At 40.0% G+C, this 144179-nt stretch overlaps 4 protein-coding genes across 5 annotated transcripts; 3 read left to right on the top strand and 1 right to left on the bottom strand.

The window, feature by feature from the left end:
* Positions 1 to 21403: 21403 nt before the first annotated feature.
* Positions 21404 to 45001, top strand: LOC131758667 (placenta-specific gene 8 protein-like). The gene is made up of 5 exons (XM_059067003.2): positions 21404 to 21482; positions 36152 to 36280; positions 38072 to 38196; positions 42562 to 42676; positions 44928 to 45001. Exons 2-4 carry the CDS (start codon positions 36181 to 36183, stop codon positions 42664 to 42666), a joined length of 330 nt encoding a protein of 109 aa, XP_058922986.1. The 5' UTR covers positions 21404 to 21482; positions 36152 to 36180; the 3' UTR covers positions 42667 to 42676; positions 44928 to 45001.
* LOC131758166 (aminopeptidase Q-like) lies at positions 44857 to 50938 on the top strand. The gene is given in 6 exon segments (XM_059066118.1): positions 44857 to 44865; positions 48759 to 48881; positions 48884 to 49889; positions 50148 to 50212; positions 50444 to 50637; positions 50869 to 50938. Coding segments are annotated over 6 exon segments (1467 nt in total).
* A 15731-nt stretch (positions 50939 to 66669) lies between these two features.
* On the top strand, positions 66670 to 100102 carry LOC131758666 (placenta-specific gene 8 protein). Its single transcript, XM_059067002.2, has 5 exons — positions 66670 to 66749; positions 80603 to 80743; positions 82967 to 83091; positions 88000 to 88115; positions 99949 to 100102. Exons 2-4 carry the CDS (start codon positions 80632 to 80634, stop codon positions 88102 to 88104), a joined length of 342 nt encoding a protein of 113 aa, XP_058922985.1. The 5' UTR covers positions 66670 to 66749; positions 80603 to 80631; the 3' UTR covers positions 88105 to 88115; positions 99949 to 100102.
* Positions 100103 to 105659: 5557 nt separating this feature from the next.
* Positions 105660 to 142505, bottom strand: COPS4 (COP9 signalosome subunit 4). Of its 2 annotated transcripts, XM_059066993.2 has the most exons (10): positions 142179 to 142505; positions 133547 to 133626; positions 131308 to 131459; positions 130141 to 130244; positions 125340 to 125493; positions 125029 to 125179; positions 118355 to 118525; positions 113472 to 113587; positions 111217 to 111301; positions 105660 to 106181 (listed from the first exon to the last, which is right to left on the bottom strand). In XM_059066993.2, exons 1-10 carry the CDS (start codon positions 142250 to 142252, stop codon positions 106048 to 106050), a joined length of 1221 nt encoding a protein of 406 aa, XP_058922976.1. In that variant the 5' UTR covers positions 142253 to 142505; the 3' UTR covers positions 105660 to 106047. The 2 variants fall into 2 exon arrangements, with proteins under 2 accessions (XP_058922976.1, XP_058922977.1); XM_059066994.2 differs by lacking the exon at positions 111217 to 111301 and having other exon boundaries at positions 142179 to 142327.
* Positions 142506 to 144179: the final 1674 nt, after the last annotated feature.

Here is a 144179-nt window from a genome sequence, read left to right as displayed (position 1 = left end):
GCAGAACAAACATCTAATGACCAAACATCTGCCTTTCTTATCATTCTATAAATCACCACCTCCCCTTTGAAGCCCCAGGCCCCATCCCATTCCTTAGCTCAGGATGACATATAAGCCACAATTACCTGTGGCTTATATGTGGTCTCATTGTTTTTGTGGGGCTCCTGCACAAACATAATTAGATTTGTTTTCCTCCTGTTAATCTATCTTGTGTCAATCTAATTAACGGGCCAAAAGAACCTAGGAGGGTAGAGGAAAATATCTCCTCCCTTACACAAATAACTCATTAATTACGTGCAGCATGCAAGCTCTCTGTCTGAGGTAGATATAGAGCAACATATGAGACAAGGGAGTCCCTTGTCTCCAAGGAGCTGTGGTTTGACCAGGAACTGAATTACCTGAAATTGAGACAGTCCCAGAACGTCCAGAAAGCAAGATTCTTGTAGTCTTAGATGATAATCTGTAGAAGAGGGGCAAGAATAAAGTTTTTGGTGCATCTTTATAACACAGGGGCCAGTGCAGTGACCCACTCAGCATGTTGAGTCTAGCATATTCTGAGCCTGGCAACATCCAATAACAGTGGTTCATAGAGTATGTTAAAACGAATCTTCATTAGTTTCAACCAGAATGCAAGTAACTGAAGAAACATGTTCTCCACCCTCCCGCACCGCCCCTTTTTTTCAACCACAGTGAATTCCTACCAGGGTTACAGTCTTTTGCAATTGTGTCTGGAAATCACTTTCTTGTCAACTGTTTCTATGATTGTGTCAATTTGCGGGAAGAGAGCAGTGCAGAAGTCAGTTTTTCAAGATTTGCATCAAGTCAAACAGCACTTTTTTCCCCATTAAGGTGAGATGTTCTGCCCTTGCTTAAAGTAGCACTAACAGAAAGGTGCTAATTCCTCACCCAGGGGCTAAATTTAATTTTTGCTCCAAAGTTAGTGTATTTAAACAAACTTTCCACAGAGTGTGTATTGCACAGGATGTAAAAACACTGAAACCGGTTTCACTGCACTGGTCTGGGTGGGGTTGCACTTTCTACCCACAGTTCAGTTGCACCCACCTGTGCAGTAACTGAATCCTCCCACAAAACAAAACAAAACAAACTTGAATGTGTCTGGCTGCAGCCAACAGCAATTAAGGGCAGGGTCCTGAAGCTTTGTTTTCCAGAAGGAAAATACTTGTCTGTGACTCCCCTCCCCACCATGATTCTCCCACCCCCTACCCCGCCCCAGCCTGGGTGAGGTTCCTGTGTTTTACTCTCCCAAAGCACCCCTTTGCAATGCTTAGCATTTGTTGATTGTCTGTAATTATCTGTCTTCTCACCATACAACATCAGCTGGGGAGGGGCCTGGCTCACTTGGATCACATTCGCTACAGTATCCTGGATGCCTGGCACAGTAAGCGCTCAATAACTATGTATTTAAAGACCAACTGACTGACAACCTTCTAGCTGTGATTAACATATGGGGAAGTCAAAACAGCACCGCATTTAATCAGAGCACCTGAGTCCCATCTTGACTCTACCTTTTCTAGCTTTGTGACTCTGGGAAAGTCACCCAGGCTTTCTTTTTTTTTTTTTCGGTACGCGGGCCTCTCACTGTTGTGGCCTCTCCCATTGCGGAGCACAGGCTCCGGACGCGCAGGCTCAGCGGCCATGGCTCACGGGCCCAGCCGCTCCGCGGCATGTGGGATCTTCCCGGACCGGGGCACGAACCTGTGTCTCCTGCATCGGCAGGCGGACTCTCAACCACTGCGCCACCAGGGAAGCCCCACCCAGGCTTTCTGAGCTTCCATTTCTTCATCTGCAAAATGAGAATGATAACAATTATATCCTCCTCTGGGGCATCTCCAAGGAGCAAATGTGATTATGGACTTGTAAGTGCTTAGTAGACATTCAAAGCACATCAGCCAAATTCAGCTAAGTGGTGAACATTTCAGTGTTGATGTTATAAAAGATGGTAGAAAATGGGTAACTTAAAAATTGCAGATATGGCCATCTATGTCTTTGCCATCCGAAGTCAGTTTATTTGAGATAAAAAGGATATTCACCACATATGGGAACTTGTGGAAGTGGCAGCAAACAAACACACATTTATTATCTGCCTTCTCTTGTTCCGACTACTTGACTGCAAGCTCCTTGAAGCCAGGGAGCTCACTGAGTGCCAAGTCCTAGGTCAGGGTCAGGCCTAACTGCATTCAATACATGTTTACTGAATGAATGACTACCTGATCTAAATGATCTCTACACTTCCTCCAGCTGTTGAACCCGCCTGTTCCTTCAGGCACAAGGTGTGTGACTAATGCCCAGGAATTAAAATTCTTTACCTATATCCAAACTCTGTCCAGCTTTTAGTGTTTATGAATCCACCCCTGAATTTTGTTTCCTCTTCACATAGAATTATACCTAATCACAAATCATCTGGATTAGCCAAATAACACACTAATTTCTATGGGTACCTACAGATTCTGATTTCCCAGGGATGTCATAAGGACATCCATCTAGGCAGAAGTTCTAGGAAACTGGCCCAATAAGAAAAGTTACCATCCGAGTGGTTGCCTGGGGCTTGGGAGGAGGGGGAAATGGGGCATTGTTGTTTAGTGGGTATAGAGTTTCAGTTTTACAAGATGAAAACTTCTGGAGATTGGTGGCACAGAAAGTGAATATATTTAATAATACTGAACTGTGCATATAAAAATAGGTGAGTCAGTAAGTTTTATGCTATGTGTATTTTTATCACAATATTTCAAACTGTAATCACTGGAAATCTCCACCATACACGCAACAAAGAGGGTAAGACCCTCAAGGGACAAAGATATTGTATTTTATTTTATAACAGATTGTATATAAAGCTTAAGTGTTCTAATCACCTCTGGAATTCTTACAGATATTGATACATAGAAGCACTAATCTATAGGGTCAAATGGGAATAAAATATTGAATATCATCCAAATATTTCATATTCCCAGACTGAAAACTGAGTTTAGAAAAGTGTTTCCACACTATAAAATAGTGTATAAAAGTTACTAAATGCACAAAAAACATGGACCCAAATTAACTCTGACATTTTAGAGTATTTTCCCCAGCTTTATTGAGATATAATTGACATATAACATTGTGTGAGGAACTTCTCTGGTCGTCCAGTGGGTAAGATTCCACACTCCCAATTCAGGGGGCCCAGGTTCCATCCCTGGTCGGGGAACTAGATCCCGCATGCCACAACTAAGGAGTCCACATGCCGCAAAAAAGATCCTGCATGCCACAACTAAGACCCGGTGCAGCCAAAATAAATAAATAAATATTAAAAAACAAAACAAAACAACATTTGGTGAGTTTAAGGTGTACAACCTGTTGATTTAATACACTGACATATTGGAAAAGATTACCACCTGTAGCTAACACTTCCATCGTCACATGATTAGCATTTCTTTTTTGTGATGAAAACATTTAAGATCTAGTCTCTTAGCAACTTTCAAGTATATAATACGGTATTATTAGCAGTACTTGGGTTTTGAACAAAAGTTTAGTAACTAGGCTTCTCTAGCAACAACTACAGATCTGTGGGGTAGAATATACACCCCTGGTTTTTTGCTGTTAATGTTCTACAGATCCATTCAAGTTACTCTGCTGAATTTGCATGCCTTTTGTCTTCTTGCTTCACAGGGCAAGGTTACTAAATGCCTAACAGAAATAGGAAGGGTTTCAATATTTACATTTCCCTTTAGAAATTTTCTTTAGAAAATTATCTGTAGAAATAACTTCCATCCAACAGCTTTGCTGCTTGTCATATTTAAACAATTTTTTCAATGACAGCAACATTCTAATCACAGCAAAGTACAGTTAATCCAGGGCTTTCTTGCATTCCTCACTTAGTTTTGTTTCTTAAAGCATTCAGCATCATTGCCCCTGCCTCTTTACAAAAATGTTCTTAACTGCTTTGTCTCCAGCTGTGGTTTTCTGTTTTTTCCTCCTCCTTCTCTGACTCTATCCTTCCTGCTGCCTTTGCTAACTTGGTTTTCTCCTCTGTTCAACTCAGTGAATATTTCTGAAGGGACTGCAATGAGCCAGGCACTGTGCTCCCCAAAGGGAGCACTATGGATGTGGAGCCCGCTTTTTTGGGGTGCCCCATGAGAGCAGAGAGACAGATGTGGATCAAACCATCACAGTAAAATATGTGGACTTGCGAAACCTGCCACCTGTGGAACAAAAACAACATTCACAGAAAGATAGACAAGATGAAAAGGCAGAGAGCTATGTACCAGATGAAGGAACAAGATAAAACCCCAGATAAACAACTGAATGAAGTGGAGATAGGCAACCTTCCAGAAAAAGAATTCAGAATAATGATAGTGAAGATGACCAGGACCTCAGAAAAAGAATGGAGGCAAAGATCGAGAAGATGCAAGAAATGTTTAACAAAGACCGAGAAGAATTAAAGAACAAACAGAGATGAACAGTACAATAACTGAAATGAAAACTACACTAGAAGGAATCAATAGCAGAATAACTGAGGCAGAATCAGAAAAGTGACCTGGAAGACAGAATGGTGGAATTCACTGCTGCAGAAGATAATAAAGAAAAATGAATGAAAAGAAATGAAGAGAGCCTAAGAGACCTCTGGGACAACATTAAACGCAACAACATTTGCATTATAGGGGTACCAGAAGGAGAAGACAGAGAGAAAGGACCCAAGAAAATATTTGAAGATATTATAGTCGAAAACTTCCCTAACATGGGAAAGGAAATAGCCACCCAAGTCCAGGAAGCACAGGGAGTCCCATTCAGGATAAACCCAAGGAGAAACACTCTGAGACACGTAGTAATCAAATTGGCAAAAATTAAAGACAAAGAAAATTTATTGAAAGCAACAAGGGAAAAACGACAAATAACATACAAGGGAACTCCCATAAGGTTAACTGCTGATTTCTCAGCAGAAACTCTACAAGCCAGAAGGGAGTGGCATTATATACTTAAAGTGGTGAAAGGGAAGAACCTACAACCAAGATTACTCTACCCGGCAAGGATCTCATTCAGATTCCATGGAGAAATCAAAAACTTTACAGACAAGCAAAAGCTAAGAGAATTCAGCATCACCAAACCAGCTCTACAACAAATGCTAAAGGAACTTCTCTAAGTGGGAAACACAAGAGAAGAAAAGGACCTACAAAAACAACCCCAAAACAATTAAGAAAATGGTCATAGGAACATACATATTGATAATTACCTTAAATGTGAATGGATTAAATGCTCCATGCAAAAGACACAGGCATGGGCTTCCCTGGTGGCGCAGTGGTTGAGAATCCGCCTGCCGATGCAGGGGACACGGGTTCGTGCCCTGGTCCGGGAAGATCCCACATGCCGCGGAGCAACTAAGCCCGTGAGCCATGGCCGCTAGGCCTGCGCGTCCAGAGCCTGTGCTCCGCAACGGGAGAGGCCACAACAGTGAGAGGCCCGCATACCGCAAAAAAAAAAAAAAAAAAAAAAAAAAAAAAAAAAGACACAGGCTTGCTGAATGGATACAAAAACAAGACCCATATATATGCTGTCTACAAGAGACCCACTTCAGACCTAGGGACACATACAGACTGAAAGTGAGGGGATGGCAAAAAATATTCCATGCAAATGGAAATCAAAAGAAAGCTGGAGTAGCAATACTCATATCAGATAAAATAGACTTTACAATAAAGAATGTTACAAGAGACAAGGAAGGACACTACATAACGATCAAGGGATGAATCCAAGAAGAAGATACAACAATTATAAATATATATGCACACAACATAGGAGCACCTCAATACATAAGGCAACTGCTAACAGCTATAAAAGAGGAAATCGACAGTAACACAATAATAGTGGGGGACTTTAACACCTCACTTACACCAATAGAAAGATCATCCAAAATGAAAATAAATAAGGAAACAGAAGCTTTAAATGCCACAATAGACCAGATAGATTTAACTGATATTTATAGGACATTCCATGCAAAAACAGCAGATTACACTTTCTTCTCCAGTGCACAGATCAAATCTTGGGTCACAAATCAAGGCTCAGTAAATTTAAGATAATTGAAATAATATCAAGCATCTTTTGTGACCACACGCTATGAGATTAGAATTCAATTACAGGGATAAAAATGTAAAAAACACAAACACATGGAGGCTAAACAACATGTTACTAAATAACCAAGAGATCACTGAAGAAATCAAAGAGGAAATCAGAAAATACCTAGAGACAAATGACAATTAAAACATGATGATCCAAAACCTATGGGATGCAGCAAAAGAAGTTCTAAGATGGAAGTTTATAGCTATACAAGCCTACCTCAAGAAACAAGAAAAATCTCAAATAAACAGGCTAACCTTACACCTAAAGGAACTAGAGAAAGAAGAACAAACAAAACCCAAATTTAGCAGAAGGAAAGAAATCATAAAGATCAGAGCAGAAATAAATGAAATAGAAACAAAGAAAACAATAACAAAGATCAATAAAACTAAAATCTAGTTATTTGAGAAGATAAAAAAAATTGATAAACCATAAGCCAGACTCATCAAGAAAAAGAGGGAGAGAAATCAAATCAATAAACTTAGAAATGAAAAAGAAGTTACAACAGACATACAGAAATACAAAGCATCCTAAGAGACTACTACAAGCAACTCTATGCCAATAAAATGGACAACCTGGAAGAAATGGACAAATTCTTAGAAAGGTATAACTTTACAAGACTGAACCAGGAAGAAATAGAAAATATGAACAGACCAATCACAAGTCCTGAAATTGAAACTCTGATTAAAAAACTTCCAACAAACAGAAGTCCAGGACCAGATGGCTTCACAGGTGAATTCTATCAAACATTGAGAGAAGAGCTAACACCCATCCTTCTCAAACTCTTCCAAAAAATTGCAGAGGAAGGAACACTCCCAAACTCATCCTATGAGGCCACCATCACCCTGATACCAAAACCAGACAAAGATACTACAAAAAAAGGAAACTACAGACCAATATCACCGATGAATATAGATGCAAAAATCCTCAACAAAATAGTAACAAACACAATCCAACAACACATTAAAACGATCATACACCATGATCAAGTGGGATTTATCCCAGGGATGCCAATCTTCTTCATTATACGCCAATGAATCAATGTGATACACCATATTAACAAACTGAAGAATAAAAACCATATGATCATCTCCATAGATGCAGAAAAAGCTTTTGACAAAATTCAACGCTGATTTATGATAAAAATTCTCCAGAAAGTGGGCATAGAGGGAAACTACCTCAACATAATAAAGGCCATATACGACAAACCCACAGCAAACATCATTCTCAATGGTGAAAAACTGAAAGCGTTTCCTCTAAGATCAAGAAGAAGACAAGGATGTCCACTCTCAGCACTATTATTCAACATAGTTTTGGAAGTCCTAGCCATGGCAATCAGAGAAGAAAAAGAAATAAAAGGAACACAAATTGGAAAAAAAGAAATAAAACTGTCCCTGTTTGCAGATGACATGATACTATACATAGAGAATCCTAAAGATGCCACCAGAAAACTACTAGAGCTAATTAATGAATTTGGTAAAGTTGCAGGATACAAAATTAATGTACAGAAATCTCTTACATTGCTATACAGTATGATGAAAAATCTGAAAGAGAAATTAAGGAAACACTCCCATTTATCATTGCAACACAAAGAATAAAATATCTAGGAATAAACCTACCTAAGGAGACAAAAGACCTGTATGCAGAAAACCATAAGACACTGATGAAAGAAATTAAAGATGATACCAACAGATGGAGAGATATACCATGTCCTTGAATTGGAAGAATCAATATTGTGAAAATGACTATACTACCCAAAGTAATCTATGGATTCAATGCAATCCTTATCAAATTACCAATGGCATTTTTTATGGAACTAGAACAAAAAAATCTTAAAATTTATACAGAGACACAAAAGACCCCAATTAGTGAAAGCAGTCTTGAGGGGAAAAAACGGAGCTGGAGGAATCAGACTCCTGGACTTCAGACTATACTACAAAGCTACAGTAATCGAGACAATATGGTACTGGCACAAAAACAGAGACATAGATCAATGGAACAAGATAGAAAGCCCAGAGGTAAACCCATGCACCTATGGTCAACTAATCTATGACAAAGGAGGCAAGGATATACAATGGAGAAAAGACAGTCTCTTCAATAAGTGGTGCTGGGAAAACTGGACAGCTACATGTAAAAGAATGAAATTAGAACACTCCCTAACACCATACACAAAAGTAAACTCAAAATGGATTAGAGACCTAAATGTAAGACTGGACACTATAAAACTCTTAAAGGAAAACATAGGAAGAACACTCTTCTTTTTTTTTTTTTTTTTTTTTGGTACACGGGTCTCTCACTGTTGTGGCCTCTCCCGCTGCAGAGCACAGGCTCCGGACATGCAGGCTCAGTGGCCAGGGCTCACGGGCCCAGCCGCTCCACAGCATGTGGGATCTTCCTGGACCGGGGCACGAACCCGTGTCCCCTGCATCGGTAGGCGGATTCTCAACCACTGTGCCACCAGGGAAGCCCAAGAACACTCTTTGACATAAATCACAGCAAGATCTTTTTTGATCCACCTGCTAGAGTCATGGAAATAAAAACAAAAATAAACAAATGGGACCTAATGAAACTTAAAAGCTTTTGCACAGCAAAGGCAACCATAAACAAGACAAAAAGCCAACCCTCAGAATGGGAGAAAATATTTGCAAACTAATCAACAGACAAAGGATTAATCTCCAAAATATATAAACAGCTCATGCAGCTCAATAGTAAAAAAACAAACAATCCAATCCAAAAATTGGCAGAAGACCTAAATAGACAGTTCTCCAAAGAAGATATACAGATGGCCAAGAAGCACATGAAAAGCTGCTCAACATCACTAATTATTAGAGAAATGCAAATCAAAACTACAATGAGGTACCACCTCACAACAGTTAAAATGGGTGTCATCAGAAAATCTACAAAGAAGAAAAGCTGCAGAGGGTGTGGAGAAAAGGGAACCCTCTGGCACTGTTGGTGGGAATGTAAATGGATACAGTCACTATGGAGAACAGTATGGAGGTTCCTTAAAAAACTAAAAATAGAATTACCATATGCTCCAGCAATCCCACTACTGGGCATATATTCAGAGAAAACCATAATTCCAAAAGACAATGCACCCCAATGTTCATTGCAGCACTATTTACAATAGCCAGGTCATGGAAGCAACCTAAATGCCCATCGACAGACGAATGGATAAAGAAGATGTGGTACATATATACAATGGAATATTACTCAGCCATAAAAAGAATGAAACTGGGTCATTTGTAGAGAGGTGGATGGATCTAGAGACTGTCATACAGAGTGAAGTAAGTCAGAAAAAGAAAAACAAATATCGTATATTAACGCATATATGTGGAACCTAGAAAAATGGTACAGATGAACCGGTTTCCAGGGCAGAAATTGAGACACAGATGTAGAGAACAAACGTATGGACACCAAGAGGGGAAAGCGGCGGGGTGGTGGGGGTGTGTGTGTGATGAATTGGACGATTGGAATTGACATGTATACACTGATGTGCATAAAATTGATGACTAATAAGAACGTGCTGTATAAAAATATAAATTAAATTAAATTAAAAGAGAAAAAAATGTGGACTTGCAATTATGGGCAGTGGGCCATGGGGAGATCAGGCAAGGCCACTGGGGCTGAGATCTGAAGGACGGGTAGGCGTCTGTGGACCAGGTGAAGCCGTGAGGCCATAACCCCAATGTTCAATCTCAGGCAGCTCCATCATCACCAACATCCTTGATTTGCATGGTGCTCACCAGTTTTCAGCCACTACCACACACCACACATACATCACGCTGATGCTCTGTGGAGGGGAAGGTAGGACACATGTAATTGAGGACACAAGGTTCAGAGCCATTAAACTGTGTACCCAGGATCGTGTGGTCAGTAATTAGCACCACTGGACTGACCCCAGGTCTCCAACCCTAAGTCCTGGGAATACCTTTTTTTTTTCCTTGGTGACTTACTCACATGACTGCAACAAAAGGTTCTCAGACCCACTTCTCTGGTTCTACCTTCTCTTCAGATGCATGTTTCACATTAGCAGCTGGACATGTCTATGTGAGCATCCCCAAAGTGTCACTTAAGTGAAATATTGAAAACTATTATTCTTCTACAAAAACCAGTTTTGCTTTTAAACTTTCTTACATTTGTTCTAATAATATTGTTGTGTCAGAATCTTGGATTCATTCTCTTCTTCTTTGCCTTGGCTTTTGGTAAGTCATCCAATCCACTGAGGGTCGCTTCACAAAGACTTGTATATCTATTTCTCTGATGTTGTCTCCATTTCCATTCCCTTTATTTTTGTCACTGTTTCTTCAGACCTATCAGGCAGCAAATGTCTGTTGTGACTACTGTGAGTAAGACACTGTATTGCCCTCAAGGTGTTTGCAATCCAAAGAGAAGATAAGACACACCTACAAACATCCAGAGATCAGAATATCACAAACATCCAAAGTGCTATACTTAAAAAGTACTTCACGGGACTTCCCTGGCGGTCCAGCTCTTGATTCTGTGATTCTACTGCAGGAGGTGCAGTTTCGATTCCTGGTTGGGAAGCTAAGATCCCACGTGCCTTGAGTTGTGGCCAAAAAGTTTAAACAAACAAAAAAAAGTACTTCACATGTGTCAAGAGCTTTTCTAGCCACAGGGATAAAAAGAATAAGACATGCTTTCTGTGCTTGAGAGGACTTACAACTGAGGAGGGAGGGAAAGACCAGCATGTAAGCTCTGTGAGGGCAGGGATTTTTGTCTGCTTTGGTTCACTGCCATATCCCTAGCCTTTAGAATGTTGCTGGGCACATAGCAGGGCCTTAGGAAATATTCGTTGAAGGAATGAATGGGTGAGCACATCTGTAACAGCCCTCTGGCTTCACTTTGCTCTTTTTCAAAGGTCCCCACCTAGAATACAAACATGAATTGAGGCCAGACTGGCTACTAGTTTACAAGAGCAATACATACACTCAAAATTTTCCCACCCTCCCACAGTGACCAACTGTTCTTAACCCCAACATGTGATCCTTGATTCTTTTTTCTTTGGGGATGAGTTGTTGCCCAGGGAGCTCTTTAAATTCTCATGATAATAGGTTCTCTGTGGGTTCACCCCATCAGTCCACCTGAGTAAATGTTCACTGAACCCAACTGGCTACAGTCCCAAAATACCACTCCTCATCGACACCACCATCACCTTCAGATCACCTGAACTCTTTACCTCAAGATAAACCTTATTAATATTTTGATGCATCTCATTATATATTCATACATCTAGTATAATTTTACATAAAAGGGATCATTTTGCACATTATTTTTATTGTGGATACTTCTTTCTCATCTCTCCTTTTGTCCCATCATAGCGGCATCTTGCCCTCCATCTCCACCCCAAGTAAGTCATGTTAACAACCTGTGTCTCTCCATACCTTTCTCTTACACAATTCTCTACAGATTTACATATTCATATGTAAATATGGATATGGCTTTTTGTCATGACTTTACAAAACTGAAACCATATCTACTTTCTGCATCTGGCTTTTCCCACTCAAGAGTACAATGCAAAAATCCAGCAAGTCATCTGTTAAACTTCTACTTCATTCTTCTGAAAGGTCACATTATATTCCATAGTGCAGATTTGTCACAGTTTATTCATTCTCCTTTGGTGGACATTAATTTTGTTTCTAGCTCTTAGTCACTATGAGCAATGCTATAAAAACATCTTTGCATGTTTGTTATAGGATAGAGTCCTGGGAGGGGAATTGTTGAGTCAACAGATACATGTATTTTATTTTTCAGAGACGTTTCATTCAGGTAACAAAAAAATATATCATTTATTATGTGAAAGACACAGTTTTAAGCATTTCATGAATATTAACTCATTTATTAATGCTATGTTGCCTTCCAAAAAGGATCTAACACTTCCCATTTCCACCAATAAGAAACACTTCCTATATTCCACTAGCAAGTAACAGTATGACTCCTTTTCACTTTTGCTAATCTAATGAGTGTCAGGTAATATCTTACTGTTACTTTAGTTTGCATTTCCCTGGAACTAGTGGATTTAAGCATCTTTGTGGGTCTTTGGAGTTGCTCTTCTGCATTTTGCCAATTCATCTCGGTTGCAAGTTTTCTGTCGGGTTGTTGATCATTTTTCTTATCAATTCATAAGAGCTCTTTGTACATTAAAACAAATCAATTCCTTTTCTATTGTATGCATTATTAATATTTTCAGATCTATTGTTGGCCTTGTGGACTTTGCTTATGATAAGTTTTGCTTTAAATTTTTTACAAATTTCATGTAATCTAATATGGTTAACTTTATAGCTTCTGGGCTTCTACTGTCCACGTAGTTGCCTAGACTTTTAAGATTGTATCTTAGCCTTTAATTCATCTGCATCTTACTTTCTTATATGGCATAAGGTGGAGTCCATTTTTATTTTCTTCCAGAAAGAAGTCAGTTGTTTATTAAATGGCCCATTTGATAAAACTCTTTCCCCAGAATTAAACTACCTGTTTCCCCCAAATTAGACTACCACCTTTTCCCTATATGAATGACTCATTGGAATCTGAGTCTATGTCCACGCTGTACTGATTTGATTACGGTAGCTTTAGGTTCTGATTATCTGGTACTGTTTTCCTTTTTCATAGTTTCCTTAACCTAATATTGGATATTTATTTTCCCCAGTGAACTATGTGATCATTTTAACCAATTCCAAGAAAAAAAAAAAAGCAACGTTGTCTTTATCCTAATGGAAACTGCATGAAATCAATTTTAAAAGAATTGACTTTTTCATGATATAAGATTTCTCATCTAAAAACATGGAAGACATTTCCAGCTATTCAGCTCTTTTTTGTGTTTTAACAAGACAGTAAGTGTTTTTCTCTATATTTTCTGTTACTTTCTTATTAGAATTATTCCTAAGTAATTTATAGTTTTTATCACTATTATATACAGAAAAATATGTTCCCATTTTTATTTTTTGCTGGCTCTTATTAGAGCAGAAAAAAACCTTTTTATTCCTGTATATTTATCTAGCATCCATCCACCTTATCACATTCTCTTAAGACAATATGTGCTATTGGTTTGGGGTAAATAGTCTTTTGCCTATTTAAATAATTTTCTCCTATACCTACCTACTTAAAATTTTTATTCAGATTGAATGGTTGATGAATTTTAGCAAGTGTTGTTGGAATATCTACTGATGTTTTCTCTTTTTTAGTTTATCAGTGTAATAGATTATGGTGATAGATTTGGATATTGAACCACTCATGTGGTTGTGAAATAAAACTAGCTTATTTACTGTTTTTTTATTTTTTTATTATTATTTTTTTTTGCGGTACGCAGGCCTCTCACCGTCGCGGCCTCTCCCGTCGCGGAGCACAGGCTCTGGACGCGCAGGCTCAGCGGCCATGGCTCACGGGCCCAACCGCTCCGCGGCATGTGGGATCCTCCCGGACCAGGGCACGAACCCGTGTCCCCTGCATCGGCAGGCGGACTCTCAACCACTGTGCCACCAGGGAAGCCCCTGTTTTTTTATTTTTTGATGTAAAGAAGTCTTCTATAATCTAATATTTTGTTTATAATTGTCCTCTCTAAATCATCAGTGAGATTAATCTATAATTATAATTGTAATTAATAATTGTAAGTAATCTATACTTTTTTATTTCTTAAGTTTTGGTATTAAAATTATTAAAATTGGCTTCAAAACATGAATTTAAAAGATTTTTCTATGGCTTGGAGTAGCTAAACCTCCATTTCTAACCAGCTCCCAGGTGATGCTAATACTACCAGTCCGTGGACACACTTTGAGTAGCAAGGGTCTAAATTACTTAGCACTGGAATTATCAGACTTTAGAGGTAAATCAAAACTCATCTGTGAGGCCATCTGGTCCTAGAGTCTTCTCATTGTTGACCTCCAAGCACCTTATCGTTGGTCCATTCATGTTTTCCCTCTTTTCTGGGGGTCTGTTTTAATAGTTTGTATTTTGCCAGGAAATCATACATTTCCTGTAAGCTTTTGTAGTCATTGCTGTAGAGTTGCCTAGAGTGAGTCTCAAATTTTTAAATTTCTCAGGTACCTGTGGTTATGACTCTTTTCTCTTTCCTAACCTCTTCTATTTTTTTGTCTTTCTTTCCTCTCTTCAACGTTGCACATTGTTTGTCTGTTTTATATAAATATATAGTTTATTAATCTATTCAATAAACTTTTGGAGTTATTTCCAGTAGATTTTGACTAATTTATCCTTCTTACTATTTTATTCTTTCTATTATTTTTATATAACATTAATTTCAACTTTTACCTTTATTAATTTCAATTTCCTGATTTCTTTTTCTAAATTTTTAAGATGAATATTTAGTTTCTTTATTTTTTTGGTTTTACTTTTATATTGTGAAGGCATTTTAGAGCTCTAAATGCTCCTCTTAGTGCTGTTTTCAGGGTCCTATAAATCTCAATAGAAGTGGATTCTTTTTCATAGGTTTCCAAAGAGATGTGACTTCCCTTTTATTTCCACTTTGATCCAAGACTTAGCAGGGAGTTTTTCCCTTAATTTCTAACTATTTACAGTTTTTAGGTCACCTTTTATCATGTATCTATAACTTTTCATTTTTATGAAGAAAATATTTTCTTTATTTGTAGGATGGAAGAAGTCCTTATATGTACTATATCAAGTTATTTTATTATGTTATTAGGCTCATCTGAATAATGTTTTGACAAGTAACATTGTATTATTTTGTTGGTCTGAATGATTTTTTTCCAGTTTGTTTTTTTTTTCCACGCAGCATATGGAACTTCCCCAACCAGGGATTGAACCCGTACCCCCTACAGTGGAAGCACGGAGTATTAACTACTGGACCACCAGGGAAGTCCTTTCCAGTTTTATGCAGATAAAACTGACAAACAGCACTGTATAAGTTTAAGGTGTACAGCATAATGAATTTTTTTTTAACTATTAATTCTGGCTAGTTGTGAGTGGTATTTTGAAATCTCTCATTATAATTGCATATTTATCAAGTTTTCCTTGCCTACATGTATTTAGCTTCTAAGTTATTTGATGTCTACTTTATGACTACTACATCTTCTTTATTGTTTGTCTTTTATCACTATATAAGAATGTTCTTCATACTCTAAATGCTTTTAGGCTCTGCAGTTCCATCGCATCTGATATTAATGTTACCACTCCTGCTTTCATTTGTTCTTCACTTGTCTAATATTTCTTTGCCTATCATTTTATTTTCACGTTTTTATTATCATCTTGTTTCAAGTATGAATCAATATGTCCAGTGAGCCACATCTTCACACTGATATATTTCTAGTACTTCAAACTTTAGCGTTCTAACACTGAGTTCATCATTTCCCCCCTAAAACTCTTTCTTCTTCTTTATTTTCTATCTCAGTTGTGATAGAAAGCTCTTGTTCTGCTGTTTGTTCTGAAGAGAGTATCCAGATATCCTTTTGCTGGACCATCCCTCCCTCGCTTCCAGCCCAGGAGCTCTGAATGGCATTTCCTCATGCCTACGTCAGGATGGGCATGTTACTACAGGCTAGACAATTAAACATCACCTTCTCCTAGTTTTAGGTACCCAAACAGAACTAATGCACTGCAACTGGAATCAAAAAGATGGTGGCTGTCTTTCAGAAGAGGCACTTGAGAGCACAGACTTGGAAACCAGACCACCTGGGCTAAGATCCTGGCTCTGTCTCTTATTTTAACTTTGAGCTAGTACTTAATCTGCCTCAGTTTTCTTACCTACCTCATTCTTGTGAAAATTACAAGTGTCAGTATATGTAAAAAGTTAGAGCAGTTGCCTATTATGTAAGAAAATGTGGGTGTTCTGTTAGAATGGGCATCATCAGAAAATCTATGAACAACAAATGCTGGAGAGGGTGTGGAGAAAAGGAAACCCTCTTGCCCTGTTGGTGGGAATGTAAATTGATACAACCACTATGGAGAACAGTATGGAGGTTCCTTAAAATACTACAAATAGAACTACCATACGGCCCAGCAATCCCACTACTGGGCTCATACCCTGAGAAAACCATAATTCCAAAAGACACATGCACCCCAATGTTCATTGCAGCACTATTTACAATAGCCAGGTCACAGAAGCAACCTAAATGCCCAGCGACAGACGAATGGATAAAGAAGATGTGGTACATATATACAATGGAATATTACTCAGCCATAAAAAGGAACAAAATTGGGTCATTTGTGGAGACATGGATGGATCTAGAGACTGTCATACAGAGTGAAGTAAGTCAGAAAGAGAAAAACAAATATCATATATTAATGCATATATGTGGAATCTAGAAAAATGGTACAGATGAACTGGTTTGCAGCGCAGAAACAGAGACACAGATGCAGAGAACAAACGTATGGACACCAAGCAGGGAAAGCTGCGGGGGTGGTCGGGGCGGTGGTGTGCTGAATTGGGAGATTGTGATTGACATGTACACATTGATGTGTATAAAATGGATGACATAAGAAAAAAGTGAGAGTAAAAAGTTTTGCTAAAAATTAAAAAAAAGAAAATGTAGGTGTCAACTATTGTTATTCTTTACCTATTTATTATACAGGATCTGGGAGGACAAGCCTGGAGCTGTTGGCAGCCCCTGTACCACTATAGGGCACATGAAGTCTGAGAAGGAATGAAGTCGGCACGAAGCAAAGTAGAGCCAAGATCACTGGGCCCTGATCACAGGATTGGGCCTGAGTCCCAAAGCTGGTTGAACCCAGGATTTTTCAGAAGTGAGGCAATAAATCCCTTTTTTTGCCTAATATTCTGTGACTGGAGTCAGAAAGAGTCTTAAATGATACAACAGTCAAGCAGTATGCCAAGCTAGAAACTTGAGACCCGTTTCAATTTTTCCCTCTCACTGTCCACATTCCATATAGCAAGTCTGCAGATTCTATCCAACACTTCCTGAACTTCTTTTCATTATGATTCCTTTTTCCCACATCCTTAACTCAAGGGAGAAAAAAAAAAAGAAGCAGTATTTGCTGAGTACCTATCACGTACTTATAGACTGCTAGGTCATGTTCACTTTTTAAAAAAATAAATTTATTTATTATTTATGTATTATTATTTTTGGCTGCTCTGGGTCTTTGTTGCTGCGAATGGGCTTTCTCTAGTTGCGGCAAGCGGGGGCTACTCTTCGCTGCGGTGCACGGGCTTCTCATTGCGGTGGCTTCTCTTGTTGCAGAGTATGGGCTCTAGGCATGTGGGCTTCGGTAATTGTGGCTCATGGGCTCTAGAGCACAGGCTTAGTAGTTGTGGTACATGGGCTTAGTTGCTCTGCGACATGTGGGATCTTCCCGGGCCAGGGCCCATACCCATGTCCCCTGCATTGGCAGGTAGATTCTTAACCACTGCACCACCAGGGAAGCCCCATGTTCACTTTTTAATCCTGACAGTAACTCTATGAGGAATTTGATGCACAGAGATGGTGACTAACTATTCCAAGTTCACACAATGAGCCAGGGGTGGTGATTCCCACTCCAGAGGCCACACTTGGCACCACTATGCCATACTGTCTTGATAAACATTTACTCAATGGCTAACCCCAGGAGCAGTATCTACAGAACTCCACCCCAGGCAGTGCCCACATGACACAGGCCAGTGGCTACTTAGTCCTTTTTGAAAATGGCAATGATCCTCTCTAAAGCAGTCTAGTCAATATCAGGAGTCACATACACCCAACCTGATCACTTTTCTCAGGGAATTGGTAATCAACCACTAAATCTACCCATTCTCAGCCCCAAACCTTGTGGAGCCTGTTTGCAAAGAAAAGAGCAACAGGTTGTGGCCATGCCACATCTTTCAATCATAAAAAGACAAACAAGGGACTTCCCTGGCAGTCCAGTGTTTAAGACTTTGTCTTCCAATGCAGGGGGTGCAGGTTTGATCCCTGGTCAGGGAGCTAAGATCCCACATGCCTCATGGCCAGAAAACCAAAACATTAAACAGAAGCAATATTGTAACAAATACAATAAAGACTTTGAAAAAAAAAAAAAGACAAACAAATGGCCTGGTGATTTTCTCAGTTGGAATTCACACACACACACACACACACCAGTTCACCAGTCTCCTTAAAAATATAGTTCTTCATGGAGTCTTTCCTGAATTGTCCTATAAAACTTATTCTACCACCATTCCTGGTTTCCTCACATAGTACATTAGAATGCTTATTGCTTCTCTTACAGATGTCTCCTTTCAGTTCCTCAAGTCTGCTGAGCTCACACTGGGACTTTTGCTCTCGACTGGGACTCTCCTCCCACCTGTCTCCACAGAGCCAGCACTTGCTCTTCCTTGGACGTCTGCTTCAGGGAGGCCTCTCCTGCCCACCCTGCCTAAGGTAGGTCCTGCCTTCCCACCACCGCCTTATTCAGAACCTCAGCCCCTTGACGACTCTCTTCCCAACCCTTAGAACAACATGCAACTATTTTATTCACTTGTATGTTGACATGGGGTTTGTTTGTGTTTGCATGTGCTTTCCTCATCTTTCTCCTTTATTAGAATGAAACCGAACAGGCCTCCTGAGAGCAGGAAACCTGTTTGTTGCCGTTGTATCCCTAGTATCTCGCATAGGCCTGATGTATAGCAAGTACTCTGTCTCTGTCTCTCTGTCTCTCTCTCTCTGTCTCTCTCTGTTTCTCTCTCTCTCTCTCTCTCTCTGTCTCTCTCTCTCTCTGTCTCTCTCTGTCTCTCTCTGTCTCTCTCTGTCTCTCTCTCTCTCTCTCTGTCTCTCTCTGTCTCTCTCTCTCTCTCTCTCTCTCTCTCTATATATATATATATATATGTTTGTTGAGTGAATGAATAAAAGAACCAGAGACTAGAACATAGGACCTGGGGGGTCTGATTTCACTCCAATCACAGATGACCTGGTGGGACCCTTTTAAAACACTTGATTGGTATAAATGGGCAGAATGGGTAAAGTCCCCAAACCCTGGATCCTTCTCCTTTTGATAGAATTCCACTGATCCCAAAATGATTCTTTTCCTATTCTTATGTAGCTGGCTTAGACCATAACTCTATAAAGACATTTTAATGTGATACCACCGGTCCCTGAATTTTTCTCATGCCTGTGTCTGGCTTGGCCTCAGCTTTAAAGTCATGGTAATGACAGAGGCCCCCACCTGTCCTTCAAAGGGCTCAGCGTCCAGCTGGGGAATGAGGCAGGTGAGATACCCTACTGTGGAGGAGAGGGGTACCCAGCAGGCTCTGGAAGAACCTAAAAAACAGAGCCTCATCGTGAGGAAGAGCAGGGGTGACAGGTGAGGTGAAACATGACACTATTGCGTATCCTCCGTGTATCTGGGCTCTCCCATATTATCTCGTTTAATCCTCACCATGGTCCTGTGATGTGGATGTTTTCACCACCATTTTATAGTTGAGAGTTGTAGTGGAAAAATATGGGCTTTTCTGTCAGATTAGCCTGGGTGCACATTTCCCCCTTCCCAAATTAGCTGCTGTAGGGCCCTGGGGCAAACTACTTAACTTCTCTGGGCTCAGCTTCCTTATTTTTATTATGAGGCTAGTAACAACTACAGTTGTTATGAATATCTAATGATGAAGATATATGACACATTCGTTGAAGTGATTTTGTGCTCAGCACATGTTAGATACTCAATACATTACAACCTTTTTTATTAGGAGATTTGCCCAAGAGTCACATAATAAGTGGCCTGGAACTTGATGACCTCTTGATTTGTAAGATCCTAAGGATATTTTCTCAACAGGCCATATGGTTTGTCTCATTTCCCAGGTCATGAGCTCTTCCAGGACAGGGATGGTATCACCTCTTTACCTCTTTTTTGGTTTAGTGGCCTATATATGCAGTGGTTATAACTCACACTCCAGTCTCCTGCAATAAGATAGCATGGATTATGCTGATAATTGGGTTTTCTACTCAGTGGTATGTGTGAATATTAATAGACTAGGCAAATGGTCCTCTGAAATAGGTGAGCACCCTGGTACCCCTGTCCCCCTTATCCTCCACCTCAAAGAACAACTCCCTCTGTACACACATCTAACCAAGGAGAACATAAAACAGTTTCAGTGATGTGACTCATTCATGTTTTATGCACAAACATTGTGAAAGAAAATAAAACTTATCAGAGCCACACCAAGAAGGATGAAGGACATTTTAACCTCTGATAAACTAACAAATTTTTAGTCAGCAACCTGGAAATGGTTGAGGTTTTTATATACAGTATTGTGTATCTGTGTACCTATCTTCTGATTTATGAAGTGATTAATTCCCCCTCCCATCCCTATATGCCCAGTCCCTAAGAACTGCCCATTTATGTTATGATTTTCTGTTAAAGCCATGCTTTTGCTTTCCATCCCTGCTCAGGCCCTCTGCATCCTTGTCTCTCTATGAAATTGTCCCTGCAGTGGTCTCCCTGACGACAGTCTAGCCTTCTAGAATCCAGGCTCCACACTGGCACCAGACAGGCGGCTCCAAAATGCCACTGACCATGTGCCACTCTGCCCCCCTAACATTCAATACCTTCCTTTGTCTTCCCCCTGCCATACAGCGCTTTAGCATAGAACACAAGTCTCAACAACCTGACAAAAAGGAACATCAAGAGGCTTCCCTGGTGGCGCAGTGGTTAAGAATCCACCCGCCAATGCTGGGGACACGGGCTAGAGCCCTGCTCTGGGAAGATCCCACATGCCACGGAGCAACTAAGCCCGTGCGCCACAACTACTGAGCCTGTGATCTAGAGCCCGCGCTCTAGAGCCCACGAGCCATAACTACTGAAGCCCACGTGCCTAGAGTCCATGCTCTGCAACAAGAGAAGCCACCATAATGAGACGCCCGCACACCGCTCGCCGCAACTAGAGAAAACCCGCGCACAGCAACGAAGACCCAGTGCAACCAAAAATAAATAAATTCTTTTTTAAAAATTAAGAAATGCTTTTTAAAAAAAAGGAAGGTCAGTTATGTCTTTAGCATTTTTTGAGTCTTAAGACCAGCTGCCCAATGCTTACTTTTAAACGTGTTTCAAGACCCTTAAGTGCCTTAGGAAGTAGATGTATTATAGAAATCCTAAATAAATAAACAAGCCTCGGACCCTCATAAAATGTGTTGTTGCCCAATCATAAATAAATCTTGCTCTCTAAGGGAGCAGTGTTGTCAGGCAAATGTCACATAAAATAAACGGAATAAGGTAAAAATGGAGTGTCCGCTTTCTGAAAGGGAGAAACAGTGACCCGCACCAGGCAGTAACGACAGCCAGGTCATGGTTTCTTTCCTCCAATCCCACCTCTTAACTTTCCACACTCGAACCCCACCCTTGCTGATTACAGCCCTAGCTGCAGCAACAAAACGATGTTCCCAGAAGTTTCTCCTGGCTGATCTGAGCTGCTGTTCTCTGCAGTTAACTTGCGTGTGGTAAGTATTTTTGCAATAATGTCAGTGCTGCAAACCTCTTGTCTTTCTCTTTCATCCTCTTTCAAAAGAAAAACAAATTATTCTAAAAGTAGCAAATTCTGGAGCCAGTAAAATCTTACCGCGTAACTAACACAAGGCAGAATTGAATAATAGGTATTAATCACTTATTTGCTTCAGTGAATTTTTGTTAAAACCCACGTCTGCAACATGTAATTGTCTTTTAAATTAAATTTGACAGTGGTGATTCTTAAGAGCCTGTGTATATCATGACAGTTTCTTAAAAACGAAGTTACATTTCTTAAGAGAAAAAAATGTTCTTAGACATGAAAGAAGAAATTATCGTATCATCATTAAGACTGGTGTCTTAATATTCTGTTTAAGCAGAATATTCTAAAATTCCTTCTAGAAACTTGTTTAGTTTGTAGCTGGTTTCAAGATTTGCTGTTGGAATTACTTTTGCTAGTGTGGGGCAGGGGTACATGATGTGTGCTTCAGTCATTTTGAGGTTTATTATTATTTTATTGTCCGAAGTTAATTCTGTCTCTGTTTTTATATAACAAAAACAATTTTCTGAGATTATCACAATCTGGCCACTTGTTTCCTGTCCTGATTTGTATCGTTGTTATTATGGGCAGTATTACCAAGGCAGATCTCAGTATTTTCACTGTTGAGGGAATGATTAGCTTTTCTTGCTTGTATGATTTAAAGAAAGGAGAAAAAAGAAGGTTTTTTCTCCCTCTTACTTCCAGGTCCCTAAGGCAAACACATTTCTTAAAGATGGTAGATAAAAGGCATGTGCAGTTTGGGAGGTTTTATTGCTGACATCTTGATAGATGTATAGTCTAGAGATTTTGAAATTGTGTGTATGGGACATAACAGTTTCTGTATTCATACATTTGCTCATTCATTTATTTTTTTTAAACACTCATTATTGAACCTTTGCTTCAGGCACTGTGTTAGGATAAAAAGAGTGGCTAGGACCCTGCTCAGACTCCAGTAGAGGTGAGGGACCTGAAAACAACTGACCTTAAAATATAACCAGGACCGGGGCTTCCCTGGTGGTGCAGTGGTTGAGAGTCCGCCTGCCGATGCAGGGGACGCGGGTTCGTGCCCCGGCCCGGGAAGATCCCACATGCCGCGGAGCGGCTGGGCCCGTGAGCCATGGCCGCTGAGCCCGTGAGCCATGGCCGCTGAGCCCGCGCGTCCGGATCCTGTGCTCCGCAACGGGAGAGGCCACGGCAGTGAGAGGCCCGCGTCCTGCAAAAAAAAAAAAAAAAAAAAAAAAAAGAAAGAAAATATGACCAGACAGGCTTTTTTTTTTTTTTTTTTGCGGGACGCGGACCTCTCACTGCTGTTGCCTCCCTTATTGCGGAGCACAAGCTCCGGACGCGCAGGCTCCGCGGCACATGGGATCCTCCCAGACCGGGACACGAACCCGCATCCCCTGCATCGGCAGGCGGACCCTGGCAGGGTCCCTGGGAAGCCCCAGACAGGCATCTTGAGAGGCCTTAAACACACTGAAAATGTGTGGTGTGCTACCCATCCACACTCCTCCATAAGTAAAGAAGTCTGATGTAATTGTGATTATTTCCCTCAAAGTTTTCACTATTTTATTTCATTTTATTGCCCCAACTTTATTGGTGCCTTAAGGATGTGCTTAGTTTACCTCTTGCAAAGCAATCAACCCTAAGAACAACCCCAATGCACTTGAATGCATTAGCAAAGTGCAGAGGAATCCAGGAGGACTGAGCAATCACCATTGGTTAGCCATCAGTTTTATTGAGAAATTAGCACTTAATACTACTTTCAAACTCATCTGGGTTTTATGGGGATGGGCGGGGGAGGGGGGATGAAAACGGAGATAAATGTGTGTGCTTTTAATGGCTGCCCCTCTTAGCTCATAGATCATGCTCTGGAAAAATACATCTGGAGGCTCTGGGGAGAAAAAAAATATTTTATAATTAAGTGTTTGTATAGGCTGCTGCTTTTTTCCTGAATTAAATTTGTCAGCATTTAAGCGTTTCATGGCCACCAGGTAATTGTATTTTCACTGAAGTTTTGAGATCCATTTATACTGATTAGAGCACTCACAAATGGTTTTGTTATCTTCTTAGAAAGTATTGGATGGGACTGGCTCAAGTTACGGATTACAGACACCACCCAAATTCACCATTCTGTAACTTTTGACCTTTGCTTTTATGGCTAAGGACCAGCACTATCTTAACCCTCTTTACTTCCATCACCAGTACAAGTTGTTGGCATTGGGTGGGATGGGGGGCTCTTCCCCCCCATCCCTCACAAATAGTACAAAATCTAAAATTATTTAACAAAGTTGACTGTTTACCAAAAAAGTTTTCTAAAAAAATCAACTAAGTCCCTTTAAGATGTTTGTGCTGAAGTGGATGCAGCTAAGCTGTCTTTTACCAGGTAAGTGATCTTCAACCCACATGAATCAAAGGACAGATGATTCCAATTAAAAACTGAGTTGCAGCAAGATTTAAAATACAGTCCTGTACATCATAGGTCTTCTAGTGTTTTTAGCAAAGATATTAAATCTGAGACAGTTGCAGGATTGCTATACTGCTATGACCAGATACTAGATATGCCAGGCATGGGTAGAGCCAAGCCCTCTGCAAGTTCAGGAGCTGGTGATACCCTCTTCTCTTTTGGGGATTGCCCTCTGCTGAGCTCCTATCTAAGAAAGATGTGAAGAGAGAAACAGAATAAAGGCAAGATAAAGGCAAGAGTCTGGGGAGATAAATAATTGCCTACGTGAGGAATATGATTTTAGTTGAGAGTTTCATAGCTGCATATGAATTGAGACTTCAAAGGTAACTCCAAGATTCATTCACTCAACCAATAATATTTCAACCTTTAATTCTACAAACAGAAATAAACTGTGGGATGAGCTGGAAGAACTCAAATTAAACTCTTTCTTCGAAAGACTCTTTCTGCTCCTTTATACCAACTCAAGAGTCATGGTAGAGGTCTTAACTAATTAGATAATAATTCTGAGCTAAAGCACAATGATTGGATCCCACTTCTAAAAGAGATAAATGCTTGCTCCCCGTTTATAACAGAAAGGGAAGCAGCCTTCTCGTCACTGTAATAAATGGTTTTATTGCCACATTTGGGTATGTTCATTAAAATGTGTTCCTGCACACACAAAAAAATTTTGTTAGATTAAATGGAAGGATATAATCACAGATGTCAATAGTGGTTAACTTTGTATGCTGGATTTAATAGAAATTTTTTCTTTTGACACTTTTGTGATTTTTAGACATGTCTTCATTGATCATATTAGCTGAGCTAAGTTTTTAAAATTATACACATTTGGGGTGAAAATTAAATGGGAGGGGAAATTTTAAATTAGAGGGGAAATGTGTGTTTTATTTTTGTGTAAAAGACTTAAGCTCCGGGCTTCCCTGGTGGCGCAGTGGTTGAGAGTCCGCCTGCCGATGCAGGAGACACGGGTTCGTGGCCCGGTCCGGGAGGATCCCACATGCCGCTGAGCGGCTGGGCCCGTGAGCCATGGCCGCTGAGCCTGCGCGTCCGGAGCCTGTGCTCCGCAACGGGAGAGGCCACGGCAGTGAGAGCTACTGAGCCTGCGCATCTGGAGCCTGTGCTCCGCAACAAGAGAGGCCACGATAGCGAGAGGCCCACACACCACGATGAAGAGTGACCCCCGCTTGCTTCAACTAGAGAAAGCCCACGCACAGCAACATAGACCCAATGCAGCCAAAAATAAATAATAAATAAATAAATAAATTTATTAAAAAGAAGAAAAAAGGATTAAGCTCCACTGCTTCAGTACTATTTGGATTAGACCAAATAGTTCCTTGTTGTTGGGAATGGGGGGCAGGGGGAAGGAGGAGGGAGGGGAGGCATCCTTGGCCTCTACCTACTAGGTGCCAATAGCAGTTGTCCCCCCACCCCGAGTTGTGACAACCAAAATGTCACCAGACATTACCAAATGTCCCCTGTGGGCAAAATCACCCCTGATTGAAACTCATTGGTTTAAATGAATAAATAATCTGATATTGAACATGTAGAGGAAGAAAAGTTTTCCTCGACCCTCTTAGGATCCCTGGCTGGGTCTGAAAATTAAACTAAGACAGTTTGACAGGAGAAATGCATACTAATTTTATTAAATTTTTACATATGTACATGGGGACTTCCGTAAGAGAATTAAAGACCCAAAGAAGTGACCGGAGGGGAAACTTTCATACTTTTAGACAAAGAAACAGTAAACTCGTGAAGAATTGACAAGACAAGGGGGTTTGTTCTAGGGGTACTAAATGGTGAAAAAGTAACAAGATTTGTTTACTCTTTTTTCTTTTAAGATTTATTTATTTATTTTTGTCTGCGTTGGGTCTTAGTTTCGGCAAGCGGGAACTTCATCGAAGCACACGGGATCTTTCGTTGTGGTGTGTGGGCTTCTCTCTAGTTGTGGCGTACAGGTTCCAGGGCGTCTGGGCTCAGCAGTTGTGGCGCGCAGGCTTGGTTGCCCCGCGGCATGTGGGATCCTAGTTCCCTGACCAGGGATGGAACCTGCAACCCCTGCATTCCCTGGACCACCAGGGAAGTCCCAAGGTTTGTTTATTCTTGGCCCTAAATTCCATATCTGGTGATAAGGGTGTCTGCCTTCCTTCTGGTACAGGGAGGGTACCTTTCACATGAGAGACTTATCTCCTGCTTTCAGGGAAGACAGGTAAAGGGAGAGACCTTCCTGCTTTTGCCATTTTCTCAAACTCCTTCAGCTTAAGAGATTCAATATGCCAAGATGCCACCTTTTAGGGTTCCTGGTCCTGAACCCCATCAAGCACTTAGTAGTTTCTAGGCTTTGTGGAGGCCACTGTCTTTGGGAAAAACGAAGATCACTGAAGCCCAGTGATCACCCTCAGAAAAACCAAAAAAAAAAAGGGAAAGAAAACTTAAGTTCTCAGAATGCACATAATTACAGATATCTCATATCCAAAGTTACTATAACTTCCTGTAGCTTTCTTAATAACTGTGGGAAAGAGGAAGTAAAGATGCTGCCATTGTCATTTACAGAAAAGGCACGGAGATAGCCAAGCATTGGTGCTATGGTTAGAGCCCAGTATCCTGACCCAAGTCCAGTGGGCTCTTCACCACACCACCGAAGTGTTAAGCAAGTTCAAAGGAGGGAGAGAGGCAAAGCCAACTTGGAGGATTTGGAATGGCTTCATGGAGGAGGTGGCATTTGAGATGAGATGTTGACAGGTCAGTGGGGAACATGGAGTCAAGAATTCACAGCAGGAACAGTATAGATGGAAAGTTTGCAGAGCAGTGAGGAATCTGACTGGATATGGGAAGGACATGGTCAGGGAAGGACTGGGAAAACAGGGTCGGTCAAGTTGTGAAGAGCTTCTGAGGGCAGGCTTACGGGGTTCGGGTGTGCAAAGGCAGTCTTTCCCTAGAACCGTGTGTGCCCGACACCCCTTAACAAATTGTAAGATCAAAGCAGAGAAGAAGCTTAATGAATTAGGTCCCCAGAGAGATTAGTGATGGTAGAATGATAATGCGAGCACATGTGTCACGTGCTGCTCATCCCCTACCCTCTCCCCAAATTACGCACTTTGGTGAGCCAGGTCCCCTTCACTTTCTTGAGGAAAGGAGCGTGACTGGACTCTCCTGGTGTCCGAAAAGTTCTCAGTCTTGCACTACCAAAAATACAAGAGGTTGGGCTTCCCTGGTGGCGCAGTGGTGGGAGCCCGCCTGCCGATGCAGGGGACGCGGGTTCATGTCCCGGTCCGGGAAGATCCCGCATCCCGCGGAGCGGCTGGGCCCGTGAGCCATGGCCGCTGAGCCTGCGCGTCCGCAGCCTGTGCTCCGCAACGGGAGGGGCCGCAACAGTGAGAGGCCCGCGTACCGCAAAAAAAAAAAAAAAATACAAGAGGGCTCCTAGTTTAAGCATTATCAGGCATTATCATGCCTGATAATAATGGCATTTTAAAAGTAAAAGTAGGGCTTCCCTGGTGGCGCAGTGGTTGAGAATCCGCCTGCCGATGCAGGAGACACGGGTTCGTGCCCTGGTCCGGGAAGATCCCACATGCCGCGGAGCGGCTGGGCCCGTGAGCCATGGCCGCTAGGCCTGCGCGTCCAGAGCCTGTGCTCCGCAACGGGAGAGGCCACAACAGTGAGAGGCCCGCGTACCACAAAAAAAAAAAAAAAAAAAAAAGTAAAAGTAATTTAGTTTCCATTAGACAATGCCCTACCTTCGATTATGCATAATCTTTTAAAATGTCCTTATAAATGAGAGTTTTCATTGTTTCGATGAAAATTTCAGAAATGATATAATCAGTGGTACATTAGGCAGAATCCTATTGGCATACAGACAATACCGAATTCTGTATGAGATCCAGATAATTGGCTCCAGGTGCAGACTCAGACCCAGGGACTCAAAGGCAGGCCTGCTGTGGAGTGTCTGGGTGCTGGAGAAGATCAAGAAAGGAGATTCCTTGATGGGTGCAGGATCTGCATGTTTCTGGGGGACAAGGCTGCAGGGGGATGGAAGCCAGATACAGATGAGTGACTAATCTTCTTTCTTTACTCCCAGTCTGTAGAAAAGAAGGGACTGTTTCCTCAGCTGTGGCCTACGTGGGGGCTTTCCTAGGTTGGGCAGGAAGCCCTCCTCCCAACCCCCAGTTAGTGACCAGAGGCTTTTTGTTTATAGAAATAATTTAGTTTAAATTAGGAAATGCCATACCTTCAACTCTACGAAATCATCTTTTAATTTCCTGATAACTGAAAGTTTGTATTGTTTTGGCTAAAATTTCAGAAATGACATTGTAGGGGAAGAAAAATAACTTTCCCTCTACCCTTCTATGTCCTCGGCCCCTGTAACAAAAGATAAAGAAGAGAAAAGCAGAAGTTTATTAACACGTGTATCTCATATACATGGGAGATATCCAGGGAAAACTGTTACTCTCAGAGGTGTCTTAGAATTCCGGCTTAGGGACTTCCCTGGTGGTCCAGTGGGGAGGAGGCCAAGCTCCCAATGCAGGGGACCCAGCTTAGATCCCTGGGTTGGGGAACTAGATCCCATAGGCCACAATGAAGAGCAGGGGCAGCCAAAATCAATCAATCAATCAATCAATCAATCAATAAGAATTCAGGCTTAAATACCATCTTCAGCTAAAGGCAAAAGAGAGAAGGTGGGGATAAGCCATTTATGGGGAGGTGCCTAGGTAGACAAGGGTAAGGTTTGTTACGCAGACAATAACTCCACTGAAGAGTTTGTTGTGATTTAGAGTCATCCTTGTCTTGGTAGGAGAGGAAGACACCCTTACAAATGGACATTTCCTTTATAAGTATAAATCTCCCTTAAAGGGTGACTTCTGCTCTGTTTTCCAGTCTTCTCCTGTGTCTGCTATTTCTCAAAATAATCAGCTCAAAATAACCGTTATCCTAACGAGGCATATTTGCATTTGGCATTTTCTGGTTTACAACATAACGGGTCTAGTGTGACGCAGAGGCTGCAGAATTCTGCTTGAGACACACAGGAGCTGGAGGAATGGAGTGGGCCATTCCCTGCTCCAGATGCAGACTCAGACCTGGGACTAGAAGACAAGCTTTGCTGTGGCATGTAGATGCTGCAGAAGCTCAAAATGATCAAAAGCAAGCCTTTCTCAGTTGACTTCATTTTACTTTCTTGTTCCAGAAGTGGGTTGCATATAACCCATGGAATTATCTGGTAGGAAGCTGAAAGCCAGAAGGAGGTGGACAGAGGAGAAAGGAGGGGATGGAAATCGAGGGAATGAAGAGCCCTGGGAAGCCTAAGTGAGTGATAGGCAGTGGTCTTGCCCGGTGCCATCAGGATCACTCAGACCGGCTGAGAGAAATAGAGCCCACGCAGGACCCCGGCTAGTCAATGAAACTCCTTCCACAAGACAGAAGGCTTGGTAGAAGGGAAGAGCTCTGACTTTGGCTTTAGCTCGTCTGGCTTTGAACCAGCCTGAGTTGCTTAAGTTCTCCTGGTATCAGATTTCAAAATAGAAGGCAAGATGGTTATAAGGCTAGAATCCAACAGCTTTAAGATTGCCAAACATGGAAATTGGCAATAGCAACTGCTCAAGAAATTTCAGCTTTCCTTCCTCCATCGATGAATAAACAATTGTGTTTTCCCAAAGGAACTGCCCTTAAAAGAATTTAGATAGATATCAAATAAATCACTGCTGCCATTAGTGTGCTTTGGGACCCTATGGGGGAGGGGCTGGAGAGAAGGGCAACTTTGGAAAGCCCGCTGTTTTCACCTCCTCCCCCTCTTCCCATTCCTGGAAACGCAGGGAACCGTAACTGCCCCACACTGGTATTACCTCATACCAAAATCATTCCCCCAATGCTCCAGATAAAATACAGGATGCCCAGTTAAATTTGAATTTCAAATAAAGAACGAATAATTTTTTAGTATATCTCAAATAATGCTTGGGACATAATTATTCAAATTTAACTGAATATCCTGTATTTCTTCCCTAAATGCAGCAACTCTATTTAATCATTTAACCATAATTTCTGTTTTTCTCAATTTTAAACCTAGGTGCCTGCCTCCCAGATTCTTTAGCAATCTATGAGTAAAAAAGATAGTGGCATTAGCAGGTATTGGCTAGGATGTGGAGCAACTGGAACTCTCATACATTACTGATGGGAGTGTAAATTGGTACCACCACTTTGGAATACTGTCTGGCACTATCTATGAACCCTAGGACCCAGCAATTCCACTCCTAGATATCGACACAACAGAGATACATACATAGTTCACCTAAAGTTATGTACAAGAATGTTATAGCAGCACTGTACTATTGATAATAGTCCAGACTGGAAATAATACAATGGTAGCACAGATAAATAAATTGTGGTATATCTATACAATGGAATATTATACAGCAATGAGAATGAATGAATTTTTGCAGCACACAACGTGGTTGAATCTCATAATCATAATTTTGAGCAAAAGATGCCAGGAATAGAAGAATAAATAATGTATATAATTCAATAAATATGTCTCAAACACAGGCAAAATGATCCTCTGGTGTTAGAAGACAGGGTAGAGGTTGCCTCTGGGTGGAGGGTTAGACTCCCTTTGAGAGTAAGGAGGGCTTCTGGGGTTCTGTAAGTTTCTAGTTCTTGAATCAGGTTGTGGTTACAAGAATTGTTCGCTTGGTGAAAATTCATCAATCATGTTTACAGTTTCTATACTGTATATATAGTGCATTTCAATTAAAAGTTTATTTAAAGAAGAAAAGAACAGTAGAACTGAGGAGATGAAACTGTCAACATAGGAACAATAAGTAGAAGGAAGAGAGAAGAGGCAAGTTTGGGGGCAGTGGGGTACCCGGCAGGACTTGCCACACAGAAGAGGCATTGCAGACAGGAAGTGAACAAATCTATGGGGGCACGGGGTTCCTGTCCTGATCTCTGAGTTCCAGCACTTGCACTTTGAACATTTTTTGAACTCAAAAGCGAAGTGTAAAGTTTCATTCCTCACCAGGACAGCTGGTCGGGCCTACTGCAGACATGACATCTGTATCTGCTAGGAAACTACACTAGACAGCCTTCAGAATCCCTCCCGATCCTCCTGTTTCATGATGTTGTTAATGTTCTCACCTCAGCCCAGTTCATAGTTGGTGATGGAAAATTCTTTTCTAAAAAAAAAAAAAAAAAACCTGTGCTTTTCGGGATGTTTAGAAATATCCTTGGCCTCTACCCACTAAGTAGTCCTCACCCCCAGTTGTAAGAACCCGAAATGTCTTCCGTCATTGCCAAATGGCCCCTGGTAGTTGAAGTAATCTCTGGTTGAGAACCAGTTCTCTACACATGTATTGTGAACCCTTGGGCAAGCTTTTATTGACTGCTTTCAAGATATTAAAAATATATACACACATACATACGTACGGATGGACATAAAAAGAAAGCCGATAGTCACAAGCTGTCTAGCTTCTGGTAGTCCCAAAAATTTGCATGAGAAGGGACATTCTAGGAGAATGCTTACCTTTTTTCCTGAACAAGGCTTGCTCATTTCTGCTGGCCAAGATGTATAGTCCCTGATTGGTAGAGTTCAATGGAAAGAAGAATAAAGGCTTTGGGGCTTGGCTTCCCTGGTGGCGCAGTGGTTGGGAGTCCGCCTGCCGATGCAGGGAACGCGGGTTCGTGCCCCGGTCCGGGAAGATCCCACATGCCGCGGAGCGGCTGGGCCCGTGAGCCATGGCCGCTGAGCCTGCGCGTCCGGAGCCTGTGCTCCGCGACGGGAGAGGCCATAACAGTGAGAGGCCCATGTCCCGAAAAAAAAAAAGAACTGAATTCAAATCCCATCCCTGCCACTTTGTCACTCTGAACATGTGGCTATTTTCTGTTTCTTTCCCTTTCTTCTGTAGCCTTGTGGGAGAACTACCCACATCTTACAATTCCTAGGGGTGTAAAGGAGGTATGGGGTGGGAGGAGTATTGTGTTTCCCTCCAGAGCCAAGTACTACTCTCTTTTATTTAACTAACATTCATGAAGTACTTACCCTCTGCCAAGAATCACTCGAAGGACTTTTCAAATATTAACTCATTTAATCCTCATGACAACTTTGTAAGTTGGATACTGTTAATATCCCATTTCACAGATGAGGAAACTGAGGCACAGAGAGGTGAAGTAACTTGCCCAAGGCCATGTAGCTAGTCACTGGGAGAGCTGGAGCCTAGGGCCACAAGTCCATGACCTCACCACTTGACCGTGCTGCTCGGTCCACTTTCTCATCTTCTGGTTCCTGTAACATCTCCTGCGAGGTGCTCGCCATATCTTTTCCCTGGAGAGACTAAGAAGAGGATGTGGAACCAACACTAAGTCTTTGAGACAAGCCTCATTTTCTCATCTACAAAGAGGTTGGCCTGGCAATTATGATCTTTCCTAGGCCTTGGCACTTGACCACTTTGCCTCAGTTTTCTTGTCTGCATTAAAAAGGGTCTTATCACCCTTAATTCCCCGAGTGCTCTGGCCTGCTGTGAATATTAAACAGAGACCAATGTTAAGTAGAGATCAAACATGAAAAGCATAGCACTCTATACGAGTGTAAGCCATTGTGATATTGGCAACACATCACGTGCAGATTTTTTCCATCAGCTTTCACTGGCACCTGTCTCCCATGTATATGGTGATTTGCAGATTTCAAAATGTCTTCACATACATGACCTTATTTGAGCCTCCCCAATACTAGCGGTGACTACAGTTCAAGCCTTCTGATTCCTAACGCACTGATCTACCTATCACAACAGTGTCATTAGCCTCGGGGTGCTGGGCTCTCAGGTGCTTTTCCGTACCATTAAATCAGGCATAGACCCTGCTACTTGGCAACATTTAGTTTAAAACAGACACAGTGGTGCATATGTCAGGTCATTGACACACAGGAAACACGGTGTTTAATAGACATAGTCTGATCCCATTAATACGACAACTCAAAGAAGAAAGTCACATTATACTCGTTTTAAAGATTTTAAAACTGAGGCTCAGAGAAGTTAGTTTATTTGTCCAAGGACACACAGAGGGTGGAAAACGTCTGCTGCAGGTGTGGGAAGGAGACCTTGAGGTACAGCCGTGCATTTCTATCCCTACACTCCGACCCTGCTTCCTGCTCCCCAAAGCTAATGTCTTTACTGTTCTTCATGCATTCCACCCTCTTTCTTTCCCCTGTGCATTTCCTCACATTATTTCCCCTGCCTAGAATGTCTACTGCCTATGCCTAGACAAGAATGCCATGCCCTCCAATCAGCCTTCTCCAACTTCACCAGAATGAATGATAATTATACTTCTGTTACTTTGGAAAAAAACAAAAAACACAAAACTTGTTCCCAGATCACATGTTTGGACTTCTCCAGCTCAGGGCCCTGAGTCGGATGCTTCTCACACCTCCCACGGGGTCAAAGAGATTCACAGAACAGACTTGTTTTGATTGAAATTAAATACCACCACTTCCTCTTTGAATTATACTTGTCAGTCTGGTGCTATGCAAGTGTCTCTGCAGTTTTAGGTCTTTAATTTCACTACTAGAGATTCCCACCTCATGAATTCTCTTCTTAGTTTCTCCTCCTTATTCAAAGTTCTGATACCCCCCTTCTGGTTTTGTAACTATACCCAATACCAAAATGAAGCCAGGCTTGCTGGATAAAAAGACTTTGAATGAATTATCCTTTTCTCTTCTAGTCCCCTTTTGATTTGGTTCTCAGAGGAATCATTGTCTGGGAAAGGAGTCAAACAAATATGATTTAGAGTTAAAGCAGGGCTTCCCTGGTGGCGCAGTGGTTGAGAATCCGCCTGCCGATGCAGGGGATACGGGTTCGTGCCCCGGTCCGGGAGGATCCCACGTGCCGCGGAGCGGCTGGGCCCGTGAGCCATGGCCGCTGAGCCTGTGCGTCCGGAGCCTGTGCTCCGCAACGGGAGAGGCCACAACAGTGAGAGGCCCGCGTACCACAAAAAAAAAAAAAAAAAAAAAAAAAATAGAGTTAAAGCAGTCAGATTGGGCAATAACACAGCTGGTCCCCTTCACCACCACTCTTACTTTTTATTAACCCCTCTCCCTTAAGGAGCACTTGGGTACTTATTAAACATACAGAGTCCTCAATCCCTTTCCAGACCTATTAGATTAAATCCAAATTTCTAGGGATGTATCATTCTTAAAAACCCCCTCAAGTGATTCTTACACTAAAGTTTAAAACAATAAAAGGAAAATTTGTCAGTTATAAGCAAGTTTTCTATTGTATTTAAATACGTTATATCACAAATGTTAGCTAACAATATGAGATTGGTTTTCTAAGACAGAATATCTATAAACAAACCAGTGGACAATAACTGCTATGTAGAATAGTTTAATTCATAAAGACTCCGTTAAAATGAGAAATACAAAACACGTCTATACAAACACTGAAAAGTTTGTGTCTTACCCCAGCACAAATTTACATTCACTCTATTAGACAAGGGAATACTATCCATTCTGCTGACTATTAGCCACCACCTCTCTGCTAATTCATTCTTTCAACAATATTCTACTGAATATCTGCTGTGTGCCAGGCACTGCTGTAAGACTCCCTGGTCAGCCCTTTATTACTTTAGCTTGTCAGTTACTAGTCTGCACCACCACACAGCAATATATTTTCCTGCATTATCAGCAAAGACATCATTGCCCTCCCAGGTAGTCAGAAAGGAGAAAGACCTTCTAATTCTAGTTAAATATTTATCTACACCTTGCAGTTTCAAACATGATTCTTGGTGTGATTTGACCATAATTGTATAGCCTTCTCAATCTGGGTGGTGTCATAAAGCAAGTTCTTGATAATAAATATTTGAGGCACCTTTCTAAGGCAGTTCAAAGTGCTTTGGCACTTGTTATTCCACAAACTTCGACTTCGTGGAGAGTTGGCCCTTGGTGGGAATCAACTGACAACAGTCAGGGATCTCAGAGTAGACGAGTCAGGAAGAAATGCAGAGCAAGGTGAAGAGCTTACAAGACTGATTAGGAAGGACTGAGGAAGAATGATATGACATATACACAGTGGTTTCCAGAACTGGCTGTATCAGAATCACCTCTTAAAATTTTTACACACCCAGGGTCCACCCCAGGCTGCTGAATCAGAATCAAGTATCTGTTTTTTTAACCAGGCACTAGGGATTGGGAAGCCTTGTGGTAGAACCTTTGACTGGGGCCTTTCCTGACAACATAGTGGAGGAATATTGAAGGAGCAAAACCAGAGAGATAATCGGGGTGGGGGGATGCCCTGTAACTCGTCAAGGGAAGTGTTGAAAGTGACCAGGGACCAAGACTACAGAGCACAGCATTATGGTTAGATTCGAAATAAGAAAGGAGAAATTTTTAACATCAGTCATTAGTGAAATCATTTTAGTGAATCATTTTAGTGAAGTCACTAGTGAAATCATTTTAGTGAAGACATTTTCTCTCTTGAGAGTTCTGACGGGGTAGCAGCTCACAAGACTGAACTTGATCGCTGGATGAAGTATGAGAAGTACAGGCACCAGTTTGTTTGAGGGACACTTATTTCCTACTGGTTTTGCAACCAATGGGTTTTTCTGTGGGACTTGAAGCCTCTTTTTTCAGAGATACCTTCACAAAGGGAAATTAATCTTTTTCCAAGTAAACTTTAGCTATCAGGACACCACTAATAATTAAGCAGTTAATGCTGACATTAGCTAGAAGCATCTGTTTTAATAATAATTTTATGCAGAAGTAAAGAACTTTATCTCACAGAGTTCTCTTACAGAGCAACTAAGATACTGTCTGTGGAATAGCTTTGTAAAAATTGATTATAATTGCTATTAAACACTTCAAATGCAAAATAGACATTGTTCAGGATGGTTGTCTTGAAAATTGCTGATGAAAAGAGAGATTGGTGAAAGGAGAAAAAGGAAAAAAACAAAACAAAACACACAACCAGACAACCTGAGAATGGAATCCTCATCCCTTCTCCTTTATGTTGTTTTTCTTTCCTTTATGTTTTTAATTCTCAAATATTGGCAATAGTCTGGAAATGTTATGCTAAGTTAGCTGAATGTGACTGACCCTAAGCAGGAGGGGTGCAATGAAATGTCTTCGGAATTGGTATCTACATTATATCCAATACAGTTAGGTGTTGAATACTGTTTTGTTTTGGTTTTCACAGGCAGAAGCTTTTTGAACTTAGTCTTAAAAATGAATCCAGTTGTTTTGCAGCCAAGATATGGCGCAGGAGGTGTGACGGTTAGTGACTGGCAAACCGGAATGTTTGACTGCTTTGATGACCTGAGGATTTGTAAGTACACATGGTTGTTGCTTTCTCCTGGGCTACAGTTGCTGACATAACAAAAATTGTTTGCTTATCCTCTCAAGGGATCCATGTTTTAGTCTAGAACTCAGAGGTCACAAGGTGGAACCACTGGGCAGATTTTGCCACAGGATGTGTTTTCTTTGTCCTGTATATAATGACCCCTCTTGCTGTATTAATTTTAAAATAGTAGGGACCACGTAAAAATCAGAGCCCACATAAAAATCTAACTTTCCAATCTAGATTTCCAGCTTCTCTTAAAAATTTGGAAAATCTGTAAAGAGGATTCCTCATTCTCAACTGGCAGAAGTCAGTTGCTACCGAGCATTAGCTAAACCCATTCAAAGGGACCATCACTCTACAATTTGCCATATTTATATCCATCATCCACTACTGGCTATTTTGTGGGTTTTTTCCAACTATTTCACTCATTCATTTTTACTTGCCTGTCCTTGAGTTTGTGATTCTTGTCCAGATCAATCACCTCTTTTTATATTTTTCACCTCTTTAGTATCCCTGTGTTCTTGATGTGTTTGTCCAGTCTTCTCTTTACCTCTTCCTTTCCCTACAGAGTCTGTGTTTCTGGTTTTCAGTATTCTTGTGACTCTTGTGGCTGTTCGATTTCAGGAAGCTTTCAGGTTTTTAGCTTTCCTGACGTTTATTCCTTCACACTACCCAACACACTTTTGTGTAAGATAATTTCCTTGTTTCAGAGTCTATTGCCGAAAGAGTTGCAGACATTCTCTGTGTGGTTGGTATTTCCACTGTCTTGAAAAACAGCCGCTTTTTTTTTTAATATGATGAAAGTTCCAAGTTCAGTGGAGATAGCCTTTGGCTTAAAACTATCAATCAAAAAACAAGAGCTGGGTTTCCCTGGTGGCGCAGTGGTTGAGAGTCCGCCTGCCGATGGAGGGGACACGGGTTCGTGCCCCAGTCCGGGAAGATCCCACATGCCGCGGAGCGGCTAGGCCCGTGAGCCATGGCTGCTGAGCCTGTGCTCCGCAACGGGAGAGGCCACAACAGTGAGAGGCCCGCGTGCCGCAAAAAAAAAAAAAAAACCAAAAAAATCCCAAGAGCTTTCTTATCTCATGTAGGGTACAGCCATATCAAAACTCTACCCTAGAACTTTTCAAAATAGACCTGTACTCAGCATGTTTGCAAACAGTTTCCTGTTTGTTGTTATTTCCTTAGGCCCTTTTTTGGCTTATACAGACTCTTTAAAGTGAAATTTCAGTATGCTTTTTAAGCTTTTGATGCCAATACCCCTTAACTTGTACTTGCTTCAATAGCAAGTATTAACTTGTATTGCTTCACAACAATAATAGGCCTCTACTCTTTGCCAGAACAACCATCTAGAATCTGTTTCCTACTGCTTTTCTCATTTTTTCCAATTATTTCTTTGCTCAATGTTTTCTGACCCTAAACACCCTCCCACAGTTTTCAGAGGGTTTCTCAGAACCCCTGACGCCACAAACTTCCTATTCAAGGATGATCCAAATGTAAACAAGGGTAGGGAAGAAATAATTTGTACGTGCTCAGACCGGCAAGGCAGGAGATTTTGCAATTAAATCTGACCTGGCATATGACAAGTCAATTGTCCCCACCTCCAGGAGTGTAGGGTCCAGAAGCAAGACGTAAAGAGCCAGGGGACCCCAGTGTTTTCTCTGAATGTCCATTATGGCCATTTCCTGAGTGAGCATCTTTTTGAAAGCAGTGTGATTAAGTCAAACTCATGATGACCCTGACTGATTCCTCTGTGTGATTTCACCCCGCCCTCAGGCCTCTGTGGGACTTTCTGTCCCCTGTGCCTTTCGTGTGAGATTGCCTCTGACATGAACGAATGCTGCCTGTGTGGAGCAAGTGTCGCCATGAGGACCATGTATCGGACCCGATACGGCATCCCGGTGAGTCATCCATGTCCACTGTGAAATAGTGACCCCCGACAGGACAGCCCGAGGGCCTTCCTTCAGTCTGACTGGATCTCCATGATTGCCCTCCTCACCATCATGACTTGACCCTAGTCTTTTCTCCACTACCATCCTAAATTTTTTAAGTGATTTACAGAGACCATGTGGCTATCTATCCTTTGGAATATATTCATAATAAAATCTTTTATTGATACAATAGATATGACTCTGAAAAAGTTGCTGGTGGTGAGCAGGTGAGGGACGGAGGTCAGCACAGAGTCCTTAATCTCTCCTGGCTTTACTCAGAGTCAGACAGAGGACCCTGCAGGGTGGGTGACAGGTGCTTAAAAAGCCTTGGGTAAAAAAAGGGTGTATGATAGCTCCCCTCAGAGCTGGCACATTGGTGAGACAGTTACCTCACTGGTAACTCTTATATCCGTGTTCATTCATTCAAAAGGGATCATTGAGCATCTAGAACGTTGTTAGGTCATAAGCTGAAATTCACTCATTCAACAGGGATTTGTTGAGTACATAGAACATGCAAAGTACTATTACAGGTGTTAAAGACACATCAGTGAATAAAGGAAATCAAAATAGCTGTCTTCATGGAGCTTACATTCTTTTTTTTTTTTGAGATTTTTATTTAACATAATTTCAGACTTAAAGTTGCAAAGATGGTACAAAGACTTCCTGAATATGTTTCACCCAGATTCCCCAAATATTAAAAATTTGCCACATTTGCTTTATTTTTTCTCTTTATCTATCTATGTATCTATTCTATTTTTTTCTGAATTATTTGAGAGCAAGTTATAAACGTGATACCCTGTTATCTCTATTTCAGTGTGTATTTCTGAAAAACAAGGACATCCTCTTACATTATCAAAACCAGGAATTTAACATTGATACAGTACTATTAGGTAATCTATATGGATATTATTTAAGCTTTACCAATTATCCCAATAATTTTCTTTAGATGAAAAAAAAAATCAGTCTGGAAGCAAACATTGTATTCAGTTTTTTAATAAATACAGATCAGTTATTTTGTAGACTATCGCTCAGTTTGGCTTGTCAAATGTTTCCTTATGATTAGACGTAGGTTACACACTTTTGGCAGAAACTCCGCAGAAGAGATGCTAGGTTTGCTTTGCATCACAGCAGGAAGCACGTGACATCAATTTATCTCATTATGCATGATGTTAACTTTGATTCCTTGGTTAAGATAGCATCTGTCAAGATTCTCCACCACAAAGTTGCTATTTTCCCCTTTATAATGGATAAGGACTTTGTAGAGAGATGTAAATACCCTGTTCCTCATCAAACCTTCACCCTTGGAAGATTCTTGCCTGCATCAATTACTACAATGGTGGTTATCAATGGTAGAGCTCAGACACTAATGGAAGAAGATAGCTGCAATAAAACTAAGTAAGAGTATAATCTATAGGATGGCGATAAGAGCAGCAGAGAAAAATAAAGCAAGGAAGAGGAACAGAGTGTTGAAAGGTCCTAATTTTGAATAGAGTTATCAGGAAAGATCTCAGTAAGAAAGTAAAGACCTAAAAGGATGAGAGGACGACTCATCTGGGGAAAGTCCAGGCAGAGGAAATAGCTAGAGCCAAGGTCCTGAAGTAGAGCTTATCTTGAATGTTCCAGACACAGCAAGCAGCCAGAGAGGCAGAAATAGTTTGGGGGGGTGGGGTGGGGGAGGGAGGCAGGAGCGTGGAGAGATAATACAAGAAGATGACATCAGAGCATTAGCAAGAGTTAGACCTTCTAGGGCCTTGCAGACCATTATAAGAACTTTAGCTTTTATTCTAAGTGAGCTGGAAAGCCATTAAAATGCTTTTAAACAAAGAAGTGACAGGACGGATCTGTGTTCCTGAAAACTTAGCCTCTGGCCCGCTCATTGTGACCGAGAACAAGTTATTCATCTTACTAAGCTTTGGCTCCCTCAGTGATAAAATGGTAAGAATGATACCTCCCCCAAGGTGGCATAGTTAAGAGTCACATGAGATCATGCATGGAAAGGACTTAGCACAGGGCCTGGCCACTGATTGAACGCCTAGGTGCTGGGATACTACCTTAACATATATGTGCTCATTTACTACTTACAAACTCTTTATGGTGCAGGGATTGTTATCTCCCCTTTATAGACATGAAAACCAGGAATGAGAGAGGCTTAAGGTCACAGAACATGTAAATGCTGAAATTCCGGCTCAAGTTTATTCTGACTTGGAGTGAGGTCTTGTTTTTCCCACTTGACCATCTTGTCTTCCCAAATCGAAGTGTATTCAGCCATGTACCACAATTCATTCATTTATTTGCTCAACGATTCTGTAAATAGTGCTCATAACAAGACTTCTTTTTTTAACAGCTTCCTAAAAAAGTGAAGCAGCAGTCCCCTTTCCCAAACAGAGTGATGAATGCAAAATCTTTGTTTCAGGCACCCATTTCCCAAGAAGCTGCTCTGGTCAAGGCGTTTATGTCCCTTATTAACTTCAGCATGGTGTAAACCTGCAGTTCACTTCCTCTCATTTGAAAAAGGAATGTGTTTTCTTTTCTATATTCTCTGTATCTGTATTATGAAACAGACTTAGAATTAGGGTGTGTTTTCTAAAAGTTTCCCTAGGTCTCTCAGCAAATAATAGTGCGACTTTTTCCCCCTAAAAACTTCCTGAGGTAAAAGACAGGCACAGACATTCTGGAACAGAAAAGTGGTTACATCCTTGTAGAATATTTTCTTCTTTGTAGCATATAATATGTATTCAGTAAGTGTTGGTTTAATGAAGGTTTAAAAGATACAAAGAATAAAAGTAAATGAACTAAATAATGAAAAAAACAAGTACTTTGAGGAAGCGTTAGAGGATCTGGATGCTTTACCAGGGAAAAAGAGAAGGCCAAGAGACTGAATTGTCTTCAAGCTGAATATCCATTCCTCCATCTCATGAGGGTCACAACATTAGAAGATTTCTAACATTGTTGTCTAGTTGTCCACTCTTTGTCCCACATGCTCTCTCTGTTAGAGGAAAATCAAAATCACTGTAGCAAAGAAAAATTTTATGAAAAATAAATCACTTATAATCTCACCATTTAGGAGCTCCCAACCCTTATAAACTAAATCTACTACAGATCTCTCTCTCTCTCTTTCCTGCTCTCTCTCTCTCTCTGTCTCTGCTCACACTGTAAATTGGGAGTTGTATTAAATTCAACATTTTAAAGAATAAGTGCTATCCAAAAATGGAGTTCAAAATTATTTCAATCAGTCAAGACACACAGTCATAGAATCTGGTTGTCAGACTAGAACCCTCAGATCACTCGGTGCCAACTACACAGGGCAGGAGTCCCTTCAAAGGCATCTCTACCCAAGGGTCATTAAGACCCAACTAGACCTACCATGGAGAGGGCCCTCAAAACCTTGCAAAGGGCTTCCCTGGTGGCGCAGTGGTTAAGAATCCACCTGCCAATGCAGGGGATATGCGTTTGAGCCCTGGTCCGGGAAGATCCCACATGCCGTGGAGCAACTAAGCCTGTGCGCCACAGCTACTGAGCCTGTGCTCTAGAGCCCGTGAGCCACATCTACTGAAGCCCGCGCACCTAGAGCCCGTGCTCCGCAACAAGAGAAGCTACCGCAGTGAGAAGCCCATGCACCGCAACGAAAAGTAGCCCCCACTCGCCTCATCTAGAGAAAGCCCGCACGCAGCAACAAAGACCCAACACAGCCAAAAATAAATACAATAAATAAATAAATTTATTAAAAAAAGAAACTTTGCAAAGCAGCCCATTCTACGAATGAATAGTGGCTTTTCCAGACACTATTCATTCTCTTCTTTCTTCTTTTCCCCATAATTTATATATCCCTCCCTCACTATGGACTTCCTCCCTTGCAGAATAAAATGAGGGATGTCAATGGAAATGACTAGAGGGATACAAGGTGAGGCCTCATCTGGCACTATACTCACAACCAATTGGAAAAATTGGTGCATTACACAACTAGCTTTAAAGGGAACCATTCCACGTTAATAAAAATAATAAACCAAAAGTTTCCTAAAAAGGAAAAAAAGAGACAACAGATGATAGAGAACTGGGACTATAATTGTAACCTGCAGATCATTTGAAATGGTATATTATGAAAAGGGCACTGGCTCGAGAAGAGAAAGACCAATCACTGCCACCAATTTATGTGGTCTTAGCAAGTCAGTTAACTTCACTTGGTCATCAGAAAAATAGGGATAACGTCACAGAATTCTCATGATAAACAAGTGACATAAAATGTATGTTTTAAAAAGGTATGAAAAGTTAAACAAATGCAAGGAATTGTATGACTGTATTTATAGGCTACATGTTGATCCGTTTGTTTTTTAACAGGGGTCTATTTGTAATGATTTCCTATGTCTGGCATACTTCCCTCTTTGCATCCTTTGTCAACTCAAGCGAGATATTGAAAAAAGAAAAGCAATGAATGCTTTGTAAAAGATGCTTGGTAAGTTGGTGGGAATTCTTTGATTGGTGAGTATCAAAACAAAGTCTCAAAAACATCTTTGATATCTTTGGTACTCTGTCTCACAGATACATGAGATATCCCTTACCAAATGGGGGGTAAATGACTTTCAATGGCCAGCCTACACCAATCGGTTGGGAGTCAGCTTCCCAGAGCCTGGGTAGAGAGGCCTAACACTGATTGGATGGGAAAGAATTCTGTGATTTGTTAGGATGTCTGCCACAGGGGAAGTGGCCGTGTGATGTACCAAATAAACATACCACATCTCATCCATACCTATCTTTTTTTTTTTTTTTTTTTTTTTTTTTTTTTTTGCGGTATGCGGGCCTCTCACTGTTGTGGCCTCTCCCGTCACGGAGCACAGGCTCCAGACGCTCAGGCACAGCGGCCATGGCTCACGGGCCCAGCCGCTCCGCGGCATGTGGGATCTTCCCGTGTCCCCTGCAACGGCAGGCGGACTCTCAACCACTGCGCCACCAGGGAAGCCCCATACCTATCTTAACTACATCATGATTTAAGGTAGTAGAGATACCTGTACGACAGAACATTCATTTCCCTAAGCCTAGATCACAGGTTCACGGCTGCCAACGGTAACCCATTGAGATGTTACACTAAGTGTGACTGTGTAATATATCTAGTTATATGTTCTTGTCAACTCCACAATATTGAAATAATAATTTCATTCTCCAAAGTGGTAGAAAGCTATCTTAGTCTCTATAAATTAAGTGTGGACAATTCACCCAGTTATCCAAAATGCCCAAAGCTCCCGTTTAGGAAGAAGAGTACTGACTTTTTGGCGGCAGTATGGTCAAAGTTGGGCAGCTACTCATTTACCTAGTTTCCTAAGCTCTCCTGGTCACATTTTTAATCCTCTCAGTTCTTCCTATTTTTCTCAGGCCAGAGGGCAATGGCTTACCCAGTCCTGCTTTTCCATCACTTACTGCCAATCCCATTGAATTTGTTATCAAAGTTTTATTTTCACCTGGAAATGCTATTGTCTACAAAGTCTTATCTCCCAAAAAGTCTTCAAAAGTGTTTGGTCAGGATGGTGCCTTCATGAGTATGACTGGCTGGCACTGGCACAGTCTGTCTGCCTCTTACTTATTTTGCCCAAATGCAGCACCAAATGATGTCGTCTTCATGAACATCTTAGCTCATTTCATGTTGTATTTTAGTACCATTTTGTTATTATTATTTTTTATAAATTTATGTATTTTATATATTTATTTTTGGCCATGTTGGGTCTTCGCTGCTGCACGCGGGCTTTTCTCTAGTTGCGGTGAGCGGGGGCTACTCTTCGTTGTGGTGCATGGGCTTCTCATTGCGGTGCACGGGCTCTAGGCATGCAGGCTTCAGTAGTTGTGGCACACGGACTCAGTAGTTGTGGTTCACGGGCTTAGTTGCTCCATGGCATGTGGGATCGTCCAGGACCAGGGATAGAGCCCGTGTCCCCTGAATTGGCAGGTGGATTCTCAACCACTGCGCCACCAGGGAAGCCCCTAGTACCATTTTAGTATCCTAGTATTTGTCTTCTGATTGCTTTCTTCAATGACTGATGTGCTTTACTCATTTACAAGCAGAGTCAAGATGGTGAATTTTCTTCTTCTTTTTCCTCCTTGTACCCTGCCTCCTGAGAATTGGCTGTTGTTTCTCTTCCCTAGCATTGATGTTTCTTTAAAGCCCTTTGTTACCAATGTGGCTCAGATTTTTGCCAAAGTAGCTCTAGTCCCCTACTTAAAATGTGGCAGTTTACTGGTCTAGTCATCCAGTTAATGAAAGAAATTGTTTTGGGGTCTCTGCCTTTAGGTGTCTCTTACCTTAGCATGTTTGATGAGTCATTGCCATTTGATAAGAGAGGTTAGCTCTGGCAATCTACAGAGCATTCTGTTCGTTTACCCAACCACATAGCAATGGTGCCTGATGAATAAGGCACTTAATAACTAATGTGGATGAATAAATAAATGCAACTTTCAAGCAAGGAAGCATAATGAGGCTCTAACCTAAAAGACTCATCTGAATCTTAAGTAGTGCTTGTGACTCTTCCAAATAGGTTGTACTGAACCAGGGGTCATTATTTGATATAGATTTTAAATATGCAGCAATTTGGCAGTAGGGTAGCAGTGGAATGAAAGTTTTGATACTTGGAACAAGATAATGTAAAGATGGAATCGGTAAGTCCTAATTCATTCATTGATTTAGTCTTTCTTTCCTTTTCTTTTTCTGATTTCTACAGGTCAAATTCACATAGTAGTGAAAGAAAATGCTGGAATGAAATACTGCATCTATTCAGTGCTATCTCACCTCAAGTCTTAAGAAATTAATTCAGCTAATCATATGGCTTCAAATGGCTTCAAAACATTTTTAATTTTTGGTTTACTTTGAAAGAAATATATTTCCACTGCTGTTCTCTAAGATGAATGCCATTAAAAAATTAATTTCCTCAACGATTCTTGTGTCTTTAAATACTGCTTCATGGAAAATTACAATATGCTTCTTTTAAAAATGAGCCCAAGCTTGTCAAAATGTCAAAGTTGAATGATGGGTTCCTAGAGATTCTTCATTCTACTTTTCTATCTTTATGTCAGTTTGAAATTGTCCAGAATAAGAAGTTTTTAAAATGTTGTCAAGTAAAAGGCTTCTGTTATTTTGGATTTTCCCTGCACTGGGAGACCAGGTGTTACCCTGCACGGCCCTTCACCCCAGGAAAGTGCGGTTTCCTCCCTCAGGGAGCCTGAATGTCTTTTGGCACGTCTTCACAGCCCCATAAAGTAAATCTACTCCAGGAGTTAATTGCCTAGCAATGCAGAGTTTACTGTAGATTTTATACACAAAGGGAGGATTTCTGTCATAAGCCAGGGAGCAAACCACCTAATTAACATTCCCATCACCTATCTCTGTCCTCCCCAAAGTCATCCCCTGCAGCAAGCCAGCCATAGGGACGCCACATACCTTTATTTTTCCTTTTTTTCTAGGTTAACTTGGCATTTTATTTCATTTTTTTAAATTGAGATATAATTGACGTATGACATTGCACTCGTTTTAGGTGTACAACATAATGATTTGATATATGTATTATTGCAAAATGACCACCACAATAATTCTAGTTCGCATCCATCACCGCACAGTTACAAGAGTTTTTCTTCTTGTCATGAGGACTTTTAAGATTTACTCTCTTGGCAACTTTCAAATGTGCAAGACAGAAAACTTAAATGGCATTACAAGGTCACCAGTGTATACAGAATGGCAGTGCTGAGTCTAGAAAGCAGGTCTATTTCATTGTTCATGACAGTACACAGAAGTTTTTTATTTATTTATTGTCTTATAAAAATTAACCCTAGGATTTAGGATTCCAAGGATTGCTATTAAAAATTTACAGAATATCCTGTCTTTTGCCTTCCTAGCAGTCTTCATTTTTTTTGGTTTGTTTAACACCTGCATCGATGGTAATTGATAAGCATCATGAAAGCAGGGAGAGATCATATTTGTTCTAATTTCCTTTTTATTCCCCCAGCACATGGAAAATATTGTGGTCAAGAGGTCAATTTCAAAGGTATAAAAGGTGGCAAGAATAGTAATCAGGTAAGACATTTGTGCAAAATGAAACTATTTGGAGGTATTTTTTCTAGTCATTTTCCTTATGAAAATACGTGATGATGTTGTGCATACTATTGTCTAAATTGCTTGTTTTATGGCTTAGCCACAAATTATGAATGACTTCCCATATTAATAAATATCAAAAAATATGCACTACAGTGCTATTAACTATAGTCACCATGCTGTATGTTATATCCCCATGACTTAGTCACTAGAAGCTTGTACCTTATGACCACCTTCATTTTTGCCCACCTCCCACTGCTGGCAACCACCAAATCTGTTCTCTGTATCTATGAGTTTGGGTGTTTTTGGTTTTGTTTTGTTTTATTTTGGTTTTTTAGATTCCACATATAAGTGAGATCACATGGTATTTGTCTTTCTGTCTGACTTGTTTCACTAAAGCATAATGCCTTCAAGTTCCATCCATGTTGTTGCAAATGGCAGGACTTCCTTCTTTTTATGACCGAACAATATTCCAATATATATCACATTTTCTTTACCCATTCATCTGTCAGGGAACACTTAGGTTGTTTCCATGTCTTGGCAATTGTAAATAATGCTACAATGAACAGGGGGATGCAGCCCACATACCTTTCTTATGAAGAGCAATTTAGTTCTATCTCAGCCTTCTAGTCCTAGGAACCATAGCCCTAAAGATGCAGGATGGGCATGGAATTCTGCTATTAAGCAAAATAATGTGTTCTCCATGTAGCTTACTTTAAAGTTACTTAAAAGTTATGATAAATAAAAAGGTTTTTAAAAAATCTTTGATAAGGATGAGAACAGTTCTCATTAGCCTCATTCTCCCACTCTTGATATTATGCTTTATCCCGTACCTTCCAAATGCCTAAGGCTCCCTCATACCAGGCCACTTCCCTTAATTAAATCAAAACCTCTTTAAATGCTACTGCATGCTAGAAGTGAATTGCTAGAGCCAAGAAGCAACCTCAGAGGACGTTGAGGTTGGGGCTGGGGGAGGAGACATGTAGGAGATTTACAAATTGACAAAGCAAAAGACAGCACAAAAGAATTCATCTCACTTTTCCAGGGTATGTAATAATTATCTGTACATTCTTCCTGCCATGGATGCTATATCAGACTTAGCTGCTGCTGCTTAGTGGCTTAAACGACAACAGCCATTTTTTTCTACTCAAGAGTCTACAATTCAGGCAGGATACTCTGTCTCTGCTCATGCAGTGTGAACTGGGAGAGCTCACCCTGGGCTGGAAGATGGTTGGAGGTGCCTCTTGACCATGGGTTCAGCCAGGGCTTGAGCCTAAGGGCCTGGGCTCCTCTCTACATTAGCCACACCACAGGCTGCTTGGACTGCCTCACAGTATGGTTGCTGGGAGTCCAGGGCAAGCATCTCAAGAGAATGATATGGAAGTGAGTAACATTTTTATGATCTAGCTTCAGAAGTCATATAGCTTCATTTCTTCCAAACTCTCTTGGTTGAGGCAGGGGCAAAGGTCCACCCAGTTTCAAGAGGGAGGGGACATAGACATTGACTCAGTGGAGTGTAGCAAGATGCTTGAAGAATATAAGAGACAAGGGCTATTGTTGCAGCCATCTTTGGAAAATAGAATCTGCCACAGAGGCCGTGAGACACTCTGTGTTTTGTCTTGTGGGGGTCAGAGCTGTAGTCCATCTGTTCTTAATAAAGCTCCTCTTGGAGGATTGCAGCAGATTGATGAGTTGCTGCAGTTTTCTGCTTCTCATCCCTCTAGACCTGACTGATAAAGATATACTTTTTTTTTGAACATTTATTTATTTATTTGGCTACGCTGGGCCTTAGCTGCGGTGTGCGGGATCTAGTTCCCCGACCAGGGATTGAATCTGGGCCCCCTGCATTGGGAGCATGGATTCTTAACCACTGGACCACTAGGGAAGTCCCTGAAGATACACTTTTTAAAACATCTGATGATTCGTTCACACGAAGGAACTACTTTTTTCCCCCTAAAACTGAAAACAAAGTTATTTCTCCCAGAACAAAAGAAGACTCTTCCCCACGAATTTGCAATTTTCACTGAGAGCAACGATACAAATTTCTGGCAGCTAAAAGATAGCCACTTTTTAAGGTTTCCAGCTTTCAAAAGCATGTAGGTCTAAACTTTGAGAGGCACAATCAAGAAAAGCTGATCAGTGGGCATCTGCAGTGGCTAATGGTTGATCCTTGTAGAACTGTAATGGCAGGCAACATTTTTTTCTTTACACTTGCCGTATGAGTATCTCAGTTTAAAAACTTTTCTGCGCCCTGAACTCTTTATATGTAGGACATTTTCTCATCTTTTACCTATTAATTAGTGATAGTCTCCTATTTTATTAGCACATTTGGGGATAACCCAGACATTCAACTAAAGTTCACAATGCAATCAGGAGCACAGCCCAGAATCTTGCTTATCAGACTGGAATGCATCAATATTTAGATACCGAATTTTGTTTAAGTAATGGACAGATTCTCATGTCTTAGCGAGCGTCTCTGGCCCGGATGCTTTCTAGCTTCTTGAATGAGAAAATATTTATCAGCGCACTTAAGTCGTATTTGGAGACATTTTCTTACTCAAATGCTGAGCAAGATGATCTATGGAGGCATATTTGCAAATGGCCATAGATGACCAGAGTAAAATTCTTTTGCCAGCAACAGTAAAAAGCATCATGGACAGTTGGACACACCAGAGTGGTTTTCCAGTTATCACCTTAAATGTATCTACTGGCATCATGAAACAGGAGCCATTTTATCTTGGAAAGGTTAAAAATCAGACTCTTCTAACCCACAATGACACATGGATTGTACCTATTCTTTGGATAAAAAATGGAACTACACAGTCTTTAGTCTGGCTAGATAAAAGCAGCAAAGTATTCCCTGAAATGCAAGTTTCAGATTCTGATCATGACTGGGTGATTTTAAATTTGAATATGACTGGATATTATAGAGTTAACTATGATAAATTTGGTTGGAAGAAATTAAATCAACAGCTTGAAAAAAATCCTAAGGCTATTCCTGTTATTCACAGACTTCAGTTGGTTGATGATGCCTTTTCCTTGTCTAAAAACAGTTATATAGAGATTGAAACAGCACTTGATTTAACCAAGTACCTTGCTGAAGAAGACGAAATCATAGTGTGGCATGCAGTTTTGGTGAACCTGGTGACCAGGGATCTTGTTTCTGATGTGAACAACCATGATATATATCCACTATTAAAGAAGTATCTGTTAAAGAGACTTATCTCAATAGGGAATACTTACTCAACTATAATTCGTGAAAATGTGGCAACACTGCAGGATGACTATTTAGCTCTAATATCACTGGAAAAACTTTTTGGAACTGCGTGTTGGTTGGGTCTGGAGGACTGTCTTCAGCTGTCAAGAGACCTCTTCAGAAACTGGATGAACCATCCGGAGAATGAAATACCTTATCCGATTAAAAATGTGATTTTATGTTATGGCATTGCCTCGGGAAATGATAAAGAATGGGATTTTTTGTTAAATATCTACAATAATAAGACAAAGGAAGAAGAAAGGATTTAACTTGCTTATGCAATGAGCTGCAGTAAAGATCCATGGATACTTAACAGATATATGGAGTATGCCATCACTACATCTCCATTCACTTTTTTTATTTTTTTATTTTTTTTTATTTTTTTTTATTTTTATTTTTTTTTTTTTTTGCGGTATGCGGGCCTCTCACTGTTGTGGCCTCTCCCGTTGCGGAGCACAGGCTCCGGACGCGCAGGCTCAGCGGCCATGGCTCACGGGCTCAGTTGCTCCGCGGCATGTGGGATCTTCCCGGACCGGGACATGAACCCGTGTCTCCTGCATCGGCAGGCGGATTCTCAACCACTGCGCCACCAGGGAAGCCCTCCATTCACTTTTAATGAAACAAATATAATCGAAGCTGTGGCAGCCTCTGAAGTTGGCCGATACGTTGCAAAGGGCTTTTTTTTTTTTTTTTTTTTTTTTTTTTTTGCGGTACGCGGGCCTCTCACTGTTGTGGCCTCTCCCTTTGCGGAGCACAGGCTCCGGACGCGCAGGCTCAGCGGCCACGGCTCATGGGCCCAGCCGCTCCGCGGCACGTGGGATCTTCCCGGACCGGGGCACGAACCGGAGTCCCCTGCATTGTCAGGCGGACTCTCAACCACTGCGCCACCAGGGAAGCCCGCAAAGGACTTTTTAATCAACAATTGGCAAGCTGTGAGTGAAAGGTATGGAACACAATCATTGGTTACTCTGTTATACGTAATAGGGAGAACCATAAGTACAGATTTACGAATCTTAGAGCTGCAGCAGTTTTGCAGTAACATGTTGGAGGAGCACCAGAGACTCACAGTTCAGGCCAAATTACAGACAATAAAGAATGAAAATCTGGGCTTCCCTGGTGGCGCAGTGGTTGAGAATCCGCCTGCCGATGCAGGGGACACGGGTTCGTGCCCCGGTCTGGGAAGATCCCACATGCCGCGGAGCGGCTGGGCCCGTGAGCCATGGCCGCTGAGCCTGCGCGCCCGGAGCCTGTGCTCCGCAAGGGAGAGGCCACAACAGTGAGGCCCGCGTACCCCAAAAAAAAAAAAAAAAAAAAAAAAAAAAAAGAATGAAAATCTGAAAAACAAGGAGCGAAGTGCCAGGATAGCTGCGTGGCTACAGAAAAACACATAATTTAGTGGCAACAAAATTTTGGCCCTTCTCTTGCATATTATAATGTACTCACAGTTTTGTCTTCCAACATTCTGTGAGTCTGGAATACCACACGTTTTGTTATTCGTATTTCAGTCACATTTACTACTCAGAGTCCTGCTCTTCCCCTATTGTCACGTTTGGCCCTGAGGCTCAGTGATTGTTGAGGATTTTGCCAATAATGCTGTATTTCTGGGGAAGATTTTGCTTCATGTTGGGCTATAAACCACATGATTTACTTTAAATGCCTTGGAAAAACAAATTTACTGTAGAAAGTTTTGCTTGCTCTGTTGTGAAGGCCAGTGGAATATTACATCATTGGGTAATGAGCACATTGTTTTCTGAGGAAAATACAGATTTGCAATACTCTAGGGTTTATTTAGTTCAATATTTAAAAGAGTAATAGCAAATGACGCAATAGTGTAAGGAAATATATACCAGAAAAATAATATTCACTAGAAGACAGACAAGCCAAAGAAATGCAAGTTTTAAAAAGAAGGAACAATTTTGTGAGCCACGTTAAGTGCCCCAAAGGCAAGAAATGTGTCTCCTCCTGCCCATTTCTCTCTCCTCAGTGCCTGCTGCATCACGCCACACTTTACTGGCTACTAACTTTATGGTGTCACAAAGAGACCTGGGATCCTAAGATCCATGAAGTACCCTTAGGATTGCTGTTGTGGAGACCAAATGGAAAGCAAGGCTCTGCCCTGAAGCTCTTGACTGCAATTCACCTGTGGGACAGACACTCTTTCAGCCAAAGTTTAGCAGCAAAAATGATGATGTCAACAGACAATAGCAATTATGGGCTAATCTCCATCACAAAGGATAATGGTCAGATAAAGAGTAATAGAACTAAAAGATTAACCAGAGCATAATCTTTATAGCTTTGCACTCAGCAGATTAAGTTTGAAATTTGGTTTCATTTGGCCAAATTGAACCTGCTTGTAGTTTGGACAACTTTAAACATTTTCATCAATCACAATGTACGGAATTAGCTTAGTTTTGTTACCCCTGATTTAATCAGGACAGCTAAGGCAAATCATCCTACTCTAGACTTTGTGTGTATACCATTTTATTCTTGTTTTAATTTTAATTTTGTTTTTACAGAATGGGGGTAAAACTACAGATCTTCTATCTACCTCAAAGTGATACTGTAAAGATTAAGGATTAGGTCAATGAAAAGCCTTTAAATATGTCATATAAACTCAAGGCAATGTGATCTAAGGGTTTTTTCCTATTTCTTCTGTAAGTTAATGTACCCACAAATTAAAATGCAAGACAAAAGTTCACTTTCATATTCACTTCATAAGAAGATACTCCCTGAGAGGGAATGGGAGGCTATGGGACTTGCCCATGAGGACAGACCAAAGCACAGCCTGCACAGACTTGACCATGGGTCATAGGTCAGAGAGATTTTTCTTTAAATTTAGCAATTTAAAATATAAGCAATAAAACGTCTCCATGTCTTCAAATTGTCAAAAAAAAAAAAAAAAAAAGCTGAACACCAATGAATTTAACTGAAGGATACGAAGAAAGGGAAGAAATTCAGGATAATTTGTTTTCCAGTTTGAGCAGCCAGGTGGAGAGAGTCACTAAGCAAAATGGGGAAGACTGGAGTGGGATGGGAAAAGAGGTTTCGAGAACATTGAAAGCTCTTTGGGGACTCGTTAAGTTTGAGGGGTATAAGGCATCCAAGGGAATGAGTCAAGACAACGATGTCAAGAGTTTCAGTCAAAGGAGAGACCCAGGGTAGAAATACAAATTTTAGATTCGATGGCACTAAACTGGTGCTTGAATCCATGGCAATGAATGAGACGAGCAAGGAAGAGCAGGGAGAGAAGAAAAGGGTTGAGGGCCAGGGCTGAAGAACTCTCAGATTTGGACATCAGTTAGAAAAAGGGAAGGTTAGCAAAACTCAGAAGGAGCAGTTTGTGTGAAGGGAGAGTGAAAGCAAGGAATATAGAAGAGGAGAGTGTTTCAAAAGTGAGAGACCAAATAATATGCAGACACTTGAATTGGGCCACTCAAATGGAATAGGAGATTTTTTGGAGAGGGTCTCTCATTTGCAGGGCTGTGGGGAAGGACAGCAAATGATTTCTCCTGTGGATGGCTATGAAAGGGTAACTATCTTCGGCAAGTTAAACTGTTGCCTCGTGCTTTGCACATAGGAAGCACTCCACAAATAGTTCATTCGATAAGTAATTACTGAGTGTCTACTATGTGCCTCTCTATGCCTCAGTTTATGAACTTGTTAAATGGGGATAATATTAGAACCTACCTCACAGGGCTGATGTAAAGATACAATGAATAATATATATAAAGTGTTTAGAAGAGTACCTAACACACAGTAAGCGCCCAAGAAAAGTAAATTACCTTTGTTATCATTCTTGTCATTTGCCAAGCATTATGTGAAGCTCTGGGGACAAAGCAGTTTAAAAAAAAAAAAAAAAAGGGGCTTCCCTGGTGGCGCAGTGGTTGAGAATCCGCCTGCCGATGCAGGGGACGCGGGTTCGTGCCCCGGTCCGGGAAGATCCCACATGCCGCGGAGCGGCTGGGCCCGTGAGCCATGGCCGCTGAGCCTGCGCGTCCGGAGCCTGTGCTCTGCAATGGGAGAGGCCACAACAGTGAGAGGCCCGCGTACCGCAAAAAAAAAAAAAAAAAAAAAGACTCTTTCAAGGAGCTTAAATTCAAAAGCTGTTGTAGAATGAATAAATAACATTTACCAACAATTTCTGTAAAGGAATGTTTCCCTTTGTACTTTCTCTAGATCTCTCTACTCCCTCCCGGATCTCTACTAATTAAAAACAAAACAAAATCAAAGAAGCAGAAACTTCTTATGAGACTCTTGCGTGAGTGATTTCCTTGGAGTGGAAGCGTTTGCTTGGGGAGCTTGGGCAAGGGCCAGCCACACTATGAAACTGGAGGACGCGCCCAGCTCTAGGTGCACCCACAGTGATGGCCTCGGCTCAGTCAATGTCCCCTGAGTGTGCTCTGTGCACAGCCCGGCCCTGGACACGAGGATGGACACCGGGGCGTGGCATCCGCTCTCAAGAGCTCCGAGGGGAGCCCAGCCTGGTCATCCCTGCCTTGGCTAAGCTGCCTGCACTGCCAGAATTCACAGGTTTTCTAATATAGGATGAAGTGGTGTTGTCTGTACTCAACTTGCATGAAGACTGCAGAAAGACTGATTCCCAAACCCCACCCTGCATGAAAATACTCGGGGGAGGGGAGGTGGCCTGGGCAGGGAGGGGCGGGGGAGGAGGAGGGAGTGGGTGGGAAGGAATCTGAACTTCTAACACAATTTCCGGTGACTCCAAGACACATTAAAGTTTGAATATTGTGCTTATTGGGTTTAGTGGAAGCTGGACTCTGCTTACCTGTGGCTCATATTACCTGTAGGCTTTTTTTTTTTTTTTTTTTTTCGCGGTACGCGGGCCTCTCACCGTTGTGGCCTCTCCCGTTGCGGAGCACAGGCTCCGGACGGGCAGGCTCAGCGGCCATGGCTCACGGGCCCAGCCGCTCAGCGGCATGTGGGATCTTCCCGGACCGGGGCACGGACGCGTGTCCCCTGCATCAGCAGACGGATTCTCAACCACTGCGCCACCAGGGAAGCCCTACCTGTAGGCTTTAACAGCTTGGGTTTACTCCAATTTCTGAGTTCTCAAGCCTTGTATGAAGTACATGAGTGCTACTTATGTTTATACCAACTACTCTGCTTTTGGCTTTTCAAAGCATCTTACTAGATGATAGTTTTTAAATGTCACTTCATCCATCAACATCCAAATAAAGGTACTGTGCTTTAATTTTTTTGCAAATGATAAAGATGAATATGTTCACCATCATTCCAATTTATCATATCTTTCTACAAAAAGAAAAAAAAATCCTCATAAATAGCTTTGTGCATTGTATTAGTTACCTGTTCATACATAACAAATTTCCCTATACTTCATGGCTTAAAACAACAATGATCATGTATTGTACCTTGTGCTTTCTACGAGTCAGGAATTCAGGCAAAATGAATGGGAACAGCTTGTCTTTGCTCCATCATACCTAATCCTCAGTTCAGAGCCTCAAAGGCCAGGATTTGGGACCATCTGAAGTCCATTCCTTCACATGTCTGGTGGTTGATGCTACCTTATTGGCTGAGGGCCTTGCTGGGACTGTTGGCCAGAGCATCCACATGTGGCCTCTCCATATAGCTAGGTCTTCATCAAAATATGGTGGTGGGTTCCAAGGACAAGCATGGAGGGTAGGGAGATCCTTTGTATGACTGAGCTAAGAAGTCACACGGCATCACTTCCATTGCTGCTCCGTTGGTCGGCAGTCACAGGCTTCCACTCAGATTCAAAGAGAGGGAACACACACCCCTACACGTGAGAATATCAGTCACACAGTCATTCTGTAAGAAGAGTGTGTGGGGTGGGATAAGCATGAGGAGGGCCATCTTTGAAAAACGCAATCTGCTATATTGCGTGTAATTGGTAATGGGAACTTGTGATAAGATACTCCCAGCACATGTTGATAAACTTATCCTTGAACATGACACATAATTAATGAGGTTAGTGATTTAGAAATATATGGCTGAGACTAACTTAGATCCCACCTAGGTTAAGATGCTTCCAGGGTGATATCAGAGCATATTTGCCCTTACCACATGGAACTGAAATTGCCCTGCTATCTGTCTCCCCTGAGAGACTGACCTATAGTCAGGGATTGTTTTGGTTTGGGGGTTTTTTTTTTGCGGTACGTGGGCCTCTCTCTGCTGTGGCCTCTTCCGTTGCGGAGCACAGGCTCTGGACGTGCAGGCTCAGCGGCCATGGCTCACAGGCCCAGCCGCTCCACGGCATGTGGGATCCTCCCGGACCGGGGCACGAACCCGTGTCCCCTGCACTGGCAGGTGGACTCTCAACCACTGCGCCACCAGGGAAGCCCTATAGTCAGGGATTGTGTCTTGTTCACTTCTGGGTTCTCAGTGCTCTGTGGTGCCCAGCTATGTGCCTTTTGCTTATCATCCCCACCAGTGCTGGGGGACCCAAGAAGCTGACCAAGCACATGCCCAGGGACCCAGCGAAACAGGGACACAGAGCGAGAGACAAGAGAAAGAACAAGATGCTTCTAATCATTTATCTAAGATTAAATTATTTTTTGTCAATTAAAATTAAAAATTTTTAATAAAAAATGCATTTGAAATTCAGCAGATATAAATGATATGTCATTTCAAAAAGTAAACATTTATTTTGAACTAGAAATGATAGGACAGGGAAACCATGAACTTTTCAGGGCTCAAGAGCTTGCAAGAGGGACTCCCCTGGTGGCGCAGTAGTTGAGAGTCCACCTGCCAATGCAGGGGACACGGGTTCAAGCCCTGTTCCGGGAAGATCCCACATGCCGCGGAGCAACTAAGCCCGTGCACCACAACTACTGAGCCTGTGCTCTAGAGCCCGCGAGCCACAACTACTGAGCCCACGTGCCACAACTACTGAAGCCCGTGCGCCTAGAGCCCGCGCTCCTCAACAAGAGAAGCCACCGCAATGAGAAGCCCACACACCGCAACGAGGTGTAGCCCGTGCTTGCTGCTCTAGAGAAAGCCTAAGCGTAGCAACGAAGACCCAATGCAGCCAAAAATAAATAAATAAATTTTTTTTAAAAAGGAAAAAGCTTGCAAAATTCCACCTGCGACTCTTTTTCTGCTGTGGACTCTTCACCATGGTGCAGTTACCTCCACACCTGTCCATCCCCACAGATCCTGTGGAGGGGATGCCGTTCTCGATACTGCTCCATCCCTTTATTCTCTTCTACCATCACAGACATAGCGTTATGGGTGTATTATGCTTTTCTAAAACATCGGTAGCTACTACAGGGAATTACAATGGACAAGAAGAAAAAAAGAAATGATTAAAACGTGTATATAAAACCTATAAAACAAAGCATATAAAATACTTTGAAATAAAAAGTATAGGTTGTGCATATTTGGGTTTACTTTGTATGTTAGATTTTGTTGGAAACAAAAGTCTTCAAGATAAATTGATAGAACAAAAAACAAGGCCAAGAGGAGCGTACAGTTGTTGTATACAAGAAAAAAACAATATCTAGATGGACATCCTTGTAGTACATCTACTATCCCTGTAGGATACAAAAGAAACTGGCATCAGTGAACATCTTCATACAAGGGGACAGTGTAACTGGGGGACCAGAGAGGAAAGAAGACTTACTTTTCACGATGCACTCTTTTATAGTTTTGAGTTTTGTACCACTTACCTATATTATCCTTTCCAAGTAAATGACACGATATTTAGAAAGAAAAATAATGAAAGTGGTCAATAAATAATAGTAGAAGAGGGCTTCCCTGGTGGCGCAGTGGTTGAGAATCCGCCTGCCGATGCAGGGGATACGGGTTCGTGCCCCGGTCCGGGAAGATCCCACATACCGCGGAGCGGCTGGGCCCGTGAGCCATGGCCGCTGAGCCTGCGCGTCCAGAGCCTGTGCCCCGCAACGGGAGAGGCCACAACAGTGAGAGGCCCACGTACCACAAAAAAAAAAAAAAAAAAAAAAAAAAAAAAAAAAAATAGTAGAAGAGAGATAGAATTCATTTAATTAGTAGAACCAAACAAACAAGGCTTTGTCAGCGAGAAAACAGTGCCTGGGTCAACAAGACGCAGGGGCAATACTGGACAGTTTCACTTTCTTCAGATGAGAGGCAAGATGGAAGGCCTGGGGTCAGGGGCAGGGAATTTAGGAGGAATCTGTGCAGAGGTCATACAATGAAACCACATGAGGGAGGTGGTCTAGTGGGGGGATGTATTAACAGAAAGGAATACAAAGTACAGAGACCTAACTGGTATGATCAAGGTCTGGGAAAGCTTCTCAAGGAAACTGACAATTGAGATGTAGAAGATGATTAGGAATCAACTAGCCAAGAGGGACAGGAAGGGCAGTGCAGGCAGTGAGTGAAAAGAGCAGGTGCAAAGGCACTGTGAGGGGTAGAGCACAGACTCAATTCACCCCAAGTGCCCACACACGTGGCTACCCACTGCCACCAGTTTACCCTGATTTAGCAGTCAAGATGTTCAACCCTCCCTCTCCAAGAGAAACCCTCCTCCAGAGAGCTAAACCGTGGTGGGGAGGTTTAGTGCCAGTCTGTGTATCAGGGGGAAGACATTTGATATAAATTGCATGGAGCCTGGGATTTCCTCTATTTGTTCACTGGTATATCTAGTATTATTACCTCCATTAGAAACTAAAGCACAGATAAGAGAATCCCCTTGTCTGTCCAAGATTACACAGTTAGTGAGTACAGGGTATTTTGGGGTGCTCATTCAGGTATGCAGGTATGGTTTCGTCCAGGCTCTGGCTCCAATTCCCTTGGCTCTACTCAATCCTCTGCCATTGGTATTCGCTCTGCACCTCAGAAAAACCGATGGAGAAGCTTTGTGCTAAAGAGCCAACAAACAAGCATTTAAATAATATCCCTGGAGACTTACAGTTAAAACCAAGAGACTAGGGACTTCCCTGGTGAAGCAGGGGATAAGACTCTGCGCTCCCAATGCAGGGAGCCCGGTTTCAATCCCTGGTCAGGGAACTAGATCCCACATGCATGCCGCAACTAAGAGTTCACATGCCACAACTAAGACCTGGTGCAACAAAATAAATATTTTTAAAAAGGAAAAAAGAAACATTAATTAACTTAAAAAAATAAAAAATAAAACCAAGAGACTGGGAAGAAGGTCATCAGCAGAAAGGAGAGAGTTCAGTGAATTTCTAGATGTAAACTAGGTGGAGAAATGGTAGTTGAAGAAAAACTAGAGGCAGTTATATTCTAGAATACTTATAGAGGAGGCTAAAAAGTAGTGGGAGATGCTCTTTGCTATAAAATCCTGGAGACTGTTTCAGAAATACTGAAAACAATGAAAGATGTAATAAGACATGAACTGGCATCAGAAGCAAAAAGCTGAATGAAATAACATGAGATTTTCCTAGCACTGAAGGATATGAGTTTTTGCAGTGAAAGGACCCACAAAGGAGCCAGCACAATGAAAAGGGGACAATCTACAACTAGATATCTTATTGTAAAATTTCAGAAACACAAGCATAAAAAAGAAAATTCTAAAAGCTTCCAAAAACATATTGCTTACAGAGGAGTAAGAATTAGATTGACTTCTCCTCAGTCACATCAGATAGTAGAAGACCATGGAGCAATGCCTTCAAAATTCCAAAGGAAATTTGTAGACAAGAGTGCACATTACAAAAACAGCTCCAAAATAATAATAAATGAACACCCATGAACCCTCCACTCCACTGAAGGTACTTAATATCACCAGTACCTGTGATATACTTGAGGTCCACACCCTGATCCTACTCCCTCTTTCCCCACCTTGATTTCCATTATAGTTTCACCACATATGCATGTCTTGATGACCAATATAATTTTGGTTTGGAAATATGTATTGTAAAACATATATTCATTATGTGAAATTTCTCTATATATCTTCCTACCATGTGTATTCTTCTGACTTGCTTTTTTCCATCCGTTTTTGAGCTCACCCATGTGGGTAGAGACCACTGAGGTTCACGTACTTTCACTGCATTATAATATTATTTGTCTCATAGTAATACAGTGACACTAGCTTGCTTTTGGCTAGTTGCCTGGTAGACTATTATCTACCCCTTGACTTTTAAAGTTTCTGTATATTATGTTCCGGCAAATCTTGATTAGAATGTGTGGCTAGATCTATTTCTTTATTTTAAAAATCTGATCTGAGAACTTTGTGTTTTAACTGAGGTATTTAAAGTGAGTACTACGTCTGGGGGGGAAAATCTGCCATCTTTTTTTCTGCTTTCTATTTCTCTTTTTCTAGCTCTCTCTTTTCCCTCTTCTTTCTTGCCTTCTTTTGGCTTGAGTCTCCCCTTCCACCTCATTCCTCCTTCCCATAGGGGAATTTATTTTAAACATAGAATTATAAGTCTAGTTGAACTATGAAGTGTGAGGGAAGAATAAAAAAAATTTTCAGACATGGAAAGACTCAAAAAATGCACTTCCCGGGCTTCCCTGGTGGCGCAGTGGTTGAGAGTCCGCCTGCCGATGCAGGGGATGCGGGTTCGTGCTCTGGTCCGGGAAGATCCCACATGCCGCTGAGCGGCTGGGCCCGTGAGCCATGGCCGCTGGGCCTGCGCGTCCAGAGCCTGTGCTCCGCAACGGGAGAGGCCACAGCAGTGAGATGCTCGCGTACCGCCAAAAAAAAAAAAAAAAAAAAAAAAAAAGCACTTCCCATACTTCCTGTCTTAGTAAGTCACATTCAATGCAAGTGAGCTAAATGAGAGAGTGAACCATGAAAAAGGATGACTTAGAATCTGAAAAATCCTGGGGAGAAATAAAGAAGAGATTCGGGTGGATAAAAACCCAGCAGGTTTAGAGAACAACTAGCCCAAACTGGGCAAGAAGATAGAGGTTTTTGGGCTTCCCTGGTGGCGCAGTGGTTGAGAGTCCGCCTGCCAGTGCAGGGGACGCGGGTTCGTGCCCCGGTCCGGGAGGATCCCACATGCCGCGGAGCGGCTGGGCCCGTGAGCCGTGGCCACTGAGCCTGCACGTCTGGAGCCTGTGCCCCACAATGGGAGAGGCCACAGCAGTGAGAGGCCCGCGTACCCCCCCCCAAAAAAAAGAAGATAGAGGTTTTTAAGAAGGCGCAATCCAGGGAAAACAGAATTCCCAAGATTTGAAACTGGCATCGAGAAGATGATTAAAGCACGTAATAAGTGAATAGAAACTTCAGAGAATAAAACAAAATCCTGACTCTTCAGTTAACTAACTCTGTGACCTTCTGCTTGTTGCTTTTCTGCCTGGCAGTTTCATCACTCATAAAATAAGGTTAATAAGAGTCATTCCTCATAGGGCTATCATAAGGACTAAGCTAATAATTGCAGAGTGATTAGAAAAGTGCCCAGCAACTAGTAAGGGTGTATTAAATGGATAAAGAAAAATGAAGTTTGGCTCTGCCTTTAAAAATAGTCACAGAGTCACAATAATACTCATATTGATTTTTAAAAAAACTAATTAGAGGGCTTCCCTGGTGGCGCAGTGGTTGAGAGTCCACCTGCCGATGCAGGGGACACGGGTTCGTGCCCCGGTCCGGGAAGATCCCACGTGCCGCGGAGCGGGTGGACCCGTGAGCCATGGCCGCTGAGCCTGCACGTCCGGAGCCTGTGCTCCGCAACGGGAGAGGCCACAGCAGTGAGAGGCCCGCGTACCGCAAAAAAAAAAAAAAAAAAAAAAAAAAAAAAACTAATTAGATTCAACGATTGGGCAATGTACATGTTTCTTAATTATGGGTACAGAACAGGATGTGAGTTTTATCAATTTCAAAAACACAAAGGTAAAAACAGAGAGGTCATCTGAGTGCAGTGAAACCAGAGACACACAGCTCAGTTCCTGGGTTCCTACTGAGCCGTCACACAGGCACCAAGGGACACACTGGGTCAATTGTGCCCTCTTCTTCAGCATGCTTCTCCCAAGTGCCAGGCAAGCCTGTGATAAAAGAAATTTTCACATATTGAGATATAGGGAAGTCATTCTGGCTTATGCATGAGTTAACTTGAATTTTATGCTAACTAAAATAGTCTGTTTGTGGCCTATCAAACATACACTGTACATCTGCTTTAATTATTATAGAAAAGGGCACACTGACCAGTAGTAAAGAATGTCCAAGTGGAAAAAAAAAAGATTAAATGCCTCTCTTCCTGGGACACTAACCCTGGTACTCCTTTGATGATAAGACTCCCTTCCCAGGTGCCAAGGCCATGCTGACTTGTGCTGATCTATGTGTTTTGTTTTCTTTAATATGTGCTGATCTATGTGTGGTTTCTTTTGTTTGTTTTTGAAACCTTGAAGATATATATACCTAACTTGTTTAATGTTCTTTGTTCTGACAAGAAATAAAACTGTGCTGGAAATCATGCTTCTCCAGAGCAGCTTCTCAGAGTAAACTGGGAAGCTGGCTTCCAGGCTAATCCTTAGTTTGGCTCAAATAAAACTCTTTTGTTATCAGAGATTGTTCATTGATTATTTTCGTTAACACTGTGCTACCACAAGGTTGAATTCTTTGCTCCAGTCTGTCAAGATGAGTCCCATCATTTTATATGATTTTGTCTATCCTGAGGCTTGCACCCAACTCCCTATTTCAGACAAGGGCAGTCTGCAATAAAAAAGAACAAAGATGAGACAGAAAGAGATGGCAACCCTTTTCAAGTCCCTGGTTCCAGTCATTTTGAAGGGCTGTTTATATCCCTGCCCTCAGGCTCTTGCTTCTTATTTTTATGTTTTGTTTGGGAAAAAGGGGCAGGTAAGTGGGTTCTGTTACTTGCAGCCTATACACAGCCTCTCCCTAATGGAAGTTACTACATTTCATGAAGAAAGCTGGGCCTGTCTACAAGTCTGTAGCCACTGAGTATGCAGACAGGGTCCCTCCAAGAAATGGAGAATCTTCCATCTAGCTGCAGAAGGACAGGAATTTAATCTGCAGTTAGGATTCCCACAATAAGATATAGGGAAACAAATGTCACAACTTCTTCCATAGCACCTCCTCATTATCATAAAACTGTGTTCTCAGTTGCAACCTTCTGGAAATGTATTTCCACCAGATATAAACTGACAAGTTGCTGGCATGAGCTGGGGGTGAATGAGCATCTAAGCACAGAAGTGGATTTCCACAGAAATTGGTTTTGTAATATTGATCTTCTCCTTTACCAAACGTGTTGTAAATCATCTGGTCTTTATTGGTTCATTTTCCTTCCCCAGGAGAGAATGTTTGGTTAGAGAAATAACTACGGGAGCTGGACCCCTTCTCTGTGCTGCACTTACTGCATGAGCCAGCTCCTCCCCATTTAGAGGTAACAGACTCTTAGTCTTCTCTCCACAGGAAGGTTAATGACTTGCATACGTTAACTAAAAAACAAGAGCTCATCAACCAAAATGATCTTTGGCATCCATCCTTTTTCGGACAGGATATGACTTCTTCTGCAGAGCTGCCAAGATTTCTAACAACGTTTATAACAATGGGCCCAGAGGACAAGCAAAGGAAATCAAGATTCATTTACACATGACCTGATAAAAGCCTGAAAAATAGAAATGTTTTGCCCTCATGTGCATCTGGAAATGCTCAATTTTTCTATGAAAATTTTTATATCATGGCCAGTTTTCTGGCTAGAAGAATACTAATTATACTTTCACAAGAAACTGGCCATCTATCTGATATGAATGATAGCTCCAGTTATTCCAGATGCTGATTAGAGAATGGCATTGAACACAGAGCTTATCTCCAGCTGTTTCCTTTTTAAGAATAAAAAGGATTTCTAACTCATGGCTTTTAAAAATTTGACATATGATGCACATACCATAAAATTCACCCTTTTAAAGCACAATTCAGTGGGTTTTGGTATATTCACAAAGTTGTGCAAAGCTGGGGCTGTGGGTTGGGTCTCAGTTCCTCTCCACATAAGTACAAAATAGATAAACGAAGATAAACCAGAAACTAAAGAGACAGGACGGATAGGAAAGGGGGGTGAGGGGATGGTAACAGGACAGCAGAGATGAAGAGGGAGTGACCTTTTTCTGAATAGATCTTACATTACCACACCAAAGGGGACAGGAAAGAAAATAAGTAACCTAAGTAACTTTGGAAAACAGTGTTTTGACTTGTCCTGTAAAGCTAAAAAAGCAAAAAGAACTGTACACAACACTGTAGTCTAGTTGGTAAATTGGTTTCTCACAGAGGAGTCAGTTAGCAATTCTGAAAGCAGCATGTGTACATAAAAGGGTTGGACTGAACAAATAAGTAAATATATTGTAGATAATGAAAGCTAAGTTTTTCACTGTCTGAAAAAGAACTTAAAATAAGGCAAGGAGGAAAGTTAGAATTAAACCTCGTGGAATTGGATTAGAATTAGAGGTATCAGTGTGAAGTCATAGTTTTGATTGATAATGATGGGCATATGTACGCATATCCATATACGTACATGTATACACATTCATTCATGTGTATAAGTAAATATACATATATCACCTCTCTTTACTGAAGGAGCCTAAAAGCAATCAGAATCCAACAGCAGTGAGCCCACCTAGCACCCAGATCTTTTCTAAATGCCGTTCTTCAATGAAAAGACACAGGGCTCCTTGGAGAAGAGGTTAATTCCACATAGGTACTCTTCAAACATGTCAAAGTCGGGCTTCCCTGGTGGCACAGTGGTTGAGAATCCGCCTGCCGATGCAGGAGACACGGGTTCGTGCCCTGGTCCGGGAAGATCCCACATGCCACGGAGCAACTAAGCCCGTGAGCCATGGCCGCTGGGCCTGCGCGTCCGGAGCCTGTGCTCCGCAACGGGAGAGGCCACAACAGTGAGAGGCCCGCGTGCCGCAAAAAAAAAAAAAAAAAAAACATGTCAAAGTCATGAAAAGCAAGAAAAACCTGGGGCACTTCTCCAGATCGGAGGAGACTAAAGAGAGAGATGACAACTAAATGCAGGGTGGAATCCTGGATTAGATCCTTGAACAGAGAATGGAAAAACTATTAAGATTCAAATAGTTTTGTCGGTGGTTGAGTTAATGTTCTTGTACCAATGTTAATTTTCAATTTTTGATCATCTTACTATGGCTATATGAGATGTTAATTTTAAAGGAAGCTAGGTGAAGGGCATATGAGAATTCTTCTATTTCTGCAACTTTTCTGTTAAGTCAAAAATTGTTTCAAAATTTTAAAAAAGGTTTACTTCACATAGAATTCACTGTCTTTGAGTGTTCTTCTCTCGTTGCCCCCAGCGTAGCTCAAAGGGACAGACTGTGTAGTTAAGCACTTTTATCCCTCACTCTGGGTAGCATAGCAGGCTAAACACAGACTTGACATGATTTAACCCTTTCTTTCCTGTATTCTTTCAGGCCTGGGACCAGGGTGAGATAAACAAAATGCCTATGGGCACAGAATTTAAGAAGACACTCACTCTTAGCGAAATTGCTGGGCCAAAGGATAAGTCTATTTTTTGATTCTGCTATGTGTGTATAGCCAATACTGCCTGACAAAAAGAGAGTACCAATGTATAATGCCACCAAAAATCAATGAGTCTATCATCCATTTCGCAAAACTTTGTCAATACTGGATGTCACCTGGGTGGGAGGTGTGCGAGGGGATCATTGTTTCAGATTATAGTTGGTATCTCAACAGTCTTTCAGTGATATCAGCTAACATACATCGAACATTAAAAAGAACTAAGCCTGACTTCCCTGGCGGTCCAGTGGCTAAGGCTCCACGCTTCCACTGCAGGGGGCTCGGGTTCTATCTCTGGTCAGGGAATAAGATCCCACGTGCCGTGTGGCGTGACCAAAAAAATTTTTTTAAATTTAAAAATAATAATAAAATAAAACAGACTAAGCCTTATCAATGACACCCAATGACTTTGGTAGGTAAACCTTCCTTTTCTAATTTTAGAGGTAAGGAAACCAAAGTTTAGACTTTTTAGTTGACTCTCCAAGTCCACACAGCTAAGAGGTTGAACAACGAGGATTTTATCCCCTGTCAGCTCAGCTACAAACTATGGCACTTTTTACTACATCACGCCCAATCTCTTTATACCGTTTCTTTTTTTTTTTTTTTTTTTTTTTTTTTTTTTTTTTTTTTGTGGTACGCGGGCCTCTCACTGTCGTGGCCTCTCCCGTTGCGGAGCACAGGCTCCGGACGCGCAGGCTCAGCGGCCATGGCTCACGGGCCCAGCCGCTCCGCGGCATGTGTGATCCTCCCGGACCGGGGCACGAACCCGTGTGTCCCCTGCATCGGCCGGCGGACTCTCAACCACTGCGCCACCAGGGAAGCCCTATACCATTTCTTTTACATTTGAATTTCTTCCTTTCGAAATACCTGTTCATAACAATTTGATTTATGATTCTGTAATTTGAGCCTTTCAGAAATGAAAGTGGCCAGCCTTCTCATTCTCTCTGAGGGAGTGAGGAACAGATGTTTCCCACTCGAGCGAGGCTAGCATCAGACTGTAGGATGAGAACGCCAGGCAGGATGTGGTACAGACCGCCACAGACACAGATTAGAGTCCCTTTTCAGCCAGTTCCCAGCTGCCAACTTCTAGCCACTTAGCATTGCTGTGACTCAGTTTCCTTGCCAGTTAAATGGGTATGATAATCATACCTACCTCACAGACTTGTGAGGAGAATTCAATAAATTAATACATGAAAAGCATTTAGTACAGTGCCTAACACTTAGTAGGCATTTACTTAACCAATGCCAGGGAGAACAAAGGAGTCCAAAGAGGCAGAAGTAAAAAAGAAAAGTGTCTGATTAGGTACGGAATTCCAGATAGCCTGTTTTCTCCTTAACCCTACCTACAAGCTCCCCAATTTAAAAATGGCAATAAATACACACTAAATCTTATTTATTGTATTAAAGGGAAAAAGTAAAATTTAAAAATTGGTAAGCTCTGCCAGACATGTAAAACCAGTCAAATTATATAATGAATCAAATCTTCCCCCCCCTCCAAAAAAAAGATACATGAGTGTACTTAACACAATGTAGGAGAAGGAACACAATTTGGGGGGCAAGAAATGCTTTCATTTTCAAAAGAACAGAAACATACCTTGAACACTCCTCTGCCCAGATTGCACTGGCCAATGAAAAACCACTGATTATGTTCTTTGTACTGCATACTGCGATGGAAACACACTTCTCTCTTTCCTGTATCTTTCACTTCTAGTGAGATTCTCTCTCAAGCCACAAGATACAGCCTGCCCAGAACCTATTTCTTAACTGTAAGTACTTTGAAATGAAGCACTTCTTTAAAAGCTTATCTTAACCCTGGCGGCGGGCGGTGGGGGGGTGGGGGGGTCGGGGGGGGAGTTTTTTAAAAAGTATTTGATTTTCTTGCTATTATTTCTAACATGCAATATTTTGAGGTTCAGCTGAAAGACCAATGTTCTCTTATCTAACTGCTTTAAATTTAGTCAAATTCAACATGTGCCAGGCATGTGTGAGATGTCATGCGTTTCATAAGGTAGTCTTGAATCCTCATCAACTACTGCTTTCAGCAGGATACATATATTAGGCATTGTGTTTATAACTTGATCATTAATTTCACTCTTTCTTTCATACATAGGCATGTTTACTTGTGCTAATCTAATTTCTTTGTCTTTTGAAACTATTTTGCTTGATTTTTTTTCCATTAGAAAAAGAAGATGGGATTTTATAGATTTAGCTAATGAATCATGGGAATCCTTGAATTTTTGGTATGACAGTAAGAAAAACAGACTAGAAGGCTTCAAACTTAAATTCTGGTGCTTTATTTATATGTATAAAGAAAGAGACCCTTCTCACCTCACATTTGTTAACTTCTGAGACAAGAAATTAGGAAATGGAAATGCTTCAAACAAAGCAAAAAAAAATAAAATTTAACACTGATAAACACTAGAAAGAAGAGGAAAATCTAAGTGATATATTAATATTAATGTAATTAATGTAGTAGATTAATGCTAATTAATATTAATAAGATAGGGGCTGTCCTTCTCAAAAGTGAGGTTTTCCAGGGCAGGGGAGACACGTATACGGTTAGTTGTAACTAAAACTAACGGATGAAATTAGGGTGTTTAAAATGTGGGCCAAATCCTGCAAGGTTTCTGGGCATTGAGGTCATTCCATGAAAGGGGTCTTCTAAAGAAAGGGGTTTCAGTCTCTCTTCAAAGCTTGTCCACCAAGATTCCCATTTCAGTTCCTCCTGCCTCCATTTTTCTGTTTTCCGGAGTGGGCCCCCACCAACTTTTTTCATCACCTGTCTGCTCTGTGGCATCAAAGACAACATGAAACAAAACAGCTGTGTAGTCCCTCAGTGATGGGTAGAGCTACCGGCTGTGGAGAGGAAACTACAGACTCTCCTGAACCCCTACCATATCTAACACAAGCGCTACACACGTTGGGTGCCCAGTAATGTTTGCTAACGTGGGTTGGATCTGCAGTTATTCTTAACAGAAGAGAAATAAAAATGCCCCGGGCAGTGGGTTACAAAGTGTCCTCTGTAAGAGCACTGATGCTGGAATCTCCTGAGATGCCAGGCCTCTGCATGGGCAGGCAGCCCAGGTGTGAGTGGGGCTAATTCAGCCTACGCTCCTCGGGAAAGCTGGAGGCCCTGGCATGGCTACAGCTGCTTGGAGAAGGGGATGGTATTTTTCTAATTCTCACCAAGCTGTGTCTATGCAGAGGGCCACATTTCACTACATGACAGCACCCTATGCCATAGGGGCAGCAGCCCTGAGGGTGCTCGGTACAGATTCCTGGACCCCAGCCCATCCCACCTAAATCACAATCTCGGAGGATAGTGCCCAGGAATCTACATCGTAAACAAACTCTCTATGTGGCTTTTATGCACAGTAAGCATTGAAGACCACTGAACGGAGGAGACAAGCTTGTAGACAAGGTCCCAGAAATTCTTGGAAACACTACTGGGCACTAAAATGATTTCAGGGAAGTTATCTTTCGTTATCTTCCCCTTAACTCCTGCTTTCGATCTTTACCTTGAATGGTTAAGGCTAAAGACTACTGGGTATATTTAATGGCTGAAGCAAAGAGATTTGGAACCGTTTAGGATATTTTGAGTTCGTTTTTATTTTATTTTATTGCAACCTAAAGGATCCCTAGAATTGTGAAATGATATTTAAACCACAGAGCTGCACAGGAATAAGCGTGCTTGTTTTCTCTTCTGTTTGATAGCTATCAGGAAGCTCTTTCGGGAGTAAGAAATCTCATGTGAGGAGTTACAAGACCTCTTTCAGAATAAGCCACATTGGTCAAAAAGAAGTCTGGGGCGCTGGTTCCTAGTGCTGTTGTTCTGGGCTGGGCCGGATGGAGTAGGCTTCCCCGCTGCTGTAGGTAACCTTCACTAGAGGTGAACCTTGAAACCTCCCGGGGTCCCCAATCTCTGCTCAGTTCTAGATGCTGAAGTCCACAGAAACACCTGGAGTGCCCCAGTTTTTCCATATTCAAAAAAGGCAGCCGAAAGAAACAGAAACCGAGAGCTTTTGACTTTGAGGCTAAAGACTGTTGAGGCCACCTACACTGAGAAAGTAAACTGTGGTACAGACTAACTGGCAGTCGGCACATGGATATTTCCCACGAAGCTGCTGGCTACATAATGTGCAGATTTACCATTGACTGAACTTCAAAGGCACTCAGAGAATGCTCCAGTCTCTGCTTTAAGGGCTATCAGCAGCCGATCTGAATACACAGATATATAAAGTATGTACTGAGTGAGGACAGTTAGGAAAAGGAAAGGATGGTCAGATAATTGCAGGCAAGTTTTTATTTTGAAATCTTCAGATCATTCTATTCAAAATCACAGCATAGACTTCTTAAAAAAAAATAAGCAAGTTAAATGAACATGTTTTTCCTGAGAGAGATCATGGGAAGGGTATAAGTTCATTCATTCAGTAAGTAGTTACTGAATGCCAGCTTGTGCCAGGCACTGGCCAGGGGCTAAGGAGAAAAAAATTCAGACAGCTATAGGATAATCAGCACAACCCTTTACTATCTTTTCTTTTTTTTTTTTTTTTTTGTCACTGCATTTGCTTTTTGCTTACAACATGGGTATTCCTTGTGTTGATTATAAGAGGAATAAATGCTAATTGTAAAAAAATTTTTTCAGACAATGCACAAAATTATAAAGATAAAAGTTAAAAATATCTACCAGCCAATCACCTAGTGATAACCACCGAACATTTTGTATAGCCTTTCCTGTTTTCTTCTGATATTTGATTATTAAAAAGGAATACAAAAGAAAGTTTGAATTTCCTTTTTGTAAAGCATTTCCTGCAACGCCTCTTCTTCCCAGGCCCCAAATATGGGAAGCTATCACCCAAAACTATGGTTTCTGTCATGTGAGTACTGGGGTTTGGGACATAGGCTGTCTGGCGGTCTAAAGGAGTTCTAGGGAGAACTGCCACTGCTTAAGTGGTTTTCAGGGCTCAGCACTAGCCTGTGTCTGATGTGCACCGGCTCCAGCGGGCATCACGCACTAAGGCCGCGGTGGCGGGCGTGTTAATGCGCACCTACTGTGTGCCAGGCCCTGCGCTCAGCTTCTGCGTTACCTCAGAGAACACAGCCCACAAAAATTCCCTGCCCCTGTAGAGCTTACGTTCAGGACTGGGAGCTTCCTTTTCCCCAAACCAAGGTGATTATTGTAAAAACGGTGAGCAACAGAAATGGCACAATTGCAATTTATCTCCTTTTTCATGAATCCACAGAACGAGTTTGTTTAGAAAGCTGTGGCTGCTTCTTACTAAAATGAAAACCAGGCATGTGCACTAGAAGTAGAATCTGGGGACCACCTAAGAGGTGTTAAAATCACTGGGGCCAGGGGCAGGGGGTTGGCGATGACAGTTTCTTTCTGTCTTACTTCCTGATCAAAAGTGAGCTGATCAGCCCACTCATCTGATGAAAACTTTAAAAAATGTATTACAAATGCCTGGTGAGACGGAGCGGCCGCGGCTGGCGGAGCGGCAGGGTGCCGGGCAGCGGCGCCCCGACCCTGTCTCAGACCCCGGGCTCCCTCGCGCCTGCCCGGCCAATCTCGGCTCCCACCAAGTCCGGCAGGTCCAGCCGCCTACGGCGACAGGGACCAGCCCGGGTCCCAGCCTCGCGGACCCTCCCCGCGTCCGCGAGACGCAGCCGCCTGGAGCTGACCGACCCTGCCCGCGGGCTCCGCCCCCCCTGTCCGGAGGGATTCGGGGGCAAAAAGTCGGATCCCAGCAGAGGAGACGGCCGGGTACACAACTCACGTACTGGGAGGCGGAACGTGGGTGCCTGGCGGAGAACACCTTCTGCGCCGCCACGCTGCGCGCAGTCACCATCCTGAGGGGCGAGAGGTCACGGCGGTGAGAAGCCCACCCCACCCTCCGCCCCTCCCCGCTGAAACCCCCGGCCCTGCTCTTGCCGAGGCCACACCTCCCGCGTGCGCCGGAGACGGGGAGCGAGTGGGTTCTCCGCTCCAAAGGGAAAAGCGGAGGCTGCTGATGGGCCCGGATGGTTTGATAACTTGGTTCAGCCTGACACCGGCGCGCCCCGCCGCCGGCGGACTGTCCTGCCCTTGTCCCTTCTCCCTGCAAGGGAGCCAGAGCACAGCCAGAGGCAAGTTCGCTTCGTTCCATCACCTGATGATCCTACCCTTCAAGATAGACTCCTGCCTACAAAGACACCCATAGATAACGCAGGCCCTGAATGATCGCCCGCCGCCACCTTCCCTCCTCCCCCCCATTTTTGTTCACTTACTAAACCTTCTTTCGCAGTGTTTTCTGTGAGATCCACAGTGGTTAGCCTCTCTTTTTTATTGGAAAAGCAGTAAAAAGCCATTATGGCGCATTAAAAAATAAAGCCAAAACCAAAATAAAAAACCACTTTAATGCATATAAAAGGACAAACCTAATACATTTTAAATAAGCTTCAGCTATTCTGAATGCATTTTATGGTGTTTTATACGAAAAAGAGAAATTCTTTAGGATGGTTCCTAAGAATTATAAGGGGAAAACGCAACCGTAGTTTAAAAATCTTATGGCTATGTTTACATTATATACTACTTGGATTTGGGACTGTACGTTTTGCAGCTTTTGTAACAGATTGCTTTTGTATTTTTCACTCTAAGTCCTATGGGGGCTCTCCTCTTCCCATATTCTCTTATGTTTTGTTTTCTTATTTTTTAGAAATAATTTCAGATTTATGAAAAATGTTGGAACAATAACACACAAAAAGACAAACAATAACAAATGTTGGCCACGATGATGGAACCCGCAAACAAAATGCAGCAGTTTTGGAAAACAATGTGAAGCAGTGCGAAATGCTAAACATGGCCTTGGTGGTATAGTGGTGAGCATAGCTGCCTTCCAAAATGCAAAACATAAAGTTAGTTATTTTGACCCAGCAATTCCACTTCTAGATAGACACCCAAGAGGAATGAAAACAAATGTCCGCACAAAAACCTGTGTGGTGCGCAGACAGTAATAGGAGCGTTATTCATAATAACAAAAAAGTAGAAGCAATCTAAATGACATATCCACATATCCACACAATGGAATATTATTCAGAAGTAAAAAAAAAAAAAAAGGCTTCCCTGGTGGCGCAGTGGTTGAGAGTCCGCCTGCCGATGCAGGGGACACGGGTTTGTGCCCCGGTCCGGGAAGATCCCACATGCCGCGGAGCGGCTGGGCCCGTGAGCCATGGCCGCTCTGAGCCTGCGCGTCCGGAGCCTGTGCTCCGCAACGGGACAGGCCACAACAGTGAGAGGCCCGCATACCGCAAAAAAAAAAAGTACTAATGCATGCTTGTGGTAAGGATGAACCTTGAAAACATTATGCGAACTAAACGAAGTCAGTTACAAAAAAAGCAGATTAGAGATTGTTTGGACGTAGGGGAGGCTAGAGGAAGTGGGGAGTGACTGTTAATGGATATGGGTTTTCTTTAAAGGATGTGTGCTAAAATATTTCAAAATTAGATTATGGTGGTGGTTATGCAAGTATGAATATACTAAAATCACTGAACTGTATCCATTTTAAATGATTGAATTTTATAGTATGTAAAATATTTCTCAATAAGATATTTTTTAAAATAACAGGGACTTTCCTGACAGTCCAGTGGTTAGGACTCCACGTTTCCATTGCAGAGGGTGCAGGTTCAATCCCTGGTCGGGGAACTAAGATCCCACATGCACACGGCACAGCCTAAAAAATAGAAAAATAAAAAAGTAATACGCAGAGTCCCCATACACCCCTCACTGGCTTTCCTGGTTAATGTTTTACATAACAATAGTACAAATACTGAAACCAGGAAATTAATATTGGCAAACTGCTATCACCTAATTAATCTACAGATCTTATCCAAATGTTACCAATTGTCCCACTATTGTCCTAAGAAAGAGAAAAGCAGCTCTTGCCATCGTGGAGCTGGCCCAGTGCTGTGAGCTAGGCGCTTTGGTGTTGCAGCAAGCTGGCCTGGCCCTCAGACCAGGTCTTTTTTTTTTTTTTTTTTTGAGATATAATTGACATATAACATTATATTAGTTTCAGGTGTACAACATAATGATTTGATATTTGTATATACTGTGAAATGATCACCACAGTAAATCTAGTTAACATGCATCACACACAGGTACAAAATTTTTTCCTGAAATGAGAACTTTTGAGATTTATTCTCTTAGCAACTTTTAAATATACAACACAGTGTTATTAACTATAGTCACCATGCTGTACATTACAGCCCCAGGACTTATTTATTTTACAACTGCAAGTTTGTACCTTTAGACCACCTTCAACCATTTCTCCCACACCCTACCCCTCACCTCTAACAACCACCAATCTGTTCTCTGTATCCATGAGTTTGGTTTGTTTGCTTGTTTTAGATTCCACATATAAGTGAGATCATATCGTATTTATCTTTCTGTGTCTGACTTATTTCACTTCGCATAATGCCTTTAAGGTCCATCCATATTGTCCTTCCCACTGGGTCTTGATGTTCCCCTCTAGCACATGAACAATTTCACAGAACATCAACATCAGATAAGACCATGATGGATCAAATAAAAACACTAATGCTCCGTAATCATATTTGAACACAGATGAACTTTAAACATTATCCAAGCCACAAAATACCAAACATTTCCCTTTCCTGACTAATATGAGTGATTGCTGTTTCTTTACCTGTTGCAGGATTAGGCTTGCTCTAGTCAACTTCACTCCCATAGATAAGATTTATTAATATACCCAGTCATAACATTGTCTCCACTTTCTGGAGCACATCAGTATGTCCCATTACTGATAATATCAACTGTGGTCACTTGACTAAGATAGTGTCTGCCAGATTTATCCAGTAGAAAGTTGCTGTTTTTCTCTTTGTAATTAATAAGTAGCCTGTGGGGAGATACTTTAAGATGTGTAAACATGTTGTTTCTCATCATACTTTCAAAGTCTAATTTTAGCATCCATCTGTGAGTCTTGCCTATAACCATTATTACTGTAGTGTTTGCCAAATGGTGATCTTGTATTTCTGTCACTCACTCTATATTCATTAATGGGAATTCTCCCTCATTTTATTTATTATTATTATTATTATTTTGGCCATGCCGTGTAGCCTGCAAGATCTTAGTTCCCTGAGCAGGGATCGAACCTTGCCTCCTGCAGTGGAAACGTGGAGTCTTAACCTCTGGGGACCACCAGGGAATTCCCCCCTTCTCCCTCAGAGTAAATAAAATTTACTCTTTTATTTATATCAGTAGAGAGTTAGGGATAGTTTAGTCTATGAATTATAATCGGATATTAACATTGTTTGGTTACACAAATTGTCCCAGATTTAGCCATTGGAAGAGCCATCAAGTTGGCTCTGAGGTCCTATCTCTAATCCATATTTGCACCCTTTTTTACTTTTTGGTACACAAGATGTTCCAGGCTTATCTTGTACTTCCCTTTCCCAGCCCTGGAATCATCCATTTCTCTAATGAACTCAGGCTCTTTTTTTAATTGGAATATGGTATTTAGAAACCAAGATTTGGGCACAAGGTGTGTTCATTGATAGTGGGTTGTTGTTGCTTCTAGGTCCTCTCAATGGAGAGGGCTAGGAAATATTTATGTATTCATACATGTATACACATTTCTGTATCTCTCTGTGTGTATGGGTGTATGTGTGTGTGTGTGTGTACTGTAAAGTTGTTGTTTGTTGCCTCAGTGGCTTTCTAAGTGCTTGTTTTGAACTTTTACCAAGTTATTGCCCACTTCTAAGTACCCATCCCCAGTACATGTGTTCATAAGCCTTATAATGACTTCCCCATCTTACCCTTTTCCTACTTTCCACCTTGACCCAGTTACATTTAAATTACCCAGTGAGAATGCTTCCTGCATGCCACAAGCGACCCCACTGATGACCCTCAATAAAGGCATTCACCCATGAGTCCTGGCTCTGCTCTCTCGATGCCTGCTGTTACCAAACTTCAGGCTTTTAAGGGACTTTGCATGGCCCTCTGGGCATGTCATGCCTCCCCCTTTAGGACCTGTGAGTAGAATAAATTCTTTAATTTCATATGCTTTTCTGAATGGGGTTTCCATAGCTGTGTTGGAGTGACCCTTAAAGACCCCACAAAGGAGTCTTACTCCCTCATTTACAACTGTGTGTGTGTGTAAATAACCATGAGTTCATACCACTGATTCCAATCCAACAGGACTCATACTAGCTGTCCTCCTTTCCTTATTTGTAATTTCTTTCTCTGACAGGGAAAAATCTCAATCCCGTTATCCACAGTTTATTATTCAAGCCATAGATAGATAGATAGACAGATAGATTTCAGAATTGCTAATTCATACCCCTGTGAAAAACAAGTTTACTAACTAGAGTATAATATTTATGTCAGTTATTTTTTTATAGCTTTATGTTATATAGTCAAAATACTTTCCAAGGTTATTTAGGTTACCTTTTTCTTCCTCAGTGTGGTTATAATATTAATTGTAATACAGTCAGGTCTATTTGTTACTGTTTATATTGCATTTTGGGATCCTGCCACATTCTGGTTGATTTTGACTATCCATTTATGCATTGACTTGATATGTGAAATATTAGCATGGTTGGAAGAGTCAAAGCCATATGAAAAGATACACTTAGAGAAGTGTTGCCCCCAGCCCTGCTACTCCATTTCCACTCTCTCATTCTTTCCACCTCATTTACCCTGAACATAACAAGTTTCATTTGTGTCTGGTTTTTTCTTCCTGTATTTCTTATTGCACAATTGAACAGATACATGTGTGATTTCTTATTTCCCTTTATTTCTTACATGAAGGGTATCATACCAAAAACATTCTTTTGTACATTTTTTCCCCACTTATATATATCTTGGAAGTTACTTCATGTCAGTTTATAGAGCTCATCCTCATTCTTTTTTTGATAGCTGCATAACACACCTGCTGTGTGGGTATACCATAGTTTATTCAACCTGTCTCCCATATGGTGCTTACAATTATTTTGCAAAAACAAACAATGCTGCTAGGAATAACCTCATGCATATGTGTTTTTGCATTTTTGGAGGTATATCTTCAGGATGAATTTCTAGATATGGGATTACTTGGGCAAATGGTAAGCCTAAGTGTAGTTTTGTTAAGTATTGCCAAAGTTCCTTCCAGAATGGTTGCACCAGTTTGCATTCTCACTGGAAATATATGAGTACCTGCTCCTCCACAGCCTTGCCAAAAGAATGTGTTGCATACTCTAATTTTTGCCACCTGACAAGTGTTTAATTTGCATTTCTTTAATATTGAGTGAGTTTGAACATCTTTTTTAATATACTTAAGGTCATTTTCATGTCTTCTTTTGTGAATTATCTGTTCCTACCTTGTCATTTTGTCAACCTTGGGGCTTTTAAATTTCTCTCATTTTAAAGATTTTTTTTAATACTTAATGTCAGATTTTGTCCTCTCTTTGTGTACCTATAATCATTTTATTAAAACTTAGAAAAATATATGTTTGCAGACCACACTCACTAATGGGAAGGGAAATACCTAGAGCTGTTTTCTGATGGTGATAAAGTTCAACGGACAGAAGCCTTTAAAAAAACGTTTTAAAGCTTCTTCCTTCTTTCTAAAAAAAATAAAAATAAACTCGTTTAATAGTCATCCAAAAACATTGTGTCCTTCACATGAGGCTGTTTGCTAGGACTCAGGGGACCATTTATAATGATAGACCTGGTTAATTTACAATTAGCTATGATGAAGCCTGGGCAGATTTAGACATGTTTGAACCATTGTTGATACGCTTTCAATTGTGTGGAAAAACATTCAAGATGTTGCCTTGTTTCATATACTGCTCTCTCTTTTTGTCCACGGGAACTACCAAACTAGCCAGGCATTACTGAGCAATGCAATCTAGAAAGAAACTCAGTTAATTCAAGAAATAGAAAAAGTGTAAAGTAATATGGAACAATGGAGGTAATTTGCTGGTTTTTGACCCTGCCCAATGAGGGAAATAATACAAGAAAGCATTAGTATAATCACATTGCCTGAGTATCTCAAAACACTGTATTTTAAATTTTAGTGTTTTTCTTTTGTCCTGAATTTTGAAGTGGAAATGTATTACATCTCAGTGTCTAGCACACTGTGAGTGAATCAAACATATAATAAGTACTTAATTCAAGAAGACAAGGAAAAGTACCTTCTATTAGACTACATTAAAGTTGGTGCTAAAGGAATAAATATGAAAAGAGAGTTCCAGTTCTCAAGGCGATCACAACAAACCAATGAAAATGCCACCCTGTAATAAGTGCTGTGATGGAGCAGGGCTTTAAAGCTAAGGCGCAAAGGGAGAGACAGGGACTGTGGAGTGAGCCAGAGAAGGATTTGAATTTCATAATTTACTTAAACTCTCTGAGCCTCCATTTCCTCATCAACTCAATAAAGATAATAATTCCTACTTAGCAGGGCTGTTGTAACATTAAGTGGACAGTGTGAGTCTAGCACAGTGCCTGATATAGGGTAGAATCTCAATGAATATTAGCTGATATTATTGCCAGTAGATATTTGTGGAAATCATCAAAAGAAATTTCCGTGCTGCATTTTTGTACATTTTAGCCATTCTCCCTGATTTTTTTTATTGTTCATTAAATTCATCCCTAGACTTTATCTCATAGAAGGTACTCATAGAAGGTACTTTTCCTTGTCTTCTTGAATTAAGTACTTCTTATATGCTTGATTCACTCGCAGTGTGCTAGACACTGAGATGTAATACATTTCCACTTCAGAATACCAGACAAAAGAAAGTACTCTCAATAAGCACAGAAGGTGGATAGGTCAGAAACCACTTCCATTTTTACAGATTAGTAGGAGGAAATTTAAATGACTAGTTAAATAACTAGGCTGATCAATGACTAGTCCAAGATCACACGGTGTAGGAAACCAGAATTTGAGCAAAGATATTCTCACTTCAAATCAAATCAATGTTGCATGACCCCACACTGCCTCTCATGATGGAGAGAGATTAGGACTAACCTAACAAAATGTACTTCATAATAAACTTTGCTGAGGCACACCATCAGGGCTTGCCCCTAACACGTACCAAGGGTCTGTCAACACTGACAGCACTGTCAGAGGGATACAGGCTCCAGGTAAATTTGAAGTGAAGGACAAACTTGGATGCAGGAAGATTGGAGAGGACTACTGTGATATTGTGGTTTTTAATAAGAAATACATATTTGGTCTTCTTTCCTGTTCATGGCACAGAGCTCCTAAAATCTTTGGAATGTCTTACGTGGTAAGAGCGATAATGGTGTCTTGTTATTCATAACAGGCCCCTCTCAACTACAGAGGAGTTTATGCTAATGAAGTGACTTTTTGGAAAGCCCTTGAGGGTGCTGGTTGCCAGGGAAACCAATCTTTGTTTAGAGGGTTGGAACTTTTAGCCCCAGCTCTCAGACTTCCAGGGGAGGGGAGAGGGGTTTGGAGACTGAGTTCAATCACCAATGGCCAATGATTTAATCAATCATGCCTATGTAATCAAGGCTCCATACGAACCCAAAAGGACAGGGTTCAGAGAGCTTTGGGGTTGGTGTGCTGGGAGGGTGGCTCACCCCAAACTTCACAGGTTCTGAACCTCACCCTATGTATCTTTTCATCTGGTTGTTCATTCGTATCCTTTAATAGCCTTAGTAAATATCAATAATCTAGTAAGTAATCTATTTTCCTGAGTTCTGTGAGCCACTCCAGCAAATTTATCAAACCTGAGGAAGGGGTCATGGGAACCTCTGATCTATTTGGTCAGAAGCACAGGTGACAACCTAGTCTTACAATTGACATCAGAAGTAGGGGAGGGAGGGCAGTCTTGTGGGACTGAGCCCTTAACACGTGGAATCTGACACTGTCTCCTGTAGACAGTGTCAGAATTGAACTAAATTGTAGGACACTGTATGGGCAGGCTCCCCAAGATGTCTGTTCTCTTGTTCTCTGTACATTCTCTGCTCCACCAGTCCCTGCTTCACCTACATTCTATTCAGATGACTGACCTTCCCTAATCAGCAAATACCTACGTACTTGCCCCTGGCCCCAGCTAGTGATTGTTCTAAGCTTTAGATCAGAATATCTTCCTGTGATAGCTTATCAAAGGGGTGGTGAGAGGCTGTGCTCCTCTGCTGGTTTCCCTGGTAACCAGTGAGCCAACCTGATGTCAATCCCCCCTAAAACTGGTAACCTCCCCCTCCCGCCATCCCCTGCCCTGGGAGAGAAGACTGGTGGGCTGTCACTCCAGGACCTTGCTTCAGAAATGTAAGATCCCCTTATCCATTAAACCATTGATGTTTCTCTCACTGACTCTGGGCTCTTTCTTCGGTCTCTGGACAAGTACAGGGCTTGCAGGCCTGCAGGGTGCAACCCAATGGACCCCCAGCTGGTGTTGCAGAATTGCTTGGTGTGGAAAAAAGCTACCACACATTTGGTGATCACAGGTGACAGTGTTCTGTGAGTAGACAGAAAACAGGGGAGTTTTTCCTTTACAACTGCTCATCAGAAACAAGTCCACAACAAAAGGGAACATAAAAGAGGGGCAAGAGGAGAAAGGTTGCAAGTACACAAAAGCTTAGGATGGTGCAGTTTTACAGAAGTCTGTTTCCGTAATTTGCTACTCCTTTTGTCAACAGAAAAAAAATGCACAACGTGAGCGTTGTGAGTTAAGTTTTATTTGGAGCCAAATGAGGATTATAGCCTGGGAGAACAGCCTCTCTCAGATAGCTCTGAGGAACTAATGCGAAGGGGTCGGAGGGGAGGTCACTACTACATGGTTTTAGTGAAGGGAGCACGTGCCATCAAGCACACATTTTGGCAGAAGGTTGCTGCTGGTCACAAGGGGCAGACGCCTCCGTTAATGATTTTAGTGGTTTTCTAGATAATGAGAAGATGTAAGAAATGGGGCTCATAAAATCTTCTCCTAAAAAACATCTAACTCGGGCTTCCCTGGTGGCGCAGTGGTTGAGAGTCCGCCTGCCGATGCAGGGGACACGGGTTCGTGCCCCGGCCCGGGAAGATCCCACATGCCGCGGAGCGGCTGGGCCCGTGAGCCGTGGCCGCTGGGCCTGCGCGTCCGGAGCCTGTGCTCCACAACGGGAGAGGCCACAGCAGTGGCCTTTTTCCGCATACCGCGGAAAAAAAAAAAACACATCTAACTCTCTGAAGGCCTGTCCTAACAGTGTTTCCCAGAGCACACAGTGCCCCGCATTCCTGATCACCGCCCTGAACTCCTTTCAGGGTGTGTTGAAGGTCAGCGACTGCTGTGGCTGGTGACTTGGTTCTTGTAGAACCAAACAGCGCGCAACAATTTTTAGTCGGCATGGTCATTATCACAGGTTTCCTCATTTGTTTCCCTGTCTTGTGTGGAGACCAGGCACCTGTTTAAAACAGTTCTTAACAACCCTGTTATGTTCCCTAACGCCAAGAGAAGAATCTGTCACGTTTTACCAGTTCAGTGAATCCCTTCCCCCAGGGGCCTCTGCAGAAATTCTGTTCTTCAAAGATCAACAAGTCACTTGGTCTAAATTGCCTCACCTGCCCGCGAGTCCCTCAAAACAGGCTTCCAAGAGCAACCTCCAGGCTACTTACACCAAGTTTTTCCTTTTCAGACCACAGCCACTAAGACCCTGCATCGAAAATGCAAGCTCCATCTCCGGTGGTCATTGTAACTCAGCCTGGAAATGGTCCGGTTCCTCAAACCTCTAACTGGCAGACGGGCATGTGTGACTGCTTCAGCGATTGCGGCGTCTGTAAGTGCTGGGGAAAGTGCCCCCGTAACTGATGCGGAGGTGAATTACCAAAGACCCAATCCTTCCTTCATTCCTCCCTTATTGTGGAGTAAACGTTCCCCACTGATGCCAAAGTGCCCTGTGTGTCAGGCAATGCTTTGTTAACAGAAAAAGCCTGTACGGATTGTAAATTACTTATTCTCCACCCTTCGAAGAAAAGTTTTACTCCCAAAATAAGTTCTGGAGTTAAGATAACAGGAAAAAAGCTGATGACTAATAATGAACAGACTTGGTCTAATGACTATAAATAGACCATACATCCTAAAAGAGACATTTCAAGTTTTACTTGATTAAAGAAAAAAAAGACTGCTCTTGTTACACATAAATTAAACTCATTATTTTATAGTTACACTGTGCCCAGTAAACAAGGGATAATTTTCATCCATGGTTTCAGCATGAGCTCAGAGAAGAATTATTTTATTTGTACATTTAGCTTTGTTACACACCTAAGAACAAAGAATTCTAAAGGCAATTAACTTCTCATTGGGTAAAATATCTCTGACTCTCCTTGTTTTTTGTTTTGTTTCTTTTATGAGAGCTCTCTAAGTAAACTTGGGAGAGAGGAAGTTTGAGAGAAGATGGGTGTGTCAGAGAGGTCAAATGCTTAGTTCTTAACACCAAGCAGGAAATAAACGAACCTGCCTATATAACAAGTTTTGCTCTGAGGTTTTCCTTTTTGTCTTTGTTTTCCGGCCTCTTTGAAGTCTACACAGTGTTCTGAGACCGGAAAGGAAACCTTGTTAACCTTTAATTTATCAGTAGAATTGCAATTTGAAATCGACTTAATAATTACATAGAAAAGCATAAAGGGGGGCTTCCCTGGTGACGCAGTGGTTAAGGACGGCCTGCCAATGCAAGGAACACGGGTTCAAACCCTGGTCTGGGAAGATCCCACATGCTGCAGAGCAACTAAGCCCGTGCGCCACAACTACTGAGGCTGCGCTCTAGAGCCTGCAAGCCACAACTGCTGAAACCTGTGCGCCTAGAGCCTGTGCTCCACAACAAGAGAAGCCACCGCAATGAGAAGCCCGCGCACCATAACGTAGAGTAGCCACCGCCTTCTTCAAGTAGAGAAAGCCCGAGCGCAGCAACGCAGACCAAACGCAGCCAAACCTAAAGATAAATAAATAAAAATTTTTTAAAGTAGATTGTAAAAAATAAAAAAAAATAATATTTAAAGTAATATTAGATATTAAAAATAATATTTTTTTAAAAGCACAGAGGGAAAGAATTACCTAGGAAATGGAACAGTTGGGTTTACTGATTTGCTCTCATTGCCCTACTGGATGACCTGGGGTGATGACTTACACTTCTCAGGACATTAGTTCCACATCTGCATATCATAGTGATAATGAAACCACAATAATAAAACCTTCTAAAGATGAACATTCTAATCCCTTAACCCCTAGTATTGTTACTCGGATAAGTGAATTACAAGTCTTAATATGAGCTTAATATCTTCATACAGAATTTCTTAATTGTAGATCTGACCAAATCATTCTCCCTTCTTAAAATATTTCAGAGGTTCCTCATGACTTCCATGACCCATTCTTAGCACTCGTACTTCCTCGTTATCCAGTCTCCAACCCGCCGTGGGTCCAGCTTCATTCCCGTCCCATCCCTGGCTCCAGCCATGCTGAATGAAAACCAGCCATTGCCGAGACATACCATGTTATCTAAAGAGGCTCTTTTCCCTTTCCTCTACCTATAAAATTCCTAATCATCCTTCAATATTCAGATCAAGCAACATTTCCTTCCCAGCGCACTGGAGGCCCAATTTGTGTGAGTGACTCCTTGGCATCCTGAGTAGGTTTCTGTTAGAGAACTTTTCATATTATCTAACTTCCCTTCTAGACTTAAGACAGAGGCATTGTCAGTACTGAGGATTACCTCTGGAACATGGCTAGGTTTCAGTGAATCATTCAATACATGGATGAAGGCAGTACTACAAAAAGAATACAGACTAACACAGAATAACTACAGGTGTAGTTATTCCAGAAATGATTGGGTGGGGAGAAGGGAGAAGCTGATGCGATGCTGAGCAAAAGCAGTGAAGATGGACTTGGCAGCAGGATGTGTGACAAAGGCCCCAGGATTTGGACCACCATTCATGAACGCACACTAACTTTCAACTGTGGTGGGGGCAGAGTGGAGTAATTTGTACCTCTGATTTCATGTGTCCAGGTCTCTGTGGCATATTTTGCTTCACGTGTCTTGCATGTCAAGTTGCATCTGATATGAATGAATGCTGTCTTTGTGGAACAAGTGTTGCGATGAGGACCCTCTACAGGACTCGATACGGCATCCCGGTGAGTCTCTTATGATACTGTATCACTCAAGTATGCGCCCACGTTCAAAATAATTGTTATAAACGTGGAGAAAATTTGATGGTACCCATCATCTGAATTTGATTAGTAGGAGTTTCTTAGCATCTGCAACCTTGTATTCCATTACTGTAGCAATAGATCCTCTGGTTATGGGGCCTCCTTCTACGTTTCTGTGAAAACCTTAGAAAATAAACAACTCTTGTATTTGCAATGTATGTCATACAGTGGAAGAGGATTGTTCAGAGCCTACTATGCCCCAGGTATATTACATATGTTACATCATTTAATCCTTACACCATCCCTGTAAAGTAAGTAGGCCCACCAGGCAGAATTCCTTCTTACTCAGGGGAAGTCGTTCTTTCTCTATTAAGGCCTTCAACTAATTAGATAAGGCCCACCCACATTATGGAGGGTTACTCTAAGTCTACTGATTTAAATGTTAATCTAATCTGAAATATTATCTTCACAGAAACATCTAGAATAGTGTTTGATCTAATATCTGGGTACTATGACCTGGCCAAGTTGACATAAAATTAACCATCACAGGAAACAAATATCAATAAATAGGCAGAATATTTTAGGAACTTATTTTATTCCATTGAAATTATTTTATTTTTTCATTTGAAAATATTTCTTACTTTTTTAATTATACAAAATAATACATATATAGGTAATTTTATGACAAATTCAAACACAGAGGTATGTACAATAAAAAGTGAAAATCTCTACTCAGTGATAAATTCTATTAGTAACTTGATGGTCTCCTTCCTCAGGTTTTTTTTTCCTATGCCTATAAGGCATATACATATAGATTAGATGTAGCTATAGCTATAGCTCTAGACATATGGGGTTTGGGATTTGCAGGGCTCTTTTATCGCTTTTTTTTTTTTTAATGAGTTCATACTATATTGTAACCTGTGTTTTCCACTTAATATATGGTAGACCCCCTTTATGTCTGTAATACAGATTCTTTTTAATGTCTGCATAGTATTCCATCATAGAGATAATATACTTAATCACTTCGTTATTGATGAAAGGTTAAGTGATATTGCAGTTTAAATAGTTGTACATATATGATTTTGTACATGCACTGGTATTTTTGTAGGATGGTGTACTAGATTAGATTGACAGATCACAGGATATGCACATTCAAAATTTGAAAAATACTGTCAAGTATCCCTTCAAAAAGATTATGTCAATTTATAATTTATTAATATTATATGTGTGCCAATATAATATTTTTTCATGTTGCCTGTCAGAGAGGCAAAAATGATATTTCCTTGTTGTCTTAGTTAAATTTTTATTAGATAGATCAAGCAACTTTTTGAAAATTTATTGTCCTTTTTCATTTCTTCTATAAATTATCTGTACATATACTTTGTTCATTTTTTATTGAGTTGTTTGTCTTTTCTAATTGATTTGTAGGAGCTCTTTATTTATTACACTATGACTATTTAACATGAAAGTTATCAACATTTTTAAAGGCTTAGTACATAATCAATTTTTTAAATGCTCATTAGGAGTTTGAAAAATTAATAACAGTCTGAAACTAAAACTTCAATTGGTTTTGACAAAATTTGGAAGATTGGAAGGAAGAGGAAGAAACAAAGATATTCTAAAGGCTTTGTCTGTCATTGATAGATAAATACACATTTTTTAATAAAAAGAACATTACTAAGGTATAGCTGACTTTCAATAAACTGCATATATTTAAAATGTACAATTTGATAAGTTTAGACATATGTATATACCTGTGAAACCTCACAGTCAAAATAGTGAACATATCCATCACCCCCAAAATTTACTCACATCCCTTTGTAATCTTTCCTTCTTTCCCCTCCCCTCTTCCCCAAGTAACCACCAATATGCTTTCTCTCACTATAGATTAGTTTTCATTTTCTACCATTTTATATAATAGAACTATACAGTGTGTAGCTTCTTTCACTCAGTATAATTATTTGGGGATTCTTCAAATCGTTGTGTTGTGTAAACTTAAATGTGTTAAGAGGGTAGATCTCATGTTAAGTATATATTTTTAACCCAAACAATAAAATTAGAAAAAAAAAAGAAAAAATTTGAATGGCAAATAAGCACATAAGAAGATGTTCAACATCATCAGTCATTAGAGAAATGCAAATTAAAACCACAATGAGATACCACTACACACCTATTGGGATAGCTGAAATTAATCAGCATAAACCACACCAAGTGTGAGCGGATATGGAGGAACTGAAACTCTCATGCACTGCTGATTGAATTGTAAAATACAGTTTCTTAAAAAGTTAAATATACACCTACTTTTTGGCCCAGCCATTCTGCTCCTAGATACTTACCCTGCAAAAATATATATCCATACCAAGACTTGTACACAAATGTTCAGAGCAGTTTTGCTTGTAATAGCTCCAAACTAAAAACCACCCAAATGTCCCCCAGCAGGTGAATGGATAAACAAATTGTGATCTATCCATATAATAGAATACTACTCAGCAATAAAAAGGAATGAACTATTGATACCCACAACAATGTAGATGAATCTCAAGATAAATATAATGTTAATAGCCAGGACATGGAAGCAACCTAAGTGTCCATCAACAGATGAATGGATAAAGAAGATGTGACACATATATACAATGGAATATTACTCAGCCATTAAAAAGAAGCAAAATTGAGTTATTTGAAGTGAGATGGATGGACCTAGAGTCTGTCATACAGAGTGAAGTAAGTCAGAAAGAGAAAAACAAATACTGTATGCTAACATATATATATATGGAATCTTTAAAAAAAGAAAAGAAATGGTTCTGAAGAACCTAGGGGCAGAACAGGGATAAAGATACAGATGTAGAGAATGGACTTGACACGGGGAGGCGGAAGGGTAAGCTGGGACAAAGTGAGAGAGTGGCATGGACTTATATATACTACCAAATGTAAAATAGCTAGTGGGAAGCAGCCGCAGAGCACAGGGAGATCAGCTGGGTGCTTTGCGACCACCTAGAGGGTTGGGATAGGGAGGGTGGGAGAGAGACGCAAGAGGGAGGAGATATGGGGATATATGTATATGTAGAGCTGATTCACTTTGTTATAAAGCAGAAACTAACACACCATTGTAAAGCAATTATACTCCAATAAAGATGTTAAAAAATTTTTTTTAATATATAATGTTAAGTTGTGGGTAAAAATGTAAGGGTCATTGCTAATAAAAATTAGTTGTGGAACATCTAGAACTACTAAAGGGAACAAAAGGAACCAGGAAAGGTCTATTCAGCCAAAAAAAGAAAAGAAGGAAAAAATACTATTCTATGAATACCAAACGTAAAATAATTTGGCTATCTCATGGGTGGGAGTGATTTAGATTTCTCAGCCGTGCTAAAATGTCTTTACCTTTTATTATTTCTTTTAGTGTGTTTGTGGTCTTTGAGAGTCTGACCTCTTACGCGATAGGTGAATAGCTGCCCCACTTATCTCACCCCTCTTCTCCTCTGGGGCCCCAAAGCCCACATTAGGTTCATCTGTTAAACTGCTCTGCAGGCTGTGTTCCAGGAAAGGCCACAGCTGGCACCTCTAGGCTGGCCCAGCTGCTCAAGCTGGCATCAGTTAACCACTCATCTTTCATTCTCCAGCCGGTTCTTCCTCCTTTCTGAACTGAGAGTTTTTGGTTTGGGGTTTATCTAATACCATGCCTCTGACTATGTTAGGTTTCATGTTCCTTAGCTCTGTTTTACTTTCTCCATCAATGTAATCCCATCTGCTTCATTTTTTTTTCCAAAAATTGCTGATGATTTCTGGCTCACTAAATCCCCCCAGCCCTGTTTTCTAGTACAGCTTTCGTTTTAGTTAACAAAGCTCGGCAAGCACATAGTTTTTAAAATTATCTAATTTATAAGGTTTGTTAAGGAAAATAGTAGTCCCCAAACTTTTCTCCCTTCCTCTTTCCCAAGGCTGATCTTTGGGTGTTTACCTCCATATCTCCAAATGGTAGACTTGTATCGCTACTTTTTGACTTTGCAGTTTGGGGCATTGTCTCTGGACTTCCTACTGTGGAAGATGAGAATTTAGTTCTGTTTTCTCCCCCTTTCTCACCATGGACATGCACCCTACCCCTACCCCACTCCTTCCAATATAGTTATATATAATGTTGGCTAAATCCATAGTTAGTATTTATATTATGAGAGCTCTGCTTGCTCTTCAGAGTTGAGTTGAATCATGTAGTGAACTATGATTGCCTCTTCTACTAAACTTTGTTTTTCCTACTGTTAATAATGCTTGGCCTTTTCATTAGGAGTTTTTCATTTACTTAAGAGTAGTGCAGTCCCAAACTCTTTCCCGGTTTTCTAAATCTCTTCCCCAAACATTCAATACATCAGACCTTCTATCATTTTCCTCTCCTTGATGAAATCACTCCCCGACCTGCTACCCTTTGAACTAGATGCTTTTCACTCCTGGTGCTCTGCTTTTGCCCTGAGATATCCTTCACCATGACTGGAGATTCCATTAACCGCTCCCCCATGTTAGTCTCTGGTTTCTTATACCTTTCTTGGTTTGCTCCTTCGCTTTGGTGAAGGCATCCTCTAGTAGCTTCCTGAGAAAGGGAGCTGGTAGAGGAGAAAAGAGATTTTACTTCCTGAAACTCCTTATTTTACCCTCATATTGATAGTTTGGTGAGGTATCTTCTATTTTCAATGTCACAAAGTATAGAAAAACATTTGATGTCATAAAAAGAGACAGAAGCTATATAGAGAAATCAACTAACATTCTCCTGAATGTAACCATCCCGACTCCAAATTCAAAGGATCAATGCCTGCTGCTTCTCTTCAAAATGTCTTGAAAATCCAAAAGTCTTAATTCCCAGATAGGTGGATTTTACATTTCTGTTTCTTTTATATTTTCAAACAGGGATCCATTTGTGATGACTATATAGTGACCCTTTGCTGTCCTCTGTGTTCTCTTTGCCAAATCAAGAGAGACATCAACAGAAGGAGAGCCATGCATACTTTCTAAAAAAAACAATGGTAAGTCCCAGTATCTGTGAATGTTGAGAAATATAATCAAGGGCTTTGTAAACTAAGCATTATTTTGAATAATAATTCAAGAATAACAGTTATTTAAGTCTCTCAAATGTTATCTTAATATAAAAATTGACTTTGGTTTCTTCAAATGAAGAAAGCTTGTTTGGGCTGCCATAACAAAATAACATAGCTTAAACAGGTTAAACAACAGGAATTTATTTCTCATAGTTCTGAATGCTGGGAAGTCCAAGATCAAGTATGAGTCAGTTCAGTTTCTTGGTGAGGATGCTCTTCCTAGCTTGCAGTTGGCCACCTTTGTGCTGTGTCCTCAAATATTGGAGAAAGAGAGAGAATTTTGGCCTTTCTCCTTATGAGGACAGTATTCCCATCATGGGGCCCTCACCTTCATGATCTCATCTAAACCTAATTACTTCCCAAAGGCTTCACCTCCTAATACCATCACACTGGGGGTTAGGGTTTCAACATATGAGTTTTGTGGTCAGGGGGACACAAACATTCAGTTCACAAAAATAGCTCTATATTTTGAAACTATATTTTAGCAAATAAAGGGATGGTGACTTCTCTAGACTTCTCAGAATTCTGATGGTCTATTAATGAAGCACCACTTGTAAAATACAAGAGTGTGGTGAGATACAAAAGAAGTGGAAAGCACTTTCCCTGCTAATACAAACAAATTGATAAGAAACTGGTAAATAATTATAAAGTAGTAGAGCAAATGAAAATTACGTTATGTAATATTTGGATTAATTGTGGCACAATGCATCTATCAATAATGAGGTGAGGTTAAACAGGAAAGAGAAGGTGAACTTTGAAAGAGGTGGAATGGAATACAGAATATTTGGAAATGTTCTGTAGAATGTCATCATCTGAAATTCAATCAAGTCATTTCCAACTCATTTTTCCAAGATTCTCAGAATTAGCTATTGGGAATATAGTAAAGTAGAAATCAACATGATTTTGTCAGTCTTCTATAGAATGCATCTTGAGTATGGGAATAAAACATTAATTTTCCCATTCTTTGCAAAAATCCCACTTCCTTTCTCAAGTGAATGAGAACTCTGTATAAGTTAACAAACATAACTCTTGGAAGATATGTTTTCAAATATTCATGTATTTAGCAAATAATGTCTCAAGTACCTAGTACCACGCAGGACACTGTTAGGGACTATGAGGAACGAAGGGTAATAAGCTGGTCCTCTTCCCCTTAGCACTCAAAAAGAAGGCATTAGAAAAGCCCTCAAAGAAAATGCAAACTTTGACTAATGCCTTTAGATGAAGTGCTATTTTATGCTCAGGAGAAGGAAAGATGATATCCTGTGAGAAGTGTAAGTGAAAGTTTCTTGAAAGAAGTGGTTTTAATTCTAAAGAGGAAGTGAGCATCAGGGTCACAAGAGGAAATAGATGGCACTCAAACTGTGATAATACAAGGATTTAATGAAGACCATTTACAAAGGTGTGGGTGGGAGGTACAGGGAAATGACAGGGGATTGTGCAACAACAGCTGCACGTTATCATCCCTAGGCCTTGGGAGGAGGGGAGGGAGCAGTTACCTGCATCCCAAAGGAGAAAGCTGTGTGACGGCTGCCCTGAGAGGACCTGAGAAGCCTGGGGTAAATCCTCAGGAAGGAAACAAGGGGAAAACTACCCTGACCTCATTTTCTGATGTCCTTCTGGGCTTCCCATTGGTTGAACACACCAGGAAGGCAGAGAGAAAGACAGTATTGCTGGGAACCACATGTCAGCCTCCCAGACCACAGGGCAGGACAGACAATGGTAGAAATGGATTAGATGGGGAAAACGGAATATTTCTGTTGCAAGGTGAATAGAAATGGGTGTTGCTTCTCATCAGCAACATTAGTGAAACTATAGAGGCAAAAAAAAGGAAAAAACATCTTTATGAGCTTAGGTTCAACGTGGCAGGGACATATGTTATAAGTAGGAAAATAATGAGAAATGAAAGATTTAAAAAACTGATTTGGCGGGGCTTCCCTGGTGGCGCAGTGGTTGGGAGTCCGCCTGCCGATGCAGGGGACACGGGTTCGTGCCCCGGTCTGGGAGGATCCCACATGCCGCGGAGCGGCTGGGCCCGTGAGCCATGGCCGCTGGGCCTGCACGTCTGGAGCCTGCGCTCCGCAGAGGGAGAGGCCACAGCAGTGAGAGGCCCGCATACAGGATAAAAAAAAAAAAAAAAAAAAAAAAAAAAAAAAAAAAAAACTGATTTGGGGCCTTGGCATGCAATGTAGTGAATACTGGGCTGATGATTTGGTCTTTTATTTGGTAAGCACTAGGGATTTATTGTAGGCTATAAAGAAGTAACATATGTAGACTTATACTTTAGAAAAATTAACCTGGTAATGGCATGTGGCACAGACTGGACAAGATGAGGTCAGAAGCAAAGATTTGGCCTTACACCATTTCAACACTGTTTATCTAAATAAGCACATGAGACAGTTTGGATAAAATATCTACCCACACATATATAATAATAAACCCTGGCATTTGAGCTTTTTAATTTAACCTCAAGGAAATTATCTCACTGAAATGTTGAGCTGGTTTGACATAAAATATCTTGGTGGTCCTGACTCCTGCTCATCAACTTGGACCCTACATTATTCATTGACAATAAAACTTTAGATATACAAATATCTGAAATGGGAGAATAAAGAGATAAAGATAAAAGAATAATGTGATTTACGTTAAAAACAGATTGAGACAAAGGGGTACAAGAACGAACTGAAAAAGTTCCCAGTAGCCAAAACTGGAACAATTTGAGCAACAAAATAAGGTATTATTGGATTATAACCCAAAGTAGAAAATAAATATCTGAGTATCAGTCCATACTGATATGTATGTAATGGCAATATTATTCATTATTGTGACCAACCTATATGTAAGAATTAGTTTTCTTCAGAACTACACTAATGCAGGGACTTCCCTGGTGGTTCAGTGATTAGGACTCTGCGCTTCCAATGCAGGGGGCGCAGGTTCAATTGCTGGTTGGGGAACTAAGATCCCACATGCTGTGCAGTGCTAAACAAACAAACAGATCAGTGCAGGAGACCTTCAAGATGGAGGAGGAGTAAGATGTGGAGATCACCTTCCTCCCCACAGATACATCAAAAATACATCTACACATGGAACAACTCCTATAGAACACCTACTGAATGCTGGCAGAAGACCTCAGACTTCCCAAAAGGCAAGACACTCCCCACGTACCTGGGTAGGGCAAAAGAAAAAAGAAAAAACAGAGACAAAAGAATAGGGACGGGACCTGCACCTCTGGGAAGGAGCTGTGAAGGAGGAAAGGTTTCCACACACTAGGAAGCCCCTTCACTTGTGGAGACGGGGTTGGGGGGTAGTTGGAGGGAAGCTTCAGAGCCACGGAGGAGAGCACAGCAGCAGAGGGCAAAGTGGAGAGATTCCCGCACAGAGGACTGGTGCCAACCAGCACTCACCAGCCCGAGAGGCTTGTCTGCTCATCCGCCGGGGCAGGCGGGGACTGGGAGCTGAGGCTCGGGCTTCGGAGATTGGATCGCAGGGAGAGGACTGGGGTTGGCGGCGTGAACACAGCCTGAAGGGGTTAGTGCGCCACGGCTAGCCGGAAGGGAGTCCGGGAAAATGTCTGGACCTGCCAGAGAGGCAAGAAACCTTTGTTTTGGGGTGCACGAGGAGCGGGGATTCCTTCCCAGTGTGCCCACAGAAGGCAGAACACTGCTTAAGCGAGCTCCAGAGATGGGCATGAGCCACGGCTATCAGCTCGGACCACAGAACGGGCCTGAACTGCTAACACTGCTGCCGCTGACACCAAGCATCCTGTGTGCCTGCACGGGTCACTCTCCACACCCTCCCTGGGAGCTTGTGCAGCCTGCCACTGCCAGGGTCCCTTGATCCAGGGACAACTTCTCCAGGAGAATGCACAGTGTGCCTCAGGCTGGTACAATGTCACACTGACCTCTGTCTGCCACCTCAGGCTCTCCCCACATCCCAGTTATGACTACCGTACCCCTCCCTCCCCCTGGCCTTAGAGAGCAAGAGAGCCCTAATCAGCCGCTGCTTTAACCCCCAGCTCTCTGGGCGGGGAACAGACTCCTGAGGGTGGCCTACTCACAGAGTTGGGGCCAAAACCAAAGCTGAACCCCAGAAGCTGTGTGAAAGAATAAGAGAAAGGGAAATTTCTCTGTGCAGCCTCAGGAGAAGCAGATTAAATTCCCACAATGAACCTGATAAACCCTGCATCTGAAGAATACCTAAATGGACAACGAATGTTCCCAAAATTGAGGCGGTGGACTTTGGGAGCAACTGTACACTTGGGGTTTGCTTTCTACATCTAATTTTTTTCTGGTTTTATGTTTATCTTAGTTTAGTATTTAGTGCTTATTATCATTGGTGGATTTGTTTATTGGGGTTTGGTTGCTCTCTTCCTTTTATATATATATATATATATATATATATATATATATATATATATATATATATATATATATATATTTTCCCCTTTTCTCTTTTTTGTGAGTGTGTATGTGATGCCTCTTTGTGTGATTTTGTCTGTATAAGTTTGCTTTTACCATTTGTCCTAGGGCTCTGTCTGTTCGTTTTTTGTTTTTGTTTTTTTCTCTCTTCCATTTCTTCTGAGCTGTATGGCTGGCAGGGTCTTGGTGCTCCATCTGGGTCTCGGGCCTGAGCCTCCGAGGTGGGAGGGCCAAGTCCAGGACATTGGACCACCAGAGACCTCCCAGCCCCACATAATATCAATTGGTGAGAGCTCTCCCAGAGATCTTCATCTGAACACTAAGACACAGCTCCACCCAATGGCCAGCAAGCTTCAGTGCTGAACACACCATGCCAAACAACTAGCAAGACAGGAACACAACCCTACCCATCAACAGAGAGGCTGCCTAAAGTCATACTAATTTCACAGACACTCCAAAACACACCACCAGACGTGGCCCTGCCTGCCAAAAGGACAAGATACAGCCCCACCCACCGGAACACAGATACCAGTCCCCTCCACCAGGAAGCCTAAACAAGCCACTGAACAACCCTAACCCACTGGGAGCAGACACCAAAAACAACGGGAACTACGAACCTGCAGTCTGTGAAAAGGAGACCACAAACACAGTAGGTTAAACAAATAGGAAAACAGAGAAATATGCAGCAGATGAAGGAGCAAGGTAAAAACCCACTAGACCAAACAAATGAAGAGGAAATAGGCAGTCTACCTGAAAAAGAATTCAGAGTAATGATAGTCAAGATTGATCCAAAATCTTGGAAATAGAATGGAGAAAATCAAAGAAATGTTTAACAAGGACCTAGAGGAACTAAAGAGCAAACAAACAATGATGAACAACACAATAAATGAAATTAAAAATACTCTAGAAGGAATGAATAGCAGAATAACTGAGGCAGAAGAACGGATAAGTGACCTGGAAGATAAAATAGTGGAAATAACTGCTACAGAGCAAAATAAAGAAAAAAGAATGAAAATCATTGAGGACAGTCTCAGAGACCTCTGGGACAACATTAAACGCAGCAACATTCAAATTATAGGGGTCCCAGAAGACGAAGAGAAAAAGAAAGGGGCTGAGAAAATATTTGAAGACATTATAGTTGAAAACTTCCCTAACATGGGAAAAGAAATAGTCAATCAAGCCCAGGAAGCGCAGAGAGTCCCATACAGGATAAATCCAAGGAGAAACACACCAAGACACATATTATTCAAACTATCAAAAATTAAATACAAAGGAAAAATATTAAAAGCAGCAAGGGGAAAACAACAAATAACACACAAGGGAATCTCCATAAGGTTAACAGCTGATCTTTCAGCAGAAACTCTGCAAGCCAGAAGGGAGTGGCAGGACATATTTAAAGTGATGAAAGGGAAACACCTACAACCAAGATTACTCTACCCAGCAAGGATCTCATTCAGATTCAACGGAGAAATCAAAATTTACAGACAAGCAAAAGTTAAGAGAATACAGCACCACCAAACCAGCTTTACAACAAATGCTAAAGGAACTTCTCTAGGCAGGAAACACAAGAGAAGGAAAAGACTTATAATAACAAACCCCAAACAATTAAGAAAATGGTAATAGGAACATACATATCGATGTAAATGGATTAAATGCTCCAAGCAAAAGACACAGACTGGATGAATGGACACAAAAACAAGACCCATATATATGCTGTCTACAAGAGACCACTTCAGACCTAGGGACACATACAGACTGAAAGTGAGGGGATGGAAAAATATATTCCATGCAAATGGAAATCAGAAGAAAGCTGGAGTAGCAATTCTCATATCAGACAAAATAGACTTTAAAACAAAGACTATTACAAGAGACAAAGAAGGACACTACATAATGATCAAGGGATCAATCCAAGAAGAAGATATAACAATTGTAAATATTTATGCACCCAACATAGGAGCACCTCAATACATAAGACAAGTGCTAACAGCCATAAAAGGGGAAATCGATGGTAACACAATCATAGTAGGGGACTTTAACACCCCACTTTCACCAATGGACAGATAATCCAAAATGAAAATAAATAAACACAAGCTTTAAAAGACACATTAGACCAAATATACTTAATTGATATTTATAGGACATTCCATGCAAAAACAACAGAATACACTTTCTTCTCAAGTGTTCATGGAACATTCTCCAGGATTGATCATATCTTGGGTCACAGATAAAGCCTTGGTAAGTTTAAGAAAATTGAAATCGTATCAAGTATCTTTTACGACCACAACATTATGAGACTAGACATCAATTAGAGGAAAAAATCTGTAAAAACTACAAACACATGGAGGCTCAACAATACACTACAAAATAACCAAGAGATCACTGAAGAAATCAAAAACTACCTAGAAACAAATGACAATGAAAACACGATAACGCAAAACCTATGGGAAGCAGCAAAAGCAGTTCTAAGAAGGAAGTTTATAGCAATACAATCCTACCGCAAAAAACAAGAAAAATCTCAAATAAACAACCTAACCTTACACCTAAAGCAATTAGAGAAAGAAGAACAAAAACACCCCAAAGTTAGCAGAAGGAAAGAAATCATAAAGATCAGATCAGAAATAATTGAAAAAGAAATGAAGGAAAAGATAGCAAAGATCAATAAAACTAAAAGCTTGTTCTTTGAGAAGATAAACAAAATTGATAAACCATTAGCCAGTCTCATCAAGAAAAAAAGGGAGAAGACTCAAATCAATAGAATTAGAAATGAAAAATGAGAAGTAACAACTGACACTGCAGAAATACAAAGGACCATGAGAGACTACTACAAGCAACTATATGCCAGTAAAATGGACAACCTGGAAGAAACGGACAATCCTTTGAAAAGTACAACCTTCCAAGACCAAACCAAGAAGAAATAGAAAATATGAACAGACCAATCACAAGCAGTGAAATTGAAACTGTGATCAAAAATCTTGCAACAAACAAAAGCCCAGGACCAGATGGCTTCACAGGTGAATTCTATCAGACATTTAGAGGAGAGCTGACACCCATCCTTCTCAAATTCTTCCAAAATATAGCAGAGGAAGGAACACTCCCAATCGCGTTCTACAAGGCCACCATCACTCTGATACCAAAACCAGACAAAGATGTCACACAAAAAAAGAAAACTACAGACCAATATCACTGATGAACATAGATGCAAAAATCCTCAACAAAATACTAGCAAACAGAATCCAACAGCACATTAAAAGGATCATACACCATGATCAAGTGGGGTTTATCCCAGGAATGCAAGGATTCTTCACTATATGCAACTCAATCAATGTGATACACCATATTAACAAATTTAAGGATAAAAACCATATGATAATCTCAACAGATGCAGAGAAAGCTTTTGACAAAATTCAACACCCACTTATGATAAAAACTCTCCAGTAAGTGGGCATAGAGGGAACCTACCTCAACATAATAAAAGCCATATATGACAAACCCACAGCCAACATCAGTCTCAATAGTGAAAAACTGAAACCATTTCCTGTAAGATCAGGAACAAGACAAGGTTGTCCATGCTCACCGCTGTCATTCAACATAGTTTTGGAAGTTTTAGCCACAGCAATCAGAGAAGAAAAAGAAATAAAAGAAATACAAATCAGAAAAGAAGAAGTGAAAGTGTCACTGTTTGCAGATGACATGATACTTACTATACATAGAGAATCCTAAAAATGCTACCAGAAAACTACTAGAATTAACAATGAATTTGGTAAAGTAGCAGGTTACAAAATTAATGTACAGAAATCTCTTGCATTTCTATATATTAATGATGAAAAAACTGAAAGAGAAATTAAGGAAAGAATCCCATTTATCACTGCAACAAAAAGAATAAAATACCTAGGAATAAACCTTCCCAAGGACACAAAAGACCCATATGCAGAAAACTATAAGACACTGATGAAAAAATTAAAGATGATACAAACAGATGGAGAGATATACCATGTACTTGGAGGGGAAGAATCAACATTGTGAAAATGACTATACTACCCAAAGCAACCTACAGATTCAGTACAATCCCTATCAAGCTACCAATGGCATTTTTCACAGAACTAGAACAAAAATTTTTACAATTTGCTTGGAAACACAGAAGACCCTGAACAGCCAAAGCAATCTTGAGAAATAAAAACAGAGCTGGAGGAATCAGGCTCCCTGACTTCAGACTATACTGCAAAGCTACAGTAATCAAGACAGTATGGTACTGGCACAAAAACAGAAATATAGATCAATGGAACAGAATAGAAAGTGCATGGATAAATCCACACACATATGGTAACCTTATCTTAGACAAAGGAGGCAAGAATATACAATGGAGAACAAGACAGCTTCTTCAATAAGTGGTTCTGGGAAAACTGGATAGCTACATGTAAAAGAATGAAATTAGGGCTTCCCTGGTGGCGCAGTGGTTGAGAATCCGCCTGCCAATGCAGGGGACACGGGTTCGTGCCCCGGTCCGGGAAGATCCCACATGCCGCGGAGTGGCTGGGCCCGTAAGCCATGGCCGCTGAGCCTGCGCGTCCGGAGCCTGTGTTCCGCAAAGGGAGAGGCCACAACAGTGAGAGGCCCGCGTACCACAAAAACCAAAAAAAAAAAAAAAAAAAAAAAAAAAAAAAAAAAAAGAATGAAATTAGAACACTCCCTAACACCGTATACAAAAATAAACTCAAAATGGATTAAAGACCTAAATGTAAGGCCAGACACTATTAAACTCTTAGAGGAAAACATAGGCAGAACCCTCTATGACATAAATCATAGCAAGATCCTTTTGGACCCACCTCCTAGAGAAATGGAAATAAAAACAAAAATAAACAAATGGGACCTAATGAAACTTAAAAGCTTTTGCACAGCAAAGGAAACCATAAACAAGACGAAAAGACAGCATTCAGAATGGGAGGAAATATTTGCAAATGAAGCAACTGACAAATGATTAATCTCCAAAATATACAAGCCGCTCATGCAGCTCAATATCAAAATAACAAATTACCCAATCCAAAGATGGGCAGAAGGCTTAAATAGACATTTCTCCAAAGAAGATATACAGATTGTGAACAAACACATGAAAGGATGCTCAATATCACTAATCATTAGAGAAATGCAAATCAAAACCACAATGAGGTATCACCTCACACTGGTCAGAATGGCCATCATCAAAAAATCTACAAACGGGGCTTCCCTGGTGGCGCAGTGGTTGAGAGTCTGCCTGCCGATGCAGGGGACACAGGTTCGTGCCCTGGTATGGGAGGATTCCACATGCCGCAGAGCGGCTGGGCCTGTGAGCCGTGACCACTGAACCTGCGCGTCCAGAGCCTATGCTCCCCAACGGGAGAGGCCACAACAGTGAGAGGCCTGCATACCACACACACACACACAGAAAATCTACAAACAATAAATGTTGGTGAGGGTGTGGAGAAACGGGAACCCTCTTGCACTGTTGGTGGGAATGTAAATTGATACAGCCACTATGGAGAACAGTATGGAGGTTCCTCAAAAAACTAAAAATAGAACTACCATACGACCCAGCAATCCCACTACTGCACATATACCCTGAGAAAACCATAATTCAAAAAGAGGCATGGGACTTCCCTGGTGGCACAGTGGTTAAGAATCCACCTGCCAATGCAGGAGACACGGGTTTGAGCCTTGGTCTGGGAAGATCCCACATGCCTCAGAGCAGCAAAGCCCACGAGCCACAACTACTGAGCCTGCACTCTAGAGCCCTTGAGCCACAACGACTGAAGCCTGTGCACCTAGAGCCCGTGCTCCACAACAAGAGGAGCCACCACAGTGAGAAGCCTGCACACTGCAATGAAGAGTAGCCTCCACTCACCACACCTAGTGAGAGCCCACGCACAGCAGCGAAGACCCAACGCAGCCTATAAATAAATTAATTTTTAAAAAAGAGTCATGTACCACAGTGTTCACTGCAACACTATAATAGCCAGGACATGGAAACAACCTAAATGTCCATCAAGAGATGAATGTATAAAGAAGATGTGGCACATGTATACAATGGGATATTACTTGGCCATAAAAAGAAACAAACTTGAGTTATTTGTAGTGAGGTGGATGGACCTAGAGTTTGTCACACACAGTGAAGTAAGTCAGAAAAAGAAAAACAAATGCCATATGCTAACACACATATATGAAATCTGAAAGAAAAATAAAGGTTCTGATGAACCTAGGTACAGGACAGGAATAAAGATGCAGAGGTAGAGAATATACTTGAGGACGGGGAATGGGAAAGGGAAGCTGGGACGAAATGAGAGAGTAGCACTGACATATATACATTACCAAATGTAAAATAGATAGCTAGTGGGAAGCAGCTGCATAGCACAGGGAGATCAGCTTGGTGCTTTGTGACCACCTAGAGGGGTGTGATAGGGAGGGTGGGAGGGAGGCTCAAGAGGGAGGGGATATGGGGATATATATATACATATAACTGATTTACTTTGTTATACAGCAGAAACTAACACAACATTGTAAAGCAATGTAAACCAATAAAAATGTTAAAAACAAACAAGGAAGGGAGAATAGACAAATCTCCCAGAAATACAGAATTTTAAATAATTTATGTAGGTATACCTCCCCCAAGGAGATAGAGCATAATTCCCTACCCCTTAAGTGTGGGTTTGCATAGCAACTTTCTTTCAAAATGTATAGTATGAAAAGTAGGGAAAAAACTAACTTCACAGTGGAAAAACCTGACAAAACTACCTCAGCCAGTTAATATCAAAGTTAACATCATCAGTGGTGTCCTGTTGATAGCATGTACCTCTAAAATGATGTGATGAGATTGGCACCTTACCTCTAGGGTTTTCCTCTCAAAACCCCACAACTCCAGTCTAACCATGAGAAAAACATTAGACAAACAAAAATTGAGGCCCATTGTACAAAATACAAAAATCGAGGCAGATTCTCCTAAAAACTGTCAAGATCATCAAAAACAAGAAATGTTTGCGAAACTATTGCAGTTTAGAGGAGCCTAAGGAAACATGATGACTAAAGGTAATACACCATCTAGATGGGATCCTGGAACAGCAAAGGAACGTTAGGTAAAAACTGAGGAATCTAAATAAAGGATAGGCTTTGATTAATAATCTATCAACATTGGTTCGTGGTCACAAACCTACTACAGTAAGATGTTAACCAATAAGGGAACTTGAAAGGTATATGGGAACTCTCTGTACTATCTTTGCAACTTTTCTGTAAATCTAAAGTGATTCTAAAATTAAACATTTATTAAAAATAAAAAAGTAGATTGAGAAAATTTAACCCTATTTTTTTTCTGTCCCTCATAGGTGAAGAGCTTTCTTTTCTTTCCTTTCTTCTGTGGTCTCTCTCCTGACCTCGTGAAGAGCTCTTATTGAAGCAACTAAAATCAGCTCCACATCTCTTCAGCTTGAGTGCTTCTCCACTTTTTACAACTGAAATATGATTGGTATGTTTAATCACAATCAATGGGGTAAAAAAAATTGAACTTTGATTTATTTTAAAGGAATGTTGTCCCTTAGTTTTGCTAAATGGTCCAACTTAGTTTCTCCTTGCTATTTAATTTTCTGGCTTATAAATTTTGTATTACATTTAAAATATAAACCAAATAAAAGATTGTACTAATATGATTCTTTATGCTTCTTTGCTCTCAATAAAACGTCCTTATGTCATTAGTCAATTTCAAGGGTCAATCTCATAATTTGGTTCTCGTAGTTTGATTTCCTAACAGGAGATTTCGGTCCACAGCTACTCAGCTGTCTTTCCTCTAAGAAGTTTAAGAGATAGAGAAAACATCTACAGACAACTATTCTAAGACACTTATGGTACCTTTAGCCAACACTTTTGCTCCTTTTCACGTTATCTAGAAGCATTATCAATGGTGACAAAGCAACAATGCACTATGCTCTGCTTCCCAACTGCATACCTGATGGTTTCATTGTTGTGTTATTGATTTTCTTTCTCTTTTGGATATGAAGTATCAGAGCAAGTAATGAAAATTCAATTATCAATTCAATATGATTCAATTTTGGTTAAATATTGATGGATAAATGTGTGAAGAAACTATTTTTTTCACATTTCTCAACCTGTTTGATCCCTGCAACATTGTACCCTGATGAAAATCTCACTTCCTAATTTCCTTTTGTTCTCCTCCTACACTTCTGAGTCCATTTCATTTGTTGGGGTGGGGGGTTGGGGGAGGCAAAACTATCTACTATAAGTAGATATTTCACTATAAGTATATTGTGAAATGTCAGTGAGATAAAATGTAAAAGCACCTGGAACTTAAGAGGCATTCAACAAACTTGAGTGTTTTGCCCTTCTTTACTTGCCTTATAGATGTAGGTGCTTTGCAAGGTTCTTTCCTTGGCCCACTCCTTTTACAGCTCATGTTCTTCTTAGAGTCCTCTACTCCCGTGTCTTCAAACGCCTCCTATACACCAAGGAGGACTGTATTCCTAGTTTCTCCCTTACTATTGATCTTCAGAATGTCTCTTCAGCTGCCCACTAAACAAGTCCATCTGGATGTGCCCTACCCCTTCTCTACACAACAGGTCAAAAGATATTACCACTCAGTTGTTTAAGATGAGAAATCTAGATATCAGTGAAACCTAAACTGTCTCAGCATACCATTCTCCCTTCTCCTCACATCTAATCCGACACCAACTTCTGTCACTTAAACTCCACTTAATACCCCCAGTGGATGATCTATTTTGTTTGTTGCTCTATCTGTGGTGCCTAGAACAATGCCTGACACCTAGTAGATACATACTGCAGTCACTTATTGAATGAATTAATCTGTCCTCTCGTCTTTGTCTGTACTGCCATGGATGTAGTCCAAGCCCTAATTATGTCTTTGGAGACTCACATTCATAACTCCTGAACTAGTTTCTCTGCCTCTAATAACTCCAGCTCCCATTGCCTTCTCTCCAATCCATCCTATACACAGCTTGCCATGAGTAAACTGTAAACATCCTAAAAAAATTTCCCTGGTGCTTTACAATATAACCTCAATCTACCTCGTTAGCCTGTTCTCCCACTATTTTTTCATTCTACAAATTCCCTATTTTCCCTACTTTCAACACACATACTTTTTGCAAATTTCAAATTCCAGCTCTTCATTGTTATATATATAGGAAAGAAACTGACTTTTGTATATTAACCTTGTATCCAGCAACTTTGCTATATCTGCTTATTAGTTGCTGGAAATTTTTTGTGTGTGATTCCTTGGGATTTTCTACATAATCATGTCAACTTTGAATATAGTTTTATTTCTTCCTTCCCAGTCTGTATTTAAAGTTTAATTTCCTTTTCTGGAGTTATTGCATTACCTAGGACTTCCAGTACAAAGTTTAATAGGCGTGGTGAGGGAATTCTCAGTGGTTAGGACTCCACACTTTCACTGCCAAGGGTGTGGGTCGGGGAATTAAGATCCGGAAAGCCATGAGGCACAGCCAAAAAAAAAGAAAGTGTGGTGAGAGCAAACAACTTCACCTTGTTCCTGATCTTAGGGTGAAAGAATCTAGCAATCTAGTTTCTCACCATTATGATGTTAGCTATAGTTTTTTTGTACATGTTCCTTATTAAATTGAGGAAGTGACCCCTGTATTCCTAGTTTGCTGAAAGTTTTTATCATGAGTAGGTGTTGGATTCTGTAAAATGCTTTTTCTGTACCTATTGATGTGATCAAATGATTTTTCTTCTTTAGCTTGTAGATGTGATGGATTACATTAACTGATTTTTGAATGTTGAGCCAATTTACACACCTGGAATAAATCCCACTTGGTCATGGTGTATAATTCTTTTTCTGTACTGCTGGATTTGATTCGCTAATCTTTTGTTAAGAATTTTTGCATCTCTGTTCATGATAGATATGGGACTGCAGTTTTCCTTTCTTGTAATGTCTTTGTCTGCTTTTGGTGGAAGGGTGATGCTTGCCTCATAGAATGGATTAAAAAGTGTTCTCTGCTTCTATTTTCTGAAAGAGATTATAGAGAGTTGGTGTGATTTCTTCCTTATATGTTTGATAGAATTCACCAGTAAACCCATCTGGGCCTGGTGCTTTCTGTCATGGAAGGTTATTAATTATTGATTAAAAATTTTTAATAGATATAGGCCTATTTATATTATTTCTTCTTGTGAGACTTTTGGTAGATTATGTCTCTCAAAGAAATTGGTCCATTTCATCTAGGTTATCAAATCTGTCAGCACAGAGTTGTTCATATTATTCCTTAATTATCCTTCTATTCTTCATAGGATCTGTAGTGATGGCCCCCTTCATTCCTGATATTAGTAATTTGCCTTCTCTTTTTATCTTAGTCTGCCTAGAGTTGCCAATTCTATTGATCTTGTCAAAGAACCAGACTTTGGTTTCATTGATTTTCTTTATCAACTTCCTGTTTTCAAGTTTCACTGATTTACACTCTTTTATAATTTTTATTATTTCTTCCCTTCTGCTTACTTTGGATTTCATTTGCTTTTTTTGTTTCCTAATGTGGAAGCTTAAATTATTGATCTTAGATCTTTATTCTTTCCTAAGATATGCACTGCTTTCACTGCAACCCATAAACTTTGATAAGTTGTATTTTCATTTTCATTTAGTTTGAAATATTTTTAAATTTCTCTTGAGATTTCTTCTTTAATCCATATGTTATTTAGAAGTATGTTGTTTATTTTTTATTTATTTATTTATTGGCTGCATCAGGTCTTAGTTGCAGCATGTGGGATCTTCTTTGCAGTATGGAGGATCTTTCGTTGTGGCACGAGGGCTCTTCACTGTGGCTCACAGGCATCTCTCAAGTTGTGGCACACAGGCTGCAGGGCTTGTGGGCTCTGTAGTGTGTGGCATGCGGATGCTCTAGTTGAGGCACATGGGCTTAGCTGCCCCACAGCATGTGGGATCTTAGTTCCCCGACCAGGGATCAAACCCACATCCCCTGCATTGGAAGGCAGATTCTTTACCACTGGACCACCAGGGAAGTCCCAAAGTACGTTGTTTAATCTCCAAGTTTTGAGGGAATTTCCAGGTATCTTTCTGTTATTGATTTTCAGTTTCATTTCATTGTGGTCTGAAAGCATACATTTTAGGATATCTATTCTTTTTAACTTGTTAAGGTGTGTTTTATGGCCCAGGATGTGGTCTACCTTGGTGAATGTTCTGTGAGCTTGAGTGTACTCTGCTGTTGTTGGATGAAGTGGTTTAGAAATAACAATTAGATCCAATTGATTGATGGTGCTGTTGAGTTCAACTATGTCCTTACTACTTTTCTGCCTGTTGAACCTGTCCATTGCTGATAGACGGGTATTGAAGTCTCCAAATATAGTAGTGGACTCGTCTACTTCTCCTTGCAGTTCTATCAGTTTTTGCCACATGTATTTTGACACTCTATTGTTGATGCTCTGATCTGAACTGAGCAGTTTATGATTCTGTTTTCTCCATCCTCTTAGCTATCAAGTATATTTTAAAAAATTTTACAGTTCCGAAACTTCAATCTGTCTGCTTACATTACCCATCTGTCCTTGCAGGTTGTCTTTTTCCATGAGAGCCCTTAGCAAATTAAACATAGCTGTTCTAAATTTCTGTTCTGTTCTGAGAATTTCAACATTCCTGCCATATCTGAGTCTGGTTCTCATGCTTCATTTCTCTCTTCAAATTGTGCTTTTTCTTGCCTTTTATCATCCTTCGTAATTTTTTGGTTGGAGGCCAGACATGACGTATCAGGAAATAAGAACTGAGGCAATTAGGCTTTTAGTATAATGTTTTATGTTAATCTAGATAGGAACTAGGCAGTACTTAACGTTTTCTGTAGCTCTAAGTGGCAGAGGCTTGTTTCCTCTATTTTCCTTGTTGTTTTGTCTTCTTCCCTGTTGTCTTTTTCCCCTAAGAATTTTTTCTTAAAGAGTCTGTCTTGGAGCTCTCAGTCATACTCCACAGATACTGCACTGGAACTCTGTTGTCATGGTGGAAGGGTATTTGGGAAGCATTCAATAATCCTATATCTCTGTCTTTTATTTGGCCTAGGTCCCTGGGCTGTGACCTTCAGAAGTATTTCTTAGACATTTTTTTCTCTTCTCCCATGATATAAGAAGGCTAAAGGGGGCTGAAATTGTCTAACTTGCTTTTCCCCCAGTGAGATAAGGCTCTGGTAGAGTAATTTCCTTCAGAGGGCAGAACTTTGTCATGGAAAATGATCTGGGTGTATTTCAAAATAGTTACCTTCTCCTCCCCTGAAACACAAGGGGATCCCTGATCTTAATCATGAGAACTTGGTAGGGTTCCTGGGGATAAATCCTATAAAGTGTGGAGGTTCTCCTAAGAGTGGAGTTTTTTTAACTGTCAAGCCAGTTAGCATCCAGTAATTTGTCAAAGTTACCATTTCACTGTTCATATCAGTTACTGGCCCAAGCAGGTCTGCTCCTGGTAAGCTGATCTCTAATGTGATTCTATCTGGCTGTTTCTCCAGTTTGGGAGTGGTGGTTTGCCCTATGACCTCAATTCTCCTTTGGATCTAAGAAAAGGCATTGATTTTTCTGCCTGTTCAGTCTTTTTCTTATGATTCCATCTTCTCCATCCTCTCTTAGCATATCAACTATACTTTTTAAAATTTTATAGTTCTGAAATTTCAATCTGTCTGCTTATATTATCCACCTGTCCTTGCATGCTGTCTTGATGTGTCTTGCTGTGAGGATGGAGTGATGACTTCAGCTCCTTATATGCTGGAGCTGAAACTGGTAATTGCCTACAAACTCTTTTTTAAAAGTTCTTCCCTGTTTTCGCTATAAAGCAAGGCTGAAATAATCCTCTCTGAGGAGTCTTCCCTGGTCTCTCTCTGCTAAATGAAAAGCTCCTGCCTGTGTACTCTAGTACTTGGTACAACTACAAGTATTTCATATATTGACTCTTAGCTCTGTGACTCTGTGAATGCCTGGAGAACAGGCTTTTTGGCTTATCTTTGCATTTCTTACATATGGTGTAAATAATTGCATTGAAAGGAAAAAGGAACAAAACACTGTTCACTAATTAAAAACAAAGTACTACTTTTATTTGGCTCACTTCTCCATTTATTAGAATAACCACATGTGGAGAGGCACAAAGTACTTAAGTTTTACATAACTACAAAGTTATCACAAATCCCAAACTTTTTAGCCACAGATACTTCACTTACTCTGTTTAAAGAAAAAGCTTTCAAAACATCTGAGTTAGCCTGATACAGAGACCCTGAATAAATGGGAACTACATATTTTTAAATGCTTGTACTTCCTGCTCTAATAATGTCTTCTTTAAATTGAATCCAGCATAAAAGGGATTGAAATATGTAAGGTCACAATGCAAATGTTTTTGAGAGATAGTGAAATTAATCTGTACAACATGGAAAAAGATGTAATGTGCACAGAAGGTCTGCAAGGATTCACTGAGCCATCTGGGCTTCCATGGCTTGTGCTGTCCATTCTGGTGCTGTCTGACTGATTTTCTCCAAAAGGTTATTCACTTGGAAACAAAGCGATTGGATCTGTTTGTCCCATGTCGGCAGGGCTTCTCGTGCTAAAGAAAAAAGGAATAATGTACAAAGTTGAAATTACTCCTTTGCAACCACAGTGAATGTTGAGTTAGAAGATAAATACAGTAACATTGATTTTTTAAAGTTTACTCCAAGAATCTTAGTTAATGAAATTAAGCTAATTAAGAAACAGTTAAGAAAAGTACCCCAATCACTGGCACAAAGTATAAACAAAACAAAACAAAAAAACACAAAATAAAACCAAACCACCTCAACTGCAACAGTCAGACAGACTTCACTGAGGCCACCTGTTCCCTCACCAATGTCTACTGCTTCATAAGACACTGCCACCGACTGGGGAAAGTGAAACTTGAAAACACTATGTTCAGTGAAAGAAGCTAAAAGGTCACATATTGTATGGTTTCATTCATATCAAATATCCAGAACAGGTAAATTCATAGAGACAGAATAGAAACTGGTTGCCAGGGATTGGGGAGAGAGGTATGAGGAGTAATTGCTTAAAGGGCATGGGATTTCCTTTTGGGAAGATGAAAATGTTCTGGAACTAGGTAGAGATGATGGTTGCATAACACTGTAAACACACTAAATGTTACTGAATTTTTCACTTTTAAATGATTAATTTCATGTTATGTGAATTTCAACTCAATTAAAAAATAGTAGTGGAGGAATAGGGATTGCTTTACTAACAGTAAAATTTACTATAAATTTATTACCTAATATTGTTACAGATCAATGGAACCAAATAGAGTACAGAAATAGATCCGAACATATATGTGGAACCCAATATATGCCAAAGATCAGAAAGGATGTTTTATTTAATAAATGATATTTGCATAATTGGCAATCCATCTTTAAAAAAAACAACTAGACCATGCCTTAAAATTATACACAAAAATGAACTGCAGACAGATTAAATTTCTAAATATAAAACAATAAATAAAATATTAGAAGAAATTTTAGGAAAATATTAATTTTATCCCCAAATGAGGGAGACTTTCTTTTTTTTTAAACATCTTTATTGGAGTATAATTGCTTTACAATGGTGTGTTAGTTTCTGCTTTATAACAAAGTGAATAGCTATACATATACATATATCCCCATATCCCCTCCCTCTTGCGTCTCCCTCCCACCCACCCTATCCCACCCCTCTAGGTGGGACGGAGACTTTCTTAATCAATACAGAAAACACAAAAGCCATAAAATTAAAAATGGACATATTTGGCTGCAAAAGAGCTTTTAAATGTGTTTATGGTATGCATCGTGTTACAGAAACACAACTGACAGAAGGAGAAAAATATCTGTAACACAGATAGGAAAGGTGTGGAGGGGGAAGGAAGGAAATAGACAAGAAAAACTAACATGAATTCACAGAAAAGGAAATACTAATGGCCAATACATGGAAAGATATTAAACTTCACTAGTGCCAAGGAAATGCACAATAAAACAATAACATAGTATTTTCCCCCCAACAATTGGCAAAAGATAAAAAGAAGAATATCCAGCTCTTAAAGATTCATTCTCTCATATTGGTGGAAGTGTATATGGCTACACCTTTCTGGAAAGCAAACTGGCAGTAGCTATTAAGAATCAAAACATGTATATCCTCTGATGCAAAGTATGCAACTTCTGAGACTCTGTTCTGTAGAACTAAGTGTTCCAGTATATAAAGATATGCACAAGGAAACCACCTGAATGTCCATCAACAGGTGAACAGTTGAACTCCACGAAATATTATGCAGCTATTAAAACAAATAAATTAGATTTATATCTAGTGACTTGCAAATATATTCACGGTACATTAACCGAAAAAGATAAATTAAAAAACAGCACTTTGGGACTTCCCTGGTGGTCCAGTGGCTAAGACTCTGAGCCTTCCACTGCAGGGGGCATGGGCTAGATCCCTGGTCGGGGAAGTTCCACGTGCCAAGCAGTAGAAAAACAACAACAACAACAAACAAACAATACTTCATAGAACACTATGTACTTTAAAGTATAATGCCACTTTAAAAAATCTCTACATGTTTTTACTTATCTATATAAGCATGTAGAAAGGCACACGAGACTTTAGACTGACATTAGTAATGCCAGGCAGCTGGGATCAGAGGAATGCAGGCGAAAGTGGAAAGACATTACAGACTCTTCCTTTATTCATCCTTGTAATGTTTTACTTCTTATTATGAGCAGATTTACCATTGTAGTTTTTAAATCTAAGAAAATTAGAAAGTAAAATATCCCACATTCTATCAAGTTGGTATACGTTAATTTAAATTGTGTTTACTTGGTGACGCCTCTGCTATACTCTTCATCATACACTGTGCTCATTCAATAATTATTTATTTCCCACTTACAATGTACAGGGCACTGGAAAAGATGTTGGATATACCATGGAGAACAAGAGACACTTAATATCTATCACTGGGAAGCTGAGCTTGGTTAACAGAAACAGACATTTAGACAAATTCAGGGTGACAAGAACATGTAACTTAAAGCCATACCTAACCTGGGAAGTCAGGAATATCATTATTGATTAACATTGTTCAAACTAAGACATGGGGACAAATAGAAGATGGCTGGAGAGGCTGCTTGTGGAGAGGGATGACTATTTTGGAATGTTTAAAGTGGGAAAGAATTTACAATGCTGGAAAAAACAAAAAGTCCTGTGAGCTGGATTGGAAAGAGAAAACCATAAAGGATCATGCAGGACCTTTTGGAGACTTTGTAGAATCTTACTCTACAAGCAATGGGGAAGCCATTCAGCAGCATGTCAAGGAAGAGAGTAACATTTAATAATTTGGTTTTTATTTCTTTTTTCTGTTTGTTTGCATCTTTAAAAGATCACAATCCCTCTGGCTCTACTAGGGCAACTGGACTAGAAAGGAGCTATTGCAGATGTGAGAAAAAAAGCTAAAAGGCTATTTCTTAAGCCCAGAAGGGGTTTCGGGGGTTCAGAACAGGCTGGTGACAGTAAGAAATGAAGAAAAGTACATGAATTCCAGATACACTACGAGGTCAAATTCGAAGGATTCTGGGCAGTGAAGAAGAGAAGGGGTCAAGGATAAGGAATGCTGGAGAAGGTGAACAGTGTAGTTTCTGGCTGGCTGGCTGGCTATTTTGGGAGGCAGGCAGTGGAGGAGATAGTGAATTCAGTTTTGGGTATATTCATTCTGAGAAGCCCACGAAGCAATCAGGTGGGAAACACCTATTAGTCAATTAGAGCTGCTGAATCTGGGACTCAGAAGGGAGATTTACACTAGAAATCTAAGCACTGTCTGCATAGAAATGGTAACTGAATCAATGGGAATAGGTGAGATTACCTAAGGTAACAGTGGAGTGAGGAGAAAAAGGCTGAGGAGTATGTCCTAAGCAACCCCAATATTTAAATTTAAAGCACTATAGAATCTAAAAAGACAACTGGGAAGAATACCTGGAGAAATAGGAGGGAAAACAGGAGAATAGGGTGAGGGAGATGACAGAAGTCAAGAAGGGGCGGGGGCACTCAAAAAGGAGTGAGTGATCAACCCTATTCAATATGCGGAAAAGTCAGGATGAAGCCTGAAAGATAAAAGGATTTTTGTTAAAATGGAAGAGACCTGACCATGTTTGAATATTGATTAAAAAGAAGCCAACAGAGAAAAAATGAAAATAGACAAAATAATTGCTAAGCTCAGGTTTCTTTTTTTTTTTTTTTTTTTTTTTTTTTTTTTTTTTTTTTTTGCGGTATGCGGGCCTCTCACTGTTGTGGCCTCTCCCGTTGCGGAGCACAGGCTCCGGACGCGCAGGCCCAGCGGCCATGGCTCACGGGCTTAGTTGCTCCGCGGCATGTGGGATCTTCCCGGACCAGGGCACGAACCCGTGTCTCCTGCATTGGCAGGCGGATTCTCAACCACTGCGCCACCAGGGAAGCCCTAAGCTCAGGTTTCTAAAAAAGATTTCTTTTTTGGAGCAGGGAGTGACAGAGTTCAGAGAAGGGATCCAAAGTGCAAGAGGAAGAACTGGAGAGAGAGATGGAAACCATCTCCCATATAACACGAAAGAAGAAAAAGACAGAATTAGATCTATATTGAACAGATAGTGAAGGAGGAGAAAAGTCAGAGGTTTAGGAAAATGAAATCTGAAATAGTCACTGCAGAGTAGGGAAAAAGTAGACTTAAGAAATGTATCAGAATCCCAGGCAGCATCGAGAATTCAGGACCTTGAATTTTGCAGTGGTATCAATCTGTCTGGTGCTCTGACTCTTCTCCAGCAACGTTAGTTAGTTACTCAAGTACAGGCATGGAAAAGATGGAGAATGGGTTCATTCAAGGTGAAGTTTTTGCTGGACAGCAGGAACAAAAAGTTCGCAGGCAAGTGTTCTGGGGCATCTGTAAAAGAAGTAACTGAATCATGAAAATGATTGAAATCCTCATTTCATAATTCACGATGAATCATGAAATCTAAGCTGGATAGGAAGAACAGTAAAGGTTAAAAAAGGGCTGAGCTGACTGAAAGAAAGTGAAAGTCAATAGACCAGAGGCTCCAATACAGTCAAGGAAGAGGTGAGGTAGAAGTACCTGAGAAAGACCACTAGAAAGGCTGGGAAATGGTCATGGTCAGAGTGGGATACTTCAAATTAAAACTGTACAAGTGGAATGGTTCTGGGTAAGGTCCAGGGCATAAATGAGGTGGGAAGAAGGGCTGAGGAGGAATTAGACAATGAGAAAGACAAAAGATCTACTTACCTGTCTGCCTTCATCAGTTTAGTGAGCTGCTGAACAGGAATGCAACTGTCATTTCTACATGCCCAATACACGGTATGTGGTCAATAAATGTTTGGTGAGTAAATAAGTGAACTAATGTAATAATTCCAGTTTCAAATTTTTCCACCGCATAGAAAATGCTGCATTAATTAGATTCATGAATGTAAGTTCATAAAAATTATTTTAAATTATTTCTTTGGGAAATAAGCTCATTCCAGTAGTAAGATTCTGGGTCAAAGGAAATTGCTCAACATGTTTTAATCACAAATATATCACACTTCACTGCCATTTCATTATGATATAAACAAGCAAAACTTCTTACTTTCAAAATGAACTATTCCATCAATCTGATCAATAAATCCATTCATACGTCCTTCTGTTATCATTTGCGATGCTATCTTTTCTGCCTGTTGAAAAAAACCCAATAAATTCTTAGACACTTTAATTATCATTTCTAGTTATTCACATATTCTCACCAAGAGAACTGAAAGCTCTTGGTTTAGCTACCCACCACTAAGCTTTACGTATGTGTTCACTGCCATTCATTACAAGAGTAAATCTTGTAAATCTGCCTGTTATATCCCCACAATTCTTTCTGGGTACAATCCATTATTTTAAGTTAATTGGGATCTGTTTTTCTTGCTGTAAGATTTTAAGCAAGAATCTAGCCTTCTAACCAACTTTTCTCTCTGCTCAAAATCAAACTAACAATTTTTCCTCTCACTGGGATCCGCATCTCAAAAAAATCCCTAGCTTTTCTTATTTTATTTCATTTCAATTTTCACAGTATTTATCACCCCAAAAACTCTCTAAGACAGTAATATTTTTGAAGAAAAAATGGAAAGGAGGAATAATGTTCAAATTTAAAAGGGAAACGACAGGATTTAAAAGACCATTAAAGGGGAGCAAAAGGTCCTCTACCTAATTCCTAAAGAAATACTTCATGTTTACTGTCTGTTTAGCAAACTGAGTTGTGACAGTCATTTTAGTAACTCTGACCATCTTCACAATCAACCCTAAATCACTCTTGAACAGACTGTGACTAGCATTTGTTGTTAAAAATATATTCACTTCCCTTAGTCTCAGCAAGGGATCATACCTCAAAGCCTAAGAAGAAAGCAGCTTTTAATGGTAACTGAAGCCTTGGTTCCAAAATTGTTCCACTTCCTTTACTGTGTGTTGAATGTGTACACGTAAAGGAACTGTATTAGAAAATACTAAATTAAAATTTCACCAACAGATAAAAGGGGATGTGACCATAACTACATGACTCTAAGCTCTACAAGTTTTGTAGTGAGGTGGATGCACCTAGAGTCTGTCATACAGAGTGAAGTAAGTCAGAAAGAAAAAAACAAATACCGTATGCTAACACATGTATATGAAATCTAAAAAAAAATTGTTCTGAAGAACCTAGGGGCAGGACAGGAATAATGACGCAAATGGAGAGAAGGGACTTGAGGACACAGGGAGGGGGAAGGGTAAGCTGGGATGAAGTGAGAGAGTGGCACTGACATATAGGCACTACCAAATGTAAAATAGATAAGCTAGTGGGAAGCAGCCGCATAGCACAGGGAGATCAGCTCAGGTAGATCAGCTCGGTGCTTTGTGACCACCCAGAGGGTGAGATAGGGAGGGGATATGGGGATATATGTATACATATAGCTGATTCACTTTATTATACAGCAGAATCTAACACAACAATATAAAGGAATTATACTTCAATAAAGATGTTAAAAAAAAAGTTCTACAAGTTAGGTAAAAGTAAGGTTGATTGCTTGCTTTTACTGTTATTTAAAATTAAGAGAATGTTTTGTAGATGTTACCTGAAATACCCTCTAAATACGACCGGTACTTTTTTGGAATTTATACATAGCTAACCAAACGTTATCATGACTAAGAATAAAATTAACTCCCTAATAACTCAGTCAACTTCTTAAGTTAAAGCAAGCACAGAAGTTACAACTGAATAGCCTAGAGTATTACCATAGTCATTCTCTCAAAGAGATGAACTTTTAAAACTTTGGGTCAATCTAGGGCAGAAAAAAGAATTAAGGCATAGATCAAATGTTAGTTAAAAATCAGAAACCACTATGAAGTGGATTTAAACAGATACTAAACAAAGATATTCTTATAAAATGGGTATCATAACCTGGAACCCCTTTAAGATTTGCATTCTAGGTCACTTTACCATAAAATACAACTTAAAAAAAAAACCAAATCAAAGACAATTCCATTACAGTACTACTTTGACATTCAAATAATTTTCCATTACCTTAGGCTTTTAATGTATATTTTTGTTGCAACTGCCAATATTTATCAATTACAATCGTCTCTCAGTATCCATGGGGGATTGGTTCCAGTAGCCCCCATGAATACCAAAATCCACGGATGCTCAAGACCCTTATATAAAATGTAGTAGTACAATGAATACAGTTGGCCCTCCAAAATATTCCTCCAAAATATCCACAAGTTTTGTATCCGCAGATATGGAGGTCCAACTGTATATATTTTATTTTCTCTTTATGTCAATAATTTAGTCTCTTAACTTCCTTTTATGTATTGGAAATAAGAAAATACCTTAGCTGCAGGAATCTCTAAAAGGGCTCCAAGTTCCTCAAAGGTAATATTATTATATAATTTGCTTGCAGACAATAAATTGTGTTCAATAACAGCTCTGTCCAAGATGCTAGAACCTTAAATATAAATAAGAATGTTATAATTTTGAAACTAGTTTTACACTCTTAAAAGATGCATCTTGTTAAAAATTTTCTAGGCATGTACTAACTCATAATCATTGCCTTTATTCCTATCAAAATTTTAAAAGTAACCAAAATCCCTTGATACATTTTGAATAACATGCAGTTAAATACAAATAACATTTAGAAAATGATTGGCAAGTAGTTATTAACTAGCTGAACAGATTTAATCCTCTGGGTTTGGGGTTTTGCTTCCTTGGACTAGCTATCAACTTCACTAACTTTTCTTTTCTTGCTATAAGCATGTATTTTTATTAGCAAGCAGCAGCAAAACAATCATGCAAACAATCATGCTGTTTGTAAGCTTGATAAGTCAAAAAATACTGCTCAATGGAAATATCTCTATTCCCCTGGGCACTTCACAAGCACTTTATGCTGAGGCAAACGTGAGAAATGTTTGGAAAACAGGATCCCTTCATGAGATATCAGGCATAGGATCCTCCCTTAAGTAAGATAATACAGGGCCTGACAAAGTTATGGACCTCAGGCCCCATCCTGAAGGTGTGGCTCACCCACTTCTTTCTTTTTCCTTTCCAGTTTTATCATATAACATTGTATTCATTTAAGGTGTACAACATAGTGAGTTGATATATGTATATATTGTGAAATGATTACCACTATAAGTTTAGTTATTAACATCATCACCTCACACAGTTATAATTTTTTTTCTCATGACAACTTTTAATATCTACTTTTTAAGCAACTTTCCAATATAAAGACCTAAATAAACAGGAAAATATGGAAGACATAATATTGCTAAGATGGCAGTACTCCCCGAATTGATCTACAAATTCAGTGCAATCCCAGCTGGCTTCTTTGCAGAAATTGACAAGCTGATCTTAAAATCCATACGGAAATTCAAAGGACACATAGAAGCCAAAACAATTTTGAAAAAGAACAAAGTTGGAAGACTCAAATTTTCTGATTTCAAAACTTACTACAAGGGACTTCTCTGGTGGCACAGTGGTTAAGAATCTGCCTGCCAATGCAGAGGACGTGGGTTCGATCCCTGGGCCAGGAAGATCCCACATGCCGCAGAGCAACTAAACCCGTGTGCCACAACTACTGAGCCTGCGCTCTAAAGCCTGCAAACCACAACTACTGAGCCCACATGCCACAATTACTGAAGCCTGCGTGCTGCAACTACTGAAGCCTGTGCACCTCGAGCCTGTGCTCTGCAACAAGAGAAGCCACTGCATTGAGAAGCCCGCGTGCCACAATGAAGAGTAGCCCCCGCTCACCACAACAAGAGAAAGGCCGCGTGCAGCAACAAAGACCCAATGCAGCCAAAACTTTAAAATTTTTAAAAAAAATTACTACAAAGATACAGCAAGCAAGACAGTGTGGTACTGGCATGAGGACAGGCAAACAGAATAATGGAATAGAATTTAGAGTCCAGAAATAAACTCAAATTTACAGTCAACTGATTGTCAACAAAGATGCCAAGGCAATTCAGTGGGAAAATAAGAGCCTTTCCAACAAATGGTTCTGGGACAACTGAATATTCACATGCAAAATAATAAAGTTGGACCCCTACTTTACACCATATACAAAAATTAACTCAAAATGAATCAAAGACCTAAATGTAAGAGCTACAATTATAAAACTTACAGAAGAAAACAGAACTTTTCATAACCTTGGATTAGGCAATGGTTTCTTAGATACAACACTGTAAGCACAAGCCACAAAAGAAAAAACATAAATTGGACTTCATCAAAATTAATAACTTTTGTGTTTCAAAAGATACCATCAACAAAGTGAAGAAGCAGCACACAGAATGGGAGAAAATATTTGCAAATCATTTATCTGATAATAAGATCTAGAATATATAAAGAATTTACAATTCAACAATAAAAGCACAAATAACCCAATTTAAAAGTGGCCAATAAGCATATGAAAAGGTGCTTAACACCATTAGCCTCCAGGGAAATACAAATCAAAACCACAATAAGATACCACACTTTATACCCACTAGGATGACTAAATCAAAAAGACAGATAATATAACAAGTGTGGGAGAAAATATGGAGAAAACGGAACCCTCACACACAGCTGGCAGGAATGTAAAATGGTGCAGCCACTTTGGAAAATAGTCTGGCAGCTCCTCCAAAGACTAAATATAGAGTTACCATATGACCCAGTACTTCCACTCCTAGATATACATCCAAGAGAATTAAAAGCTTATGTCCACACAAAAACTTTTACATGAATGTTCACAGCAGTATTAATAGCCAAATAGTGAAAATAACCTAAATGTCCACTAACTGATGAAGAAATAAAATGTGGTTAACAGAATGCTATTTGGCAATAAAAGTGAATGAAGTACTGATGTACACTACAACACGGATGAGCCTTGAAAACATCACGTTAAGTGAAAGAGGCCAGTCACAAAAGATCATATATTGTATGATTCCATTTATATGAAATGTCCAGAACAGGCAAATCTATAGAGCAGAAAGTAGACTAGTAGTTACATTGTAAAACTCTGAGAATATACTGAAACCACTGAATTGTAATAACAACAACAACAAAACTATGTCTCAAGATTGCTAGCCTAGGGTTGTAAGGACAATAAACAAAGATGTCCAAGAAAGATAAATAAGGAAGGCAATAAAGTCTAAAATGGAAGAGGAAGAAGACAAAATGCCTGTCCTATATATTGATACATAGTCTCCTATGAGAAATTTGAAAATCATTTGCAGTCTCTGAGATCCTAGTGAGTAGCCCTCATTTGAGAAAAGAATTATCTGATGTTATCTTTTTTTTTTTTTTTTTTTTTGGTGGTATGCGGGCCTCTCACTGCTGTGGCCTCTCCCTTTGCGGAGCACAGGCTCCAGACGCGCAGGCTCAGCGGCCATGGCTCACGGGCTGAGCCGCTCCACGGCATGTGGGATCTTCCCGGACCGGGGCACGAACCCGTGTCCTCTGCATCGGCAGGCGGATTCTCAACCACTGCGCCACCAGGGAAGCCCTGATGTTATCTTTTTTTGTTTTTTCATGGCCAGAAAGTTCAAAGTCAAATGTGAAGCTCAACTACATCAATTCTGGAAACTCTTTCTTATTTACCTAGCTTTTGTTTGTCAGACATCTTCTTGCAAAAGAATTTATTTAAAGCTGCTCAGAATACACAGAAGACAAGAAAATTTATAAGTTAAAAAGAAAAAGAATAACAACAATCAAAACACACACATTACAAGTGGGCTACAAGTTTAATTTTTTAAACTTTCTAGCAGCCCATAAAATTAAGAAAGCCAAGACTTCCCTGGTGGCGCAGTGGTTAAGAATCCACCTGCCAATGCAGGGGACATGGGTTCGAGCCCTGGTCCGGGAAGATCCCACATGCCACGGAGCAACTAAGCCTGTGTGCCACAACTACTGAGCCTGTGCTCTAGAGCCTGCGAGCCACAACTACTGAGCCTACGCTCTAGAGCCCACAAGCCACAACTACTGAGCCCACATGCCACAAATACTGAAGCCTGTGTGCCTAGAGCCCATGCTCCGCAACAAGAGAAGCCACCGCAATGAGAAGCCCACGCACCGCAACGAAGAGTAGCCCCCGCTCACTGCAACTAGAGAAAAGCCCATGCGCAGCAATGAAGACACAACACAGCAGAAAATTAAAATAAATAATTTTTTTTAAAAAATTAAGAAAACCAACCAGTTTATCAACTCACGGTGTTTAAATAAGATAGAAATCAATTGCTCTGGAGAATCACAACTAATCCTAATAGTGAAAAGGAATTTTCTGAGGATCTGCATAAAGAATATCCTATAGAATAAATATCTCCTTTAGACAGAAAGATTGATTTGTTTGTACAATAATAAATTGATTTGTTTGTACAATAATAAATTGTACTTTAAAAAACAAATCAATTGATTTGTTTTTTAAAGTACAATTAAATAAAAGAAATTCTACAGGTCAATATAATTGCTTCAATGATCTGGTTTAACTCAGGGCAGTAAGACTGGTGAGGTATATACCTTTCAGCCAAATCTTACATAAATAATTCTTTATAGCTAGATTCTCTTCAATATGGGATGACAATGAATCCAAGGCGATGAGTCTGACAGATCTGCATGTTTGTCGACCTTTTCCATGTTTCTGGTGGCCTACATCTACATTTTTATTATCATGTGTGTTACTGTTGTAAGCTACTTTAAAACCTCTATAGATAAACATACATAAAATAATTGATGTTATGAACAAGCATCTATTACAAAATTCTTTCCCAGCAAAGGCAGTCTGACTTAAGCAAATACTAGGAAACATGACACCAAGTTCTATTCTTATTGGAAACACTTTCCCCTCAGTAACCTTGGGCCAGCTATTGTGCCAAATTTGCTCTGTCTAAAATAGGACTGGATAATTATGCTCTGTTACAAACTGATGTTTAAGATTAATTAAGGTACTTATCAAATGGTTTGAGTCTTTAAAAAACCAGGCGCTATAAGCCTAACCTATAATTCTTCTGCTCTTACAGTTTCCAAAAAATGCTTTATTCCACGAAATGCTTTCCAATAGAGCTACTTTATACTTCAAACTCATATCTGTGTATAATACTCATCTTCAGTCAATATTCCTTCTTTTATCAAGTGTTACATAAAAATACTACAGAAAGATATCAAGATGCTTCAAATCTAACATACGTTCTACTAGTGTAACCTCAATATTTACTACCACATACTTATAAGAAGTAATCATTACCATCAGCTGTGGTTGCTTTCTGGTGAGGCATCAGCATGGCAGCAAATTCTTGAAGTTGATTTCCTCTGATGATCCTATCTAGGTACATTTTCTCAAGGATTCCATAAGCAGCAAGTTGCTGGCACCTTTCATCCTTAAAAAGAGTAGCAAGCATCCGAGAACGCTGCTGTCCTAAGGGGAACAAATGAGTATCACATATTCTCACAATCTGTTTTTTCAATGAAAAACAATATTTTTTATGACCCCTTTTTGCCTACTAAAATATGCAGGTTGATTCTCGTTATTTCTCATAGTTATGTTCTATAAATTTGCTGCCAACACTGTATTAGTGAATACTCAACTCCTGCTCCTAGGGGATATATGGGGTTAGGTTCCATGAGCCTCTGGTCACAACATTTTTGTCAGCTGGTCAATATGTAACCTTGTTTTGTGTATTTCTGTTTAAAGGCACCACATTCAATACATATTGTTGATTCAGTAACATTGAATTCCTGGCTTACACTATAACTCATGCCTGAATTAAGCTTACCTAACTTAACACACGTAGTTTCTCCAAAAGGCACATCATAGACTTGCCACACTTACGTACACAAGATAGTACTTCAGCACTATGCTAGGGGCCATTTTAGACAGCAAAACCACCAACAAAATGCATGAAAATGTGGAGAATGTGGTATTAAATAGACCACAAAAAGGACACTTGTTTATAGTATGAGAGCTGAAACAAGGGAGAGCATCGCCTTGTTCGATCCCAGCTAGAAACATAAACAGGGGGACTCAATTTTTTTGCTGCTCTGCACATGTCTGCAAATGACTGTGAAAGCATTGTACTTTGAGTACTGATTTGGGGGTGACAAATTTTAGGAAGTAGGCAAAGTCACTAATATGGAATCGGTGAATAATGAGGATCAACTGTATATTCATTTGTGAAGACTATGATATACAATCATTCCCTCAGTATCCAATCCAATGGGGATTGGTTCCAAGACCACCCCCCAAATAAATACCAAAATCTGCAGGCACAAAAGTCACTTATGTAAAATGATATATTTGCATTACCTTCATACATCCTCCCCTATACTTTAGATCATCTCTAGATTATGTATAATACCGAGAGATGATCTATCTATGTAAATGCTATGTAAATTGTTGCTGGCACATGGCAAATTCAAGTTTTCCTTTTGGAACTTCCTAGAATTTTTTTCCCCAAATATTTTCAATCCACAGTTGTTTGAATCTGCGGATGAGGAACCCTTGGATATGGAGAGCCAACTATATGCCAAAATGTTACACATGGTTCCAGTTATAGTTGTTATTCTTCTTGCTTATCTGTACTTCTACAATAAACATGCATTCTTCCCCTAATAATAAAAAATTTATAGAAGATGAACAAACATTTCTCAGATGGGAAACTTGATTTTCATAGTTTTAATTTATACCTTCAAGGACCCTTAAATGGTGAAAAAATACATGACAACTGATGACATTAAAAACTGAACTAATGGAAAAAATATTATGAGCAAACTTTTTCTTTTTAAATTTATTTTTAGCTCTATATACTGAAAGAGCCTAATGACAGATACCCAGCATCAATGAGCATATCTAGTAACCTGATCTCACTATCCTCATTAAAAGGAACTAGAGATCCTCAAAAAATAGCTGATTTCATGTCTGGAACAGGGAAAATACAAAAGGAGCCTGAAGCATCTTTTTATGCTATTGTTACATTTCAGGCAAGTACTCAAAGACTAATGGGGCTGTGTCAAAAAGATATAATTTGATCATATTTGGGACAATTTGAGCATCAAAAAGAATAACAACTATAATTTATTGTGACACACTGAATAAATAAAAAAGAGTCAAATATACACTAATGTTCACAGCAGTACTATTACTAATAGCTAATAAGAAGGCAATAGGATAAACAAATTGTGGTATATTCACATAATGGGATACCACATAACAATGAAAATGAAGAAACTGAATGTAACAATGTGGATAAATTTCATAAAGTTGAGCAAAAGAGGCAAGACAAGAGTATATATACTATATGATTTCATTTATATAAATATAAGAAGCAGGCAAAACTAATATGTATTAACAATTGCTCTTGGGGGATAGGGGTTGGGGCCAGTGGTTAGGAGAAAGCAGGACAGAATATTTCAGGGGGCTGGTAATATTTTGTTTCTTGTTCTGCACGTTGATTACGTGATGGTGTTCATTTGTGACAATTCACCAAATTGTACACTTTTGATATGTACAGTTTTCTGTGTGTATATTATACATGCAGAAAAATAAGCTAAGAAAAAATCCACAGTGATATTTGGAAAAAAAAAACAAAAGGAGAAAAAAGGAAAGCTACTGAAGAATACTATCTAATAAATGCAGAAGAAAAGAATTAGTAAATCAACATTTTTCATTTTCATTTTATATTACACATATAATGAGTGATCCAGGCAAGGATTATTAATAGATATTAAATTATGGAAAGGAATTTGGGGAACAGGATTTTTGTAGTGTCAAAGCAGTACCCCATGAGTTATTTACAAAATACAAGGAGGACAATGTACCTTTACAATGGAATTTCTACCTTAATCAAATGAACAAACTCAGCATCACTAACAGTGGAACCAACCTGACAGTGTGTGCTCTCTGACGTGATTCAAAAGCAAGTACACAGCATCATTATAAGGTATTCTTGCTAGAAAAAAATAACCTGAATCTAATCTCACCTCTGGCTAACTTCCATTTTACAGGAAATATAGGGGATTAAGGAATAAAATATATATATATATATATATATATATATATATATATATATCAAAAACTCTAGGATGAAGGACATTTTTACCTAACAACTTCAAAGTCAGTAATTTTTCTTTTTTTAAGTGAGGCAACTATACAGTGTTGTATTGGCAGGAAAAATAAGGAAACTACTCTAGACTAAAAGAGTCTAAAGACTAAAGAGCCATAATCACCAAATGCCACACATGAAGTTGCTCCTTATTCAAGGGGAAAAAGGAAGGTATAAAAGATATTCTTGAGCTAACTGGGGCAGTGATAATATGGACAGGCTGCTAAATTCTACAGTGGAATCACTGCTAATTTTTTTAGGGATAATGATGGTATTGCAGTAATGCAGAAAAATGTTCCTGTTCTACAGAGATACATGATGATATATAAAGAGGGAGTGTCATGATGGCCTACAACTTACTTTAAAATGATACATCAAAAAATGTGTGTGTGCATATGAGAGAGAGAGAGAAAGCAAATATGACAAAAAGCCAGGAAAATTTAGAAAAAGAGTAATGAAGGGGAAGTAGATCTGCAAGATAATAAAACACTATAAAGCTATAATAATTTGAAGAGCATAGTACAAGTATATTCATAAATAGACAGGCTAATTAACGCAACAGAATACTATGTCCAGAAGTCTACTACAGTGTGCTTCAAATCAACAGGGGGAAAAAAGATGGATTATTCAATAAAGAATGCCAGGTCAAATAACTAGCCATTTAGAAAAACAAACAAACAAACATTAATTTCCTATCTCATTTCTTACACTAAAATAAATCCAACTGGATTAGGATTTATAGGTAAATTTAAGTAGGCAAAACTAATCTATACTAGTGATTACTCTTGGGGGGCAGGGGTTAGAGATCGTGACTAGGAGGAAGCATGAAGGTAAAAAATGAAACCCTAAAGCAGCGATTCTCAAAGGTGGTCCCCATGACCTTTTCAAGGGATCAGTGGTTGACACTAAATTTAGAATAACAAAGACATCCTTTGCCTTCTTCTCTGAGTTGACATTTGCACTGCTGGTGCAAAAGCAATGGTGGCAAAGATTACTGGCACCACAGCACAAATCAAGGCAGTGGCACTGGCAACAAACTATATTATGCCACACACTCAACAGTCAAAAGAGATAGTTTCACTTAAGAATGTCCTAGCAGCAGTAAAAAATTATTTTCATTAAATCTTGACACTTGAGAACATACCTTTTTCATATTTTGTGTGACGAAATGGGAAATGTACTTACAGCACTTTTGCTATAAACCAAAGTATAATGGTTGTCCCAAGGAAACAGTGCAAGCTGAACTAGTCTCTTATTCATGGAACACGTTCACTTAAAATAACAACTGACAAATTATGGTTTCCAGACTTAGGTATCTGGCAGACATTTTCTTAAAAATGAGCAGTGAGCCTGTTACCACCAATGAACAGCACTTGCTGCCCTTGATAAAATTTGAGTTTTAAAGAAAAAAATTAAAATCTCTGAAAACTTGTATCTGCCACTATGAGGCTGGCAACCTTCCAATACTTAAAGGTTTTTCTGATGAGATCAGTGGTAATACATTGGATATTGGATATTGTATAATAAAGTACATCAATATTTGGAAGCTCTGCATAAATCAGCAAACCAACATTTTCCAAACAACCAATACATGATGGTACAAAATCTTACATGGGTAAAAGATCCATCAACGTTGAAGACAGAGCAAGATTTTAACATTATAGAGTGCAAAATGTTCACTGATACGGTTTCAGATGCCACAATCCAATTAACCCATAAGAAACTACACTACTTGTCAAGTTATAGTATCAAAGACGAATACCCACGATTATCCAAAAAAAGTCACTAAACACGCCTCCTTTTTCCAACTACATATCTGTGTGAGGCTGGGTTTTCTTCATATACTCCCATCAAAACATATCAAAACAGGCTAAGAACAGAAGTACATTTAAGAATTCAATTTCTGTCTATTAAGCTAGACAATGAAAAGACTTGTAAAGTCAAAAGTAAAACAAATCCAATTCTCTAACTTTTTTTGTTTTAGAAAAAACAGCTATTTCATAAAAATGTCGGGCATTCCCTGGCAGTCCAGTGGTTAGGGCTGTGCGTTCCCCCTGCCCAGGGCCCGGGTTCGATCCCTGGTTGGAGAACTAAGATCCTACAAGCCGTGTGGTACAACCAAACAACAAAATTAAATTAAAATGTCATTTACGTTTATACCTAATAGATCTATTATTGTTACTTTTAAATGAATTAATAAATATTTTAAAATTTCTCACTGTGATTTCTAATTCAATAATCAACAGATATACCTTACATAAACAAAAGCTCTCTAGGGTTCTCAATTATTCAGAGTCTAAGGGGGTCCTGAGACCAGAGGATTTGAAAACTTAAAGTACTGGAAGAAAACATGAAAGAATTTAAAATATGTAATTTCACAATAGAGAAGACCTTTCTAAGCAAGTCAACAAAACCCAGAAGCCATAAAAGATGAAAATATTTAACTATAAAAAAATTTAAAGTTTCTGCATGGCAAAAATTTCATAAACAAAGCCAAAAAGGGGACAATAAATTGGGAGAAAAAAATTGTTAATTTCTTATATACATGAAGAGCTTTTATTAAAAAAAAAAGATAAAAACACAAAAAAATGGCTAATGGACATAAACAGATAATTCACTCAAAAAAATGGGTTTTTCAATGATTTTTTTAAACACATGAAAAGACGTCCAAGAGTATTCATGATAAATGAAATGCAAATTAAAACTAGAATGAAATACTATTTTTCTTCTACCAGGTTAGCAAGGATAAAAAAATTTGGTAATGTGTGTGTGAGTAATCAGGTTCACAACGATATTGTTGTTTAGAAGGTCTAACATTAAAGGGCAACTTATAATTTCTATCAAAATTTTAAATGTATGTACCCTTAGATTCAAGAATTTAACCTATACATATATTCATATATGTGTATAATCACTACAGCATTGTTTATAATTGACTAATTATGATAAAGCCAAACAACAGAAAATCAAAAAGAATGAGCTTTATGTAATGACATATAAAGACCACTGTGATGAATAGCCACATAAAAAAAGAAAGTTGCAAAAGTGTATCTATCATGCTATCATTTATGTATAAAAAAGATACACACTTTTATATTGAAGGAAATAAAAGAATCAGTAATAGTTCTTCAGAGTACAAAGCAGTCCATTTTATGTACTGCCTTTTCAGTAACAAAAATAAAATAAATAAGATGACTGCTTCAAAGAGAATGAAATGTGTAGTCTGAACATGTCATTAGGCTCTCAACTAAACACAGTTCAAAAACAGACATTCTAAAATGATTTAGAAAAGCCATGGTTTAGAATTATCAGCATTTCCTCTCAATGCCCTTTCCTGCTTTATAAGTTGAATGATTTACATGCTACAGTTTAGTAAAAATGAATACAGAATAGTTTATTATTTATATTTATGGAAGAAAAAGATAAGCACCAGGTCTAAAACTGAGGCTTGAAGATAAAAAAAAAAAACAACCCCAAATCAGTACATTATCGCAGCACTCATTTCTAGATTTTAATTTTCATTTCCCTTTGTCTAATTCTCACTTAATATCCATTTTTTCAGTGATATTTTAGAAGAACTAAACTTCAGATTACCTCTTAACTATTCCTAATACCTGTGGGTGATAGGCTGATAAATGCATATTTTAAAATGTCTTAAGTTAGCAATGTGCTGTTTTTAACTGTTTAAATGTATCATAATTTTATTAATAAGACATTCTCTTAAAGAATAACTCCTTGCTAAATCCTCAAATAGTAATGAACCTGAAATTATTAAGCAAAGATAACTTACTGTTCATTAAAGCATAAATGATGTATTTACCTGCTGATGCTAAGATGGTACAGTGCAGAGCATGCTTTAAGGCCTCTAGTCTTTCACTTTCGTGCACTATTGTCTTGTAAGAGAGCTCATTGTACCTTTGTGCAGCTTCAATGAATTTTCTTCTATAATCAAGAACACGTGCATAGCATACCTATAAGAGGGAAAATGTTTCAATTAGGGAGAAAAATTAAAAATAAAAAGTAAAAGAAAATTTCTATTATATAACAGCATTTATCAGATATTCTGGAGCACCTTATTACTGAAGGATTCTCCAATACAAAATTAAATTTCCAAATTAGCTCATCTGTTACCTTATAATGTATCTGTAACTGTTCATTGGTTGATTCATTCTGAAGCAATGATGCCCGATTTATGTAAGCTTCTGCCTGGACTGGATCATCATCCTCCAGATATAGCCTAGCAATCTTCAGGTATGTCTCCAGTTTATAGTCTACATTGTACTGTCTAGGGTATAACAGAAAGACACAGAGTGACTAAATATTTCAACAAGAAAATTTTGGGAGTGGTAGGAAATACATTATTTTTTCCTTATATATATTCTGTTAATATAAGGGAATCATACATTTTATTGCAGTATATTACATAGACAAGCTAAAACATATTTCCAGAATAAGATTTATTGAATTTTTATTATTTTTATCACTGTTCATATTTTATTTTAGCTTCTTCTAATCCTCAGATAATCTCACAAATCAAAGATCTTAAAAAAAAAAAAAAAAAAAAAAGCTCAGTTCAGGGACATATCATATACTACCAGGGAACTATGAACATGTACAACCATCCTGGAAAACAATTTGGCAGTATGCTCTCCAACCATCCTTTGAATCTTTAAAAATGCATATCCTCTTTACCTACTGTATTTTACCTCTAAAAACTAAATCCTTAAAAATAAATCATGGTTGTACATACATATATATGTACAGAATATTCATTTATAAAGTTATTCATAAATATCCATAATAAAAAAATGGAAATCACCCATAATCATATTTGTGGTAATCAATTAAGTTGTGGTACATAAAGATGGTAGATGCTATACAGTTATTATAATAATCACTTCTGATAATAGTCATATAAGTTTTTGCTAAGTGAAAAAATTGGATAAAACACCATCCAAATGTATTTCTATACATGTATATCAAGATAGTAATAGCAATTATCTCTGAGAATACAGGTGGTTTTCATTTTTCTTCTTTATCCCAATAGTCACATTTTATGCAAGAAATGCATAACTGAAGACTCAACATAATTCAAAACTCACATAATACAAGATTAATCCTCACAGAAAAATTAATTCTATTTACCAGCAAAAGTGGAGCCACCATTTGGCAAGAACAGAGTTTACAACTGACTTGGCCCAGCTTTGAAATTAATTCTTCAAAAATTTTTATATCAATCCAAATTTTCCATAAGTCATATATTATTTTTTTATTATATTATTTCCATTCACAACTCATATTTACATAAACTGCTATAAACAGTACCATGTTTTTTCCATTTTCATATTTTATGCCAAGATATCTATTATGTCCATTACTTTCATAATCAGAATGAATCATTTTTTAAAGAAACAGGCTCTCAATAATTTACCCAAATCACTTTAACTTGTTTAGAAAAACCACTGAATTTTCAGTTCTTGGTATCCTCACAGATAATGTTACAGTATTCTCAAAATGATAATTACTACCACTGCAAAGAACAATATCTATTTTATATTTATATCAACTACCAATGAAAATAAATCATTTGCTCTGTGCTAGGGAGAAACTGTTCCAGACAGAATAAGACCAAAGCAATTAAGAAAGCCTCCGGCCTTTTCAAACTATCCAAGAAAAAACCCAAATTACCAAGAGGCCTTAGAAAACAAAATTCAACATCTGCGTATGAATGAAGGCTTTTTCATATACTGGTTGTTTTTTCAAGGGGCATCACTGTCTAACAATTTCATAAATGCACAAAAGGCAAGATGCCTGAAGTAGTGTTTGACTTATGATCACAAATATTAATGAAGACAAAAAAGAATCCTTTATTCACCTGGTAAAAGAGTAGAGAAGTAACTGAAAATATTTTTTGTCATTCAGTTGGTATTTTTATACTTGCCAACTGAAAGAGGAAGTGTGTTTAATAATACAACCAAGAGTTTCACACCTTTCATCCTTCTATACAATATACTTTGGAGGAATGTTTCATAAAGAACTATAAATATTTTTAAAAATACATATCAGGGCTTCCTTGGTGGCGCAGTGGTTGAGAATCCACCTGCGGATGCAGGGGACACGGGTTCGTGCCCCGGTCCGGGAAGATCCCACATGCCACGGAGCGGCTGGGCCTGTGAGCCATGGCCACTGAGCCTGCGCTTCCGGAGCCTGTGCTCCACAAAGGGAGAGGCCCCAGCAGTGAGAGGCCCGCGTACCACCAAAAAAAACCCCCAAAAAACAAAACAAACAAACAAAAAATACATATCAAAGGTAAGACTGGCTGGATAAGAGTTACAAACTATCATCTTAATTTTTTCTAATTGTTTTTCCACCTCATTTTCTCTAGTATCTCAAACCTAACAATCCATTGAACCCATTGTGACTCCAAACCACTGATCCTACTACATTGTTATTGTATTTTTCCCCTTAAAGGCCTCACTTCCTCCTTACCTGGCTTAATTCCTATGGTCAATCATTTCCATCACTGAATTGCATGCGCGCTCATCTCCCTTGACCCTCTCATGCTGTCATACTTGTTCGGCGAAATCATAATGCTGGTTAAACCTAATAGTTCATCTACTCCTTTCCTGCAACCACGTAGCTGAACTCTGATGAAGAAAAACACGCAACCAATCTGACTGATCTCATTTTAGTGACTACGACCTTTAAATGAGCCTTAATGCTGTACACCGTCCCACTCTCCCAGAGAATTTTTTTTGATATTCTTATATCTCCTCAACCTCATAACTCTCACCCCCATCCACACTTCAGCTGATGACTCTGATTCCAACTTCACTAAGAGCATTGAAACAATCAAAGAAAAGAGTACTTGCACAAACTCCATCACCACATTACTAATATCTGCACCCATAAACTCCGTGTTCCTGGCTGTTACCATAGATCACTGGGACTATTCTGCCCACCAGGGAACAATCTGCAATGTCTACAGACATTTTTTTTTTTTTTTTGGCGGTATGTGGGCCTCTCACTGTTGTGGCCTCTCCTGTCGCGGAGCACAGGCTCCAGACGCTCAGGCTCAGCGGCCATGGCTCACGGGCCCAGCCGCTCCGCGGCATGTGGGATCTTCCCAGACCGGGGCACGAACCCATGTCCCCTGCATCGGCAGGTGGACTCTCTCAACCACTGCGCCACCAAGGAAGCCCTACAGACATTTTTGATTGTCACAACTAGGCATAGTGGTGTCACTGGCATCTAGTGAGTAGAGGCCACTGATGCTGCTAAACATCTGCAATACACAGGACAGCCTCCAGGACAAAGAATTATCTGATCTAAAATGCCAAGAGTGCCCAGGCTGAGAAACTCTGCCACAAATGAACTGTCCATGCTCCTATCTGAAACCTATCCCTCCACTGGATTCCTTCCCCTCTAGTCTACTCCTGCAAGAATCCTCTCCACTACTCCCCTATGTCAAATTTTTGCTTTCCACTGAGTCATAAAAGAAAAAATAATCTCAGCCTAACCTCTGCTGTCATCTTCTACCCTACTTCTCTGCTCCCTTTTATGAAAACTTCCCCAAAGAGCTGCCCATGCTCACCGTCTCCAATTCTTCTCTTCCCATTCTCTTTTAAACAGCTCCAATCAGGCTTTCACTCTCACCATTTCAGCAAAGCATCTTTTGTCAAGGTCACCAATGACCTCCACGTTACTACCCTTTACGGTTCACCTTCAACTCCTCGTCTTACTTGACCATCAACACCATGTTGATCACTTGCTCCTTCCTGATACATTTTCCTCATTTGGCTTCTGAGATATCACACTCCACATTCTTCTGGTTTTCCTCTTACCTCAATGGACAATCCTCACTTGCTGTATCTTCCTCCTGCCCCTGACCTCTTAATGTCAGAGTGCTCAGTACTCAGTGCTCTTCTCTACCTATATGCCCTCCCTTGGAGATCTCGTCCAGTCTAAAGGCTTTAAATTCCATTTATATATCAATGACTCCCAAATGTACATCTCTAGTCCAGACCTCTCTCCTAAACTCCAGACTAATATATTCAACTCCCTACTAGATATTTCCACTTGGTTATCACATGTCCAAAACAGAACTCTTGATCTTCTCTCAAAACCTATTCTTTACCACTCAGTAGATGGCAACTTTATTTTTCCAGTTATTCAGACCAAAACTCAGGACTTATCTTGGCTCTTTTTCTTGTACTCCATATCCAAGTTGTCGAGAAACCCTTAGCTTTACCTTAAAAACACATCCAGGGTCCAACATTTCTCACAATCTCCATCTCACCTGCAGTAGCCCATAAGCCTCTTAACTAATGTCCCTACTTCTATCATTACATGCCTACACTTTATTCTCAACCCAGTAGTTAGAATGATCTAACATGATCAGATCATGTCAGTCCTCTGTACAAAATCCTCCAATGGCTCCCCATTGTTTTACTTAGAAAAAAAGCCAAAGGCCTTATGATGGCTTACAGGACCCCATGTAATCTGGTACCCAATACTCTCTGATCTCACCCTCGATCACACTCCCCTTTGCTCACTCCACCCACAGTGGTCTCCCTGCTCTTCTTAAAACACTCCAAGCATGTTCCAGTCTTAGGGCCTTTGCACTAGCCATCCTCTCTGAGAGGATCTACTGAGACTCTTCCCTCAGGCAGCTCATAGCTACTCTGTTACCTCCTTCAAGTGTTTGAAAAGGTGATATCAGGACCACCCTACCACTCTAATCACCCTATTTAATAATACATCCTGTTCCCCACTTTGCCCCTTTTCCCCATAGCACTTATCACCTTCTAAAATAGTACAAATTTTACTTATTTATTTATTAAATTGTTCATTATCTGTTTCCTGTACCAGAATGTAAAACAAAAAAGTAAGTGAACAATTATACATGTTTTATATCCACTATTTACTATACTTTTGTCCTGTTTCCAAAGGAATTCCCACCAACACTTGGGCTGCATTTCTCCAATCTTCTTCTTTTTCATATATGGATGCAAGATGCTGTCTTATTGAAGCAACCTGGAATAGGAGGTATACATGTTAAATTATTTCCACTGATATTAGTAAACTAGTTAAAATAAATAGATGATAATCTATTGTGACAATGCTCTCATTCAACATATTATGCAGGCAAGTAAATAGTAAAAGTAAATAGTGAATAATAAAAGTAAATAGTAAAAGACTACCCAAATTTTTAATGAATTTTGCATTCACAGAATATCAAAAGAGTGACCTAACACATTCTGCAATGTGGATTATGGCAATAATTTAGTTTAAATATTAAGTTTTGCTTTTGTGTCACTGCATATATAATGCTGGAGTTCTACTATGTTCTCAGCCTAATCAACAATTTTACTGATTTAAAAAAATTATCTAGGGACTTCCCTGGTGGCACAGTGGTTAAGAATCCGCCTGCCAATGCAGGGGACACGGGTTTGAGCCCTGGCCCGGGAAGATCCCACATGCCGCGGAGCAACTAAGCCCGTGTGCCACAACTACTGAAGCCCACGCGCCTAGAGCCCGTGCTCCGCAACAAAAGAAGCCACCAAAATGAGAAGCCCGTGCACCACAACGAAAAGTAGGCCCTGCTTGCCGCAACTAGAGAAAGCCCGTGTGCAGCAACGAAGACCCAACGCAGCCAAAAATAAAATAAATAAATACATAAAATTTTAAAAATATATATCTAAAGAGTAATATTTGGTTCATAAAACCAAATTACAGTACATGAGCAAATGTCAGCTGGACTTAAAACATCATGATATTTATTTGATCTTACATTGTAAAATGCTGTTTGGCACACTGTTTTGTAAAAATGAAGTTGAATGATTACCTCCTTTAAAAATTTAATAGTATCTCTCAAAATAATTGCTGCTATCTCAGTTTAAAGGTCGCCACTCTAATAGCCAATATTTTATAATAACTATAAATGGAATAGAACCTTTAAAAATTGTGAATCACTATGTTATACACCTGCAACTTATAATAATATTGTACTTCAATTATATCTCAATTAAAAAAAAAAGAAACACATAATAAACAGAGTCCTAAAAACAAAACAAAAACCACTGCTCTAGGTTTTTACCTGCTCCTCAAATGAAATGACTCTAGGCTGGATCTTTTCCAAGGTGAAATGATAGATTTCTTTGGCTGTGCTATCAGGAAGGTTAGGGAGATGTGTGCAGAAATCAGTCAGCAACTGGCGAGAGATCACGAGGCTGACATTCTCATTTACCACTTGTTAAAAAAAGTAAGGGATAAGAAAACATGAGTAATTTATGTTTTCATTAAGCAATCAATTTTCACCTAAAATTAATACTAAAAATAATATATACCAGTGTACTCTTCAAAGCATTATTTAGGGATCTCCACACCCCTGTGACCTTATATTATAGAACCAGTTTTCCTTATGCTGAATTATCTGATCACTTAACAACTACACCAAAACAGTAAAAATACCACTTTTCTAAGAAACAGAAATGGCTGGGAAAAAGTTTTAACAGTTAAGAATTTTACGTCATTCTTTTCTCTTCTTTATTTTTCTACAAATTGAAAGCACTTATATTTTTATTAATGTTCTTATATTCCACCTAGCTACAAAAAAAGAGTTAAAGAAGAAACAGTGAAATAATTTTCATGAAGTTTAAATAAAGCGAGGAGTGACAGTTACTGCCACTTGTACTTTCCTGATAAAAACAACAAATAAGAACTTAGGTCAGCATTAGATGCATAGACATATTTTATGACACTGTTTATAAACATTTATGAGGTATTATTATATATGATTAAGGATGAAAACTCTGGAGCCACACTGCTTCCAAATCCTCCTGATTACATGCCCTCAGGCAAGAGACTTAATGTCTCCGTGCTTCTTTTTCCTCTTCTGTAAAATGTGGATAAGCTTGCTGTGAAGCTTAAATGCAATACACATAAAGTGCTTTAAACAATACCTGGCACACAGCACTCAGCAAATGTGAGTTATTATTATCACTATTATTACATTTTAAAAAGATGCATCATGCTTGTGAACCACTCCTTAGATAAATTAAGTTTAAATCAGTAGTTACTGGGGAAATTAATGACAGTTCAAAACTATTCAGTTGACTCAAATGATTTTAACAGTAGACTGACTGCTTTTTATGGTGGTTCACTGGATTCAAAGTTTATATAAAGATCAAAGTTTATAAAAAGCACTACTCTTTTGCTACTAAGTGCAACGGGTCTTAAAAAAAAAGCCACTCAAAGAGTTTTTCTGAAACCATTGCCAGTTTGTCTCACATTGCAGGCCCCAATTTTTTTAGGCAGTAACTGACAGGCCTTGGAACCAATCAGTTTATAGTATATTAATTGGAATTGGATGATACTGGATGTGCCTGAGAACAGTTGCATTACAAGTGCCATTAGGTACCTATAACTGTTAGAAATTACTATACAAACTAGCACTTCTCAGGGAAATATAAGTAAATAAGAACTATAAGTAAGAAAACCTAGTTTCTAGTCTGGGCTCTGCCACTGACTAACTGAATGTCCTTGGGGGGAAAAGTCACCTAATCCTGAGACTCATTTTATAATATATTATATAGGGCTATCTATACCTGCATTGTTAGTCACAAGGTTATGAAAAGGAGCCTGTGTGCTGGATAATGTGTATGAAAGCACACTGTAAACTGTAAAGCACTATCAAGTATCATTAATATTGTGAACTCAGGATAAATTCCAGCCTGAATTTTGAGTAATTTTCCAGATAACCGGATATGTTTGAAGTCAGGGAGTGGGGAAGAGTGTCTTAAAGAAGGGAAGTTTCTAGTTCCCATTCAAAAGAAATGTTCTTAACATTAACAACAGCTAACACTTATCTAGTACTTATCATGTGCCAGGTACTATTCTAAGCACTCCATTATGGATATTAACTCATTTAATCTCCCAACAATTCTACAGGGTAGGTATCATATCCCCATTTTATAGACAAGGAAAAGGAGGCACAAAGAGGTTATATAACCTACCCAAGATCACATAGCTAATAAAATAGCAGACCAGGATTTGAATCCAGACTATTCTTTTTTATCATTTGCTATATTGTCTCTCCATCAGTTGCTTTATCAATAACTATACAAAACCTTAATTGTAAACGTAACAAGGGCTTCACATTGAAAAACAATTAAATATCAAGTTGTAAGTAGTTTAAATTCTAAAATCAATCAAGCTCAATGCATATTTAATTTAATCTCAATGTAAATTATATTGACAATTTGTTATAAAACAAGGCTTGAGCAAACTTTTAAGTCAGTAATACAAGGCAAACACGGAATTTTCATTCCACTTACTTGCTTCCACAAAAGCTTTCAAAGCTTCTAGTTGTTCTGCCCCAGATAACTGAATGGCTTTTTCCAGGATCTGACGATACCTAAAACAATACCAAAAAGAAAAAGTGTTTAGAAGGCACTATATAGTCTAATGCTAACTTTGATGTTTGTTCATTTCTATTTACCCTGGTTTCTTTCATAGTGCTCTAGTTTGTGGTTTTCTTTATAGTACACTACAGATTTTTTTTTTTTAAGTTTCCAGTCCATCACAAGAAACACTAAATCTGTAATTCAAAGTGCTACTTCTTGTAGTTTTCTTTACAGTATATCACCATTTTTAAAGTTTTCATGTCTATCACAAAAAGAGTAAATCTAGGTTAATGGATCTAAGGTGCAATTTTTTCTTTCAAGTTTTAGTTTTGAATTTAAAACTTCAATTTTCTTTCAAGTGCCTCAAAAGATAAGCTATATTTCCTTCACTAAAGTACACACAAGAACATTACTTGAGGTGGCCCAGAACCTTTTCCTTATGGACCTAATGAATCTAGGGTTACCAACAGTAGGATAATGTTGACTATGCAATGAAGCCAAATATTAGAGATTAAATGTCTTAGTGTGTACAAAATACATTCCACCAAGCCAAATGTCCTGACAGAACATCCTTCAGTGTCTATTAGTTCTTTATTTGCATTCAGTTCCAATAACTATTCTGCCTAATATTCATGATCACACAAAATTCAAATCAGCGTTCTACAAATGATGGGGAAATGTTAAAAACAAGAACACTAACAATTATTAGGCAATGGTAAGTTCCTTCCTAAACTGTAAGCTCCATGAGGACAGGGATTTTTGTTTTGTTTACTGCTATATATACAATGCCTAGAAGAGTACTTGGCACATCATAAGGACTCAAAGATACAGCAGTATTAGTAACATTTTATTTCTTAAATTGAGTGGTTGGTACATTGGTATTATACTATTCTTTATCCCTTTTGTTTGTCTCAATCATAATATTTATTAAAAGCATTAGTTAATGCATTTTATAACCTAATTGCAATTATTCAGAACATTATCCAGAATATAGTCAAGAAATAAAAATATACAAATAGGGCCCAAACACATTCAAACTTATGACTTGTATTTGTAGGGCACACCCTCAAGCTACAATTCAGCACTTACTGATTCTCAACTCATACAATATTCTCACAGCCTTGGTTCTAGGATTTCTCAAAACTGCAGTGAATCAAACTGGCTTTGTAAGAAAGGTATACTGACAGAAAAGACAGCTAACTCCAAAAGAAGAGACAAACAATTCCAAGAAAGCAAGGAAATATCATCAAGCTTTAAAATAAAAAATTGTCATTTTAAAAACTGCTACATTTGAGGGATGAAATACAGTTATCTAAAAATTTATTTACATTGACTATCTCATTGGGAGTTCCCCGGTGGCCTAGTGGTTAGGATTCGGCGCTTTCACTGCCGTGGCCCAGGTTCAATCCCTGGTCGGGGAACTGAGATCCCACAAACTGTGCAGCGTGGCCAAAAAAAACAAAAAAAACCCCCTCATTCTCTCTCTCTACATATATACACACACATATACACATACATTTTCCATATCTATACTTATACATTTACTTTATTGCCCTGGGCATGGTTCTAGTTAATGCACTCAATGGTTTATTAGTTCTTTTTTAGATTGGCTTATTTTTCATAATCAATTAAATGAAGACTATGGCTAAACCCTCTTACTCTTAAATCCCAGTTATTTTATACTAATAATATTGTATTCAAAGATGACAATGTCTCACTTATAAAAATTTGCTAATAATTTAAGTTTTAATATATAGTTTCATAACTTATCAACTAATCTGTATTGAGAACACCAAAAAAAATCTAAATCAATGGAAAAGATGGAAAAGTGACTGATGTGGAGAACATGACAAGTACCAAATATTTTTTCATTAAAAAATATTACGGAGGAAAAGAAACTTAATTAAGGCACCTTGCATCTGTCCAATCCATTCATCATCATCAACAAATGTTTATCGAGCATCTATTATGTATATGAACTAAAGTTCAGTATGTCAATTTCTGATTTCTTGGTACTTGAAAGGAATCTGGAGGTAAATAAAACATATACACATGAAAATGTACCACAGTCACTATCTATGCTCAAAATGAGTGTAACAGGTATGTATTCACAGATCTTTCATTTACAGTAATGGTGAAATAGATATTGGACCAATCCTGCCTCCAAAACAACATAAAAAGTTGAAAGAAATGAAAAACAAATTTTAATACCATAAAATCCTAAAGAGAAAGAGTAAAGAGAAGAGACTAAGAGCGCAAAGACATGAACCATAGCTTCTGCCTGAAAGCATTTGCTGACTGTGGAAAGATAGCTGAGAGGCAGAGAGGCACTTCTGCTGGGGAGAAGTGGGCTCGGCTCTGGGGTGTTCTGCCATCTGCTGGAAACGCTGAAAGGCAAGTTGCAATTTCCGGCTGACTGATAAAACTAGAACAGGGATCTAAGGTTTTTTACCTGCCAAAGGAGGAAACACTAGCACTTTGGAAGCACGGTTACAAATTCTATTCCAAGAATCATCTAGTAAGACCAATAAATTTGGAAGCCTTGGTCCTAGACTCCTAACCCTGTCAGGTGTCCAGCAGAAGGAAATGAAAATCCTCCCTGAAAGGTAACATCATAGACCTCCAGTTGTTTCTAAAAATACATTTAAAAATAATTTGCCCCAAAACAAACGTTACAATGCATAGGACAATATTAGCTGGAATCAACAAAAACAACAGACAATAGCAACAAACAGGGACTCCAGATACTGTAGTTACCAAAAAGACTGAAATACACTTATGTTTATCAAGTTTATAGAGACAAACACAAGCTTTTAAAAAGTTTCAGCAAGAAACTAGGAACCATAAAAAGTGTCATTTGAAAAAAGAATTTTGAAATTCGGTGTAGTTCTTAACAGCAGACTAGACACATTGACGAACTGACAAACTAGAAAGTAGGAGAACTTATCCAGAATAAAGCCTTGAAATGGAAAGTACAGAAGACAGAGTAAGGGGCACAGAGGTCACAGTAACAAGGGCTAACAAGGGTTTCACCCGGGTCCTAGAGGAGAAAATAGAATGGAACAGAGGCAACATTTAAAGAGAGAGAGCTAAAAACCTCTCAGGACAATGATCCAATCCATTGATTCAAGAAACACAATGAAGCTTAACCAGGATAATGCGGTAGAGCAGTGGTCCCCAACCTTTTTGGCACCAGGGGTGGGTTTCATGGAAGACAATTTTTCCATGGAAGGGGTGTTCTGGGGAGTGGCAGTGGTTTAGGCGGTAACGTGAGCAACAAGGGGCGATGGGGGGCGGCAGATGAAGCTTCGCCCGCCGCTCACCTCCTGCTCTCCTCTGCGGTCCGGTTCCTAACAGGCCTCGGACCCTTAGCGGTCCACCGCCCGGGGGCTGGGGACCCCTGCAGTAGAGGATTTACAAAAATTGCCCACAATTCTTTTACTCTCTGTATCTATGCCTCTTTGCAATGTGACTTCGTAACTCTTCACATCAAGAGGTAGAGTTTATCTCCCTACCCTTTCATCTGGGCTTGTTTTGACCAATAGAAGGCAACAGAAATAGAAGTAAAGTGCCGTTCCAAGCCTGGAGTTTAAAAGAATTTGTCTTGACCTGCTGGAACGCGGCTTTGCCACATGAATGAGTCCAGGCCGACCTATTGGATGATGAGATATGTAGCCCAGTCACCTGCCACCGCCCCAGCCAACAGAGAAGCAGAGCTGCCTACCTGACCTGACTGCCTACATGTAGTTGACTACAAGTGCACCTGGAGTCCCTGTGGAACCAAGACCACGTGGAATAGGGAAGAATCAAACCAGCTGGTCCCAGCCCAAAGTACCAAACAACAGAACTATGAGCTAAATAAATGATTGTTGTTTTAAGCCATGCAGTTCTGGGGTGGTTTATTTCACAGCAAAAGCTAATTGACATAGATAAGTAAAATCAAATCCACAGACACATCATAATGAAGTTGTAGAATATTAAAGACAAAATCTTACAGCTAAGTGCTAATATAATTTTTTAGAAGACAGAAATAATTTCCTAATGAGGTTGATTTTTTTTTAACATCTTTATTGGAGTATAATTGCTTTACAATGTTGTGTTAGTTTCTGCTGTATAACAAAGTGAACCAGTTATATGCATACATATATCCCCATATCCCTACCTCTTGCATCTCACTTCCACCCTCCCTATCCCACCCCTCTAGGTGGTCACAAAGCACCGAGCTGATCTCCCTGTGCTATGCAGCTGCTTCCCACTAGCTATCTATTTTACATTTCGTAGCATATATATGTCAATGTTACTCTCTCACTTCATCCCAGCTTACCCTTCCCCCTCCCCGTCTCCTGAAGTCCATTCTCTATGCCTGTGTCTTTATTTCTGTCCTGCCGCTAGGTTCATGAGAACCATTTTTTTTTAGATTCCATATATATGCGTTAGCATATGGTATTTGTTTTTCTCTTTCTGACTTGCTTCATTCTGTATGACAGACTCCAGGTTCATCCACCAATGAGGTTGATCTTTAAGCTGTCTAAATATTTGGATTTAGTGCTAAATGGGAAAGAGTAGAAGACAGAAATTCTAGGCAAAAAAAATTAGTCTGAAATGCAGTCCAGTTTGCTGAAAGTAACATCAAACCAAAAGGTAGGTGTTTCGAGTTAAGGGCTCTGAGCCAAGCAGACAGACTGTATTCTGCCTTTGTCACTAGCTATGTGACCCCAGAGCAAAGGGTTTCTTTTCACCTCTGTTTTCTCACATGTAATGTAAATACTAACACCTACTGTTTTCTCACATGTAATGTAAATACTATCACCTACTGTTTAAGATTTTTAAATGTAAGTAAAGTTGTGCTTGGCATATGGTAAACACTAGATTTTAGGGAACTCCACTCTTCAGATGGGAACCGCTGAAACTTGTGTGTGGGAATAAGAGAGAACCAGAGAACCTGTGTAAGAAGGGGCCTTTGAGGTCTGACCTCTGTTGTGTGTGTGTATCCTCTATTTTTTGACAATTCTATTCCACTGTATTACTAGAAAGCTGTGATCCAAAGTCTACCTCTGTGAGGTAGAAAAGTCCATTTTCTTTTCTGCAAAACAGATTTTTTTTTTTTTTTTTGCAGTACGCGGGCCTCTCACCGTTGTGGCCTCTCCCGTTGCGGAGCACAGGCCCCGGACGCACAGGCTCAGAGGTCATGGCTCACGGGCCCAGCCGCCACGCGGCATGTGGGATCTTCCCGGACCAGGGCATGAACCCGTGTCCCCTGCATCAGAAGGCGGACTCTCAACCACTGCGCTACCTTGGAAGCCCCAAAACAGCTTTTTTAATAGTCAAGGGCAGCTAAAAGGTCTCCCTTTCTTGCCTTTCTCCAGATTGACAGCTTTTTGTAAAATGAAGCATTTAGATTTCAAAGGCCTGATATTTTCCTCTGAGTACCCTCCATACCACAGAACTGGGAAGGAAAAAAAAAAGGGTCATATTTATATAGGATTGACTCAACAAAGACATGTAATCCATGACCTCAAACCTGCCCTCAGAGATAACATTCTAGTTGGAAAAGCAAGAAATAAAAAGACAAAACAATTAAGTGCTATCATAGAGGTAAACATAGGATGCCACTGGGCATGGGAAGAGCAACTAACCAGGTCCTCCATGTGTTGATGGTTGTTCAGAGAAGGTTTTTTGGAAGAAATAACATCTGAACTGAATTTTGAAGAACCACACAGGTTTTAGCCAAGTGAATAAGATAAGCTATCACAACAAATGCTCCCTCTCTCAAGGCTTTTCGCTTCTTCTAAAACTTTATATGAGATAACGAACACAATGCATAATATGTACAAAAACAGTCTATATAATTTGCAAAAACTGCTTCTCATGTGACAATTTCTTACATCAATTTCAGACTGTTGTGTTATTTCATAGTTATGGGAAAGCATTTCTAATGGAAGTTTTGACAAGAAAAGCAGTGTAGTCTGGTGGGTTAAAAATGAGCTTTTTAGAGTAGACAAACCTGGTTTCAAATATATGCTCTGCACCTTTCCAGCTATTCATTGAGTCAACCAATATTTATTGAATAACTACTGTTATAGATATTCTGCAAATTGCTGGTAACACACAGTATCAGTATTTTAAAAAGGAATTTACTCCATTCCTTCTTAATATGGAATCCTTTGTTACTCAGCTCCTAACATAAAGCCTAAAACAACTGATATATTTCAAGAGTATTTCTCTCATAAAGCATGTAGCTGGCAGAACTGTTTTCTTACTAAAATAAATATGACACGTTCTTGCCCAGATAGGACCAGATATGTACCCATAGGCAAGGCCAAGACTTTCCTCAGGAAGCACTGGCTATCAGTTATCAAGCACATTATTTTATTTAATCTTCATAATAATCCTGTGTACTAGATTGTTACAGTAATGGCATCCAGTGTAACTTGGCCACTCTTCCCATAAAGAGGTAGACTCCATTTCCCTGCCCCTTGAATCTGGCCTGGTTATGTGACTTACTTTAACCAGTATTTGAGAACTGATGTTGTGAGACTTCCAAGGGTAACTTTAAGAGACCTTGCAGCTTCCACTCTCACCCTCTTGGAACACTCCCAAGGCCCTGTAAGGAATCCTCATCTAAACTACTGAATGAGAGGCAGTGTGGAGAGAGACCCAGCCAACAGCTAGATGTGTATGTGAGTCCATTTTAGCCCCACCAACTCCAGCTGAGCTGCCAGTTGACTGCACTTGTATGAGTGGGCCCAGACAAGACCAGCAAAATAGCTCAGTAGACCCAAAGCATCTTGAGAAATTATAGTTGTTTTACACCACTAAGTTTCTGATTTGTTTACAAAGCAGTAAATAACTAAAGCACCCAATAAGGTGGATACTATTGTTTATCTGCAATTCAAAGCAGAGGAAGTAAATGCTTAGCTTAAGTTTCAGAATCCTGCAAATACATGAAAACTTTATCTCTTCTGATAGCTTTTTTTTTTTTTTTTTTTTTTTTGCGGTACGCGGGCCTCTCACTGTTGTGGCCTCTCCCGTTGCGGAGCACAGGCTCCGGACGCACAGCCTCAGCGGCCATGGCTCATGGGCCCAGCCGCTCAGCGGCATGTGGGATCTTCGCGAACCGGGGCACGAACCTGTGTTCCCTGCATTGGCAGGCGGACTCTCAACCATTGCGCCACCAGGGAAGCCCAGACTAATGCACTTATTTTTTTCACCAAAACAAAAAGGAGAGCAGGCATGGAAAAAAAATATAAGCTAGTTTTACTTTCATCCAAATCTATTAAAATTACATGCAAAACGGATTGAGCTATGAGACATATTCAGTTTATTTCCAACCCAGGGATTATTACGTCAATACGTATTTACTAACTGCTTAATAATAATAATAGTAACAACGACAATCCTATGGCTGTTTCTAAGTGTCAGGTACTGCTCTAAGTGATGTAAGTGTGATTTAAGTGCATATACACACACATACTCATTTTGTCCTCAGACAGGATATATATAATCATCCCATTTTCCTGAGAGGGAAATTGCCCCACAAAGTAGTTAAGCCCAAGATACACAGCTAAATTTCCCACTGATAAAGTAGATTACCTTTACCACCAGACAAAAAGCATTACAGCCTACATAAAACAAAGTCAAGGTTTCAGCGGCCAGGTTAGAGCAGTCATATACTATTGAATGGATCAAAGTGATCTCAGCCGTCGGGATGTAAATTGGGTCAACTTGAGAAGCACACTTTAAACAGAATGCATGTTCATTACAAAACAAAAAACAAACCAGTGCTGTGAAATCTACAAAGAGAAAACTGACATCTATCTGTCTGTCTGTAACTAACACTGCTTGCAGGGCAGGCACATATCACAAATTTTAAGTTGGAGTGCACCTAAGCCTTCCACGCAAATTCCGACCAAATTCCTAAACAATCCAGATCCCTGCAAACATCACTACTCTAGACATCCCGACCCATGTTATGGTGACATGCCGCCTACGTGCCCTTCTTCAGAGTTGGTGGCGGAGAGAGAGTACCCAAAACACAACCCACAGAAGATGGTTCAAGTGGCTCTGAACGACAAGATAGCGGCCATACCTCCTCAGCCCCCTCAGCCTCAAGAAGCCAGCTCCCCGGAAAACTCTACACCAAGGTCCCAGAATATAAATTTCCCTTCAATCAAAAAGAAAAAAGGGGGGAGCAGAGGCAAAGAGAGGCCAGGATTCAGTGTGAGAGGCCGGCCGGCGATGGGAACGGGAACCAGGTAAGGCTTAGAAGGCCATGGAAGCAGTCGTCCCACAGACCGCGCTTCTAGAATCTTAAGATACCAGAAAGGATGCCATCAGGGACTGCAAACGTTGACAGTCACCCCAGATCTACGGTCCTGAGGGCTCTTTACACAAGGTCCCTTCCAGTTTTCTGCTGCTTCCAACATCTGCCTACACAACCGACCTCAGGCCCGCCCCCTTGGTCATCAGGCCCGCTCCTAGCCTCACATCCGAAAGCCGCCGTCAATCCAAGGAGAACAAGTCTCTGGATTACTCTCCACCCAGGCCGCTGGGAAATACTCACTTGCCCGCCAGATCTTTATGAGAGCCGCTCGAATTCATGAGCTGGGCCAAATCCTGTCGCACGGCTGCCGCCATCTTTCTCCCAGCTCAGCGAAGGTTGCGGGGCTTCTCACTGCCAAAAGAAAACGAGTGTAGTCCTCCAGAGTGCGGCTAGAGGGAACCCGAGATGCCACAGAGTAGCGCCTGTGTGGGCCAGACCGCCGAGAGTGGGAGCCTGCGTTAGGCCCGCCCCCAGGGTTGAGTGACGCGAAGCTCCACTCCTCAAGTCCGAGGCCGGCCCGGGCTTCTCTCACAGGCTCAGGCTCGCACGCTCCCACTTCGGATTGGCGGATGAACTCCAAGAAGCTGTGTCACTTGTGCAACCCCAATAAGTGCCCGATACGCAAAACTACCGGATTTTCATCAAGTTCCGAGTCTCACGTCGGTGGTTTACCGTTCCTTGTTCTTTAAGGCAGCCGTTAACTACCCGTGGTAAAGAACGAGTTGGTTTTGGTTATAATTCACCACAGACCGGTACTTTTTGTAAAGTACAATAAAAAAGGTCCCCATTCCCCTTCCCACTCTGCCCCCTTTATATAGGTTGATCTTACCTCCCAGTTTGTCCAGGACAGTGCCATTTTCCATCTGTTGTCCTGGAGTAATTATTAATAACATGCCCTTTCACTCTACCAACTGTTCCATTTGGATGACAAATTATATGATCACCTTACCTTGATATGTAATTATATTCATTACTTATGTATCCTTATAGAATTTGTCTGCAATTTTTTTCTGTCCTTTCTAGCTTTCGCAAAAGATAGCACATTGTGCTCTTGATTTTTTTCTCTTCTTGAAGATTTTACCATGTAAGTCCAGAGAGCTTCCTCATTTTTTAGAGCTGGAGAGCATTACATATAATGAAGGGATGCCATGGTTCATTTAATCCGTATAGCTAGACACTTAAGTTGTTTTTAATCAATCAACAAATGCTTCAATGAATAAGCTTGTATGTACATCATTTTATATGTGTACAGGAAGAATACATTCAAGAAGAGAGTCAAAGGGTAGATGTACTTACAATTTTGAAAGATATTACCAAATTGCACTTTATAGGAATGGGACCATTACAAGCAGCAATACATAGGAGTGCAAATTTCTATAGCCTTGCCTACAAAGGATGTTAAACTTTTGAATTTTTGCCACTTTACATGTGAAAAGAAGCATGTTCCCTCTTTTGGGAAGGGGAAAGAAAAGAAGACCAGAACAAGGAAATTCTTTGAGAAAGTAATGTGGTGATTACCCACATCAATTCAGATCTCACTCCATTGTTAAGAACTTAGTCAAATCACCATGCCTGGCAACAATGAGACTGGAAACTTAGTTTCCTTTTTCCCGGGAAAAAGGAAAGGATGGTTTTGGAGGGACAGTCGTCAGTCTTTACTGCCATCTGTCCCTCTGACCATAATATCTGTGTGTATCCTTCTTGTAATAGAACACTCATCTCTAAAGAAGAGTGTTCAATTTCCCAATTCAGTTTCCATAGCAGCTTAAAATCCAGGATGTCTGATGATGCACAACCCTCTCCATCAGGTTGGGATGAAACTTTTCATGGCACCAACACATATACACTATAAAACATATTATCTACCTCATGCACAAACATGTAATACAAAACAATAGTGGAGCAAGAACAGGAGGAACAGGATAACCACAGTTACAGCCCAGAAAAAGTAAGAGTGGGAAACACAGCAGTTACTTGTCCACAGCAATGGTAGAATCCTGGGCAGGAATTATGAACACCCACTACCCTCGTTAGACCCTAGTAGTGTATTTTGAGAGGATCATTGCATTGTTCATTGTATTCTGTGAGCCTGAGCTTTGCCCTCTGAATACAAGTTAACTGGATGTTGGAGAGTAGTCCCTCTTTAGGGAAATGTTTTAGAGCTTGAACAATTGAGGGAATTTGTAGGCCAGGTTTATCAATGTTGGGTTTTTTTTAACATAATTTCACTGAATAGTCAGT

Source organism: Kogia breviceps, chromosome 6 (assembly GCF_026419965.1).
Source record: "Kogia breviceps isolate mKogBre1 chromosome 6, mKogBre1 haplotype 1, whole genome shotgun sequence".
Lineage (NCBI taxonomy): Eukaryota > Metazoa > Chordata > Mammalia > Artiodactyla > Physeteridae > Kogia > Kogia breviceps.
The sequence above is the reverse complement of the archived record's forward strand: the minus strand, read 5'-3'. Positions and strand labels throughout refer to the sequence as shown.

Coding starts and splice junctions, on each gene's coding strand:
- COPS4 (XM_059066993.2), bottom strand. CDS start 142,252: ATGGCGGCAGCCGTGCGACAGGATTTGGCCCAGCTCATGAATTCGAGC. Junction 125,180..125,339: donor AGTTACAGATACATTATAAG/GTAACAGATGAG, acceptor TCCCTCTTATAG/GTATGCTATGCACGTGTTCT. Junction 106,182..111,216: donor TGGAATAGTTCATTTTGAAA/GTAAGAAGTTTT, acceptor TTTTTTCTTTAG/CACGAGAAGCCCTGCCGACA.
- LOC131758667 (XM_059067003.2), top strand. CDS start 36,181: ATGAATCCAGTTGTTTTGCAGCCAAGATATGGCGCAGGAGGTGTGACG. Junction 36,281..38,071: donor CTTTGATGACCTGAGGATTT/GTAAGTACACAT, acceptor CCCCGCCCTCAG/GCCTCTGTGGGACTTTCTGT. Junction 38,197..42,561: donor GGACCCGATACGGCATCCCG/GTGAGTCATCCA, acceptor GTTTTTTAACAG/GGGTCTATTTGTAATGATTT.
- LOC131758666 (XM_059067002.2), top strand. CDS start 80,632: ATGCAAGCTCCATCTCCGGTGGTCATTGTAACTCAGCCTGGAAATGGT. Junction 80,744..82,966: donor CTTCAGCGATTGCGGCGTCT/GTAAGTGCTGGG, acceptor TCATGTGTCCAG/GTCTCTGTGGCATATTTTGC. Junction 83,092..87,999: donor GGACTCGATACGGCATCCCG/GTGAGTCTCTTA, acceptor ATTTTCAAACAG/GGATCCATTTGTGATGACTA.